Raw genomic sequence first — 144,179 nt, 5'->3', positions numbered from 1 at the left:
TTGCAGTCATTTACAAGGCAAAGCCAAACTGGCTGAACTGGCTTTGCCTTGTAAATGACTGCAACTTTAAAAAAACAATCGAGATCAGTCTGCATCCTACACCTCCGGCAGACTTGATCTCTATTACATCCCGCTCCATGTGTTTCCTATACCTTAGCCATTGTCCTCGCCAATGACAGGCAGGTGTATTCTCATAGTATTTGGAATGGGGTACATCAGGAGCAGACTGACTAAAGGCCCCCATACATCAGCAATCAATTGTGGCAATTCTGCAATTTGAAGATGATCGTGTAAAAAAATCTGCAATGTATGGGCTTCACAGATCACAGATTTAATCCAAAAAGTGATTGTAATTGTTAAATCCGGTTGTTCAACATGTTGAATTCACAGATAAATTGGGTCTGTAGATTGCTAGTGTATGAAGACAGTGGCATAAATTCATCCCAGACTCCCGGAGGCAAATCATAATTTGGTGCCCCACCCCATCACAGCTGCTGTTACTGTAATGTAGCAATTCGCATGCAGACAGGCTATAGATAGACAAAGGCAGCAGCTGATGGTCTGACATGGAGCTCTCCCTTAGTGTATGGTGGCTTCTCAGGTGCCAGGAAGGTGTGCCATGTATTGGGCGGCTGTGACGGTATACTCCGGGTACATAGTTACAGCCCTAAGTGGGGTGAATATGTTGTGGACAATGGAGGAGGTGCCCCTTCAGAGCTGGAGTCCTCTGGTGGCAGGCGCCTCCATTGTCTCCCATAGGTCTGCCCCTGTATGGAGATGATCAGCAGATTTGCAGACCGTTACAAGTAAACTGTAAGTCCTACAATTTATATACTGTAGTACAACTTTTGGTTGATTTTTGGTGCGTGGGTCCCCTGGATTGCTTTAGTTGGTCTGCTTCAGGACATCGCATTATAATACATTTTTCCTTATTTGCACATTTTAACACTTTTACTGTTTGTTTAATATATATGTAATTTCACTTTTCTACTCTATACATGCAGTTGTAGCTGCTCTTATCTATCTTACTTTTCACTTAACCTTTCTCATTAGAGCGATATCCTGGGGTGGCAAGGCTGAGCTGGTTTGGGGGTGTCCTGCACCCTGGATTTGAACCCCTGAATGTTAGGGACCTACCCTACAGATGTTACCTGGATATGGTGGGTAGGCTGAAAAGATCTGCAAATCACTGTAAAAGATCTGTCATTTATGGGCACAGATTGCTAGATTGGGAAATCCTAAAATCGGTTAACAAATCTTCAAATTGTTCAACTGTGGTTATCAGATTGCTGATGTATGGGGGCCTTTACAGAACAGACATCAGTATAGCTTCCAAAATCACTTGAGTTTCAGATATCACTGCAGAGCAGAGGGGGTGATTCAGCTGCAGATGGATAAGCTATTGCAGTTGCTAACATGGAAGCAGCTGTGATATGGTAATGCAGCAGGGGGTATAATGCCTCCTGTATGCATTACAAATCTGAGTTGCATTCTAGAACGCAACACAAGATCATCTGCATGACCATTGGCCGGCTAAGTGACCCATGGGGTTAGCCAATGAAGATCTTGGCCTCTTCACTCACCAACAACTGAGACCACATGCATCTGTTTTGGGAAACAGAGGCCATCGCTACCCTCACCCACGCTCATAAGCGTCATAATAAACAACAAATACATGAGGGGCATAATGCTCTGTAAAGAGGCCCCTAAGCCTTTGACCATTTCTTATTTAAAAAATACAGTGATTTGAATATTGTGGTACACTTTGTACTTGACTAGCACTATTATTATTATTATTACCAATATTATTTTAAAATCTCAATTTTTATTACAGATGTGAGTGGACCCCCGGTGTTTTGGCTTTGGCAATGTTTTTGGCTCTGAAATTATTTTCATGTTTTGGCTTTGCACAAAATTCCTTGTATGCTTTGATTTTGGTATTGGCTTTATTTTTGTGTATTTCATTAAAAATGGTCAAAAACAGGTAAAATCATGTAATGTGTAATTTTTTTTTAAGTTTCTACATTACAATTAATATCAGTAGCATTCATTTATAGGCATTTACCATCAATTTTAGCACAGCAAGAAGGAAAAATATATGGTTTGTACCTGAGCGCTACTCCAAAAGCAGCTGGTAAGCACCAACTAAGGGTATACCTTACCCAAAAGACTAAAAGACCAAACAATATTAGTGTAGTGACACTGGGCACTAATGTTAATAAAGGGTAACAAATGTCTCTATTAATCAAAAAATAGGCTAAAATGTATTACATAAAATAACACAAAAAATATATAAAGCCAATACATACAATTTGGATAAAGTGCATATAGTGTAGCAGCAAATACATATGCAAATAGCACTGAAAAAGTCTCAGAGCCTCTCATAATAGCTCTTTATTAAACTGCAAGTGGTAGAGATTCATATAGTACAGCAGCAAATACAATATTCAAGATACTCCAGTATCATGGACAGATGAAATGCACTAAGGGCCTGATTCAGACCCGGTCGCAAGGCTGCATTCGCACGCTGCCGTCCACAGTTAAAGTATGCAAATCCCACGATCGCAAGCAAGACATTAGCTCGCCACTATGTTTTGCTGTGCGAATTAGATGCCCACCAGCCTGACACAAGAAGCCCACTTTTACTTAGTAACATACGTCATCTCCAGGAAATGTTTTAAACAATCGGTAACATCGGCTACATCAGACCCATAGACACCACTTGTGGTTGACAGAGCCTTAACTAGACTTTTTGGTGCCCTGTGCCAGAAAGAGGCATGGCACCCCGCCACCAATTTTTAAATAGGGAAAAAAGAAAAAGGGCCATGGCCCCATGGGGAAGGATCAGGGAGGAGATAGGGGAGGTCAGGAGATGCTGGGGATAAAAGAAAAGGAAGCTATAAGTGAGAATGATAAACAAAAATTATAAGGCAAAACAGTGCCCCCTCCCTGCAGTGCCCTGTGCCATGGCACTGGTCGCGCTATACTAGTTACGGCCCTGGTGGTTGACCATACCCTACCGCAAGCACTGCAAGTGCTCCTGTGTGTATTTTAGCCATGTGACATGTATGCTGATGATGTGTCTTAATTATATACACCCTTAAAATGGCATTTAAATGCACAGACGTGTCTGCGTTCGCACCACCACACCCCCGGTACCATCGACCTCCCTCTGTCACCACCCACAAATGGAACGTCCTGTCACTCATGCTTACGGAATATCTATGTACTGGCTGCAATCACTTACCGATTGCTGCAACTGGTTTGTGCATGCGCACTGCATTGCAAACATTGAATGCAGCCTTGCAACCTTGTGAACGCAGCCTTGCAACTGGGTCTGAATCAAACCCTGAGTTCCAACAAATATTTATGAAGCAGAAAGAAGCAAATAGGCAATAGTCAATACCATATGGTGGTGGTGAGGGTCAATCTGGGTAAAGGAACAGGGGTTCCGGATAGCACCCTGTTCTAGAAACTCACAAACTTTAGTTTGGTAGATAGTAGTGGATGCTGCACATCAACACCAATGCGTTTTGAGCTGGATAGCTCTTTGTCAACGCTGTGTGCAGGGTTGAATTCATCTTCCTTTTAAAGCGGACTCTGAATGCGTCACCAGAAGTGGTCCCAGCGTCACTTCCGGTTTCACGGTCTTATTTAAACATCCCCTCAACAGTTTTACTGATTGGGGTTGTGTTCCTATGCCTCTGAAATGTTTATATAGAGGGCTAGGGAGTGTTAGGCGGTGTCCCGGTGTCTTTATTATTGAATCGGACGTGCGCAGGCTCAGACTTCCAGTTCTTGCTACTTCCGGTGACTGGTTTGTCCTCTAGTACCCGGAAGTTGTCCATCAGCCATTTTGTTGTGGTTTATTCATAACCAGATCCATCGGCCATTTTTTTGTGGCAGGTTAACAATCAAGTTAGTAATATAGAGGGAGAAAAGAGGCAAGTGTTTAGTATTATGAATCCAGATTAACAGTGAGCAAGGGAGACTATGGGACAACAGTGTTTATCTATAAAAAAAACAAAATAAGATATGAAAAAGATACTTTAGGGATAATGGATAAAATACATATTACTGGTATATTACAAAAGGTAATGAAAGAGATAAAATCCAATCAAAGACCAATAAAAATTATAAAAAAAACAGTAAAAAGGCTGAGGGCAATTTAAAAGAATTGTATTTAAAAGAACCACTTTAGTTCGAAGTCTTTATTCAGACTATACAGGATCATTGTTTTTAATCTATGGATCCACTCCATTTCCCTCAAGTGAGTCATGTTTCCTTGTCTCTATTCCTCCAATAGCTCTTTATGTTCTATATCACATAAAATTAACAATGTGGTTAGTAGTGTTTGTTTTTAAAGTGATCCGTCAAAGAATGAGTATCCAGGCCCTTTTTAATATTCCGTAAGTATTCCGCCATTCTTGTTTTTAGGCCTCTGAATATGCGTCCTATATAAAATAGTCCACATTTGCATCTGATAAAATAAACTACATTTGTAGTGTGGCATGTGATAAAATCTTTAATTTGGTGATCTTTTCCTTTAATATTAAAACTAGTGAATTTGCTTTCTTTTCTTATCACTGTTTTGCACATGGCACATAATCTATATCAGTGAAAACACTTAGGGCCTGATTCAGAGCCGCTCGTAAGCGGCCGCTCGTTCGTACCGAGTGATGTTCGCACAACTGCGCATGCATACGGTTCATAATACGCATGCGCAATCCTGTCTGTGCGGTCGAAATTCATGTGCTCGCAAAATAGCGAAAGCCTGCTAATTTGAGTGACAGGATGAGGCGTTTGTGGGTGGTAACAGGGGAAGGTGCTTGAAAACGGGGGAGTGGAAATCCAAACGCAGGCGTGCCAAATGGTCAAAATGGGCGTTTAATGGGAGTGCATAATTAACAAAGTAGCGTCATCGTCCTCGTCTTTTAGCCTGAACTTCTCGCATGATTGCGGTAGGAAAATGCTACCACAAGAATAGCGAGCAGTTCATACGCCGTTCGATGTACTCGATTAATCTAATAAATACCGGAGATGAATTATGATGCGAGCGGCCAGGGGGCGTTTTTCTCAAAATAGCGGCCGCAGGTTTTGTTCGCTCGTTCAGACATAGAGGCGTCAACAGACCGCAAAGAGCGAGCACTTCATTTAAATAGCCAGCCCCTTTTTCAGAATGACCATCCGCAAATAGCGTACGGCTCTGAATCAGGCCCTTAGTTCTAATTGTGTTATTGTTTTCTTGATCTAGGGCACTTTTGACCAATTTGTTTTTAAGATTGTCTTCCTTTTTTATAAATAATGGTTTGGGAGGTAAAATCGTAGATAAAACAACATCTTTTTGTAAAAAATGCCAAGGTTTTTTAAAAATGTTATCTAAAAGTGAGTGGTGTGATCTATATTGTGTGACAAAAGTAGAGATGTGCGCCGACCCCCATGTTTGGGTTTTGGATTTGTATCTCCTCTGGTTTTGGATCTGGATTGGTTTTGCCAAAGCCTCCCTTCTGTGTTTTGTGTTTTGATTTTGGATCTGTATTTTTTCTAAAATAATCATAAAAACAGCTAAAATCACATAATTTGGGCCTGTTTTTGTTCCTACAGTATTACTAAACTCAATAACTTTTATTTCTAATCGTTTCCATTCAATTTTCATCCAGTTTAGGCCCAAAATTTGCACCAAGCTTGCTGGCTAACCAAGCTAAGCAGCAGCAGTGGGCGGCACAAACATGCGGCAGTTCAACTTCCAACATGGCACATCAGGAAACAAATGTTTTTATTATTCAAGAGAGGTCTGAGGGAGTTGGAGTATGTATGTAGTTGAAGGCAGGGACATGAAGGGTTGATTAGTAGTAAATTTATTTCCATTTTTGAATTCTTAAGTAAATTTAGGAGGGAGAAGAGGAAAAGAAAAAGTGAGGCATTTACAAAAAATGTTTTACTTTTTCACATCAGTCCTTGCCCCAGAAGAATCCTTGAGCACCTTGCCTGCTGCTACTGCTGGGAGTTGATTTTTTTTCATCCCAGAATGGGACTAGTATGACTTCAAGTAGTGATTTCCAAAACAATTGACTATTAAATTATCCTTTGCAAAGCTTCCACATTAAAAGCATTTCCCAACCTGTGCAGGGACATAAAAAAACTGCCACTTAACCAGCACAGATATGTGGACAAGCGGAACAGAGCAAATGCAAGATTTAAGATTAAAAGGTCTTATGTTGTATCTTTCTTGAGAATCCTACAACTGCTTCTGCTGCTAGGAGTGGATTTTCCTGAAGAGTACTTTCCAAAACAATTGACAGTTAAATAATAATTTGCAAAGATTCCACTTAAAACTTTTTCACAACCTGTACAGGGACATTAAACAACATTGGCCCTCATTCAGAGCCGTACGCTCTGAGCAGAGCGCACGCTGAATGAGGGCCGCCCTCCATGAAAATGGAGCGTCCTCCTGGACGCTCGTATAGCTGTGGGTCACCACCCACAGCCTATACGAGTGTGCACTTTGATGGCCGCGATGGTCGTGACCATCGCGACCATCGAAACTGCGAGTCGGAGCCTGCGGTTGAGGTTTTCAACCGCAAGCTCCAGAGTGATTTTGGCTCTATCAGAGCCCAAATCACTCCCACTGACATCACTAGTGATGTCAGTGGGCCGGCTTCTGACGGGAGGCGTTCCCGTGGGAACGCCCCCATCAGGGAGGCACGCCCCCGGCATGCCCACCAAAGGGGGCGTGCTGTCAATCAACATCGACAGCACGCCCCCTTTGATCAGACACAACGAGCGAAGGACTTTCCTTCGCTCGTCGCGTCGGGCACATGCGCTCGACGGAGCTCCCTCCATCGTGCGCATGCTCAGTGCATAACATCGACCCACTTGCGAGCGGACAGCCGCTCGCGAGTGGGTCTGAATCACGCCCATAGTTAGTTAGAGGCCTTCAAACTTCCATTGTACCCACTGTCCACTTAAACAGCACAGAATCTGTGACATACATGTGGACAAGCAGAATAGATCAAATGCAATATTTTAGATTTACGGTTTAAAAGTGCATACACACACAACGATTTTTTGAACGATTATCGTTAAACGATATTGTTTAACGATAATCATTTGAAAAAATCATTCACTTTCTGAGTCAAACGATGAACGATTATTGTTCATGCGCGTTCACGTTTGTAGTTTGTAGTTTGTAGTTCAGTCAGACTTGTCATCTCAACGATTTTCATTAAGTTAATATGCAAAAATCGTTTGTAGTTCATAAAAATCGTTCATTACATTTAAATGAACATAGTAAATGAACAACTTTAGTAAACAATTTTTTTCAAGGTAGAAAATCGTTTACTAAAATCGTTCATTAACTAAATCGTTGTGTGTTTATGCACCTTCTGTCTTAAATTGTGTCTTTTTTAAAATTCTTGAGCACCATGCCGGCTGCTGGGAGTGGATTTTAATCCCAGAAGGGTTGAAGACATTGGACCTGATTCAGACCCGCTCGCTAAGGTGTGATCGCTCTCTCTGAGTGATTTTCACCTATCTGTGCATGCATATAATTCGCAGTGCGCATGTGCAAGCTATTCGTTGCAATCTGATTTTGGTTGCTCATAAGCCACTATCAGGTTGCTGCTTTGAGTCACAGATATTGCCATTTGTTGGTGGTAACAGGGCAAGGTGCTTGTGAACAGGGGAGTGGATGTGCGAATACAGGCGTGTCAGGCCGCCAAAACACAGTTTAAAGGGCATGCATAATTAGCAAAGTAGCGTCATTGTACACATTCACCTGCATGTATTTCAGCTAGCACTGATCGCTGTCCTTGCGGCGGGTTATGGCATCCCCAAGGGCTGCGAGCAGCTCTGATGAATCACAATGGTCCCAATTAATCCTACATTTCCCAGAGATGACGTGTGTTGCGAGTGGCATGGGGGCTTCTTTAGACACTTGCGTGCACATTTTGCCATAGCTCACTAAACATAGTGGGCCTCCTTATGCGACGCAATGCTAGTTCTTAATTTAAATATCTGGCCCATTTTTTGCAAACGAGCAACCGCAACTTGCGAGTGGGTCTGAATGAGCTCCTTTGTTTCATCTTCCTTACGGACACAGATCTGAAGAAATGTAAAGAACTACTGGCAGGAAAAAGAGGCCATTTGGAGGCCTTTACACAAACTGGCTTTGCTTTACTTGAGCTACCCACCCTCTAGTGTGTACTCAGAAAGAGTTTTCAGCACAGCCGGGAACCTTGTCAGTAATCGCCTGAGACTACTTCCCCAAAATGTGGAAAAGATGATGTCCATCAAAATGAACTACAAATTCTATGAGAAAGACCTTTATTGTCAATAATGTGCAAAAATTACAGAAGCACCTGTAATGGTGGAGTCCAGTGTGAACAAATTAATTCTGTGTGAAGATGATGTATACATCACCCTAGATTATAACATCATCCAAGACTATATTGCCATTCCATCCTGTGCTGTGTCTAAATTACTGTTGGGCTCCCTGTTAGATTCATTGTCATTCATTCATTGTTAGATTCATTGTCCACTTTAGTGGATGTGAGCTCCATTTTAGTCCATATCACCACACCATCTACACATCTTCTGGCCTGGGTTACAGGAGGAGCAGCTGCATTCTGGAAAATGGTTGTATGGAGTTGCCTTCTGACTCACTGAAATTCATGTATAGGGGCCATGGGTAGGGAGTAGGGACACTATCATCAGAGAATACAGTTTTAGCTGCTTTATTCTATTTTTTTAAACCATATCCTCTATTTTCACCTTTTGAAAATGTTTATGTGAATCTCAGCTGAGATGTTTATGATGTCATTCTGTTTAATATATAATGCACATTAGTTAGCACTTTGTTGTGGATTGTAGTTGGCATATAGAGTAGACTAATCATTTATTCATGATTGAGGAAAGAAGTAAAAAGTAGATTTTTTTTATTGTTAACTGTGTGTTATTAAATTGTAAAGTTGTGAAGTTTCCACTTACAGTGTCACAAGATTTTTTTATGAATAATAAAAGAATTAAAAACAGTGCTACCTCTTACTGTATGAAAAATTTTTTATGAATACACAGCCTTTTCTATTTACAGAGTGACTTCTGAATACACTGTGTTTTACACTTACAGTGTGACAATATTTTTATGAATATACCCATGCTGCCCCTGCCCTTAAGAGGACACAGCAGCCCCAGCCCTGGATGGACACAGCAGCCCCTGCCCAAGATGAACACAAAAACCCCTGGATGGACACAGTAGCCCCTGCATGGAAAAAAGCAACCACTGCCCCTAGATGGACACAGCAGCCCCTTGATAAATGACACATGCAGCACCCCTGTGCAGCTGCATTGCTGATAAGTGTGGCAAATGCACACACACAGAAGAAAAAAAAATGTTTTTCTTTTTTTCACCCCTATTAGCACCCCTAATGGACAAAGAAACCCCTTGGACAACACAGCAGCACCCCTTTATGGACTGCAGTGACACAAGAACCACTGAAGCCCCCCTCTTTTGTCTGCAGCACAGCCCCTATAGAGTATAGACAACAACACCGTCCTTATGGACAACCGCACAGCACAGCCACCCCCTATGGACAACAGCCAGCAAGCTCCTATGAACAACAGCCAGCAAGCCCCTGTGGACAACAGCCAGCCATCCCCTATGGACAATAGCCTGCCCCTATATACAACAGCCAGCCATCCCCTATGGACAACAGCAAGCCCATATGGACAACAGCCAGCCCCAATGGACAACAGCCAGCCCCTATAGACAATAGCCAGCCCCTATGGACAACATACAACCAGCCCCTATGGACAACAGCCAGCCCCTATGGACTACAGCCAGCGAACCCCTATGGAGAACAGCCAGCCCCTATAAACTTTAAGCAGCCAGTCCCTATGACAAGTGACAACAGCAGCCAGCCCCTATGGACAACAGCCAGTCCCTATAGATAACAGGCAGCCTCTATAGATATTAAGCAGCCAGCCTCTATGACATGTGACAACAGCAGCCAGCCCCTATGCACAGCAACAGCACAGAACAGCCACTATGGACAATAAGAACACAGCCCCTCCCTTGCTTCCTCTTTACTCTCCACAGCCAGAATGAAAATGGCATTGAGAGTGGAGAACCTTTTATACAATCAAAAACCCATGAGCATCTGACAGTGGGATGATGGCATTTTGCCTTGCTTTGAGATCAGAGTCAGGTGAGAAAACCCAAGCCAGTCTTGGATTCTACTCCGATCAGCAAATTTGGGTGGGTTCAGTTCTCTGAGAACCAAACCCGCTCATCTCTAGATAAAAGCAAATTCCTTTACTCTTTGATCCTTTTTTGCCTTGGTTATCAGGAGGGTGTTTCTGTCCAGGTTTATAACTTCTTCCTTTGTTTGTGAGATTTTCTTTTTATCATACCCTCTGGATAGGAATCTTTCATCCATAATTTTCAATTGTTCTTTACAAGTTTCATTGTCAGTTTAATTTCTTTTTACCCTTTGGAATTGACTTTTGGGAATGCCTTCTAACCATTAATCCAGGTGTATGTTATTCCTGTGTATGAAGCTGTTTGTATTCGTAGGTTTTTGGAAACACTTTGTTTTAAGGATATTGCCTTCTGGGCAGATGGTGAGGTCAAGAAAGTGAATGGCTTCTTTACTGAAAAATATAAAGCTGAACAGATCATCCCCAAAGGCCTCCAGTTAAATAAATCACCTAGGTTTGCAGATTCAGTCAAAGATTTCACAAAATAATGGATTACCATTTAAAACTCCTGTTCGTTTCAACTGATGGACCCTTAAAGAAAGGAGACAAAATCTGAAAACTCTACAAGAAAGGAAAAAGATACTTCAAGGACTAATACAACCATTTGAACCATTTTAAACATTAAAGGAAAAGATCACCAAATTAAAGATTTTATCACATGCCACACTACAAATGTAGTTAATTTTATCGAATGCAAATGTGGACTACTTTATATAGGAAGCACATCCAGAGCCCTTAAAACAAGAATGGCGGAACACTTATGGAATATTAAAAAGGGCCTGGATACTCATTCATTGTCAGATTACTTTAAAAACAAACACACATGTTCTACTAACAACATTGTTAATTGTATGGGCATAGAGAATGTAATGAGCAATTGAAGGAATAGAGACAAGGAAACATGACTCGCACAGAGGGAAATGGATTGGATCCATAGATTAAAACAATGATCCCGGATAGTCTGAATAAAGACTTCAAACTCAAGTGGTTCCTTTAAATATGATCTCTCTCTCTACCTCAATTTTATTGCCCTCTACCTTTTTATTGTTTTTTATTGTGTTTATTGGACTTTGATTGGATTTTTTCTCTTTCATCACATTTTGTAATATACCGATACTATGTATTTTATCGATTATCCCTAAAGCATATTTGTCATATGTCATTTTGGGATTTATTGTAGATAAACTCTGTTGTCCAATAGTCTCCCTTGCTCCCTGTTAATGTGGATTCATAATACTAAACACTTTCCCCTTTTCTCCCTCCTTATTACTAACTTGATTGTTAACCTGCCACAACAAAATGGGTGATGGATCTGATTATGAATAAACCTCAACAAAATGGTTGATGGACAACTTCCAGGCACTAGAGGACCACCAGTCACTGGAAGTTGCAAGAACCAGAAATGCGGTCAGTTCAGGAACAAAGACGCCTGGACACCACCTAACACCACCTGGTCCTCTGTATATAGATTTCAGAGGCAGGGGAACACAGCACCAATCAGTAAAACCATTGAGGGGACTTATAAATAAGACCACAAAACTGGAGGTGATGCCGAGACCACTTTCAGTGACGTGCTTGGTGCCAGCTTTAAAAGGATTCAACATGGCAGACAGCCTTGACAAAGAGCTCTCCAGCTTGAAACGCGTCAGCGTTGATGTGCAGCATCCACTGCTATCTACCAAACTAAAGCTTGTGAGTGTCTAGAACAGGATGTTATTTGGATCCCCTGTTCCTTTACCCAGATGTGACACTCACCACCACCATATGGTATGGACTATTGCCTATTTGCTTATTTCTGATTGCCTTATAAATATTTTTTGGAACTTAGTGCATTTTATCTGTCCATGATACTGTGGTATCTTGAAGTGGCCTTGCCAGAGCTGTTAGGTATTCTCTGTCTGTTGGTAAACACCCTTTAGGAGATGACAACACACAATAATAACAATTATAATAATGTGTCCATTGTTAATCAACCAATTGGCCAATTAATAAAATTACACCCAGTTTGCAGACTCCTCTCTCTCATGACACTAATTCAATCACTATGTTTGATCCATCAGCCATGTGCGATCTACCAAGTTTTTGACTTTCTACATTTTAACATCATAATAATGCATAACACTTGAAATATTTGCTTTTGTTTATTTTTTTGCATACTGTAGAATTTTTGAACAGTGTAAGCATTTACGATGTTTGTAAATATCAGCATTAGTTTTCTGTAACCACATAACTTTAAAGGAATATTAATGTACTGTTCATGTTTGTTTTAAAGATTGTTTTATTTATTTATTTTTAAATTGTCAAAATTGATGGAAAAAAACCCTAACAATAATGGAATATTTACTAAAGTGAGAGCTTTTAGAAATGGAGATGTTGCCCATAGCAACCAATCAGATTATACTTAACATTTAACTATCACCTTTTAGAAGATAATAGCTAGAATCTGATTGGTTGCTATGGGCAACATCTCCAATTTTAAAACTCTCTTGGTTTTATTCCATTCCATTTCCTTCTCTGTTCCCCAGGTCTACATCATAGGAATCATTGGCTGCAAGCATCAAGAATGTTTACCTTTGCTGCTGAAGTACAAATGCTGCAGACTTGTGGGAAGAGCCTCCTTATCTCCAATTATAGGAGGTATTTGTGTTTTTTGGTACTCCCACAAAATAAATATAAAATTAGTTTAAAATGTTTTTGTTCTTGTTGCAAGGTGGGCCACAACAAATATCCAGTAATTGTTTTAAAATTAAAATAGAAAATATTGCAAATAAATTTATTATATTTTTATAATTATTTTGGCCTAGGGCTCAAAGGTCATCTTTGTGATTGGCACTGTTGACATTGACAGTTTTATCCTAATTGTCTTAGTCATCATCCTCCTCATTGTTTATTTCAAGAAGAAGAACATGAAATCTCATTTTCCCAATATTAGTTCAATGCCAATTGAATCTAGCCTTGTATCATAAGGGTGACTGTGGTGCTCCCAAAATGGAGTTAATTTTAATGAACACAAATGTCTTTACACTTTTGGGTAATAGCCTCCTACGTTGATCACTCACAATGTTCCCTGCTGTACTAAACACCCTTTCAGCTAACACACTGAAGGGCGGGCAGCTCCAGAACTTCATAGCTCGCGTGTACAAGCTGCTCCAAATTTTATTATTTTCCTCCCAAAATTCCAATAGACACACTGTGATGCTAATTTGTGTATTGGCATTAAAATATTCCTCAACCATTATACAAATTGACACAGCATCACAATGAGATGTGGGAGAGTAGACACTGTTAAAATTGATCATTTCATTTAAGCCATCTCAAATTATAACAACCTTTCAATCCAATTCATTGTCTGTGAATCTCTGAGAAAAATATTTTTCCTATCATAATTATTATTACAACTGCTAATAGCAGCACTAGCAGGAGCTGAGGATGTGGCAACTGACACTTGTTCCATCAACTTTCTCACAATGATCTCTGTCAATGTCTTAAGATCTGGGTCATTTGGAAAATAAAACATAACATACAGAAAGACTAGGATCAATTATGGTTGACAAAATGTAGTCATCATATTATTAGATATTGCACAGCCTTAGATCATTGTGAAGTGAAAGAATATATTGATCGACTAGGCCAACATACTTTGCAGAAGTGCTTACTTTCATCATATCCTCCTTCAGCTTCTCTAAATGCTTTTTGAGTTTAAATAATTAAGGGTATGACTTTAATCAGGCTGACAGTGTCAGAACTTATATTATTTCAATTTTAAATGGCTTAGCTTGCATATAGCTGGAAGGATCCTCCAGTGAGTTGAATGGAATAGAGATGGATTTTGGTCTCATAGGCTAAAACCTGTTGCAGATATTGGACACAGGTTAAGTGCCAAAATGACTGTCATGGCTTTGGTGATCTGCTATGCAACAGGATGATGACTTTCTTACTGTACTTGCTACCCCTTTCAATTGATTGTTTCAAAGACAATTGAAGGAAATTAGGCTTACTCTGGTTCCCTTTTTTAGATGATAGTCTGCCCCCAAAAGCAGCTGCTCTAGTGCACAGATATTCTTCTTGGGAACTACGGATTGCATTACAGAAATCAGATTGCAATTGTTCCAATAATACAGGACTACTACTTAATACTGTTCTTGAGGAGGCCAATGGTGACAGTGTTGGCGCTGAAGATTGCATGAGGAATTTATCCTAGCTGCTGACAGCTGTTACTGGACTGCTTATTGCATATGATTTCACATTTTGGAGTGATTACATGATTACACTGTAAATGATTGCAAATGACTGCATGATTACAGTGCAAATGACGTATTAGCGAGGTAGTGCCTAGATGGTTAACATTCCTACCTCAACTTATTTTGTTGTCACAAAGGCTACAGATGACTTGACAAATATTGTCTGGGTTTGGGTAGAAATAGCTTCACACATGAGCGATGGATGTTTTGGGATTTTGTACTTATGAGGTGGGACCACTAGTGGCTGCTATACTTGGAGACATTCATCACCCTCACCATTATTATCAACATCATCATCATCTTTTTCACGTATGGCAATCATCATTATCATCATCCTCATTGTCAGATACACAATTATGCCATCATCCTGTTGCAGACTAGCAACATTTAAATTTGTATTCTCTATTTCTAAATCTTCCTCAATACTGTTATGATACCAGAAGAATTTGATAGAGACTGGGAAAAATGTATAAAAGGCTGGAGTCCCAAAAACTAGCATGGAGTGTTGTCGGAGACCCAGGTCAGAGGTGTTGAGTCTAACCTGCCGGTGGTTTTCACCAGGGACCCTCACAAGGAAGTTTGGACTTTGTGACATCTGATGGGCAGGTCACGGCCCCCTGGCTGGGTCACTCCATACTAGCATAGAAGCATGAAGTAAAGAAAGACACAGTGTGGTTTGAAGAACTCTAGCTGGAGTAAACAGAGCCAGCAAAGCAGGATACAAATCTGGGATGTAGCAGGCCATTTACTCAGGATTCTAGTTGTCTGATCGCAAACTAGCAATGCTGGATACGAACTGGAGTTGCAGCGAGCCAGATACTCAGGATTATAATGGAAAAATGTGTTATAGACACTGGCGCTCATGTTCCAGATTGTCAATAACTAGCTGATTGGTTAGAATGCAGCTGCCAGTTGAAGAAAACTGTGCAATATTTCCAAAGATCTATAATAATAAACTGACTGCGCAATCTTTTGTTTAAAAAAATATTGCGCAGCCAGTTTATTATTATATACTTAGGATTATAGCTGGAGAATGGCAAATCTGCAATGCAGGATATGAATCAGAGTTGTAGCAGGCCAGATACTCAGGACTCTAGCTGGAGGATGGCAAACCAGCAATGCAGGATACAAAACAGAACTGTAGCAGGCCAGCTAATCAGGATGCAACACTGGAACCAACAGGACCACTGGCAGGCAGGGGAACACAGGCACCAGGAACAAGGACCAGGGCTCGCACAGCAAGCAAGAGCTATAACTGGCAGGGTAATGCTGGGATAGCTGGCCTATAAAGGAAGAGGGACCAATCAGATGCCAGCCCCAGACAAGCCCCTGTGAAACTGAAGCACTGCATATCTACACACTCCGTGACCACAAACAACCCCCCACGGCTGCCAAGTGTCCAGCTACTTAGCGACAGATGGGGAGCCGCAAGCCAGAAGTGACCTGGTGTCCCATTCTCCTAGCAATGACCGGTACTACTCATACTTACATGTTTAAATGATTTAGAAATTGTGGGAGGCAGCTGCTCAGAATTTATCACAGTTTCAAAATATGACTTGTCTGATGCATACATCCTATTCATGGACACTATTGGGCTCTCCTCTGGTTTCTTCATGAACACTTGTTTTGTACTCAGTGTTATTATTTTTAAGTATGGATATGTCTGTTTTGGAGGTAATACCAGTCCCACTACTGGTACAACACTTATAGCAAGAAGCCAATGCTTGGGAATTTGCAGCAGATGCAAGACTGAGTTAGCCACTCTCTTATGTCGTGTGCTTGTTTCTACTATCATGTTGAGCAAAAAGTGGCCATGGTCTGAGCCTTTATTTGCCACTATAGATGGTGTATGGAATGTTAGCTATTTTCATTCTTTCTGACAAGTGACTACATTTATCATCAATGACATTTCCACTGCCAGTCACATCCTGCTGATATTTCATTTGACATTGACATAAGTATTTTGGGTGGAATGTCTCTGCACAAGTTACAAAGAAAATCCTAAACCAGAGTAAATAGAAGTAAATATCTATAGATTACCTTAGATAAATATTGGTATACCCATCATGAGAGAATATATATGTATGTGGTATATCTGGCAGTGCTCCATTAAAGTTTAAGTCAGGGGTTTATCTATAATGGGTGCAGTGTGTGCTGGGAACACAGGCCCCTGGGTACAGTAGGGCCCCACACCGCACACCCTGCACCCATAATATTACTTACCTCTCTGGAGTCCAATGTCGGCGCGGGGGTCTGGTGCTGTAAAACGACTGGAAAATGGTCGCGGCGGCCATTTTCCTGGTGACCTGTGCAGACACTATAGATTCTGGGCACACTCTAGTGCCCAGAGTCTATAACTCTGGTGCTGGCCGTGCACAGCTCAGTGCGCTGCCAGCCGCCGGGCGGAGAGGAGGGGGCCTGTGTCAGAGACTGCACACGGGCCCCCTCCTCTCTAGAAATGCCCCTGATTTAAGGGTTACCAAGTTCACACAAGAGAAGAAAGAAACTCTTTTTTTGTGGGGGGCACTTCTTCAATATAAACAGTTAAAAACAGTATTTCTTAAAGTTAATTTCTATGAACTTTGTCTCATTGTACAATGTATTGCGAGGTCAAATGAGGTTGACTATGATTCTTGTAACCTAATTTGACCTAGAAATACATTGTACAATGAGACATTCTTTGATAGTCTGTGGAGAGATAAAACTTGGAAATTAGACCAGGCATGGCTGCCCACACCAGAATATTGCTGTTAGGTATGTTGTGTGTTGCAAGACAGTATATTAACATGCAAAAACCGCAACTGAATAGTGCAAGCCTGACATTTATAGACTATAATTGCCCCAATTTATGTGCTATGTTACTGTCATTTTGTAACCACTGGTAACCTCTTTGATGTGGTTACTCTATTACATACAATATGGAGATTACTGACAGATACAATGTGTCAACTCCACACAGTTTGTGAGATTTTGCACATAATTCCCTCCTGTGATTGGTTTAGGTGTCTGTCACTCAGAGGACAGGACTTTCTAGACACACATATGACTCCTTGAATAGACCAAATACTACTGCTGGTTGTCTCCTCATGCTCATCTAGGGACTAGTGTTAGTGTCATACATGAAACTACTATATGAAAAAAAGCACCCGGAGTCTGCAATGCTCATCACCGGCATGCAGCACAACACACTCCCCTCCTATGTTTGACGGGATCTCCTGCCAATCCAGGAGTGGATTTAATAACCCCACACTCTGAGCACAGCAGACTGGTGGTTTGGGGTTGTATCAGTTAACAGTGAATTGGAATAGCAACATTGTTGTCAATATACTCCTTTCACACTGGTTACAACCACACTACTAATATGTATATGCAGAGGTTGGATGATAAAACAACCTTCTTAAAGCATTAGAAGGAGTACTAATACCTCCAATATTGATACAGTATCATGTGAGAATTCATAAGGGGACTGGGATATGATATAATCATTGATCAAAACCAGACCATTTGTATGCTATTTATTGAGGAAAATATTGACCAATAATGCTGCTCATTAGGTCTGGGAATTAATATCCAATTACCCAGTGAATGAGATGGTACTGATATTATCAATATATGTAGTGACATATTACTGATATACTGTACAATATTTAGCTATCATCTATATATATTTTTGAGAGGTTCCATTTGGTCTATCTCTTCACATTAAACACATTTTCCAAAATAATAAAGATTAATAAAAGAGGACACACAGCGAAGAGAATACATTTTATTGCACATTTCTATTTCCATACACACTGTCTACTTTTCTATTATTTTAAAACCAATATTTCGCTGAACACTATTCCCCTTTGGGATTAGGCAAACTATATCTTTTAATGAATATCTAATAAAGTATATGATTTTAATATAAAGAAATCTAAAATATGTGCGCCGCACTATAGACAAACCCTTTTTTTCTCTTCCATTTCTGTTTTTGCATAATTAGGTATTTTGTACCATTTGTCTGTTGGCAGCACCCCCTATTAAAAAATAAAAAATATATATTACTATTTGAATATTGAACATGGGGCAACATTATGTAATTAAGGGATGTGTGCGGATATAAATCCTTTTCCATTAGTACTCTGTATGAACTAGTAGTACTAGTGCCAGTGTTGCTAGTACTAGAATTATCATCCTAACCCATAGACTCAATCACTGAATATGATACAGTTTGATTTTACAAGTTAATTATTGCAACAGATAAAGAGTATGTTATTATTACACACAGTGATATAGGGGAAGGGAGGCTCCAATTCACATAAAAAATACCAGGGTAGTACCTCCAACTTTTGATGTTCCCTAGGGAACCAGTGATATCATACATTAGGTGGGAAGTCCAGGAGCAGAGTGTTTTGTATCTAATGGAACTGATCATGTTGGAGGATAGGCAATATACATGATAAATGTGATGCCTATGCAATAAATTCAAAATGCATATTTGACCAACAGTAGTGTGAATTCAACCCTAAGCATATATTTCTTGGTGAGTCAACTGAGAAGATATTGGCAAGTATGTTTTTTGGTGTATTAGATGTTATTTCATTGTGAACACTGGACTGCCAGCAACTTGTATGCTCTACCTATATTTTTTGGATGTGCTGCATTCCATACCTTTATAGTATCCTCCAAATTATTACAGACACCAGATATTCTAATTAAACACCACTTACTTCAATCCGAGGAATGGATTGTTATCTGTAATACAGCATTCTTATTGGCCACATGAGCTACTCTGTGGAATTGTGCTTGAGATCCTGATAGTATTTATTTAAACAGGCTGTTTATAGTACCCCAACAATCAGTGTATTAACCAGCTACATAATATATACTTATCTTTAGATCAGGCTTATGGAGGTAGCTATTATTTTGATGTTCTTTTATATGCAATATATACAGTAATTATATTGTTCAACTTTTTGTATTTTTTATTAATCATTCCATACAAAAACCATCAAGATCCTCTTAAGAGTGGAATATTAAAATAAAATGATAGAAATGTTTATTAGAAATGTAGCCATATTTTATATATGGCTAATATTTAGGGAAGAGTATATGGACATATCTGTATGTTTGGTGTATACTTCCAGGTATATATGGATAAACTCTTGTGTTTAAATGTTATTTATTCAGAAAGGATTGTCACTGTAATATAGGCAGGAAATATATATATCGAATATATAAGAATATATAATTGCATAAGATAGAATCTATTTAATGGAGTGCATTATATGTGTTGTGTATATTAACATTGTAAGCATATTGGGTCCTCGAGGTAGAGTCAGTAGCATTGGCATGAGACTACCTAGAAAAGTGCTAGAAATGGCATGAGCAGCTAGGTAGTCTATTAGCAATGCAGGGACAGGAGAGAAGGGTTTGTGCTGCTGGCAGTTAGGGACTGGTCGCACAGCTGTAGAGTGGGGATATAGGTACTGGGGTGACAGTTAAGTCAGTCCAGTGGTGTAACTTCATCCCAGGAGCTCGGAGGCAAGATAAATGTTGGTGCCCACCCCAAATTAAATGTACCAAACCCCCAGCACCTATGCCAGCCCCAGCTGCCGCCCCCTTTATGCAGTTCACCCAGTAGTGGTCCCCCTGTGCAGTGCCCTCTATAGAGATCCCCCTATGCAGTGCTGCCTATGTAGTGCCCCCCAGTAATGGTCCCCCTATGCAGTACCTCCACTAGTGGTCCCCCTTTGCAGTGCCCCAGTAGTAAGGGCCCCTGTAGTAAGCCCCCTGTAGTGTTCCCAGTAATAAGCCCCCTGTAGTTAGCCCCCTGTAGTAAACTCCCTGTAGTGCCCCCTGTAGTAAGCCCCCAGTAATGCCCCCTGTAGAAAGCCCCCTGTAGTAAACCCACATAATGCCCCCTGTAGTAAGCCCCCTGTGCAGTGCCCTCTATAGAAATCCCCATATGTAGTGCTCCCCAGTAATGGTCCCCCTATGCAGTACCTCCACTAGTGGTCCCCCTTTGCAGTGCCCCAGTAGTAAGGGCACCTGTAGTGCTCCCAGTAGTAAGCCCCCAGTAATGCCCCCTGTAGTAAGCCCCCTGTAATGCCCCCTGTAGTAAGCCCCCTGTAATGCCCCCTGTAGAAAGCCCCCAGTAATGCCCCCTGTAATAAGCCCCCATAATGCCCCCTGTAGTAAGCCCCCGTAATGCCCCTGTAGTATGCCCCCTGTAATGCCCCCTGTAGTAATCCCCATAATGCCCCCTGTAGTGTTCCCAGTAATGCCTCCTGTAGTAAGACCCCAGTAATGCCCCCTGTAGTGAGCCCCCAGTAATGAGCCCCCAGTAATGCCCTCTGTAGTGAGCCACCAATAATGCCCCCTGTAGTGAGCCCCCCCCGTGAGCGCACACACATACAAAAAAAAAAACAATACTTACCTGAAACCCTGCTCCAGTGCTGCTGCCTTCCGTCCCCGGCGCCCGCTCCTCGGAACTATGGGAGTGACATCATGATGTCACTCCCATAGCGCATTGTGGGACCCAGAAGCGGAGCTCAGGAGTGAGGTCCGTTCCTCCGGCTACCGCCGGGGGAAAGAAGAAGATGGGCACCCGCTGGTAACACACTAAGTGGGCGCCCGGCAAATAGGGGGTGTGACCACACCCCCTGTATTGACGCTGCTGTAGGTGGAGCGTCGGCAAGCGGTGCTCCATCTCCATAGCAGTGCCTGGAATGGCCCGAGGGACAATGGAGCCAGGTGCCTCCTTAAGGGCTGGAGCCCGGCAGCAAATGACGCCATTGTCTCCGGGAGTCAGTCTGCACTGAGTCAGTCTGCAGTTCCCACTTGAGCGCTCAGGACAGATAGTCTCTCTGGTACCGCTTGGCTATTACCAACGTTTGGGCCAGAGAGCCTATGGCACTGAAGCCAGTGAGGGCTCTTACCGTGAGCTGGGTGAAGTCACCGCAGGACCTGCTGAGTTCCGGTTGGCCACAGACTTTGTATCTGCATAAGTGCAGCAGTGAAAAGGGGCAACGGCTATTTCTGAAGATCTAGACGCTGGTCATAAGCTGGCTGCCATATTAGAAGGGTGAAGAAGCGGAATCACCTGACAGGTAATTAGAGGTGAAGAGCCGTGACAGGCAGCTACAGTGGCAGAGGGCAAAGCCTCCATTCGGTCTCCCTGTACATCAGCTAAACAGTGTAACAGAGTTGCAGTTACAGGCAACTGTAGATCTAGGCCACCCTTCATGATCAGCAGAGTTGCAGCGCAGGACAGAGCGAGTGAGTAGATAGAAAAGTACACTGTCCTGCAAGCAGCATTAAGTAGCCACAGTAGTCCACTAATTGCTCTGAACTCAGAGAGAAATATATATATAGTATAGAAGCTGACACCCATACTGCGGACATTGAGTTTCAGACTAACAGGGAAAGGAAAGGATAAGACTATAAGCCTAATGCAGTCAATGTATCGAGACATAACCTAATTAATGGTCTTACATTATCATTTATAAAGGTTTCGGGGAAGGAAATTGTAGTTTGTAGAAGAATCACTTCAGGAATGCTTTTGGCTCTCAGCCAGCTTATATAAGAAAGAAATACAGTATAATTTACCTGTATATATAGCACTTGCTTACCTCTACTGACTTATATGTAATTCTTCTAAATTTGTCAGTGTATATGGATATACATTTGCAGCAATATTACTATGGAAGACTGTGTTGAACTTTAATGGACTTTGAACTTCCTTTTGCGTTGCCAAGTGATACTATGATTTATGCTCAGGTGGTTCTGGACATAATAAGGACCTTTTTGGCCCTCATTCAGACCCACTCGCAATTGGGCGTACGCACGTTCGGCGTACGTAAAAAAATATTTAAATTCAAGCACTCGCTCGTATTTTCATACGCAGCTAAAAATCCACCCCAAACTCAGCTGACCCCTCCTCTAACTAACGAGCGTGCCAAATAGCGAGCGTACATCCCCGAAATGGCTTGAAGGGAACGCACGCACAAGTACAAACCGGAAGTGGGCCTGTCAGATTCCGATTACCTGCTCGTTTTTTCTGCCTACCTCCCTCAATCGTATCATGCCAATCAATGTATCAATTAGCTTAACTGTTTTTTTTTTTTCAACACAATGCAATAAACTTTAATCTTGTCCGTGTTTGTGTTTACTCGCAGAATACGTACGGCTGAAACCTTCGCTTTTATTGTTCCAAAGACATGTTAGCCCCAATTAAACAATTGTTCTATTTGTTTGTATCCCCACAAATTTTCAGTGGTTCATTTCTTTATTTAAATTTGCATACGCATGTCACTGCATCAAGCCTATCATAACTCTCAAGAGATTTCTGGCCCTGTCGAACACATGACTCATACACTAACCAATAGAATTTGTCCTGTTAATTTCCCAAATACATTAGCCAATCAAATTTGTTTTGGGTGCTTTATTAAAAATATTTTTCTAAAAAAACACCATTGCCATCATGAGATCCGCCGCATTCACCAGGCGCGAACTGCTGGTGCTGACGGAGGTGATGGACAGGCGGATCACCAGTCAGCCTCCACCCATCTCAAATAGCCGAAAGCATTCCGCATATGCGGAGGTATGTCGCCGCCTGCGCTCCTTCGGCTCACGCCGACATATTGGCCAGCTGGAGCGCAGGTGGTCGGACCTGCACCGGCATACGCCCCGCTTGCTGGCATGCTTTCGCATGCAGATCGCGGAAAGTAAGTTTTATGGACTGTGGTTTTCAAGTTTATCTTGTGGGCCCTAACTGCGTGTGCATGTTTTCATGTCTGTCCTATTTAGTCATTGTAGTCATATCTGCATGTGCATGTTTTCATGTCTGTCCTATTTAGTCATTGTCCTTTTTTTATTTATTTTTTTTTTATTTTGGATTCCTGTTGAAACTAACCACAATATTTTTTTCTTTTTTTAGGGGCACAGCAAAGACTACGGCGTCATCGCCAGACAAGACGCCGGTCCCGGCCCCTCTCTCCAACCCCCAATTCCTCAATTTCCCCCTCCTCCCCAGACCCTGTGGCCGAGATTTCAGGTCTACTTCCCCTCCAGCCCAATTCCCCCTCTCCTCCATCCCTCCCTCCTCCAAATACCCCCTCCCAGGATTCTTCAAACACCCTGCCCCTAGGTTTGGGGAATGTAGCCACCTCCGAGGTGGTCCAGGGAGTGGCTTCTGGCTCTGGCGTTTTGCCGAACGGTATGTTTTTTAATTTTATTTTGGGCACCACAAACTGTTTGTATGTAATCATGTGTCGTCCCCATTTTTGTTGGCTTTCTGTTGCCTTAGGGTATTTTTGGGGGATGTCTTTACCTGTTCCTGCAGATTTCACCATACACATATCACACCTGTGTGCATTTTTTTAGGGCCCTTGTATTTTTGGCATAGGACATTTTGGGGTGCTGGGTTTTATCAATGTTTTTTTTGGCCACAAGCTTTTAAGTTTTGGTTTGCTTGTTTTGTGTTTTTTTAGAATGTTGCTTCATTATAGATTTATTAATCCCCAAACTTTTGTCACCCACAGAGGAACAGAGGCGTTGGGCAGAAATCTGTCAGTGTGTGGGCCGTATGCGGGAGCAGGTCACCGGGCTTCTGCAGGGCCATGACCATCTGTTGGTCCTCCTTAGGAATTAGTTTTTTTTTTTTTTTAATTGTTTCCTAATAAATCAGTTTTAAGTCAAGCTCTGTCTCATGCGTTTTTAGTAAATCCAAGATTCTTTTCACTGACATAAGTAGACTCTTCAAGCAAGGATTGCCACAGAATCTCTCTACAGATTGTGTGTTGTATTTTGAATGCAAACAGGCACAAGAAACCCCTCCCAGTACCAATGTCATTTTCCTTTTTTGGGGTGGACAACATGATAGTTTACACCATTTTTCAGGTTCCTATTTGGTGGCCAATCTGCTTAGGACAATCTTACAAAGACAACTGATTGTACAGGATTCCTTGGTGTGTTGGTTAGTACCCCGAAAACATATTACATTTTAGCTCCACTTGCTTCATTACTGGGTTACCCCTTAGGTAAAATTAACGTTTGGGAGTTTGTTTACACTTGCTTCTAACGTGCCCAAAAAGGAAACAAATTACACTCACCAAATATTTATTCACAACAGAAATCAAAATACAAAGTGGTCACTCACAAACAAAAACACACAGTGATAATCAGAAATACACCACATACCAAAAACAGGAAACAAACACACAACAAATCAAGAACTGGTTGATGAAGGTCCATGCCCACATGATTTCAAAAATATGGCGTTGCAATATGGGTGTCATAATATATTCCAGAAGTTTCCACATAAAGGTTTTTGAAGGGTAGCAGGAAGTAGTCATCGTGGGAGTGCCAAAGATTATGCAAACAGAAGATGGTGCAAGAATTAATATAAAAAAAGATGACCGCCAAAAAACCGTAACACATTGGGTATACACACTGTTGTTTGGTCAATAATTACCTAAAATATCTGGCCACCACATCATCGCGTATGGCCCCCCCACATACTGACCTCTGACCAACCTCGGGGGGGCCATCCTCAGGTAAGGCATCCTCTGGCTGCATTGGGACACCACTCCTTATGGCGATGTTGTGAAAGATCCCACACAGGACCACAATTTTCGAAACCATATCCGGCAAACACATGAGCTCGCCACCAGAGCGGTGGAGGCATCTGAATCGGCCTTTTAAAAGGCCGATACAGCGCTCCACCACTTGCCTGGTGGCTGTAAGTGTGGTATTAAACTCACTTTGTGGACCTGGTGTGGGAGCCAAATAAGGAGTGAGCAGCCAGGGCATGCAAGGGTATCCACTGTCTCCTGTGAAAAAGAATAGACAACATCAGGATCACTGTGTATCAAGCTTAACATTGTTATGTACTAAAGGTCTCCACTTACCCAGAAGCCACAGATCACCAGCTTGTATGTTGTTTAATTTGTGCCATATCCCTGATTGCCGGATGACGAAGGAGTCATGTGCACTTCCTGGTAATTTTGCATTCAGGGACAGGATCTGGAGGGAGGCATCACATACCACCATTACATTCAGGGAGTGATAGTGTTTACGGTTGCGAAATATTGCCTCCAGCCGTGCTGGAGGCTGAAGTGGTATGTGAGTACCATCCACAACCCCTATGATGTGTGGGAAGCCAGCTATTTGGTAAAAATTGGCCTTGGCCACACTAAGGGCACCCATATCAAAAGGCATTTGAATAAAATGATGGAGGTGCTTGAAAAGTGCCTCCATCACTGCCCTCAGGATCCGGGAAAAGGAGGATTGTGAGATGCCCGCCACTATTCCCACCATTGTTTGAAATGATCCTGAGGCACAGAAATGTAACACCGCCATAAATTGCGTAAGTGGTGGCATTGCTGTTGGACTGTCAATTTGCCGCTCAAGATCACTCTCTATTAATGAGAAAGTGTCTATGATGATTTTGGGAGGAAGACGGTAGCGTCTTAAAACCTCATCATCGGGCATTCCAAAAAGGGTGACACGTGTTCGAAATATCTGGGGCCTTGCACGCCTACGATGCCTAAGCCTGGGACGAGATTGAGGTTGGTCGGCTTCCGGGAGCATGGCCAGAACAATCCGCCCAAGATCAACCTGAAATGGCAAGATTTGAATGTAAGGCTTTGGACCCACCCCAAAAGAAAATTAAGAACAACTTAGCTTGATGATAGCATCCATTGCTGCTTACATGCCGGGGTATTGTCATGATACGTCCAAACTGAAAATAATCCCAATATTAATTTGTAAAAGTTTAGTCTGTGCATTTATGTTTCTAAATTTTGTGCTAGACTAAACATAAAATAGGCGAAACACACATTTGGCCAAAGAGCAAAACGACATTGCACACAGTACATCAAAATGGGTTGAAATGTACGCCAAAAATGCGAAAGGGCAACCACAAACAATTTTACAGGATTAATAAGCATTTAAAAATGCGCTAATTATTTCGCCAATACAAGTCACTATCCAAACAGAGAAAAATGCGCTAATTAGTTCGCAAATACAAGTCAAAAAACAAACATAGAAAAATGCGCTAATTAGTTCACCAATACAAGTCACTATACAAACAGAGAAAAATGCGCTAATTAGTTCGCAAATACAAGTCACTATACAAACAGAGAAAAATGCGCTAATTAGTTCGCAAATACAAGTCACTATACAAACAGAGAAAAATGCGCTAATTAGTTCGCAAATACAAGATAAAAAATGGACTTACCAAGAGCAAATATATAAGATTCCAAATCAAAAGGTCTTTGGGTCCGAAATAAAAATAAACCTAAAAGAGATGAAATTATGGATCCAAAAATTAAAAACAAGAAGAAACACAATGAGACACCAATTGAACCAAAGTTAGACTTCACAAAACTTACCAAATCAATAAACGAGGCAAAAAAAAAAAAAAAAAGCGAACGGAAAATAAAAACGCAAATCTAGCAAACAAAATAAACTCCAAACGCCAACTCCTTTATCCGCAAACAATAAACTCCAACCAAGGTAACCTCCAACAATCCAAAAATGCCACCTCGACTCGAGACACACCAAGCCATAAATAGTGTTTCGTTTCCCGCACAAATTAAGGAGGGATCATAGGAACGCACAATCAATGATGCGGCCGCAAAATAAGGACGCATGTATAAATACGTCACAAAAACACATTTAAATTCTGGTGTATTTCTTGTTTGGACCTCAGACATGGCTACAGACCAGGGAAACAATGGACAAGAGTCAGGCGGTAAGTCTTTCATGCATTTTGTCTCAATGATTAATTTGAAACATAAGATTGGGCAAGTTGTGATTTTGAGAAATCTGAATATTTACACAAATAGGTGAGGAGGATGACATGGAAGAGGCTGCTGGGCCCAGTATTCCGGCCAAAGCTGCCAAAAAAAAAGGCAGCCACATTTCACTAGAAAGGAGATGGAGGTTTTGATTCAGAAGTGTGTGGACATCCTGCCACAGGCAGACAGGAATATGAGTACAAGCCAGAAGTGGAGAATGTGGGAAGAGGTAGCCGTTGCTGTCAATAGGGTGGGTGATTATGTCCGTCTAGCCCGGGATGTCAAACGGCGGTAAGTAAACACTTGCCCCCCCTAAAAACAAACCCCATTTTAAACAAAAGGATAATGGTTTCCATTTTATCCCACAGATGGGGCGACTTCAAATATCGCCTGAAGCAAAAACTCGCAGACAGGGCTAGGCATGCAAGGGGGACAGGTGGGGGTCCCACCCCTGTGTCATTGGAGTTGATGGATTTAGAAGAGCTGGCACAGGGGTGTGTGCAGCCTGTGGAGGTGTTTGGCGTGTCCAACATGGATACGGACATGCCAGACTTTGCGACTCCTCATGTTGTCCCAGGTAAATCTTGTGATGTCACCAACTCCGAAATGTTAGTGGGCCAATATGTAGATTCTAATGTGAGTCTTTTCTCATTTTTCCTAACAGAGACACAGGCGGATGAGTCTGCTCCAGAGGGGAGCCTTGGCTGCTGAATTTCTGCTGGCTCTGCAGGGGAGGAACCAGTACATCCGGCTGAGGACCCTGCAGAAGCCAGTCCAGGGCAATCCCCCTCGTAGGCAGTGGCCGTCCTCACAGAACTCAATATCAAATCGGATTTCCATACGGAGATTCTGCAGAGGATGGACGCCAGTCTACTACGGGTGGCTGAGGCCCTGGAGCAAAATGCTGCGGCCAATGTGACCATTGGTCAGGCCCTGGCGGAAAATACCAGGGCCAACATCCGCATCGCCAATGCCCTGGAGCAGCTTGTTCGCCAGCACATGGTGGAGCCGACCTCCCTTCCTGCCGGAACATCAGGATCCTCCACCTCTGGCACAACATTAGCCAATCCTCCAAATGTGCCTAGCCCTGTGCCTAGTCCAGAGGCCACAACATCTGCCTCTGGACAGGCAAGCCCGATGACATCCCGGACCCGGTCTGGCGCCCTCCCTCCCCCAGCCAAACGGGTGAAAAAACGGTGAAAGCAATGGCGACTTTTCCCACACTCCTTCTGTGCTTGGCTCATATTCCTTTCTGGTCAAAACTTCCCTCTCCTTTCTTGTGAATTGTTTTTAATTTTGTGTTCTACATTTCATAAATCTTTTATGTTGGCCCAATTATTGTAACTTTTGAAATGAACCCTGCCAAAAAAATTTGCCAAAAATTTTTTTTTGTGTGATTTTTTGTTTGAGCAATAAAAAAAAAAAAAACTGACATTGTATTCTCACATTATTGTCACAATGGATTACATTTAATCCTGGACCAAAAGGCACAAACTGGCAAGAACCACATTTTACATGCCCCCCCAAAAAAGGGCTATTTAAGGAACGTTTCAAATTTAACATAACGAGGCAAATTCAACAGGCCAAAAGAAAAAGGGAAAAACCAAAAAAACATGATGACATTATTGTTACAATAGGCCCTAACCAACAAATTGAGCCCAAAAGAAACTACCACAAATGTACGTAAATTGATTGTGTAATCATCACATTAGCAGCTATGATTTCCACCTGCGTACGCTTTTGTGCTAACACAAAAAACTACTTTCAAAACACATACCAAGCCAGTTTTCAATCCACCACTAATTGCTGTTCAGACCATCCGCGATTAATCGCAGCAACATCGAAGAGTGCCGGGATGTAGGAGAAGACCATCGCCAATGTGGTCGAGTAATCCAGACCCTAAGCTGTGCGAGCATTTTGAAGGGAAAGAGGATCATCCAGTGACGTATGAGTCGGTCCGTACACATTTTACGCTCGCATCTGCTAATGTATGTATGCCCCAAAAACGCCTCACCACGCCTGCGTTTTTCCATCTCCACCCCCGTCAACACCCAAAAACGCCCTGTTCTGTCAATCACATTTGACATGTCACTTCCTGTACGCTATTTGACCAACGATACCAAAAAAACTTGCAATCTGCCGTACGCACATGCGCAGTGTTACACCGACGCAGGCGCTGTTAGTCAACAACGGAACGCAATGAGCGTACTGCTGTTTGCGAGTGGCTCTGAATGAGGGCCTTTATCTGCTACATTAATGAACTTCATAGGCAGAGACTAAAATACAGAGCAACATTTTATGTGTAAAGGTATAAAACTTTATAATAGTTTATATTAGTGTAAAAGGTATCCCATTTGCATATGGAAGTAAAATTGGTATTATATATGTAGTTAATCTTGTATCAATATGTTTTTCCTCTGAATTTATAACATATGTAAATACAAAGTGTTAACCTACTATAAGCAGTGTGCAATACTTACCTCTAGGAATTGGAAGAGTGTCATCGAGGGAAGCCTGTGGAGAAAAGTAACAGGTGGTCAAATCATTATAGTAAAGTGTTAATGCACTAGTATTGTATGAATTACATGTCACATTAAATTCATCATATTACACAATATAAATCAAGCAGGGCATTCCTAGGCTAGCCCTATAACCCCAGCCTAGGTGGAGGTACATATATTGTAAAGTATAGTATCTGGTAACCTAGGGTCTCTTTTTAAGGTACGGGAGGGCGGGGTACGGAAATAATTGATTAAAAAAATATCCAGTTTTATAATAATATGCTAGTGTTTATAATAATTACCTGCCAACTAATTGTTAGAGAGCATTGCGTTTCTGTACTATCACCTCTCTGTGCATACATGCTAGGCACTAGGACCCAAAGTCTGCAGGGAGGTGCAACCTTCAACCTGATGTGCTACTGCACATGTGCAGACTGCACTCATTTTCTTTACTGTGTAGAGTAATACAGTGCTGTGCAGATTACAACAGTTAGCTCCTTAGGTGTTACTCCTAATACAGTATCACTTCTGCATCACCTCTGGTTACTGCTATTAACCCTTGGATCACCAGTGTGTTCCAGTTATTGTGCACCTGCTGTTTACCAATAAACCCAGCAACCTGGTTAAGGAATCACTGTGTGGTCTGACAATTACTTTATATCCACTGTGCACCCTATGTGACCACCATCCCAATAGGCTCTTTAACATATTAACAGGTTATGGGCCCTGGCACTGCAGCATCCCAAGTGTGAAGAAAGCAGATATTTCCTGTATTTGGATCAGTACAAACAGTAAAATGCACAGTGCAGATGTAAGCATGTCTTACTCAAAACAGAGAGGTTCAGGAAACTATGCCAGTTGGCAGTTCACTATGGAGATGCAGCTGAAGTGGTAAACTGTGGAGGATCATAGATAATCCAGGTGACAATCCAAATCATGATGAAGTGTATAGGGCCATGGGGACTATAAGTCTGGCTGTAGTGCAGCATGTATATTCTATAATTTATGGGAAAGTGTCATAACATGACATGTGGGTAGCCCTACGAACAGCATATAACAATAATGGTCTCAGGAGGAGAATATACCTAAGCCATACATTGTATGGTACCAAAATGAGGGCCCGATTCAGACCCGTTCGCTAGGCTGCGATCACTAGCAACTGGGCGATTGTTGCAAACTGCACATGTGTATAAGTCGCAGTGCACATGCGCGAACCATTCACTGCAATTGGGAATCATGCATTCGTAGCACAAAGACTGAGCACTACTTTGAGTGACAGATAGTGCCATTTGTGGGTGATAACAGCGGAAGGACCTGGAAAACGGGGGAGTGGATGAACGAACTCAGATGTGTCTGACCATCAAAACGGTGTTCTTTGGGTGTGCATAATTAGCATGGAAGCGTCATTGTACATGTCACCTGGCAGTAATTCACACTGCAGGGTCTACCTCAAGGATGTTACTGAATAATCATACACTTCATGGAGATGATATTTGCTTAGAAAGAAAAGTGGGCTTCATTACACCAGTGTATGATCACTCTGCTGTCTTTCGCTAAGACATAGAGGGCGTCCTTAAGCCTGGCCGTGTGATTGCGGGTATTGCATACCCGGCCCCTGTCGGCTGCAAAAATGTGCTGCGTTGCGACCGGGTCTGAAATGCCCCCTGAGTGCATAGAGAGACATGAATGAGTACATTGACAAGATGAGGAAAAACCAAGATGAGAAAAAACTCTGTAATGTGAACACTCTTGAAATATAAAGTAATTTAAAACATAATTTTTACTTCCCCGAGTCATGCACACATTTGATTTAGGTCTTCTCTTGATGCAATGTATATTTTGAGTGATTACTTAAAATAACACTGTCAGGTTCTCTAACTTATGTAACCAATTTCTACAATGTGAATATTATATGTTCAAATTATTCTCTCACTTATTTTTTATCACCAAGAATCTGATTGATATAATTGATTTCAGTTATCTCTGAGACACCGCGTGGTATGTGTTTATTTCAATGTATATCTAGTTTTCTAAGTGTCTGTGCCTTGACATTGTATTTCTAAAAATCCTGTGTGAATAACTTACACTCGCGAGGCAGTATTTATACTTTGTTTATTAACTCATAGATCACTTTGAAACAATAAGCATTGATAATTAAATGTTTTAGTCTAGTACTGTTCTATGTTTCTGAATGATTAGTTACAATCTCAGATTAGTACTCCTCTCTTTGGGGGTCAAATGCCTTATAGTATGACACCTGAAAGCAGAAAGGAACAGTTGGGTAATGTATCACTCACTCTTTAATTTCAGAGGGTATAACCATCCTCCATTTATGTCCCACTCCTCTTCTATGGCTTTTGACCAAGTGAGTTGTGGTAGAACTGGGAGTATTGGTCCTGTTCCTTACTATTCTAATATTTTCCCCTCCTAGGGTGTTATTCTGAATTGATATTTGCCAGTTGCTAGCCCATTACTAGACTAATGTTCTTATTGATTGGTTATTAAGTCAGGTAATTGGTCCTCCTATTGGTTGTCGGAAAGTAAGACATCCAGGAGTAGAGCTTAAGGGCCTGATTCAGGGCTGCACGCTCTTTAAGAGCACTCGTTCTGAATCAGGACATTTTTTTTTGTGCACTGGCCTCCTGGCCTGCAATAAGCTGTGGGTAACCACCCACAGCTTTTGTGAGCGGCCAGGCGATGGTCTTGATGGTTGCGACCATCACACTTGCGACGAGACCCTTGTGGTAGGGTCTCGACCATCGCAAGCCCCAGTGGACTTCCTGCTTTAACAGAGCAGGAAGTCCACCTACTGACATCACTAATGATGTCAGCAGGGCCACCCACAAACAGAATGCATTCCTCCGGGAACGCCTCCATTTGTCCAGCCACACCCCCTGCCCACCTCCAAAACGGGGCGAGCTGTCAATCACAATCGACAGCTGCCCATTTTGGTGCGAGACCCATAGCGATGGAGCACCCATTGCTGGCTGGATCTCGTGCATGCGCACACCAGAGGTGGTGCATGTGGAGGGGGCAAACATGGTCCCGCTTGCGAGCGCACAGCGCTTGCGAGCAGGTCTGAATCAGCCCCTAAGTTCAATGTACCAATCACTCTATTGTTTCTAAAGGATATTGCATGTTGTCGGCTCTTGCATTTCTCAAAGATGGCCGCTAGGCAAGGTGAGATATGACAGAGTTGTCAGTAGGTACTTGTCTTCCCTGATTATCCTGTTATTTCTTTCTTTGAGGTGATCTATGTATGTGATGTGCTACAGTGTGAATATTAACTTGGTGTATGCATATGATATTAATTTAAAAACTGTTGATATTAAGTTTATGTCAGTCGATATTTTGCCACATGATTGCTGATTTTACTTCACCTTGTTATTATATTTTGAATTTCAGGAGGTAATTATATATATACACCTCTATCGAAACATATTAGTAAATTATTATATTTTTGCTTATTATGTTATATGTTATGTATGTTACTTTTGTCTCATTCACATATTTTTCGATATACTATTTGTATTTGTTATCACCAGGCATTAATTTTATCTGAAGGAAGCTTATTAAGAGTTCTGTTTTAAATTACTTTATATTAAAAGAGAGCTCACATTACAAAGTTTTTTCTCATCTTGGTTTTTCCTAATTAGTGTTCTCAACTCTAGTGAGCACAATCACTACCCAAGTGTACCCAATTATAGGAATAGACACTTTAATATAGGAACAGTGGTAATAGATGTGTTGCTATAGGTAAATAAGATGCAGCGCTCATGAGGACCATATACTAATTAATAATATTCAGATGAAGTGCAATAGATGCTAAAACATAAAATATTTAATAATGAATGTATAAAGTTAGGTCATACATAAAATATAATCCAATCCGTAACAGTGCTAGCCCTGCATGTAATAGGCATACAAATGGAAAAATGTCAGAGATGTAATTCTCTAGGACTCCTTGGGTGACTATCACCCAAGGAGTCCTAGAGAATTACATCTCTGACATTTAAAACATGGTCCTCATGAGCGCTGTATCTTATTTACCATTTGCTATTCCCTATTGAGTGTGACTATACTCAGTCATTACAGCTGCTGTGGGAACAATAGCCCATTTGAGCGCCTGTTGTGAAGTTCTCTTCACACATTGTTTATCTTTGTGTTACTATAGGTATAATTTTGTTTGACAGTATGATGATGTTCACTTCCTCTTTCCCTGTTGTTATTCATACATTGACAAGATGTCATACATATTTCAGCAATTGACATCTGTAGGAGTCCAGATGAATGATGAGGTTGCGATGATGATGTTGCAGAATCTAGTGCCTGAATTCAACTTTTCAGTGGTGGCTTTAGAATCCAGTGCAACTAAGCTATTGATGGAGATCATGAGAGCTAAACTATTGCAATTCCAAGAATGCATACCAGTTGAGACCAATGCTGAGACTAAGGCCTGGCTTGAGGCATGTTCGACCAGTGCAATCAAACAAGGGCACCACCCCATAGAGGGCACACCCCTTCCAGCCATTCCAAATTTCAGCGGGACAGTCCGGTTTTTCAGGCACTGCCCGCTGCTCCACCCGTGGGACAAAGTGTCCAGTGGACAGTCGGGAGGTTGGGCACCTACACTGCCACAGCTGTGTGGCAGAGCCAGCCCTGGAGAAAATGAATGGATGCTGTGTGTACATAGGAGGAGATCTGGGGGCAGCCCAGTTACTGATGTAGTGCTGGGCTCACCCCAGCCTGACGTTAACGGGAGACATGCCATATGGGCACTCCCCCATATAAAGTTATTTAGGTGGAGTTGCCTATGGTTATTAGACCAAGACAACATTTTCTGTCAGTAACGGGTGCTTGAGTCCCATCCTGCACAGGGCGCAGCTCCTACTGAAAGTATTGCATTACTCACAAAGAACACTGAGTTTAAAAAAGCCTAAGTACAAGTGTTTCATATGTCACAAGGTGGGACATAAAGTCTCTGAATGCAGACTGAGAAATGTAAGTGGCACAAAGCAGAAGAAGTATTACAGAAGAAACAAGACATCTTTGAGTGTAGCAGATGGTGCAAGAAGGATTGTTGGTACATGGACTTGGGAGCCACTATTCGTTTCACTTGGCATAAAGATTGGTTTACAAAAGTGAGCATGTGTGATCCTATAGTGGTCCAAGAAATTGGAGACAAAGGCCCTGATTCAGACCCACTAGCAAGCAGCTGTCCGCTCGCAAGTGTGTCGATGGTCTGCACTGAGCATGCGCACGACGGAGGGAGCTCCGTCGTGCGCATGCGCCAGATGCAATGAGCGAAGGAAAGTCCTTCGCTCGTTGTGTCTGATCAAAGGGGGCGTGCTGTCGATGTTGATTGACAGCACGCCCCCTTTGGTGGGCGTGCAGGGGGCGTGCCTCCCTGATGGGGGCGTTCCCACGGGAACGCCTCCCGTCAGAAGCCGGCCCACTGACATCACTAGTGATGTCAGTGGGAGTGATTTTGGCTCTGATAGAGCCAAAATCACTCCGGGGCTTGCGGTTGAAAACCTCAACCGCAGGCTCCGGCTCGCAGTTTCGATGGTCGCGATGGTCAAGACCATCGCGGCCATCATACTGCACGCTCGTATAGGCTGTGGGTGGTGACCCACAGCTATACGAGCGTCCAGGAGGACGTTCCATTTTTATGGAGGGCGGCCCTCATTCAGAGTGTGCGCTCTACTAAGAGCGTATGGCTCTGAATGAGGGCCAAAGTCTTTACAGCCCTAGAAGTATTGACAATCACGGTGCACCTGAAAATAAAAGGTGAAACCATAGTCACAGACATCCAGGACATGTTATTTATACCAGATTTAAGGACAGACATTATTGCCTTAAGTGTCCTTGACAAGAGAGGGCATAGATACCAGTTTGCAGAGGGCAGGTGTGTTGAGTGAAAAAAAAGGGACAGTGAAAACAACAGCAACTGATTACCAGCAACTTGGTGTCCTAGACACAGAAGTGTGTTGTGCAATGATGGCCTCTGAAACAAGTGAGTCTACGGAACTGTGCCACAGGCAGCTAGCTCTCCTGGGGTATGATAGTGTCCAGAATCTGGAAGAATCACAGCAAAAGTTTGATTCATTGGATATATCTACAGCTGAAAGTGTGTATGAATTAGAATTTGAGTGTAGATACCTAATTGAGGAACAGGGGTCCTGCAAGATCAAATAAAAGACCCCCTAAGAGATATCATGAGGAGTTTATGGGTATCATTTTCTATGAACTACAAAGTGTAAAAAAAATATGTCAATGGTTGACCAATCTATCACTGAGGCAGAGTATACGGCATTTAAAGTGACTATTAAAGAAGCCTCATGCTTAAAACAGACTTTGGGCAAAATTTACTAAGTGACAGGTTCTAAATCATGGTGGTTTGACAGCAGTTTTGCTATATACCTATTTAATAAGCCGAAACTGACTCAAAATTGGTGTGATAGCATACTAAAATAGAACAGAACAGAATTGAATATCAAATCACCATCAATGTTTTAGACCATATAAACAATAGAATATAATAGAAAACCCACGGGTTTTGAAAACCACCAGGGGTTTTGAAAATAACCACAAAACCACCGGCAAACAAGCCAAAAACAGTAGACCTGTATGGGGCAGGTGAGTTATGGAGGAGTACTGCACAGACCACTATGTTCTGTGAGGCTTTGTTTGATTTAAGAAGCTAACTGGCTAATATTTACTAGAAAAATGTCCCCAAAAGAGTTTTTGGACAGTTTCTTAATGACACCAAAACCGCTGCTTATTAAATGTTGCCCATTGCATGAGTTAGGTCTTCTTTAGAGAGATGAAACTATCAGCACTTTATGAGAAGGAATAGGTTTGCCTTCTAGTATACAGTGTTGTGATAGGTCTAAGTATATCTTCAGCAAGTCATTCTGTCAGAGAGCTGGTAAATTGCACTACAGTCATTGTATTTCATATGACTAGTAAGACTAGTATTGAAAACATGTCAAACGAAGGTCAAACAACTTGTATTTTTGTGACCGGAGACAGCCTAGTACACTTCTGCACTGTTTCCTCTATGTGCATATATACTGTACACTAGGGGTATATTTAGTAAAGTGAGATATTGTAGAAATGGAGATGTTGCCCATAGCAACCAATCAGATTCTAGCTATTATCTTCTAGAAGGTGCTAGTTAAATGTTAACTAGAAACTGATTGGTTGCTATGGGCAACATCTCCATTTCTAAAAACCTGCACTTCAGTAAATATACCCCTACGTCCCAGATTCTGCAGGGAGAAGGGAACTCCAACCTGATGTGCTACTACACATGTGCAGACTGCAGCCATTTTCTTTATTGATACAGTGCTGTGCAGATCACAGCACTTAGCTCCTTATTTGTGACCCTAATACCTGCATTTACTATTGTTTGATACAATTTCTGCATTACAGATGTGTCCACATACATCTTATGTCCCTGCTCTACAAGCTGCATGAAATGGCTGTAACACTGTAATGTAGCATTTTGCATGCAGATACACCCGCAGTTGCACACAGATTATAGGCATGCCACATGTCATTTTAATCAGTAGAAGCTGGTTTCTATTCACATCACTTTGCGACTAAGATGCATTTAAAGGTAAAAAATTGCAAGAATAGATGCTTACCCATACTTACCTTCTTTTCTTATCTGCTCTCTTTGGGGATGCTCAGGGAGCAGACACTGGTAAAGGCTTAGGTGGTTGGGGCCGGCTTACAACGTTTTGCGTCATTTAGCTCCGCCCCTCCATAGAGCTGAAAGTCACGGCAATTATCTCCACATCCTGCCCACTTCCTTAGGATGCGGGAGTTGTGGATACTCTTCAGAGGGTGCGGGGGGCTCCCCGACAATTTGGGAGCCTCCCGACACTTCCGGGAGGGTAGGTAGGTATGTGCTTACTGCTACTGAGTCACTCTACAGCATGGCGCGACTATAAGGGCTGTTTAATGTGCAGGAAATAAGATGTATGTGGACACCTCTGTACCTCAGGTTACTGCTATAAACCCCTGCATTAACACTGTGGGCCTAATTCAGAGTTAAAAACCATCACAACAAAAAACAGTAAGGGAAGCTAGACAGAGGAGATGTCAAATAAATTAAATAAACTAAAATCCTGAAAGACTGCTGCTACCAAAGAGGAGCTGACCCTCATATAAAAATCAAAATCAGCTGAGAAACAAGTATTTAATTTTTCCATTTTTATGATCATGTGAGGAAATTTCCAACCTGACTAATAGGAGGAAAAAAACAGACAAATATTCAACTTTTGCAGATTAGTATTTTTACTTATTTATAAAGTTTTATTCTCCACTCCAGTGACCCAAAAGGTAGCGCCATTCTCCACACCTACCTTTATTTACCTATAGCACAGTGGAATCGCAAAGTGAGTGACAGGTGGTCAGCAATTGGGGGTGGTAACAGGGGGGTGGTCATAAAAACACAGGCGTGTCTGTACTTTTGATGGGCATGCATAAATGAGCTACTGCGATTGCATAGGCAGCATGAGAGCCCTCTGCGTGTTTGAAGAGCTGCAGTGTTTGCGGCTCGTCAGACCTGCTGCAAGGGCAAAATGGCTTCTCGATGTGCAATGTTCCCGATATCTATACAGGTATGCGACACCGTACATAGGTAAAAAGGCAGTTGTGGGCATCTCTATGCCAGTGTGATCTTTTCAACTATTAGCATATTTTTGCAGCTGTGTTGTGTATGAAATCAGATCTGCGATAGCATTAGCGGTTATCTCTGAATCAGGCCCTGTGTTCCTGTTATCCTGTATCTGCTGTTTACCAATAAACCCAGCCTTAGTTAGAGACTCTCTGTGTAGGCTGACAGTCACTTTCACATCCGCTCTGCATCTTATTGTGACCATCAGCCCAATAGGCTATATATCAACATATTTGACTACTATTGTTTTAAAGTGATATGAAATTGTATACTTAAAATAGGGAAGGTGCTCCCTCTAGTGAGGGTTTTAGGTAATAATAATTTTCCTACAACTGAATGGTGATTCATACTTTTTATTTTCAGTTCACATAATCTGAAACCTTTGATATTACTTGTACAATTACAGTATTATGTTATACTAGATGTTGTCCCTGATGAAGACTGGGTTTGATCACCCCTCTCTCTCTCTCTCTTCTTTTCTCTCTGTCGGCTCTATTCATCATCACTTAATTTCTACAAAAGTAGGTGATAATGCAATTGTAAAAATTAAGTTTTTGAGCGACTCATCAAAAAGAGTAAAGCAGGAGATATTACAGATATCTCCTGCTCACCTTTCTCTCGCACAATGGTCTGCTGTCCCCATACACTAGTACGGGGACATAATTCATCATGGTCCAAAAGTATAATATTTTCAGAGCTTGACTGTGGGAGCATTTGCCATCTTCAGATGGGAAGGAGTCCTGGGTTACTAAGAAGGATCCTTTCAGCTCCCTCCATGCCTGTCCAGTTCCTTCCACCAGATGCCAAGGCTCTCCTCTGCATGCGTGACCTGTATGTTACGCAGGCACACTAGTTAAACTGCTCCAAAAGGAACAGTGAAAAGATTTGCTGCTCCAAAAGGAGCAGTGAAAAAACTTGTGGAGACAGCTGATTTTCAGATAGATCAGCTGTCTCTAAGTCAGAGCAATGATGAATTGCTCCTGTGCTCATGGCAAGTTCAAATGTTAATTATCAGGGTCCATTCTGACCCTGATAATTAACATGATGAATAGAGCCCTCTCTCCTCCTCTCTCTCATGATATTATTATATAGATTATCCTTATCATCAGCTTTTCATCTTTCTAGTGTACTTTTTGGGACATCCACATCTTTCTCCTCTATAGAGTTTGTTTTTTCTTCTTGGTTGTGGATAACGCTGTGATGTTTAATGACTGATAAATCATTAGGCTAATAAGACTGATGTGAATGACCAAATATTCTCTGTAAAGCGCTGCAGAATATGTGTGCGCTATATAAGTAACTGGTAATAAATAATAATAAATAATAAAGCTACTGCCTAGGGTGCCCGAATTACTGCACCTTTAATGTTGTAGCTGTCTTCTAATGATACTGTGATGCTGTAACAATGTGTATTGGAGCACGAATGAGTGAACACAAGCAACCAAGACTACATAGCTTAGAAAAGAGCATGTAGGATTGAGCTGATGTCTGCTGTAAATCAGTTCACTTACTGCGAGTATGATATTGGTTTAAAAAAACAGGGGGGAGGCTGTTGTCAGTTGACAGCCTTGAGTTTATGGTGGGACTATTGCTCACTTTGGTGTTCTCATATATGTAGCTGTATTACAATGTACTATGATGCTGTATTGTCACAATGAAGTCTCCAACTCCAAAAGTGATGAGCAGTGGTCATCAGTGGCATCACTAGGGGGGTGCAGGCCTAAAAAGATGACACCATAGAAGGGGGTGACACCAAATTAGCAGAGTTGCTCTGATATTTGGTTTCACCTCATCAGATGGTATCACCAAGCAGCGTTGACAGTGGTTTTAATTGACACATGCATCTCCACTGTACCCGCAGATGCTGAGGGCTGCCCAACAGCTCCCGGAGCAGTGGGCAAGCCCCCAGCATAACGGGACGGGGGACATAGAATGAATACTAGCAACAGTTCTGTCCTTAAACATGGAGAAGCAGATTTTTCTACATGTTTTAGAAACATATAAACATAGAATTTGACGGCAGATAAGAACCACTTGGGCCCATCTAGTCTGCCCTATAGAAACATAGAGTGTTTTGAGATCAAAATTAGCTTCATAAATGTGCACCATAGAGAGAAGATATTTGCTGATAAATAACTTACAGTAATAAGGACAAAATGTAAATTCCGCACTAGGGTGAGAATTAGGGGGGAATTCAATTGCAGGTGAAAGTGATTACTTTTCACGGTTGTTAACTTATCAAACAATCCAATTAGAAAATGGGTGTTAAGTGTTACACCCAATACTTCTTGCTTAGTTTTTCACATGTTAAGTATAAGTGAAAAGGTGGAAATCTGCCTGTACCCCGAAAAAAGACAAACTAATATTGGATAACAGTTTATCTGTTAGTGTCCATAATAAAAGTATTTGGGGTCAAATGGCTGTGATAAGCCTTTTCTAATTGTGAAAAAAATGATAGAATGCAAATGGCTTGTGCCAAATGGCTGTCATTAGCTTTTTCTATAACAGTGAAAAAATTACAGAAAGCAAGTGTTTTTCTACAAAATGAATGCTCTACTTAAAGGCAAGCATAAAAATGCCTGTAAGTGTATATTTGTGTCATGTTAAGCCAACTGCAATCTTAAAAACACCTGCTCCATTCATATAGCACTCCCGTGTACCTGTCCTACACCGATTAACCATTTTTCTGTAGTGAATGGGGCAAAGAATAAGTGCCTACTAGTGTAGTAGTTTAGAATTCTATAAAGACGAATTTAGATTTGAATTATGTGTACCAGATAGATGCTAATAAATAGCATATCAGCAGAGGTCCTTATCTTCTGTATAGACAAAATTTCTGGAGCTGGGAGGTGATGTGGGAGGTACTCTGAGCTTAGAGCCTCTGGGACAGGTTATGAGCTGAGACTACACTAAGCAGGGGTTAGAGAATAATCACCCTGGATTATCATGTATATGGGAGATAAAGGCCTCTGCTACTAGACCTCACTACAGGTTTTCTGCACCGTATCTCCCAACAGTGTTTTTGAAGAACTGAGCTGCCACACACGGAGGAGATTCAAAACTGTGTTGTTCAACAGTTCTTCAAGCAAGTTTAGCCATACTATAAGGTAGCGGCACCCATACTCTGACCCACTTTTCTGCATTTTGCAAATTTTTACCCCAAAAATTACACATCAATATTGGCAAAATTAATGTCATTAAAACATTCTAACTGGCTAATTAATCATTGGGGAGGGTGTCCCAGTGGTTCTGAACCAAGTCCTGACATTTTAACCTGAAAATAGGATTTTCCAAACTTTTCACCTGCTATAGAGGTGGTGAAAAAAAATTGTGTTAAGTCCTATGAAGAATTATCGCATGTTAACTTCACCTGCGATTAAATTGGGCAATAACCAAAAGTGAAAACTTTTCTAAGTTTATAACACCTGTGTTAAGAAATTAACACATTTCTGACTATGTATAATGTCAGCTAGATAATTATTGGACTACCAGGTACCATGCAACTCTGCTAGTGTTGGGTGTCTTTTTTGCTGAAAATACATCTGAGTCAGGACGCACCAGGAGATTGAGTTGATTAATTTTATTTGTGACACAATGTGTCAAATTGCTACTATATGCATATTTCTAAAACAGTGAAATAATGATTGAAAGCAAGTTTATTTTTGGCTAAATAATAATAATAATAATAATAATAATAATAATAATAATAATGTCTAATAATGTTATTTTTAATTTGGAGGTGCATTTAATTTCCTACTATATGTGTCATTAAAGACACTTTTAAAAAACCTTTAAAATACGCTTCTAAAACCTACCAGCAATCTTAAATACACCTCACATTAATTCACCCATTTTCCATCATTTTGTACTTTTTCACCACAAAAATTACATGTCATTATTGCCCAAATTAAGCTAATTAAATTAGTAATGTTGCCTAACTAGTCATTAAGGAGGGCGTCCCAGGGGTTCTGAACCAAGGGGGTGATTCAGCTTTGGATGTAATTACAAAGCTGCATGCATTGTTGCTAGTTTTTCCCATCCCACTTTTCTTTGAGTTTGTCGCCAAGTCCCATAGGCTATTGTGAAGCCCAAACAATCAAATGTCCTGTGCTACAAAGCAAAGAATTGTCAATGTTACTGTTAGAATATTTGTATAGAATTATAATTGTGTATTTATTACAGAAGAGCAGAGTCCTCTAGGTTCTGCAGCAAAGAATGAGTTCCCTACACAGGTGAAATACAGTGGCGTAACTAGGGCAGGGTGAGCAGGGTGCGTGCTCAGGGCGCCGTGGGACCGGTGGTGTGGGGGGCGCCGCCGGCCATGGTTCCGGCCCGCCCTAGTTAGCCAGTGTAGCGCCGACCGCAGTGAGTGTGGTCAGCACTACACATTTACACAGGACCAGCGCTAGGTTTCCAGCATCGGTCCTGTGCTGCAAAGCTGAGCCCCTTCCCTCCCCCTGAGCGCTTGCCTAATAGCACCAGGAGGAGAGTGGCAGGTGGGCTCAAACTGTGCTAACACACACATCGCCGCCAGCATGGCAGCAATGTGTGTGTTATTCAGCAGCCAATGAGAGTCAGACAGACTCTCATTGGTTGCTGCTGCTGCACACACATCTCCGCCAGTGCTGGTGGAGATGTGTGTGTTAAACCGCAGACAATGAGAGTCAGATAGACTCTCATTGGCTGCTGCAGTGCCCACTACAAGAGCCAGGCTTCCGTCCAGCTCCTGCAGTGGGTAATGGGAGAGATGTCATGCTGTCATGACGTCTCACCCATAATGCAGAGCGCGCCAGCCTGGGAGGGCTGACGTGCGGACGTTACGGCACCGGGAGCTGGAGTAGGAGCAGGAGCGTGGATGCAGGTAAGTTTTTTATAATTTTTTTATTTTTTTGCTATGTATTGGGAGGGGGATAGCTCTACTGGGGGAAGTAATTGGGAGTACCCTCTACTGGTGGCAGTAATTGAGGGCACCATCGGGGGGAACCTCTACTGGGGGCACTAATTGGGGGGACTACTACTGGAGGCAGTAATTGGGGGATTACTACTGGGGGCAGTAATTGGGGGGACCTCTACTGGGGGCAGTAATTGGGGGACCTCTACTGGGGGCACTAATCGGGGGGATGTCTACTGGGGCAGTAATTGGGGGCACCACTGGGGGGACCACTACTGGGGGCACTAATTGGGGGGACTACTGCTGGGGCACTCCATCAGGGACCACTACTGGGGATACTAATACTGGGGGCACTATATAAAGGACACTGCATAGGGGGAGACTACTACTAGGGGCACTGCATGGGGGACTGCTACTGGAGGGACTATATAATGGGCACTGCATAAGGGGGGGTCTTCTACTGGGGGCACTATATAATGGGCACTGCATAGGGGGGTCTACTACTGGGGGCACTATATAAGGGGCTTACTACTGGAGGCACAAGGGACACTGCACTGTGGGCACTAAATAGGGAGGACCACTACAAGGGGCACTGGATAGTGGTGACCACTACTGGGGGGCTGCATAGCAGGGATTAGTACTGGGGGCACTGTATAAGGGGCACAACTGGGGGCCTGCACAAGGGGGACCACTACTGGGGGCACTGTATAAGGGGAACTAATGGGGAGCTGCACAAGGGGGACCACTACTGGGGGTAGTGTATAAGGGGAACTAATGGGGAGATGCACAAGGGGCACCACTAATGGGGGTACTGTACAAGGGGCACTACTGGAGGCCTGCATAAGAGGGACCACTACTGGGGGCATAGGGCGGACTGTATAAGGAGCACTACAAGGTTTAAGGTGCATATGGAAAGGAATGTTAAGAGTGACAAGAAAGGGTGTCCTGTTGACACTCCCCATTGTCAAGTGACCCCACCCCTTGTGACCACGCCCATTTTCTTTGACGTGTGCACCTTCGGCGTGCGCATATTGGGGGGGCTCCATTTTTACATTTGCCCTGGGCTCCAAATAGCCTAGTTATGCCACTGGTGAAATATCTCATAGTAGAATCTGGAGACAAAGTAAGTGGTCTACTTATCCATCACCCCCAAGCTTAAAAAGAAGCAGCTTACAGGCTACCACTGAAGTTTGGCCTCTTTCCTTATGCTACAAAATGGCCCTGGGCCAATACTTAGGTCCCACATCCCTAGTCTTTTAGGCCTCAAGCAGAGTCAGCCTCTAGGCCTCAGCCAAAATGCCCTCAGGCCCCATCATTGATGCCATATCCCTATCCTGCTTGCCCTCAGGCTCAGCCAGTATATAAATAAAGGGGAAAACATCAGTTGCAATAAATATAGCAGCCACACATGTCTTTGACCACACTATAAAAATACAGATAATTAAAACACAGAGGGCAAAATCATTTCAACACTTTAAATTTAAGGAAAAATAATTGTCAGATACATCCCTTAGATATGTAGGAAATACTTGTCCATATAGAAATAGAAGACTGAATATGACCCACTCAGAGTGTCAGGATGCAGCCTGGGATCGGCTGCTACTCAACTCTGTGCTGGCATCCTTTGGCTTCGGTGTTCAGTCGTTGGGAGTGAAGGTGAATGGTGTCTGAGTATTCTCCCTGGGGTCTGCTAGGACTTCTGTGCATGCATCCTGGTTTCCGAGGTGCCAGGCATCGGCGCAGCCATGTTGGTCTATGTCACATGACTAGTCTCTCCCAATGGTAGTCCTGTAGTCACTCAGCTGATCCTTTGATCCAATGACCAGCTACCAAGGGGTATTTAAAGTCTGACTCCAGCTACTGAAAACTGCTGTTTAACTTCACTACTCCAGTGACTGTGATACTCACCAGAGTTGCTCTGTGCTACTTCCTTTAGAGTGTTGCTTCAGCCTACTCACAGTTCTCCAGTATTTCCTACATTAGCTTCCATGCTAATTTTCAACCTGAGACTCTCAGTTTTTCAGTCTTTTATGTTACTTTTCCTGTGTATTTTGTAGTGTGAATCTCAACCTCTATTGCAGCTTCTCTGTGGTTTTGAGGTGTCAGGTTTCCTGGTATATACTACTTAGCTTTCAGCTGGACCTCTACCAAATCCCAGTACATGCCTGTGTCCAAATTTCTCTGAGTTTCTCTATGCAAATCTACACTAGGAAATCCACATTCTCAATTTCATTTCCAGTGTTCAAGTATTCCGTTTATTTTCAGTGTTCAAGTGTTCCATTCATAACCAGTGTTCAAGTATTCCATTCACCACCAGTGTTCAAGTATTTAGTTCATGTCCATTGTTCAAGTATTACGTTCGTCACCAGTGTTCAAGTATTACATTTATCACCAGTGTTCAAGTATTTAGTTAATCACCAGTGTTCATGTATTTAGTTCATCTCCAGTATTCATGTATTTAATGAATCTCCAGTGTTCACGTATTCTGTGCATCTCCAGTGTTCACGTATCATTTCTTCTCCAATATTCAAGTATCCAGCTCATCTTCAGTATTCCAGTAATAGTTAATATACTATTCTTTAAATCTAGTTCCAGTCTTTCTGTTATTCCCAGGTACCTGTCCAGAGGGCTGCGACCTGCCAACTTGGTGCAGTGAAACCCAAATCCCAACTGGAGGGGTCACTGGTGAAGACCACCAAGTGTGTTAGACTCCACATCTCTGGGCAGGTCTAGCCATACCTGGGTTTGGCCGCAATAGGGAGACCTAGCCATCTCTCACCTGCTTATTCCCTAGCCACCCTAACCCCCTGGCTATTGTCCTCACCTGAGGAGTTCCCATATGGATCGTGACACAGAGCTAATAATGGAGTCATGTGATTGTTCACAATCTATAACCCTTCAGCACCAAGGTCTTCTGTATAATAGATCCTAAAATATCATCTACATAGGAGTAATCCCAGGAGAAAACAGATAAACTGATATATAGTGTAATACAGTGTTTTAATAATATAACATTCACATAAATAAAAATTGCATACAAATACATCATGTGTATGTATGAATAATGAGTGCTCCTATCATGCCTACCAAATGAGTGTGATGTAAAGGAAATCCAAAAGAAAGCATGCAGCAACCACTGAAGAGTAAACTGCAAATGGACAAAACCCAGGTAGGTCGTCTCACTGGATCTGAAGTACTGGCCCACCGCTGATGCATTTTAATCCCAATTGTGGGTCTTTTTCAAGGTAAGCTTAGCCAAGCCAAGCACTAGCCCTCTGCCCAGCCAGCAAAAGGACTAGGCAACAGCTCAGCCCTAGATACTGAGCTACAGGCCAGTCATTGGGTTTCAGACCAGCCACAGTCCATTAGCCACAGCCTGAGACACAAGACCTCCTTGTCTACTGCAACTCACTCACATTGTGTGTTTGTTGTGTATGCATTTGTACAGAGGTTTATTAGGAAACAGTGGATAGAGTAGAATGCAACATCTAGTCTGGTAGGTTTTTCTAGTCAAACAGAATGACAAGTTAGGCCATTGTACATGCACTGTCAGTCTATGTAGAGGGCTGTTCCATCTCACCCATACTGGTACAGATAGCAAGATAGGACACAGCTCAGGACTTTTCTCAGTGATTATGTTGAGTATTCCTTTCCCACCCTCTATTGCATCTCATCAGATGTATTTCTTACTCTAGGTCAGACAGGGTCAGTGAAGGAGGAGTACACCAGAGTTAGGTGGGGTCATCTCCATAAGTGTTGGTCAAGATCAGGTAACTTTTTGGCTCTCCTCAATACCCCCTCCAGAATAAAAGTGCCAGGGGTCCACAGCAGAGCTAATGGCCATCAATGATATGTGTTACTTTCTACCATTAGTTTTTCATTCTCTCTATTTCCTGAGCATCCCATCCTCTGTGGGTGAGGGTCCAGACTGTGCACTTGAAACATATATTGTTACTCTATGAGGGACTTAGTTACCTAGTGTAGCCGGAGTACTTCTATAGAAACTACAAGATTCACCTTCCTGTCAATTAAAGTCAGTGATCACAACACAAACCATGGGCCTGATTCAGACCCGGACGCAAGTGGCCATTGGCTCATCCGCCTTATGAGCGGAAAAATTTAAATTCAAGCGCTCGCTCGCCTGTTCGCTCGTAGCTAACCTTCCGCCCCATATTCTCCCAACCCCTCCTCTAGCTAGCGAACGTTCAAAATAGCGAGCGTCCATCTCATCTTTGGTTGCATGGAGCGCTCGCACAAGTCAATTCTGGAAGTGGCCCTGTCAGTTTTCGATTGCCTGCTATTTCATTCTGCAAACATACTTGAATCGATGACTGGCAATCACTATATTAATTACCATAATTGTTTTTCACATGTTTGCAATCCTGGTTTTTTTTTCAATGTCAATAAACTTTAATCATGTTAGTGAATGTCATTTGTTCTGCAGAATATGTACGGTTTGACCAAGGGTATGGTTTTTCTAAATTAAAAGTTTGTTTGAATGCTACTATTGTTTTGCGGTTTTTTTATAGGCAGATTTTACTACTTTATTTTTTTATTTAAATTAGCTTACGCATGTCACTGCATCAAGCCTATCATAACTCACATTATATTTGTGAGGGTGTAGGTCACATGACTCATACAATAACCAATAGAATTGTTCCTGTTAATTTACAAAGTACATTAGCTAATCAAATTTTTTCTAGGACTGTTTTGTGTAAAAAAAATCATTGTCATCATGAGAGCCACCGCTTTTTGTAGGTGTGAGCTACTGGTCCTCACTGAGGTGATGGACCACCGAATAACGGACCATCCGCCCCCATCACCAACCTCCTGAAGCGGAGGGCCTGCGCGGAGGTGCGCCGCCGCCTGCATTCCCTCAGCAATTGCCGAAATATAGGCCAATTGGAACGCAGGTGGTCGGATCTGCGGCACAGATCACCACGCCTGCTGGCCCTTTTGTGTCTCCGGATTGCCCAAAGTAAGTCTTTCTGTGTGTTTTTAAGTTTCATTTTTTTTTTTTGGCTCATACCTGAGTGTGCATGTTTACAGTATATCCCTGTTGGTTTATTTTGGACATACCTGCGTGTGCATGTTTACTGTATAACCCTGTTGTTTTATTTTGGACATACCTGCGTGTGCATGTTTATAGTATAGCCCTGTTGGTTTATTTATGTATGTTTACATTTTAAACTATGCTTTTTTTATTTTTTGATTTTGGTTGATGTTGTCCTTTTGCCTGTGCAGTTCAAAATAGTTAAGTAGTTCAAATGTTTTTTATATATATCTTTGGGAAACAATGTCAAGGATGTTTTCCCCTTACACATATGACACATGTCCAAACACTCACACTTGTGTCTTGCTTGTTTACGGTACCAACAAATGTCGTAGTTTTGCTTAGTTTTAAATCTTTTTTTTTCATTTTTATTTCTTCATTTTGGGCCCTTATTTGTTTTAAATCTTTTCGTTTTGCTTTCCTTTTGTTATGGACAAGTTTTGGTAACTGATGTTTTTTTTGGATAGTCTGAATTTTTTGTTGTTTTTTAAAATCTAAGTGAAGGTGTCATTTTACTAATCCGCACATTTTTTAACCAACAGAAGACCAGAGGTGCAATTGCTGGCGTATTGCTGGATCTCCGGGGACATGTCATTGCCATGCTGGTGGCATTGGACCACCTTTTGGCGATCCTGCGCCACTAAGTTTTTTACAATCCAAAAAATAATTAACCCAAAAATAAAGTTTATTTATAATTATTTAAGTCTCATTCCTTGTCTGTAAATCTTAGATTGTTGAACCTTACATAAGTCTACTATTTGTCCCTGAGTTTTTAAGTTATGTAAATTTGTTTGTAGAAAGCTCAAGTAAGTATGTAAGCTTGCACATTAAACACATAACAATACCAATAGGTTTGTAGAATTAACCTCAAAAATCGTTTTTTTTTTGGGGGGGTAATGTAAAAATTAAAGCTAACTGCTTAGGCCTAGAATTGAAAACATACTGATTCACCATAATACCTTTGGTGTTTGGTTTTAGCAACAAAGCAGGGTACAAAAGTTTACAAATTAAGAAATTACTGTATTAGGCATTAAGCAAGTTTGCTTTTTTTGAACAGGTTACACTTGGTTGTAATTTACGAAGGAAATGGTTGGTTAGCATAAAAAATAAATTTAATGCACACAAATAATAAACACCAAGTGAATAGACACAATAAATTTACACATTGAAAACACACACAAAAGTCCAAACAACAACAAAATCCACCCATAAAAAAAAATATCAGGAACTGTTTGAAGAAGTAGCATGCCAACATGAATCCACAAATGAGGAGAAGAAATCATTGTTCCTGAAGTTATATCCAATGTGTCCACATAAAGTCATTTGTGTTGATCAGGTAGTATGCATGGATTTTTATTGTCATTTTAGGGAATAAAACAAAAACAAACAAGAAAAAAAATTAAAAGTGTACATTAAAATATTACATGTCTACATTGTGTCAATTAAATGAATTTGTGGAAATAATTACCTAAAAAATCTTGCAACAACTTCATCGCGTATGGCCCCCCCCATACTGACCTCCGAACCAACCTTGGGGGGGCCGTCCTCAGGCAAGGCATCCTCTGGCTGCATTGGGACACCACTCCTTATGGCAATGTTGTGAGATATCCCACACAGGACTACAATTTTCGAAACAATAGCCGGCAAATACATGATGTCGCCACCAGAGCGGTGGAGGCATCTGAATCGGCCTTTTAAGAGGCCGATACAGTGCTCCACCACCTGCCTGGTGGCTGTAAGTGCGGAATTATACTGACTTTGTGGCACTGGTGTGGGAACCAAATAAGGAGTGAGCAGCCAGGGCGTGCAAGGGTAACCACTGTCTCCTGTGAAAAAATATAAAAAAACATCAGGACCATTGTGTACCAAGCTTTGCATTGGTTTCAACAGAAGGTGTCAACTTACCCAAAAGCAACGCATCACCAGCTTGTAGGTTGTTTAATTTGTGCCAAATCCCTGATTGCCGGATGATGAAGAAATCATGTGCACTGCCTGAGAATTTGGCATTCAGGGACAGGATCTGGAGGGAGGCATCACATACCACCATTACATTCATCGAATTAAAGTGCTTGCGGTTCCTAAATATTGCCTCCAGACTTGCTGGAGTTTGAAGTGGTATGTGAATGCCATCCACAACCCCTATGATATGTGGGAAGTCAGCAATTTGGTAAAAATTATCCTTCACCACATTAAGGGAACCCATATCCAATGGCATTTTAATAAAATGATGGAGGTGTTTAAAAAGAGCATCCATCACTGCTCTCAGGATCCTTGAAAAGGAGGATTGGGAGATTCCTGCCACTATTCCCACGGTGGTTTGAAAGGATCCTGAGGCACAAAAATGTAACACCGACATTAATTGCGTAAGTGGTGGTATTGCTCTAGGACTGTCAATTTGCCGTTCAAGATCACTCTCTATTAATGAGAGAGTGTCTATGATGATTTGTGGCGGAAGATGGTAGCGCCTTAACACCTCATCATTTGGCATTCCAAAAAAGGGTGACATGTGTTCTATATATCTGGGGCCTTGCACGCCTACGAGGCCTACGCCTGGGACGAAGATGAGGTTGGTCGGGTTCTGGAACCAGGGCCAATATAATAAAACCAACATCAACCTGAAATGTTAAGCCAGGTAGTTATTGTTTTAGACAAATGTGTGAAGAAAAATATACTTAACTTTTCAAAGAAAACCAAAGATTCTTACAGGCCTGGGTCGTGTCATGTTAAAATCCACCTACATTTCAAAAGTAGAAAATATTTTTATGATTAATTTAATAGAGTAGGAATTAATCCAAATATAGTTTTCGTAAATTAAGAGAAGGGAGCACACATTAGTTTGCAAAATAATACGCTACATTTAGAGTTAAGACATGATTTTACACAGAACAAGCACACATTAGTTCGCAAAATAGTACGCTACATTTAGAGTTAAGACATGATTTTCCACAGAACAAGCACACATTAGTTTACAAAATAGTACGCTACATTTAGAGTTAAGGTATGATTTTACACAGAACAAGCACACATTAGTTTGCAAAATAGTACGCCACATTTAGAGTTAAGACATGATTTTACACAGAAGAAGCACACATTAGTTCGCAAAATAGTACACTACATTTAGAGTTAAGACATGATTTTACACAGAACAAGCACACATTAGTTCACAAAATAGTACGCTACATTTAGAGTTAAGACATGATTTTACACAGAACAAGCACACATTACTTAGCGAAACATATGCTAAGACCAACACATCTAATTTGTTAATTAATAAAACCAAAAACACTTACCAAAAACTGACAAATATCCCAAAGTTCGAAAAGGTCACTTGGTCACAGCCAAAATAACTGTTTAAAAAAAAATAAAAATAAAAAATAAAATATTTGAAAACAATTTAGTAATAAATATTTATGGGAATTATTGATATACTTACTCAAACCCCCCCCCCAAAAAAAACAAAATGAAACGCAAAAATGCTAATGTAAACAAAGAAAGTAATAAAAAAATGCTCCTTTCAAAAAATACCAACTACTCCTTCACGAACCAACAAACAAAGAACCAACCACTACACCGAGAAACCTCCAGCAATCCAAAAATGCCACCTCGAATTGAGTCACACCAAGCCATAAATAGTCTTTAATTTCCCGCTCAAATTAAGGATGGACAATAGGAGCGCACAAGGAATGATGCGGCCGAATAATGCTGACGCATGTATAAAAGCGTCACTGAAGGCCAAAATCGGTCTGCTACATTGAGAAAAGACAATGAGTACAGAGCAGCAAAGTACTAGCCAAGAGGCGCCATGTAATTATTTTTTAAATTATGTGAAAATGCTTATGTTTAACATTACATTTTGAAACATTTAACTTTAATTTTTTTTAAACCATTTAAAACAAAGGTGTGGAGGATGCCATGGAAGAGGCTGCTGGGCCTAGTAGGCAAACTAGGGCCAAAAAAAAAAGTCAGCCACAATTCACAAGGAAGGAGATGGAGGTTTTGGTGCAAATGTGCAACGACAACCTGGCACAGGCACCAAGGAATATGGGTGCAACCCAGAGATGGAAACTGTGTGACAACATAGCCAGTGCTGTCAATGGGGTGGGTGAGTTTGAACGTTCAACCAGGGAGGTCAAACGCTGGTACGTAAAAACTACATTTGACTAAAAAGTGGTTACAGGTCCAAATACTGCAGTAATAATGCCAACTTTTTAACCAACAGATGGAGCGACTTCAAATATCGGCTTAAACAAAAACTGGCTGTTAGGGCTAGGCATGCAGGGGGAACAGGTGGGGTCCCACCCGTGTGTCACTTGAGCTCATGGATTTGGAGGAGCTGTCCCAGAGGTGTGTGCAGGATGAGGAGGTGTTTGGCATGTCGAACATGGATACCAACATGCCAGACTTTGCAGCTCCTCATGTTGCCCCAGGTAAATGTTGTAATGTTAACAACTCAGAAATGTGTTTTGTAAAATATCTCGATTTGAATTTTACTCTTTTCTCTTTTTTCTCACAGAGACACAGGCGGATGAGTCTGCTCCAGAGGTGAGCTTTGGCCGCAGAATTTCTTCTGGCTCTGCAAGGGAGGAAGCAGTAGATCCAGCTGGGGACCCTGTGGCAGACAGTCCAGGGCATTCCCCCTCGCAGGCAGTGGCCCTCCTCACTGATCTCAATGTTAAAATGGATAAGCACACCGAGATTCTGCTGAGGATGGACGCCAATCTGCTACAGCTGGCAGACGCCCTGGAGGAAAATACTGCGGCCAACATGAGAATTGCAAATGCCCTGGTGGAAAATACTGGGGCAAACGTGAGAATAGCAAATGCCCTGGAGCCACTCAGTTGCCAGCACATGTTGGAGCCAGCCTCCCTTCCTGCCGGAACATCAGGAACCTCCACCTCTGGCACAACAACAGCCATCCCTCCAAATGTGCCTAGCCCTATGCCTAGTCCAGAGGCCACAACATCTGCCTCTGGCCAGGCCAGCCAAAGGAGCTCCCTCCAACCCCCGGCCAAATGGCCTAAAAGGCAATGCCAGCACTGGCTAATTACCCGACAATCCATCTCTGTTTTTGCCCCATATTCCTTCATGACAACAACCTCTCTCTCCTTTCTTGTGAATTGTTTTTTTGTTTTTTTTAAGTTCAAATGCCACTTATTTTGTGTGTGTGTGGCCTAAATCATTTTTAAAAATTTTTACCTTATAAAAAATATGTTTATGGAAAAAAAAAATAAAAAAAAAAATAAAAAATGGACACAATCATTTAATAAAATTATGATAAAAATCTGCAAAATTATATTGTTGATTTATTCAAAAATGGGATAAAAGGTAATCCCTCAAACAAACTTAGAAACAATACAACGGAAATAGAAACATTTAATTTTTTGAAAAAAAAAGGGTTAAAAACAATTTATGAGTTTTAATTAACACTTAGCCAAAAACAAAAGGATGATTGGTTTCTTGTCCCCCCAAAAATTCAAACAAAAAAAAAATGCGTACAATATTGTTTCCCTAAAAAAGAAACACTTACACATATTTTAAAAGCCCCCCCAAAAATAATTTGTTTAGCTAATTGATTGTATGACCCAGAAATTAGCAGCTGAGTAGTTCACCTGAGTTCGGTTTTTAGCTACTAAAAAAGATCTATTTGCTAAACACCTTACAAGCAGTTTTGCAATTAAAAGATGATTGTTTTGGGGCCTCAATTGATAAATTGTGACACCATCGATGAGCCCAGGGAAGTACGAAGAGACCATCGTCGTTGTGGTAGACTATACCAGACCACCAGCTGAGCATGCAGTCTTAATGGAAATTGGATGAGACAGTGACGTATCACTTGTTCCGTTCACATTTGGCGCTCGCATAAGATAATTTATGTACGCCCAAAAAACGCCTAAAAAACACCTCGACACGCCTGCGTTTTTCCATCTCCACCCCCGTCAACACCCCAAAATGGACAGTTCTGTCAATCACATTTGACATGTCACTTCCTGTTCGCTGTGTCTATGATCGACTGAAAAATGACCGCAATCAGACGTACGCACATGCGCACTGTTACACCGACGCATGCGTGGTTGGACAACATCGACTGACTACGAACTAGCGGCCGCTTACGAGCGGCTCTAAATCAGGCCCCATGTACCTTCGTTTTGTTAGCTGTAGTCTTTTCAGTGATTGGAATGGCATTTTAGCTCTGTATTCATTCACTAACCTACAATTAAATTATCCCAATGATAAGAGCTTAGATAGTTTTTTTTTTTTTATAACGACATGTACTTCACCTTTACTAGACCTAATGCAGTTCTCATTAAGTTTTGGTCATACAGGAAAATCATCATGTGCTTAATATTTTATATTATACTGTATTTACAGGACTGTGGTGTATTCACTATACTGTAGAGAATCACTCATCAATCTGGTACATTATTGTGTTATCGTATTTATTATAAATATTTATAAAGGGGCCCAGACCATGTGCTCTCTAATTGTCAGCAAGCCTCTGTGGTCACACCTCCTCTGATGGCTGACCACACTTCTTAAACATGTGACCCTACAACTGCATTACCCCGGTGGGCCCTTCATGCCCCAGTCGACATTGTGCATAGAAAATATAACCATCAGTTATCACTTATCCATGAATTGCAAAGGAGAAAATATTCAGTTTGTGCAAGATAGAAAATGTAAATCAGAAAAGCCTGTATAATAAATATCTTTCTTCTCCCAATGTACATAATCCTGTGTTTTGGACTTGGTAACTAAAATGGAATCCAAAATTACAATATTAGGGGGAGAGGAAATTTTATAAAATAATAACATTTGTTATTAATTGTGTATATATAAGTATTTTTATAATACGAGAATATATATCCAAAATGCTTGGGACCAGGGGTATTTTGGATATCAGAATATTCTGTAATTTGGAATATTTGCATACTATAATGAAATGTCTTGGGTATGGGACCCAAATCTAAGCACACAATGCATGTATGTTTTATATACACCTTATACACATAGCCTGCAAGTAATTTTATACAATATTTTCAATAATTTTGTGGCTCAAACAAAGTTTGTGTACATACATGAAATTAATTTATGTTTCATATACACCTTATACATAAAGTCTGAAGTTAATTTTATACTTTATTTTTAATAAATTTGTACCTTAAACAAAGTTTGTGTACATTTAACCATCAAAAAGCAAAGATTCCACTCTCAGGTATGCTAAAAGAAATCTGTATTTCGTACTGTAATATTTGGAGACTCAACCTATATATGTAATATATGAATTTAAAAAGTATGTCATAAAGAAACAAAATATAAAAAATAGTTTGACAAAACAAAGAATATGCAATAACAATACAAAAAAATGCTTTATTAGACAGTACAATGTTTAAAAATTATATGTAATCTGCAAAAATTAGGATTACTTTTTAAATTATGCTCTCAATGGATACAATAGAGATTGCATAAACAATATTGTTTAGCTAATTCTTTAATGCTACAATTAATAGAGTTTATAAAAAGTTCAGTTTATAATCTTGTTTAATATATATCAATTTGATCGACCCTTTAAGAAAAGTACAAAAATTAAGATTTCTAATGGAAAATTTTTGCATGTGAGCAGGAGTTTGCAGTCACTTGCATTGCTTATTGCACACAATGAAACTATGTAAGAAACAAGGAAGGATGTTTAAAGTGAAGAAAATTTACATGAACTGCAATTTGATATATGTGTGGAAATAGAGTAAAATACAGGGGTGGTTCAGCCCACTCCATTTGAACTCCGATGCATCTACGATCCTGGTTGCAAAGGCTCTTTATCAATTCTTTACTCACTGCCTGCTAACCCCCTCACCCTCCAAATTCAAGAACCATTTGAGCTGTCCTGGGAGCATGACAGTGGGTAGCTAGAGCATCCATTAATACCAACATAAAAGTAAATGCCTATAAAATGTAATCATGGTGGTATTTGGTCCCTCCTAAGTTGCACCAAATTTTTCAATGGACCTCAGACTTTTGTTTGGGGCAGTGTGGCCATATTGGCTCTTTTATGCATATGTGGTGGGATTGCCCCATTATACTGTATCTAAATATTGGGACAAAGTCATATCTTTGATGACTAAGGTGATTGGTATCTCCCCTTCTAAGGACCCATTACATATGCTTCCCTGTAAACCCTCTAGATTCCTCTCCAAACCGCAGAATATATTTTTGTGACCATATTTTGAATGCAGCTAAACTACTAATTGCTGTAAACTGAAGCAAATCAAAGTCCCATTAATGCAAGCTCTTATTAATAAAGTGTGGTTATTAGCATCCATGGAATATGTAACTGCATAACTCAATGATAACATTTCACACAATTTGGGACCCTTGGTATTCCACATTTCACAGACATCTTCTCTGATTAGAGTGAAGCTGGTCTTCACAGGGTTGTGTAGTGCATTGTCTGTTGCCATTTCCCCTATCCCCGCTGTTTTCTTTGTATTTCTTTGAACACAATTTATAATTGCCTGCGCTACTGTTGAATTTTTGGTCATCTATTGTGATAAATTTAAGAGATGAAAAAAAAAAACAGGGGTGGTTCAAGAATGGGGGGGCCATGTGTAGTCTCCGTGCGGGCCACCCTCTCTCACCAGTGCATGTCCCCAGTAGACTCTGGCACTACGCGATCTACAAGAAAATGGTGCCATCATAAAGGTAAGTATCATGAATGGGTGTAGGGTGTGCAGTTTCCCTGGACCCATTATATTAATCTGGAGACTCAATAATATATTATGTATTGGCAAAACAATTATTAGAATTACGGAATGGGAAGCCGTTAACATAATAAAATTAAGTTTAATTTAAAATAATTACATTTTTACCAATGGATCAACGATCTGTATCACTAGACAAGGTATGTAAAATAAGGAAAAAAAGAAAAAACATCACCTCACAGTCACATTGAAATCAAACTCAAGGGCCTCAAAGAATAACATAGTTTCTTGAATTCGATTTAGCAAGGGGCATTTATACTAAATCCGGATTAAGACTAAAGTCCAGAAAAAAGTATATGCTCATGATGTGAAGCAGATATAAAGTAAACAGTCATTATAGCATGGGATCAGTCATCAGCAAATATTATCAATATTGTATTCACACATTATTAAAGCATAGGGAGAGTTCCCAATCTGAAGTATTTTCAAGTGTTCTCCTTTTTTTATCAACAATGCTGTAATATAAATATAATATCAGTTAAAAAAAGTATATGCTTATGTTAAATAAAGTTTTATATAAATATTTTTTTTACAGTGTATACATTATACATATTTTCCCTCTCTAATTTTCCTATAATCATGAAACATAGGGGGTCATTCAGACCCACTCGCGAGCGGCAGTACGCTCGCAAGTGGGTCGATGGTCTCCACTGCACATGCGCACGATGGAGGGAGCTCCGTCGTGCGCATGCGCGAGACCCGGCGAGCGAAGGACTTTCCATCGCTCCGGGTCTCACACCAAAGGGGGCGTGCTGTCGATGTTGATTGACAGCACGCCCCCTTTGGTGGGCGTTCCGGGGGCGTGCCTGACAGACGGAGGCGTTCCTATGGGAATGCCTACAGTCTGAAGCCGGCCCCACTGACATCACTAGTGATGTCAGTGGGAGTGATTTTGGCTCTGATAGAGCCAAAATCACTCCTGGCCTTGCGGTTGAGAAACCTGACCACAGGGTTTCACTCGAAAGTCCGATGGTCGCGATGGTCAAGACCAAGTCCAGCTCTGAATCAGGGCCATATTTCACTGCTGTTTCTTGTCACACATTCATCCACGCATTGAACATAAAAAGTCAGCCTAAAAAGCAAAATAAGAAGGTGCATATAGTGTGATACTGGTAAAACAATAGAATCCTGTCAAAAAGTTACATCATACAGTGTGGCTATTATACTTATGTATCACACAGACATCCAGATGGTCCTCTGAAATTAAGGTATTTACATTTTTTTTTTTTTTTAGTATACATTTGTGAAAATACTACACTCTGCTAGTCTGCTGTGTCTTGTTATTCTTCTGCACATCATAATTCCATAGGAATAAGATATGCACATGATACATAAGTATAATAGATACACTGTTTTAGATTTAAATAGTTGTACATGCACTACTTTTACACAGGAATCTATTGTTTTAACAGTATAACACTGTGTACCTTTTTGTAACTTTTTTATTTTATATTTATATTGTAATGAAGTATATAAAAAATATCCAGTAATTTATCAGTTTTTTTTAAACTGAATATTCTGTGTAATTTATGACACTACATAGTCTAGTAGCCAATTATCTGTTGATGGCCAGATTATTTTTGTTTACAATCTGCGTTCTACATTGTATTGGATTATTGCATTTCTAAATTATTTATTTCTGTTTTGTAAGTAGTGCAAGACTCCTTTGAGATGTCACACTTGATTCAGAATATTAATGATAACCTTATATGTTTACTGGTCATAAAATGCAATCTATTTTATTGTGCAAACATGTTGTGATTTAATTGGTCTATCAGACATGCACCCACAGCTGCTTTATTTGAAAGCCATTAATTTAGTGGCCATGTATTCTGATGTTTGAGGTGGGGGACTGCACCCCTGATGACGTTGTCAAGCAAAACATATAGAGTGGTATTCAATATGAAACGTAAACTTCGCTGTTGAAGTTTACTTTTCATATCAGAGATTTTACCTGCGTTAAAATATCGGGCGCGCTCCCGCTTATCCCCGTATTCAATTTGAAATTGTCGAGAACGGGACCCGGCGATACTTGGATCGGCGAAAAAAAAAAGGAATTTTCAGGAAATAATTGTAGGAGCCCCCTAAAGATGTCCAGACCTCAGGGATCACTGTGGATACCCCCGTTTTTGCCTGCAGAAGAAAGTCGGTGTTTTTAAATAGCCGCGCAGGTGTTTTTTTTCCCGACATTGAAAAAGTGATGCAGTAGAGCACTTAGGGTTTTTTTTTCATTTTTTTAAGTGGTCCCATCAAATTTGTGGTACATGAAAATGGGTACTAGCATATTTTTAAGTCCCTAAAGGTAATTTTTCAAAATTCTGCAAAAATGCACCTGCCGCTACTTTGCGCAATGAATAAAACACCTGTCCCATACTTGGGGACCCCACCAGAAATAATTTCATTAGTTTGGTAATTTTTTACCTATTTTTTTTTTAACCCAAAAATTTTTTTTATTTTTTTTTAATGGTGTCCCGGTTTTTTGGGGGACATTTTTTTTAACATTTCCTTTTAAGGGGACATTCCCAAAACTACAGGCTATTTTTTTATAAGCCTACACCCCCAAACCCCTATTCTGCATTTTTTTCCCTTGCTATAGTGATTTGAAAAATTATCCCTGTCTTTTTAAAAATGACCCTTGACCCCATTTAAGGGAAAAAACGGGAATTTTCGGGAAATATGCCTGGAACCCCCCTAAAGATGTCCAGACATGGGGGATCACTATGGGTAACCCCGTTTTTGCCTGCAAAAGAAAGTCGGGTTTTTAAATAGCTTTGCAGGTGTTTTTTCCTGCAGCGGCTATTAGAAACCCCGACTTCCTTTAGTAGTTAAAAATGGGGGTACCCATAGTGATCCCCCATATCTAGACATCATTAGGGGGTCCCTAGAATATTTCCCAAAAATTCCCGTTTTTGTTAACCTGTAAAAAAAATCTGGAAAAATTTTGAAAAAAAATGACATAAGTCACCCCCCCAATAGCCAAACCAGCCCCAGGCTTGCCAGCCAGTGGTGGTTTCTAAAAATACGGGGAACAAAATGTGTAGGGTTCCACCGTATTTTAGAAACCAACACCAGGCTGCAGAGACTAGTGCTGGTTTTAAATATAGGGGGCAAAAACGACGTGGGGAACCCCCTATATTTAAGACCAGCACCAGACCCAACCGACCAGGGTGTAATGCCACAGCCCGGAGACCCAATCACCGGGGCTCCAGGTCCAAAGCATTACACCCCAAGTCAGTCAGCGCAAACCGGTGATCTCGGGGGAGTTGGGGACCACCCAAAAAAGGGTACCCCCTCTCCCGAGCACAACAGGCTTACGCTGAAGCCTGGGGCTCATCCCCATACCCCTGGAGTGGTGGGTATAGGGGTAATAGGTCAGCGCAAACCGGTGTGGCATTGCACCCCGGTCAGTTGGGTTTAGTGCTCGTCTTAAATATAGGGGGTACCCCACGTCGTTTTTGTCCCCTATATTTAAAACCAGCGCTAGTCCCTGCAGCCTGGTGTTGGTTTCTACGGTGGAACCCTACACATTTTGTTCCCCGTATTTTTAGAAACCACCACTGGCTGGCTAGCCTGGGGCTGGTTTGGCTTTTGGGGGGGGGGACTTATGTCATTTTTTTTCCTAAATTTTAAAAAATTTTATTTTTAAAGGTTAACAAAAACGGGAATTTTTGGAAAATATTCTAGGGACCCCCCTAATGATGTCTAGACATGGGGGATCACTATGGGTACCCCTATTTTTAACTCCTGACGGAAGTCGGGGATTCTAATAGCCGCAGCAAGTGCATAAATGCGACTTTGAAGAAAATGGTGCAGAAGAGCATTTAGAATTTTTTTTTTTGCGAAAAATAACTATGCCCAGCAAATTTGGGGTACTTGAAAATGGGGGTCAGCATATTTTAAAGTTGCAAAAGAGACTTGAAAAAATCATGAAAAACCCACTTGCGCAAGGAGCTGCAATGAAAAAAACACCTGGGGCATACTTGGGGACCCCCCCAGAGTCAAGTTCACTATTTTTTAACTTTGTTCCCCAACATTGTTTTTTGGCCCCCAAATTCAAAGTGCTTTTTTTGGGGTGTCCCGATTTTTTTTTTTTTGACAGATCGTTTCAAGGGATCATTCTGAAGGGTGCAGGCTATTTTTTTAAGCCTGCACCCCTAAACTCCAATTCTGCACTTTTTTTTGCCACCTATTCAGTGGTGAAAAGTTATCCCCGTTTTTTATCAAAGACTTTTCTAACCTGCGAAAAGTCTTTGAAATTGAATATGGTGTAAAACTAAAACCTGCGATAATGACGTCATAATTGCGATATTAACGCAAAAACGATGTCATCGCACCCATATTGAATACCCCTGATAGTGTGGCCTCCCATGTTGCGCATAGGGATATTCTGGCGTTTGGCAAGAATCTGGTTAAGGACAGATTCAGACTAGCTGATGACTTTAGATAGGGACAAACCTAGTGGGGTCAGGAGACTTCAAATAAGCTATTTTAATAATTTTTTATGTAACAATATTATATTATGGATTGGTTGTAATAAAAATTGATTGATGGTATTGCGCCACAGCATGAATCTGGTGATTCTGGTTGGTTTTATAGATACTGGCATTTAGATTTTGGCTACATAGAGGAAATCATTTTGAATTATTTTTTGAATGATTTCCTAAAGTATATGTATTATTTCCTAAGATCTGTCCTTTTTCTTCAATGCATGTGTTAGCCACCCCTATATTTGCTCCCTCTACAAGGGAAATGAAACAGATCTAGCACAGCAGAAGAATACAGGGGTAGGGTAAGCATGGGAGTGGGAGGCAGGATGGAGCAGTGGGGACTGACTGACGGAGCGGATTTGGGGGCCAGGCAGAGCAGGGTGTGGGATGGAGAAGGGAGCTGAAGGACAGGACAGTGAGAAGCAAGGGTGGAGGTTTGAATTGAGCAGAATGCATGGTAGTAGAGAAATTGAATAAGCATCAGTCAGTGCTTGGGGTGGGGCCAGACAGCTGGGGCAAGGCTGGTAAAGGGGCTGCAGACTGAGCAAATTTTATTAGTACATAGATTTTATATATATATATATATATATATATTTATACATATATATATATATATATATATATATATATATATACCCTGTACACATTTTTTTTTTGTGTAGCTTAATGTATTAATGTTAGCCATTTCATATATAGGCATGGGTTTATTAAGCAAAGTTTATGTTTTGGCAAATTTTGTAGTAATGGAGCTAGTTGTCCACTAGATGGCAATATTTTCTCACTATGCATTTATGATGTGTTACGTTAGATCAATGGATTATAATAAGAGGCAGTGCCTGTATTTATAAATGATTTTTTATGACAAAATATTTTTCTACATGTATTTCTGGTTTGTTTGTGTATTATTTACACTTCACATTTTTTGTATATGATTTATAGGCTTATGTTTTTATCTAGATGTGGTTTTTCACTATATCATTTTTGTATTTGCTGTGTTTGAGCACATCATTTTGATAGTTTATTACACATGTCTCTTCTGTGCATGATTTTCATGCATAGATCTTACATATATTTATTTTTCACATAGTATGTACTTTTGTATATGTTATTCTTAGATATGTATACCAAGTGGTTGCACCTTGGTACCTACAGGTTTTTATGTACCATAATGATGTCACTATTTATGTTATTATAGGTTGCCATGACGCCGGGTCCCTGCGGGGTGACGTCACTTCCGGTTCCTGCGGAGTTGCTGTGACCGGAAGTGCGGCTGCCGGACGGAGCCCGGGTGTACATGGCGCCTCGTTAGGGGTGAGTAGACATAATGTATAAATACTTTGTTTGTCTGTATGTTTGCCATTCTGTTGTCCTGAGGAAGGGGTGAAGGACCCCGAAACGTCGACTGATTAAAAGTCCCTCGGCTGAGGGTTTCACGTGTTTTACCAGTCTCTGAGTGCCGCCTGTGATTTTGTGTACAGGGTGTATTGGGGGTGCTGTCCTCCGGGAGGCACTGGAGCAAGGTTTGGACTCTGTGTCCATTTGACACGGAGTGAAGGAGTGCCGGAGCACTATACATATTTATCTGGATCTGCCTAACCACTGGTTCATGGCCAGGTGGGTAGTTTCTCTCAAGGCACCCTGCATGTGGTCTCACCTCGATTAGACAATGGTAGTCTTTATATACCAGATTTGCACAGGGATTGGTGTGTGCTGCACCATCTGTTTTTTGCATACTGCAATTAGTACTGAATTTTTGCACTGTGTCACTTTATTCGTTTGTCAGATAATAAGATGGCTAACCCAGAAATTGAAACAGACTTCACATCATTTTTGCTTGAATGTGATAATTACGAAACACTTAGTTTCTCAGATATAGATGCTGAACAGATTTTACATAAAGACCCAGCTTTAACTGAAGAAATAGTGGATTCCAATTTGGATCGCTTTAGGGAATTATTTAAACTTAAAAAAAGAGAACTAGATTTTCTATATCATAGTAGAACACTATCCGACTATTTTAGGTAAATAGTCGGATAGGTAACAATGCCGTGGTGTTCCTCCATGTATTAGTCCAGCAATGCGTTCAATCCAGCCGGATCCTGCTGGTACACTGACTGGCTCCCAGACAGAGACTACCAGGTGTCAGAGTGAGGTCAGCTGGCAATGGTAAGTCAAATCATAAATAGGTCCCGCCTAATGCGTTTCGTCACAGATTATGTGACTTTTTCAAAGGACTAATACACGGATGTACACCGCGGCATTGTTACCTATGGCACTGGCAGCTTTCAACTTGGCCACTGGGCACTACGGAAGGTATTGGATATCTGGGGGGCCCCCATACCACTTGATCTACTGGTCTGTGAGTACTCAGAGCAACGCTCTAATTATGCAGCACGGATGCTCGGGATGAATAAACATATATACTAACTGTCAAATGGCTACTCATGCCTTTAAAATAACATGATTCAGTTCCCCCTAAAAACGTTGGGGTTATCTTGGAGTTACATGACATTTATTGAGTATTAATCCCCCAGCAGAGCTACTATTAAGGTCGGAATATTATATATGATCCACAATCCTAATGTGATCTACTTATTAACTGCTGCAGGAATCATGACATGATCTTCATATACTGATTTACAGCAGCTATGTATACTGGAGATAATTACAACGGTGATCTCCTACATGTTACAAGTGATACTGACAGTCTTTATCAATTTCCAGTGGAAACATTGTCACCGGACACAATAAGAGGCTTTTCATAGTATCAGATTCTAGCAGCTATTATTTCCATTCACTTTGGATAGATTGCAAAGGTGCTCAATTACGGTCACTGGCAATCATTTTCTTAATAATAGTTTTTTGATTGGTGATAATATTGTTATTGCTGTGTATTTTTAATATGTATTAAATTTCATGTTATTTTATGCTCTTATTATCTGTTTGTGATATCACTCTATCTATTAAAACCAGTACATAATATAGACAGAGCAGATTCTCCCCCTTTTTTTCCTTTAGATCTTTTTTCAAACTTGCACGGAGTTTGATATCTGCAGCAGTCTTTATTATATTGGACTACTGTTCACAGCGCCAGAATTGTTTTTTGTTTCTTGTTACAATTGGGAGATACAATGTTTTGTTTTGCAAAAAATGGATCTCCATACTCAATAAATGTTCAATGGACTAACTACTTCTAGTAGTGGAAGAATCCACATGGGAGTTAAATGTAACAAAAGATAAAATAGTAGCTTTTGAAATGGAGCATTTATCGGTATTAGCCAACAATACATCGATAGATTGGATGATGAAATTGAAGGAACAACTTGATAAATATAAGACTGATCTTCTAAAATACAAGAAGAAAAATTTAGAATGGTTCAAACTGACTATAGTCAGCATAGAGTTTACCCATGGCTTGGGAGTACACAGAATTATAGCACGCTTCATCAATCTACTAAGCCTAGGAAACCATATCAAAAAGTGAGATTCTCCAGCACATCGGCTAGTGAATCAGAGGACTATGTATCAGCCAGTGATAGATCGACTAAGTTAGTGACCCCTTTAGGGGTAAGCACCCGGGCTGGGGCCGCAGCCCGCGGAGAAAATGTACAAGGAGAGGGGGCCAGAAGAGGTGGCAGGTACACAAGGAGGCCGATGAGATTGAGGAGAATTAAATTTTTAATTTATCATCTTCAATTTAACAACAGCTGAATGCAGTGTGCTTAATAAGGGACTTTATTTTGTTCCCACTCATACTTCCCATGGTCTAACATGGAAAACCGATGTTTATAGATTCCAGCGTTCTTTAAAATTGAAAGAAAATTTTCAGAAACAACCATTAAGCATGCAGCAGGAAGCGTTACCGGAGCGGGTAGCTAAATTAGGGTGTAAGTCCAAATTTGAGCCTCAGTCATCTAATGCTTCTATAAAAACTTTTACTAGACTATTGGAAGATTCAGTGAAGGAAGATATGGGACCAATGTATCATAATTTATAGTTTGATGAAAAGTTGGCTTTGGAGAATTTAAGTAAGAGGAGAGACATCATTGTAAGAGGGGCCAATAAAGGCGGCTCCATTGTTATACAAGATATGGAGTGTTATATCAATGAATGTGATCGTTTACTCAATGATTGTTTTGCTTATGAATTATTGTCTTGTGACCCGGTAGAATTGTACAAAAATGAACTGGATTTGATTCTTGATATGGCATATACAGATGGGTTGATTTCTTTGAGTGTGAAAAATAAATTGATGGTGACATATCCTGTGGCACCCATTTTTTACACACTGCCTAAAATCCATAAGGATGCACAGAGGCCCCCTGGTAGGCCTAGTATTTCGGCCAGGGGGTCTCTGAGTGAGCCTATTGCAATATTTTTAGATGCCTTTCTGCAGCTGTGTATACACACACCTACCTTAGAGATTCAGGGATGTTGTTGTATAAACTTGATGAATTGGGTTAGGTCCCAGAAGGCACTTTTTTAACAACGCTTGATGTTACAAGCTTGTATACATGCATTCCACATGCTGCGGGCATCATGGTAGTTAAGCAGTTAATTGTTGGGAATGTGCTGGGGCCCTGATACAGAGATTTTTTTGCAATTGCTGAATTTCACACTTACTCATAATTATTTTTTGTTTAATGGAAGGTTCTATAGACAACGCACAGGTTGTGCTATAGGGTCAGCAGTTGCTCCATCCTTTGCTAATAGTTACATGTGGCAGATTGAGAAAGAGTTGTTTTTTGTGACTCCAGCAGTTACTAATAATATACTAATGTATTTTTGATACATTGATGATGTCTTTATTATGTGGCAAGGTGACATCGAGTTCCTGATTTCATTGGTGACTAAACAAAACCTCTCTAATAGCCCCATTAAATTCATCCTAAACTACTATGACACATCGATCTGTTTTCATGATATTTGCATCACATTAGAGAACAGAAGAATTAGAACATCACTGTTTTCCAAACCAACAGATCGCAATACTTTACTCCATTACAGGAGCTGTCATCCGATAGCTACTGTAAAGGGGTTACCATTTTCCCAATTTATCCGAGTTTGCAGGTGTACGATTGTTCCTGTAGAGACTATTAGACAACTAGACATTATGTCAAAAATATTTCAGAAGAGAGGATATCCTCTGGATGAGTTGGTTAAGGCTAGACAAAAAGCATTGTCTGTAAATAGGCAAGATCTGTTGAGGACTAAAACTAGAGACAAAGTGGTAAATCAGTTACCATGGGTTCATGAATATGATGTGAAGAGCAAACATATCAATAAAAGAGCAAAGAAGTTATGGCCCATTATTACATCTGACCCTGAGTTAAAATGTTTGCATAACACCAAATTATTACCTAGTTAAACTAGAGGGAGAAATATCAAAGATTTGGTAGTGAAAACAGACGTGACTAATTTTCTAAAACCTACTCCCAAGTCTAATTTTCTGACCCATAAAGATGGATGCTACAAATGTTTGGGGTGCACGACGTGTTCATATCTAGAAATTCTGGACACCATACTTCACCAGTATTCTGGTAAAAGATACAAAATTAGGTGGCCTCTAACGTGTACCTCTAGATTTGTCATCTATGTTATTATATGCCCATGTGGTCTATATTACATAGGCAAAACTGAATGCCAATTTAAAATCAGAATGGCCCAACATAGATCTGCTATTAGAGCAGCAATTTCTACCAATGGCAGTGAACAACCGGTGGAACGCCATTTTGCACAATATAAACATAATATGGCCACTCTTAGACACAAGATCATTGATCATGTTCCTATGTCATTGAGAGGAGGCGATAGGGGTAGGAAACTACTACAATTGGAAACATGGTGGATCTATAGATTGGACACCCTGTCCCCTCGAGGGTTAAATGAGTCCCTAGGTCTTATTAATTTTCTTTAATTTTTGATATTTTCTTTGTGTAGCTTAATGTATTAGTTTTAACCATTTCATATATAGGCATGGGTTTATTAAGCAAAGTTTATGCTTTGGCAAATTTTGTAGTAATGGAGCTAGTTGTCCACTAGATGGCAATATTTTCTCACTATGCATTTGGGATGTGGTAAGTTAGATCAATGGATTATAATAAGAGGCAGTGCCAGTATTTATAAATGATTTTTTATGACAAAATTTTCTCTACATGTATTTCTGATTTGTTTGTGTATTATTTAAACTTCACATTTTTTGTATATGATTTATAGGCATATGTTTTTATCTAGATGTGGTTTTTCACTATATCATTTTTGTATTTGCTGTGTTTGAGCACATAATTTTGAAAGTTTATTACACGTGTCTCTTCTGTGCATGATTTTCGTGCATAGATCTTACATATATTTATTTTTCACATAGTATGTACTTTTGTATATGTTATTCTTAGATATGTATACCGAGTGGTTGCACCTTGGTACCTACAGGTTTTTATGTATGATAATGATGTCACTATTTATGTTATTGTAGGTTGCCATGACGCCGGGTCCCTGCGGGGTGTCGTCACTTCCAGTTCCTGCGGAGTTGCCGTGACCGGAAGTGCGGCTGCAGGATGGAGCCCGGGTGTACAATGCGCCTCGTTAGGGGTGAGTAGACATAATGTATAAATACTTTGTTTGTCTGTATGTTTGCCATTCTGTTGTCCTGAGGAAGGGGAGAAGGACCCCGAAACGTCGACTGATTAAAATTCCCTCGGCTGAGGGTTTCACGTGTTTTACCAGTCTCCGAGTGCCGCCTGTGATTTTGTGTACAGGGTGTATTGGGGGTGCTGTCCTCCGGGAGGGCACCAGAGCAAGGTTTGGACTGTGTGTCCATTTGACACAGAGTGAAGGAGTGCTGGAGCACTATACATATATATATAGAGAGAGAGAGAGAGAGAGAGAGAGAGTCACAGAGATGGCAGCACTAATATAAGTAAAGGCAGCAAGACACAAGACAACGGTATATTAAAACATTTCAGATAATTATTTATTCCACCATCATCAGGGTACTCTGATAATGGAGGAATAAATAGTACTCCAAAATGTTAGAATATACCTGTGTCTTGCTGCCTTTACTTAGCTGAGTTCCGCCATCTCTGTGACTGTATCTTTGGACTCCTGTGTGGGTCCTAATAGGGAGGGCCACCGGGGACTGTTTTATGTGTATTTGGAGTGCCACCCCAATTGATTGTTTATATATATATATATATATATATATATATATATACACACACACTTCACAAATCCACATATTTATATTTTTCTATACTCTGTCTCCTTGCTTTTTTCCTCTGTCGATGATTTGAAACCAACCATTGCATTAAACATAATTTGTTTCATTGTTCATCTGTTACATTTAAATGATTAGTTAAACATTAAAGGGTAATATTCTTCTTTTAGCTAAATATTAAAACTTATTAACCAAATAATATACTTGATGAATTAAGTTCTCCTTTTGAACATGAACACAGACATGCCTACAATAGTTATTTCTATAATAAAATATCAACAATAGTGGACAGTGACATTATTTTTACAAATACACTTTAAATCTCCTTAATTACCTGAATGATACATTGGGGTTTATGTAATAGAGTGTGAGCAACAGATGCTGTGGGAAATTCTGCGAGACTTCCTGCATTTTTAAAGCGGCAATCATTCTAAAAGCAAAACCAAGCTGGTTTTGCCTATAACATAAGCCTCATTATCTTTTTCTGGACCATGACTTTTGAGATTTGTTTTGTTTCTGTAAAAAAAGTTCAGATTGTTACCATTGTATTGTCAATAATAATATTGAACACTTAATATTATTACATTTATTATATTTGACTTTTAAGGCACCACACAGTGACCACTGTCACTTACAGGGAACATATATACTAACAGTGAAAACTGACAGGACATGAGGAAAGGGTAACTCATTGTATATTGATTGACAGACAAAGGCGACTCACAGGGATGGGATGACAGCACTCAATGAGCCTGTACACTAAAAAAGTCAGGATATGGTGTCAGAGTGACTGAATTGGATTTGGAGATAACAGAAAAGGAGTACTGGAGGCATGGGTTGTGTTAGGGGTTGGACAAGAGGAAACAGCCCTTATCATGTGAGCTTAAATATTAAGAGGAGGGAAGAGAATACTAAAATGCATGTTTGAAGCTGGTGAGACTGTGAGATACTGTAGTGCGACTTTGCAATGGAGTAAAAGGGTGCCATATTTGGAGATATCTTAAAGGCAATGGAAGAGCGGAGGTGATTGGAGAGAGTGAGGATAGCATGAGATTGAAAATGTCTGAGGTAGTGGAAGGATTAAGTACTTTGAATATAAGAGTTAGAATTTTTAACTGGCATTTGAGGTGAATGAGGGACAATATAGCAGTTTAAAGAGGGTGGAGGACAACACAACGCGGTTAGGGAGAAAAATAAGATAAGCAACAGATACATTTAATTGGAAAAAGCAATTTTGGTGGAGGCCACAACTCGTGTACAATTTAAAAAGCACTGTGACATTCAGGATGAGATGACAGAGAGGTTCGAAAAGACAAAAATGAAGAGTAAGGAAGACAGGGGAATGATAGGTGAATTTGAGTATCATTAGGATAAAGGTTCCATTGGATATCAATAGACTTGAAGACTTTCAAATGGGAGGATGTATGTAGGGAGAAGAGGAGGGATCCAACAACAATACTTAGAGATACCAACAGGTAAAAGAATGTGGGGAGTGGACTTAGGGCCTGATTCAGACTGGCTTTTGAGCGCTGAGCGCTCGCAAGCAGGTCAATGGTGCCCTAGTGCGCATGCGCACGATGGAGGGAGCTCCGTCATGCGCATGTTTGAGACCCACATACTGATAGCCAAGCTGTCGCTATGGGTCTCGCACCAAAGGGGGTGTGCTCTCGATGGTGACTGACCGCACGCCCCCTTTGGTGGGCGTACCGGGGGCGTTGCTGCCCAGACGGAGGCGTTCCCATGGGAACACCTACCGTCTGGGGCCGGCCCCACTGAAATCACTAGTGACGTCAGTGGGAGTGCTTTTGGCTATGCGAGTGGCCAGGAGGCCGCTCCAATTTTAGGTACGAGGGCCCTGGTTCAGAGCGAGCGCTCTGATCAGAGCGTCCGGCTCTGAATCAGGCCCTTAGCCTGTTGAAGAATGGGCAAGGCTTCTGGAGATATGATGCTAAAGAGGTAGGATGGAATGGTGTACTTGGGGTATATGGTGTCAGGTAATGATAACTGGAGGACATTAACTACATCACCAAAGGAGAGGGAGATGCAAGATATGGTGGGATGGAAAGTAGGGTAGGTATAAGAACAGGTTTGAGAGATGAGAGAGCCTTTTGGATGATGTCAATCTTGGATGTGTAATAGATGGCAAAGTCAAGGGCTGAGAGGGAGGGGGATAAGGGAGGAGTTAAAAGACAAATGAGGGGAGTGAATGTGGCAAAGAGGCTACACTGATTGGAAGATTTAGATATTGGTTTTGTGGTTGGAGACTTAAAGACTAAGGGGTGTATTTATTAATCCTTCATTTTACGTTTTCATAAATTTCCCAACAGTTTTGTGATCTGCTTATTTACTAAAACCGAATTTACAAAAAAACCCACTTTACAATAGAGTTGAACATCAAAGACAATTGATGTTATTTTCTATTAATTTTGACAATGATTTTAAATTTAGTTTATTTGCATTTTTAAAATTGTGGCTTAAAGTCACATTTTAGTATTTTTTTTTGCTTTGTTTTAGTGAAGATTTAGTCAGCAGACCTCAGTTTTCACTTTGGTCTAGTTTTAGTCAATGTTTTAGTCATCATTTTTTGCAAACAGTTTAATGATATTGTAATGGATTTACTAAAGTATTTTTCTCTAAAATTCCCTTGAGAACTTGCAGTCAGCATAACTTCACCTATGTGTTTAGTAATCTATTCTCAATAAGCTGAGTGAGAATGTGCTACATACTTATATAACATAGTACTATTCAATATTTCCCATATATAATATACAAATTAATGCCTTACATTTGTTAGAACAAGTTTAATACACCATCATATTTCCTTTACACAGGTCATATATTTATTTTATGCAAATATCTAGAACATATACTTGTTCTTTAAAAATGAATAAAAACCTTACTTCAAAAATAGAAAGTAGTGTATGTAGTAACCAGTGTTAATGTAGGCAAGGATTTAAATTGAGTATAAGGGGTAAATATACTAAGGTTCGATTTTGCATTTTGAGTGATTTAGCATTCGATTTGCATTTGATTTGTATTCGATTTTGCATTTGAGTATTTACTAAAGACCAAATCAAATGTAAAATTGAATGTAAAATCGAATTTTAGTCAAATCGACCTCAAATCGAACATCGGAAAAACATTGGTACTTTTACATAGACCAACACTCAAATCCCTTATTTACTATCATTCAATTTGAAATCGTACACAAAATTGAACTTCTAAATCGAACTTCAAATCCCCAAATGAATAGACCTGCTTTATGCTTTCGATTTGAGCATAAGAAGATCAGATTGACACAGATACATGCATAAATCAGTGAGATGCATGCATGTATCTGAATGTAAAAAGCAAAGAATTTGTTAAATGTAGAAAAAAAAAGACGTGAGGTACCTCCCAAAACAGAACCAGCCCCAGACTTTTCAAAGCCAGTCATGGTTGTCTAAGTACAGGGAAAAAATTGTGTAGGGTTCCCCCATACTTAGTACAACCAGCACTGGGCTCTGGGAACCAGTTCTGGTTCCGAAATTACAATGGAAAAAATTGTGTAGGGATTCCCTGTAAAGACAAAAAAGGGAATGGAGTCCGCACTGGTGTAACATAAAATAGATATTAATTGTATCTCAATTATAGAACCAAATTCAAGTCTATCACCAAAGTTTAAACAAATGATATTTATTAAAGAAGATTTTTACTCTGGATGACTTATTATTGGTGGTGCACCCAAAACAATTTGTGCTATACACATATATCAAAGAAACAGAATTTGCAAGAGGGCAAAGTCTGAAAAAAGACAAATAAGTCTTTATAAGTCTTTATGGGGCACTCTTGAAACAAATGTCAATATTGGAAATATTAAAATATACTTTAATTAATTGCCTTGGCTAAAATAAAGTCTAATTCACAACAAACTTAGTAAAAGACAAACATATACAGTAAATGTGTGACACACAAATGCACACAATAAGCAAATCATAATCAGGATCGTATGGTCTGTGGTAGCATGAACATGAGGTTGGTATATCCTGTGAATAGGTAAATCGTAATTACAATCGTATGCTCTGTAATAGTATATATGCAAGGTTAATATATCCTATTAAATTACATAACTCATAATACTATGTCTACCTCTAGGTATTATGAGTATCAGTAACATAAATTGTATTATTATGTACTGATAGTTATATCAATATAAATAGGCAAAAATATGATGATTTATAGGGTCCTAATAAGTTACCCACTAGATAAATTTCTGTAAGGTACAAGTAAAAATATATCACCCACAATAAATAGAAAGGATGATCAATAAGTCAATAAATTGTACAATAGAAATCGAAAATTACTTGTTTTCCATGATCACATCTATTAGCATAACAGAAAAACTGTTAATCATGCAGCATATCCCAAGATCAAAATTCCATAATCAATAAGTACATCTGATTTATTTTGGTCCGATGAAAATTCCAGTGGTAAGGGAAAGTAACCAGTTTACAGTTAGGTATAAGATATCATACAATAGTCAGATCATTATTAGTGCAGTATGTATCCACAATCTCAAAATAATAAAGGCATAACATTACACTTAATAATGCACATAATCCAGAACCCAATGAAATCACAGGTTATATCCTGGCATTGTCAATAATTCATAGAGACACCTACCTTATATAATACCAATATTAGTTAAATAATCAATTGTATAGTCTGTATGAGGAAATATAATCCCTTGATGGGCCAGTGCAAAAAATTGTTTTGTAATAATGTTGTATGTATGGTCTACAAGTGATTATTGATACACTGTTATAGTGAATTCAGAGTGATCACATTAGATGAAGGTCCAGTATCACATGGAGATTATACTGGTGTATGTGCCAAGGGATTTGACTGATGTATAGAGTCAGGGATGAAAAAAGTAAGATCTGTGGTACTGGGAACGCATACCCACTTCTGCTTTCCCTGGTCTGGTTCTGACAAGAGATGAGAGAGTGGGACAGCGTGACACACAGATGAAATGAAAGTTAGGCACTTCTGCTGTTTGAGGAAAAGCTGTGTCTCTCCCCTGTTACCAATGGGCATTGCAGGGGGAGTCACATGCAGGGACCTCAAATGAGAGAGTGCTTTGAAAGGATAGTGAAGTACCTGGTTTGGAATGGAGGAAGGACCACGGCTGCAAGTGCTGTGTGTGAGGACCCTGGTGCTGTACACTGTTCAGACGCGCATTTCGCCGGTATGACTTGGTCACCTGATCGTGAGGTGGTGTACTTGCTTCCTGGTAGTTAAAGGGCGTGTGCCCAATCAGTGAACTGTATTGGAAATTGACTGCTGTTACAGCCAATCCTGGTAAAGCGAGTGTTGAGCCAATCAGCATAGTTGAAAGAATCAATGGGTGTGACGAATAGGTCAATTAGCATAAGTAAACAAAGCGGAGCGAAGGAATCATTATAGTGTGTTTGTTAGTGATCCAGCTACTGGGATATGGTCTATGTAGTTACAGGAGTAAAATATAAATAAAAAAGTTAAATTAGATGTATTAATAAATAGAGAGATCATAATCGTTAATACAATAAGATATATAAATACAGAATGTAAATACACAATGAGAGTAAAACTGACACAAATATAACCGGGCAGTGAGGCAAACAGATCCCAGGAGTAGGGATGAATGAGAAGAGAGGAAAAAGGAAGAAAAAGAAAAAGAAATATAGTAACTTATTTGCAATGAGGTGGAATAATATTTAAGGAAGGAATGTGATTGGTAATTTATTTACCCTGGAACTTATTCCCTTTTACTTTATCCTGTTAGTACAAGATATCGTTTCCTAAATTCACTTTTTTCACCACTACTTCACTTTCTTACCTTTGCTCACTTACGTTATTTATATGTACGTGAGATCTCTACACTTCTCTAACATATCTCAGGTCTGAATTTTGCCTCATTCGATCCCTCACACACCTTATTCAATCCGCATATTTTATTACTTAATTTGTCACTCCATACCCATCATACTTCTCCTTTATATGATTTCACATTCATTCCTTAAATATTATTCCACCTCATCACACATAAGTTACTATATTTCTTTTTCTTCCTTTTTCCTCTCTTCTCATTCATCCCTACTCCTGGGATCTGTTTGCCCGGTTATATTTGTGTCAGTTTTACTCTCATTGTGTATTTACATTCTGTATTTATATATCTTATTGTATTAATGATTATGATCTCTCTATTTATTAATACATCTAATTTAACTTTTTATTTATATTTTACTCCTGTAACTACATAGACCATATCCCAGTAGCTGGATCACTAACAAACACACTATCATGATTCCTTCGCTCCGCTTTGTTTACTTATGCTAATTGACCTATTCGTCACACCCATTGATTCTTTCAACTATGCTGATTGGCTCAACACTCGCTTTACCAGGATTGGCTGTAACAGCAGTCAATTTCCAATATGGTTCGCTGATTGGGCACTCGCCCTTTAACTACCAGGAAGCAAGTACACCACCTCGCGATCAGGTGACCCAGCCATACCGGCGAAATGCGCGTCTGAACAGTGTACAGCACCAGGGTCCTCAAACACAGCACTTGCAGCCGTGGTCCTTCCTCCATTCCAAACCAGGTACTTCACTATCCTTTCAAAGCACTCTCTCATTTGAGTTCCTTGCATGTGAATCCCCCTGCAATGCCCATTGGTAACAGGGGAGAGACACAGCTTTTCCTCAAACAGCAGATGTGCCTAACTTTCATTTCATCTGTGTGTCCCGCTGTCCCACTCTCTCATCTCTTGTCAGAACCAGACCAGGGAAAGCAGAAGAGGGTATGCGTTCCCAGTACCACAGATCTTACTTTTTTCATCCCTGACTCTATACATCAGTCATATCCCTTGGCACATACACCAGTATAATCTCCATGTGATACTGGACCTTCATCTAATGTGATCACTCTGAATTCACTATAACAGTGTATCAATAATCACTTGTAGACCATACATACAACATTATTACAAAACAATTTTTTGCACTGGCCCATCATGGATTATTTTTCCTCGTGCAGACTATAAAATTGATTATTTAACTAATATTGGTATTATATAAGGTAGGTGTCTCTATGAATTATTGACAATGCCAGGATATAACCTGTGATTTCATTGGGTTCTGGATTATGTGCATTATTAAGTGTAATGTTATGCCTTTATTATTTTGAGATTGTGGATACATACTGCACTAATAATGATCTGACTATTGTATGATATCTTATACCTAACTGTAAACTGGTTACTTTCCCTTACCACTGGAATTTTCATCGGACCAAAATAAATCAGATGTACTTATTGATTATGGAATTTTGATCTTGGGATATGCTGCATGATTAACAGTTTTTCTGTTATGCTAATAGATGTGATCATGGAAAACAAGTAATTTTCGATTTCTATTGTACAATTTATTGACTTATTGATCATCCTTTCTATTTATTGTGGGTGATATATTTTTACTTGTACCTTACAGAAATTTATCTAGTGGGTAACTTATTAGGACCCTATAAATCATCATATTTTTGCCTATTTATATTGATATAACTATCAGTACATAATAATATAATTTATGTTACTGATAATCATATTTACCTAGAGGTAGACATAGTACTATGAGTTATGTAATTTAATAGGATATATTAACCTTGCATATATACTATTACAGAGAATACGATCGGAATTACGATTTACCTATTCACAGGATATACCAACCTCATGTTCATGCTACCACAGACCATATGATCCTGATTATGATTTGCTTATTGTGTGCATTTGCGTGTCACACATTTATTGTATATGTTTGTCTTTAACTAAGTTTGTTGTGAATTAGACTTTATTTTAGCCAAGGCAATTAATTAAAGTATATTTTAATATTTCCAATATTGACATTTGTTTCAAGAGTGCCCCATAAAGACTTATTTGTCTTTTTTCAGTCTTTGCCCTCTTGCAAATTCTGTTTCTTTGATATTCCCTGTAAAGACCAGAACCAGCACCGGACCCTTTCTAGTGGGGAGCTGATGCCACAGCCAGGGGAGCTCTATCACCAGGCACCCCCAGCCAAAGCATCAGCCCTGAATGCTAGTCAGCCAAGGCCAGGGATCCCTGGGGAGTTGGGGACCCCCCAATAAAGGGGTACCCTCTGCAGAGCACCCCTGGCCCAGATTTATAGCCCCGGGCTTTTCCCACCACCCCTGGGCGATAGGTGGTGGGTTGATAGTGTAGGTGTACTGTAAAAATACAATAATAAAAACATTGTCTTTACAATAGAACTGCAGGTCCCAGCAAGCCTCCCCCACATGCTGGTATTTGGAGAACCACAAGTACCAGCATGCAGGGCATTAAGTGCCCACTGGTACCTGTAGTTCACCTGTAAAGAGCTGCTTGTACTTGTGGTTCTCCAAGTACCAGTATGCAGGGGAGGTTTACTGGGAACTGCAGTTCTACTGTAAAGACAATATTTTTATTATTCTATGTTTACACTACACCTACACTATCAACCCGCCACCCACCGCCAAAGGGTGGCAGGGATAGCCCCGGGCTATCAGTATAGGCCAGGGGTGCCCTGGAGAGGGATCTCTGGCCTGGGCTGAATAGTGGTCAGAGCTGATGCTGCAGCTGGGGGGGCCTGGTGAAAGGGTTCCACTGGCTGTAGCATCAGCTCCTTCCCCTGCTAGAAAGGGTCCAGTGCTGGTTCTGGACTTTGCAGGGGATCCCTACACAATTTTCCCCATGTAATTCCAGGACCAGGTCTGGTTCCCAGACCCCAGTGTTGGTTGTACTAAGTTTTGTGGGGTTACCTCACATATTTTTTTCCCTAAATTTAACTATTTAGAAGCTTGTTACAGTCAAATACTTGCATGGATCTCACTGATTTCTGCATGTATCTGTGTGAAAACGAATTGCTCATGCTGAAAGTGAAAGCATGAAGCAGTTTATGCAGTTAAGGATTTGCAGTTCATTTTGAAGTGGGATTTGCCATTCTATTTGAACATGAACATGTCAAATTGAACAGCAAATCACTGTTCCAAACCAAACCAAATCAAATTCGAGTTGAGAAATGCATCTCAAATCGAATGTTAGTATATAAGGTATTTGAAGAGAGATTTGAACGTTCGATTTGAGTCGGTTTGAGGTGACCTAAATCGAACTACAAAATGAAAGTCAAATTGACCCTTAGTAAATTTAAGTCTTAATCGCTTAGATTAAAATTGAACACAGATTTTATGTCATTTTCGATATGAAAATGTTTATATTATCGATATCATTACAATTTAGTCCAAAAAAAATGTCCTTACAATTTAGGGCCATATTCAATTATGCTGCGAAAAGTTGGAATTACTGATGATGTCATTTTCGCATGTTTCAATTATCCCTGTATTCAATTAAATACAGGGATAAAAAAATAGGGGTATGTTTTCACCATGTTTTACATGGTGAAAAAAAGTGCAGAATTGGGGTTTAGGGGTGCAGGCTTAAAAAAAATAGCCTGCACCCCTGGGAATAGCCCCTAAAAATGAACTGTGTTAAAAAAAAAATAGGGACACACCAAAAAAATGATTTAAATTTTGGGGTTAAAAAAAAAATGCGGAACAAGTTTTTAAATAACGAAATTAATTCAGGGGTGTTCCCAAGTATGTGGCTGGTGTTTAAAAGAATGCGGCTGGTAGCGGCAGGTGCATTCTTGCTGAATTTTTAAATATAATTTTAGGGACTTAAAAATATGCTTACCCCCATTTTCATGTACCCCAAATTTGATAGGAATAGTTATTTAAAAAAAATCTAAGTGCTGTTCTTCACCACTTCTTCATAGCCACAAATATGCACCTGCTGTGGCTATTAGAAAACCTGACTTCCTGCAGCAGGTAAAAATGTGGGTACCCATAGTGATCCCCTATGTTTAGACATCTTTAGGGGGGTACAGAAACACACAAATCTCAGGTGCACAACTTCCAAATTATTAATAATATATAAATGCAATAAAATTTTGCAATCAATAGAGGTTTTTAGCATAATCATGGCCAAGGTTATGGGCCTACCCACCATATCCAGGTAACCTCTTTAGGGTAGGTCCCTAACATACTAGGGTTCAAATCCAGAGCACAGAATCACCCAAAACTGGCCCAGCCAAGCTGCCCCAGGGCACCACCATAGTAAGAAAAGTGCAGTGTAAAGAGATAGTTAAGAGCAGCTGCAGCTGCATATAAAGAATGAAATTAAAAAGTGAAGTACATATATATTAAACACACAGTGAAGGGTTAAAATGTGTCTTTAGGGGGTCCCTGGAATATTTCCCGAAAATTCCTGTTTTTTGGCGATACTTACCTTTCCGCCGGCTCCGTTTTTGTTTATTTCTAATTGAATACGGGGATAAAGTGAGCATGTGCCCGATAATTTATTTCCTGAAAACCTCCAAAGTGGAGCGAAAAGTCCAGCACGGACTTTTCACTCCAAATTGAATACCCCCCTATGTCGTTAAAAAAATGTCATCATTAACTATTACTTAAATGAACACTGCCTATAATAGATAAGTAGGGATGCTTTACATATGAAAAAATAGTGTCACACTGATTGGTTAGAATGTGGCAGTTCTCTGTGTTTCCTTAAAACTTTCATTTCAGAAATAGGTGAATTATTTGGGCGGTTTTGTGTCGGTTTACAGGTGTTTTTGAAGTCTGCTGCTTTTTAAATATGGGACTTATATTCTTTAAATAGTATATTATTGATGGCACTTTGATGGTAAATTATATTGAAAATTCTGTTTTCTCTGTGATTTCCAGTCAGTTTGGGCTTTAGTAATCAGCAGATCAGAAAACTACAGAAAATGCAAAAGCAGTGCTTGGTAAATATACTCACAAGAGTCAATGTTATAAGTAAAATTCCAAACCTAACTGTCTTCATTGTTTAGATACATCTTTGCACAGTGCTTCTAACTATATCCGGATCTGAACACTCATTTTTTTTCATTTCTCTTTTCTATTTTTGGAGATATAATTTATCTATTTCTAATGGGTGTGGGGAGAAATGCTCCAATAGTCCAGTATCTTTTAGTAATGCTGCAGTGATGCTGACTGCCAGGATCCCGTACCCAACCTGCAGAGACACAGAGACTGAGAATGGGACAACATGAGGAGAGTCAGGGGAGGAGCAGGTATTCCTACTTACCTTGAAGTTCTGCAGGAAACCCTGGGGCTAAATCTATTAAAGGTTGGTTTTGGGTTCTTGGGCATTTTTTCATCGTTTTTGTAAACTGACTTTACTAAGGGCAAAACCGACCAAAGTACAGACTTTTATAAACTTTAGAATATCGGACAAGCAAACGATTATTAAACATAAAACAGAAAAGGACCCACAAATTTACTAACGATTGGTAAATCGACTGCAAATCTGGTCAAACAATAGACCTGCCTGAGACAGGTCAGTTTGGGAGAAGCACAGTATTATTATCACATTTTATTTATAAAGCACCACAAGTGGTCTGCAGTGCCATATATATGGCAACAGTAGTACAGTACAGGGTACACAGAATATTATATTACAAGACAGTAACCAAAACATAAACAGAGCACAAGTAACAATTACCACCACAATTCTCAGTACACAATACAGCTGGGAAGACTGTCTTTGAAGTGCTAGAGAAGAGGGCTGTGAGAATGGTAGGGAGGAGGACCCTGCTCCTACAATCTAGGGGAGAGGAAAGGCAGACATATGACATTAGGTGTGAGCATGTGGATGGGACCTGTGGGCAGGATGTAGGTGGGGTACATATGGCTGAGGCAGGAGAGTGGGGTGAGTGACCTGGTGAAAGGGTTATGTGGTTGAAACGTATGCTTTGATGAATAGGTAGGTTTTTCAGTGCACGTTTGAAGCTATGCAAGGTCGGGGAGAGCCCGTTCGAGTGAGGGAGCTTATTCCAATGAAGGGGGGCTGCAGGGACAACATCTTGGATTCAAGCATGAGATGCAGTAACCAGGGTAGAGGAGAGGCAATGGTCATTGGCCGACTGGGAATGACAGAAGGGAGTATGTAAGGAGATAAGACTGCAGATGTAGGGAACAGTGGAGTTGGATTTGAAAGTGAGGAGTTTGAAGAGGATTCTGTAGTGAAATGGGGGCCAGTGCAGGTTTTGGCAGAGGGGAGTGGTGGAAGTTGAACAGGGGTAGAAGAATATAAGTCTAGCTGCAATGTTGAGAACAGATTGGAGGGGAGTGAGATGGCAACGTGGAAGGCCAGTGAGGAGAAGGTTGCAGTAGTCAAGGCAAGAAATTATTTGTGAGTGAATAATAAGTTTGGTAGCATTCTGGGAGAAGAATGTCCTTCTGCAAGCAATGTTGCATAGCTGGAACTGACAAGATTAAGCCAGATATTCAATATGGTGGGGGGAGAAGGAGAGGGCGGAGTCAACGGTGAAATTGGAGAACAGGGGAGATGATGGTCTTGTCAACAGTGATAGAGAGATTGGTGGGGTGGAGACTCTGTTAGGGGGGAAGTTGATGAATTTGGTTTTGTTCATGTTGAGTTTCAGAGAGCACTCGGACATCCAAGCAGAGATTATGGAGAGGCAGCTGGATACCCGAGAGAGGACGGAATGGGAGAGTTTAGGAAAGTAGAGGTATAGTGGTGTGTCATTGGCATAGAGATGGTATTGGAGGCTGAAGGAACTGATGAGTTCTCCTAATGAAGAGGTGTAAAGGGAGAAGAGAAAGGGGCCCAGGACAGTAACCTGTGGGACACCAATGGATAGAATTGAAGGGGAGGAGGTGGAGCCAGAGGCAAGTGAGGTAAGAGGTGAACCAAGCATGGACACTGTTGGAGAGGCTAATAGTCTGAAGGGTGCGGAGGAATAGAGGATGATCCACAGTGTCAAAGGCCACAGAGTGGTCCAGGAGGATGAGCAGTCAGAAGTGGCCCCTGGATTTGGCTGCAAGCAGGTCATTGGTGACTTTAACCAGGGCAGTTTCAGTGGAGTGAAGTGGACAAAAGCCAGATTGGGATGATCAAGGATGGAGTTGTCAGAGAGGTAGCTGGTGAGGTGGCTGTAGACAAACCTCTCAAGCTATTTGGAGGAGAAAGGGAGAAGAGAAATGGGGCAGCAGTTTTTTTTAGTATAGGTGTGAGAAGAGCATGTTTGAATGGCAAGGAAAAGATGCCAGAGCGATAAGTTGAAGAGGTGAGCAAGGTGGGAGCAGGTAGTGGTGGAGTGGGAGTGGAGGAGGCTAGAAGGGAGGGGGTCAAGAGGGCAGCTGGAGGGGGGAGAGGAAAAAATGAGGGAGTGAAGCTCATCACCTGTGGTGTGGCAAAAGCAGGACAAGGTAGTGTGACCAGGAGGAAGGGATGGTGGGGATAGGTGGGGCTGCAGCGGGGAGATCAGAGAAATTGTGAGGAATTACCTAAATTTTGGAAGAGAAGAAGGAGGCAAAGTCAGTTGCAGCAAGGGATGATGGAAGGGGAGGAGGGGGGTGAAGGAGAGTGTTGAAAGTATCAAAGAGGCAGCGGGGATACACATCATTATAATCTGTACAGGCTTTGTTAGGTGTAAATGTATAGAATTGGTTAAGAATATAAAAATGTGTGGATTCCCCCTAAAATCAATTACCAGTCCTGGACCTCTCAGTCTGGGCTGGTAATGGAAAATCGGGAGAACAAAATGGTGTGGCTTTCTCTCCATTTTCTAATAACTAATGCCATTCTTAACCAGGCGGAGGGTTCTGCTCATTTTGTTATTTTATCAAGATCATTGGATGCATACTTGGACCGAAGAGGAAATAAACAACAATTTGGTAAGTATGTAATTGGTTTATTTGGATTATGCAGTGTTTATTTTTTTTATAAAATATTACACAGTCGATATAAAAGTCTTGTCGTTATTGCTGGGGCTGGCTTATTTGCTGGGGCTGGCTTGCTGGAACTTGTAGTACACCTGTAACAATCAATATTAGTATATTTTTTACCATTAACCCTGAATTCACCACTTAGTCATACTGGAACTGGTAGTTTTCTTGGGAAAGGGAACCCCATTTTATTTTTGGAGTCCCCAGTTTATGAAAAATTCCAGCCCTGGCTGACCAGTGTGGGAGTGGTTGCCATTATGGTAGGGGGACCACATCTTGTGGGTCTCCCTGCTATAGCATGATCCCCCCAGATGTTTCAGCCCATTTCCTAGATTTTTAGAATTCAGGAGAACCCCACACCATTTTCCCCCTGATTTTCCATTACCAGCCCAGGCTGAGAGGTCCAGGGATGGTTATTGATTTGGGGAGGAGAACCTCCACATGTTTTTTTCAGTTTTAACTAGTTATGTGCTTTTACCCTAACAAAGCCTGCACAGATCATAGTGCCATAGTGCTCTGTGTAATACTTGCCCTGAACTCACCTGCCTCAGGCAGCCCTATAGTCTGGGAGGGTTTGCCATCATTTTATGGTTGAATTTTAACTTTTAATGGTCAAAACTGACAGCAAATACAACAGAGAAAAACAACTGATATCAATTTAAATTGAAACCCGATCTAGCAGCCTAATTCAGTTTGAATTTTAAGAGCTAATATGCATGCAGCCAGCCAATTTTTGCACTCTGTGCATGGCTATGCATTGCCATGTGTGTGTGCGCTTTCTAGCCACTGCGATTGGGAATGAGAGCGCAGTGTGTACGCAGACTCATTGCACAGTGATTGACAGGAAGTACCGTTTGTGGGTGGTGACGGGGGGGGGATTGGTCAGGTGAATGCAGGCATGTCAGTGCATTGGGACGGCGTTGCAGGGGTGTGTGTAAATTAGTCACTGCAATACCATACGCAGCCTGAGGCCTCATAGCGTATGCTGATTCTAGCAATTCTTGAGTTAGGTCTAACCTACTTTAACTGTGCATATGGGTCCGATTTTACTCGATGTTACTGATTGTTTCGCTATGTTTCCCAAGTGTACAGATGTGAGTAGTAGTTTATTGAGCGCCCTCATTTTAGGCTGAGATTGCATTGCAAATGCAAGCATTTATATATCACTGCTGATATCTGCAACCGCGTTGCGAGCGTATAAGCAGATTTATGATCCTTGTTGAATCAGGGCCTATGTCTTTCAGTTTCCATCATTTTTGGCATAAAACCAAAACCGAGGATTAGTAAATATATACTGGCTGGATCCTGTGGAGAAGATGTTACAGAGGAGAAGAATGGAGAATGGAGGGGAAATACAGAAATAGTGCATATTGTCTAAGCAGTCATATGCTCTAAGGTTCCAGCCAGCATGCAGTTTGGGAATCATTGTGATAGGGGAGTCACTCGCTCTTTCTGTTTCCATGCTGGATACACCACTGCTTAATTTGCATTAAGAACATTTACATATTAATAAAACAATTGACATAATTTAAACTTATTACCTTGGTAAATAAAGTTTAGGCATCATTGACGTCCACAGACTTCTATAAGAATGGAGGTCATACTGTAACAACAGATTATCACACAGCTTCAAGTTGACAAGTAGAGTGGCTGTGTCACCCATGCCTTTTGCACGTTTTGCAATTATGGGCAACTTATCATTTGTTATCCACTCACAGTCATAGAATCTCCTTCTGCTGTTGTCATTCCTGTGATGCTTTTCCAGGTGGCCACTTTTTTATTTATGAGGTATATTCAGAACTAATATGCCATTCAGATCATTGTAGTTCTGAAGGATTCTTTCAACCAAAATGCATTCCTCCTCAGAGAATGACAGGGCTCTTGAAGTGTTACTGCCCTCTTACATATTGAAGGATTTCCATCATCTCCTTTTCCTTAGAGCTCTGTCTCTGTATGGGTTTGGCGGCACTTAAAAGAATCTCTATTTTTACTGTACTTCCTTTATATCATTGTCAGATGGTGGTGGTCCCACTTTCTCCACTGTTGGTTTGGGGTTGTGGGATTACTTCCTGGAGAACCTGTGGAGACACTTTGTCCCTATGCTTCATAGCCAATGATACAGTACTTTCTAATTACTTTAAAAAAATCAACACTAGTATTTAATAAGCTACAAAAATCATCTAAAATCAATAATTTACAAGGGTGGCCAAATACTTTTTTCCATTTAGTGTATAAATATATATTACAAAAGAGAGAGAGAACATTTTACCTTGTGCAACAAAAGTTTAGGGATCCAGGGTGTGAACAGACCCTTCTACACATTCCACAAGAGCATGAGTTATGCTGTCACAACAGATCCAATATCTGCATTGCCACCTGCACTCTTTGCATGTTTTGAGTTTCTGGACCTCTTATCCTTTGTGATCCACTTCCTGCAGGTGTCAATCACTTCTGGGTGTTGTGCTACAGCACTGATAGCACATGCACTGCTTTTCCAGATTGCCATATTTCATTTGTGAGGTGTTTTCTGGACCTTTCTACCAATCAGAACATCACATTTCTGAAAGAACATCTCAAACAAAATGTAATTCTCCTACCCAGAGAGAGACTGTTGTATGTACAAGATAATTTTTAAATTTACAATATTATGGTTTGTAACATTTTGGGCCTGATTCAGAGATGCCACCCCAACACACCAAAAAAGCTGGGCGCTAATCAAAAACAATCCTACTATATCACCATACAGCAGCACACACCAGTAGGTTGTGTATACCTACTAAAAAACAAATTTTCCCAAGAAAATCAGCAATAACCACAGAAAATGACCAAATGGTGGTGTGCTAATAAAAAATGGTTGAACACACTAAAATAGGATTGACAGGGCAGAATTTAAACCAGGATGCCAATTTTTGCTCAATATATTTTATATATCAATAATGAGTATCAAATGACAATATACATACATCAAACACACATAAAAAAAAATATATAAAATATAGACCACAATTCGGATCCTCATATATCTATACTAGGACCTAATATTTAGTCCACAGTGCCACTGTTAAGTATTAGTATTTTAAAAACACTTGACTCTCACCAGACTTGTAAATATAAGGAAGTTCTTTTAATGGTCCCACGGACCAATTTTCTTCAGTTTTAATAAAAACGGGATATTCGCAATGATAGTCCTTTATAATAAAGAACTTTTGGTGTGAACAATTCCAATCAGCCCGCATGCATAGTTAGAAGGCTCTGGTTTGAAGGTACATAAAGGCTCCAGTAACATCAACCTGTGACCGCCTCTCTTCAGCCGCTTGCACACTCCGACTGCTGGAGATTTATCTCCGTTGGATTTCCAAGTGATCGGCTTCAGTGATGTACAGAGGCACTAATTAAGTCAGCCTGTGACCGCCTCTCTCTTATCGCCCGTGTGCTGCTAGTCCTGGAAGTCCGTCTCAGTTAGCATATATGCGGCTCACTGTATCTATGCAGCAAAGCTTCCAATTAAAGCAAGATGATGTCTGGCAAGCAGTAACAGCACAATTGTAGGTAATACTGACGCATTTCGCTTCCGCCTATGGAAGCTTTATCAAAGATTATGACCATTCTCTTATAGCAGCCGATGAGATGAAGACAGACTCACATTGGCTGCTGCGTCTATGGAGGGAGCCAGCTGGAGCTCACTCATGAGCTCCGCCTTCTGGCTCCCCCCGCAGTGGGTGATGATGGGAGAGATGTCATGACGCTGATGTTTCTCCCATAGTGCAGGAGAAGAGCCGGTATTCGGAGCGGACAGTGGCGGTCACGTCGGTAGCGGGGATTCAGGTATGTTGTGGAGGTTTTTGTGTGTGTGTGTGTAAGGGGCACTGCATAGAGTTGACCACTACAGGGGTCACTGTATAGGGGGGCTGCTTCATTGGGGCACTGGGGAGGGCGCTACTAGGGTCAATACATAGGGGGGACTACTACTGGGGGCAATGCATAGGGGGCACAACTACTGGGGGCACTGTATAGGGAGGGACTACTACTGGGGGCAATGCATAGGGGGGCTACTACTGGGGGAACTATATAAGGGGCACTGCATAGGGGGGGACCACTACTGGGTATGGGGGCACTATATAAGGGGCACTACTGGGGGCACTGTATAAGGGGACCAATACTGGGGGCATTATATAATGGGCACTGCTTAGGGGGACCACTACTGAGGGCACTGCATAAGGGGCATTACTACAGGGGGCACTGCATAGGGGACTACTATAGTGGGCACTGAATAGGGGTACCATTACTTGGGGCACTGCATAAGGGGCACTGCTATTGGGGACATTGCATAAGGGTCACTACTACAGTGGGCATTGCAAAAGGGGCCTTACTACTTGGGACATTAAGGTGAATAATAAGGAAAAAAAAATGTTCCTAGGGTGACATGAAATGGCGGTATATACGGGTCCCACAAGTTTGTTGCCCAGAGGCCCCGACAGACCTTAATCCGGCCCTGTTTGTCACTAGTGTTAAAAATAAAATGTATCTGTTAAGACTATGGGAAAATAATATGTGTGAGTTGGTTGTAGGGTATATATTGTAGCTGTTAGAGTTTGCTATAATAATTAGAACATTAGGATAAAATACATGTTAGTGTAAAATATTAAAAAATAATATGAATGTGTGCTATTTGTGAACTCACCAAATCAGTTATAGCCTAGAACCTCTTGAGAACCAGAGAAACTGGCGTCTCTGGAACCAAGAACCATAAACAAAGACCAGTATCTCAGCAAAATTGTAGTTTGCTCAGGGTCGCCGCTGCAGCATTCTAGAGACGCAATTCAAGTGCGGTAATACAGTACAGAACCTCCCCTCCTTCACCAACACTACTGAATTATGCATGATGTGGGCAGAGAGTATATTCAAATAGAATTACGCGGTGTTTGGCAGAAAATTCCGAGTTGTTCTGCTGGGATCGGTGACGTAGACGAATATGTGATGTTGTGTTCACAACATCATACTTTATTGAAACAATCTCAGATGTATATGGTATCAGCATTCAATGTAATTCTGTGCAGTGCACAGGTGAATAACATATTTTAGCTTTTATTTATGTAGCATGACAAAAGCTCTACAGTGCCGTCCATGTAACCAATAGTGTAACATTGCACTTTGAAACAATAATGTGTAACAATTTCTAATGTAATAGTGTGACAATAGGCAATTATTATGCAAACACATTTTGTATAGTAAAATAGTTGGGTATAATAAAATGGACAGTTTTGTAATAATTTACTTTATTTGTACTAAACACTTCCATGTTTTTTTTATTTTTAATATTTTGCTCTAAGAGGATCTTGATGTTATTTTTTTTTTTAATTGAAAAATGTAGATTTTAATTAACTAATTGTTGAGACACACAATTGAATTCATTGTTTCTTTATTTCTTAGCTGTGTTGTTTTGTGTTGTAGACTGATCAATCTGTTATTAGTTGAAAACTGAAGCAGGATCCATTCTATTTGTTATCAGCAGATGTGTAATACCCACCCTTACATTATACATAGTGCTTGCACTGTGCATGTTTCCTGATGAGAGCTTTGCGGGCTCTGGTATATAGCAAACAGTCATTATGTCTAAATATTTGACAATTCCACCTGACACACTGACAAGAGCATTATTTTGTGTTGTACCCTATGTAACATGTCAATCATTTGTGATGTGTTAAATTGGATCAGGAATAGGCAACTGCTCTGATCTGTGGACCTGATTCAGAAATGTATGCTTATCTGATAATGGACATACATCCCCGATGTTTCCGGGTCGGCGCCTGCACAGGACCCGTTCTGCGCATGTGTAGAACAGGTCCTGTGATTAATCTCACAGGCCACCCAAGCCACATCTTGATTGACAGAGAGGAACCTCCTCACCATTCCCAAAAATGGAATTGACAGAGGGGAGGCTTGTCATTGTCACCATTCTATTTTCTGGGAGGGATGAGGCCAGGGTCTGCGCCGGCAGATATATAAGCGACTAGCACCCGGTCAGGCTGCTGTAAGCTTCAGCTCCTGCAACCTAAAGAAAAGAAGCAGCTATCGCCACCATAAGTAGCGATGGTTGTGATGGTGATCCCAGCCTGTGATGCCAGTCGCAGTGCTGGGATCGCAGATGCAGCAAAGAGGTGTCTGACACCTCCTTCTGCATTTGCATCAGAGATGGACGGATTTGCGCAGCCACTTGTGTGTGGCTCTACAAATCGGTCCATGTCTAAATCAGACCCTGGGGAGAATTTTTGAAACAGCAGCATCTGTAAGCCACTGCTTCTCGGTGGATTGCAGCTACATATTAAAACGGCACCCGGAGTCAGTGTAAAGCATGCTTGATTTTATATTGACTCCGGGTGCCGTTTTAAATATGTACCTGCAATCCACCAGGAAGCAGCGGTTTACAGATGCTGCTGCTTTGTAAATTCTCCCCCCTATGTAAGTTAGGTACAATTGTTTAGGCAGTTGGTAGTATGATGGTTTTAGGCTTTGACCAAAAAGCTACAAAGTCAAGTTAATGAAAACAGAACATTATTAAACATTTTCAACTATATTTATGCAATAAATGCTATATTTGGGTGGAAATCTGAAAGGTTGACATCCTGTGTGTATCTGTGTATATGAAACTGATTGAACAGTGCTTGTCAAATATCTAAACTTTAATTGGCAGCTATAGCCTGTTATGTTATATTCCAAAATAAAGTACTTACCTGTGCAATAGGTTAAATGACGAACTGGTGTTCCACTCAGTTTATATACATAGTATCCACCTGGACAAGCTTTAATCTGGACATTTGATGACCAGCGACAACAGTTGTTATTCCAGTTGGCACAAGCAGTGCGATTTATTATACCATCACTGAGCATCGGATGGGATCCATTCAGCCACATTGGGGCATGTGTACCACAACTGTAACTTGGTACACAGGTTTCTGTCATGCAGATGCCTCCACTGCCAATAAAGCGATACCATCCTCTCTTATTACTGTCACAATAAAGATCAGATCCATGAACATTGGATGTACTTCTCCAGGTTTCATTGAGAACGATGTGGTCTGAACATGGGTCAGAACACTGGTAAGACCCAAGTGATTTCAAACAGTCTATTCCTAGCCCACATGCACCTCGTGTACATTCATCAACTTCACAATAGTATCCATCACCAATATAGCCATAGGGACAGACACAGGAGTAGGAACCCTTATTGTTAATATATGTTGCTAATGAATGACACCTGTTTAGGCCAGTACTTGAGCACTCATCAATATCAATACAGGCATTTCCTGAAGGGTTGATATAACCACTTGGACAGACACAAATATAAGAGCCAAAAGTATTTCTGCAAATGCCAGCAGAGCAGTTATTGGACCAAGAGAAGGCACATTCATCAATATCAGAACAGGTGACTCCGTCTCCTATGAACCCATCCTTGCATGAGCATTGCACATAATCTAAATAATCTCCACAGGTAGCATTTGGGTGACAATCTGAACAGTAAATGGCAGCTGGGAAAGAAAATGAAATATTCTAAATAAATTGGAAAATATATTAATAATCAACCAATCTAATAAATGTAAATAGTGCATAAACTAACAGCTCAATTAATTAATCTAACTACCATATTTAACAAACAGTATTGCACTGAAGATACTGTAACAAAGTATACATTGAATTGTTGCTCCTTATTCATATTTCAGTGACTAGATAAAAATTAAAAATATATTTTTATAAAATGTGTTTTTAAAATAGCATTTATGCTGCCAACATTCATCTCTCTGTTTTTACTTATATGTAGGATTGGGATGTAGTTATTATTATATCGGCTGTTGGGATTGCGGTGCTCAGAATTCTGGAGCCAGAATTTCTGACACCAGTCAGAACCCTGGTGCCAGCATTCCGACAGCCAGCTTCCTGACAGTAAGTCAAGGATTTAAGGGGAGGGTTATGGTTAGGCTGCGGGGAGGAAGGTCAGGTTTAGGCTGCATGGTGAGGGGTGGGTAGGTTTAGGCTACGGGGGGATGGGTTAGGTTTAGGCTGCAGGGAGGGTTAGGGTTTGGGTATCGGAACTTATCTACTCCTGTCAGGATTGTGACCCAGTCGGGATGCCGGCATCGGGAATCTGACCACTGTGATCCTGAGCATCAGCATCCTGTACCCAACCCGTACAATCATGTTATCTTAAGAGCTGCCTGGCCAATTGGTTTCTGATCTGCCACTAGATACCTGGGCTTTCATTGACAACAAGAGCAGTCTAGAATTGGCAGCAGATGGTTTAGGGCTCAGACACCATCTTGTGCAGTAGGCCATTTGTAAGACAAACTGCACGGAAAGGAGCCCCCTAAAAGGGTTCACCCACCTTCCCCCCGGGCCAGCCACACCACCCCACCTACAACCCCCCCAAGGGACCATTCTGGAGCAGCACTGTGTCTTCTCAATAAACAGTTTGGCCCCTGACCAGGTTGTTCTGTTTTCTGTTTTTCAGCAACACCATAATTACACACACCCATCCTCTTTCCTGCACATCCAGAGAGCGCACCTGAACCACCATTTGTAAGACAAGTTGTTTTCGCAAAGTTGGGAAAATACTCCCCCACCTTTACATGCAAACTACAGTACCTATTCCCAAACATTCTGTTAACACATCATACTCAGTGGTGCTCTCACTCATGAAGCCTAGTATACAATATACAGTAGACCACATTCTTTTTTGATCAATTGTCACTAGAGAGCACACTGTCTGATAGATAGAGAGAACAGTCTCTGGTGACCCATTGCAAGATAAAGAGACCAGTCCCTAATAGTGTAATGTAAGATAAAGGTCCCATTCACTGATAGTGTAATGAAAGATAAATGTCCCAGTCACTGATAGAGTAATGTAAGATAAAGGTCCCAGTTACTGATGGCTTAAGAGATGATGCTAAGATGAACTTACAGTATGCCAGTTTGTGTAGGGTTAAAATATGCAAACTTGTACTGCCCAGAAAAGAGGCTGAACAGATAAACATGTATGAAGATTTGCATGAATCTAATACTTCCTACCTCCTTTACCTGGAGAGGCAGAATGGGGAAGGGAAGAAGCGGCCTAATGTATAATAAGACTGTGTTTGCATAATTAAGAACAGATGCAGATGGGCACAGAGATACCTATAAGCCTATCCAAGCTGCATCATTCTAGGGCACAGGTTCTCAAACTCGGTCCTCAGGATCCCAAACAGTGTATGTTTTCCTGGTCTCCTCACAGAATAGCCAGTGAATAATTAGCTCCACCTGTGGATCTTTTAAAATGTGTCAGTGAATAATGAATACACCTGTGCACCTGCCAGGAGACCTGGAAAATGTGAACTGTGTGGGGTCCTGAGGACCGAGTTTGAGAGAACCACTGATCTAGCGTGCCCATTGCAGGTGCAAATACATGGTGAAGATTATAAGGTTATCAGTGCTACCTCTCCACTTCTGATTATAAATTCATATTTTAGAGCAATAGGTAGACAACATGTGGCTCTCCAGCTGCAGTAGAATATAAGTCCTGGCATGTTTTCTTAGTAGCTATTTGTAGTGAATGTTAGGATACAGCCAGACACTTACTAGTTCCAAATGTTGGCCACATGGGTCAATGTTACATGTGGGCTGACCACTGAGTGACAGGATCTGTGTTCAACTTGCCCAAACTTGCAAGTGAGATCCAACTGGGACACAGTATAGGCTTATAAGTGTGTTTAGAAGATGATTGCATGTACATGCTAATAACGGTCATTCTCTAACCACATTTACAAATATGTACAATAGTAATCTTACTGATAAATTTCAGTTATAATCCCTTTGTGTTGTAGGTTTAGGGCAACACACACAGCTGTTCCAGGCCAAGTTCTCTGTTTCATGTGATTGCATAATGTACTGTACAATAAATTACATATGATTATAGCTATAATATCCAATTAAACATATTGGAAATTAGATCAGGAGCATCCAGTAGCTGTTTATTTGTGCAAAGTGTATTTCTTTTAAATTTAACTAAAGCAGTTACCATATATGGATGGAATAAATGTCATATAGTATGTGTCTGAACAGATTATGGGGGAATTGAAGTTAGCCCCAATAATTTTTCGGGCACAAAAAAAAGGACTTTTTGGCATTTTTTTTTACCTTTGAGCAACTCAATTAGAGCCCATTTGTGCCCCCAAAAATGATCTGCTTTCACGTAAAAACACATAGGGCTCAATTCAACTCAACGCGAATTGAATAGCGCCGAGAAGGAGCTCCCAGAGTTATTCAATTAAGCACACTGTTAAGGTGCCCATTCATGGTGCGATATAGCAGCTGATACTATGGATTGGTACGATATTGCCACTATAATGTACCATGTGTGGGGAGATACATCACACCTCCAGATCTTACTGCATGTTCACTTGATCTGGGGGAGTGATGTATGATCCCATGCAGTGCTATGCAGGTGGGGGAGGGGGATGCTGGCATATCAGGCGGTCAGCCACCCGATTGCTCTATGTGTGGGGACCACCCAATATGTCACCTGTCGAATCGCAGGTCACATAGCAAGGTGCATATCACACTGTGTATGGACACCTTTAAGCCCAACTGAAGGATTTCTTCTCGCACCCCTCCTGGGGTGAGGGCAGAAATCTGACAAGATTGCTGGCGTGATAATTTGTGTTGAAATTTGTGTTGAATAGAATTGAGCCCATAGAATCCATGATAAGTTAACAGACCTATGTGTTTTCACTGGCCAATCTGCGAAAATGGGATTTTTTTTCGGATCTTTCTGAGGTCCCAAAAAATCCCCTATAATTGCTGCAGGCAGCCGCACTTTGGGGCCCCAGGAGGTTAACTAGCCTGTGGTAAATTACCATGGATAATTGAATTCCCCCTTATATACTATATGAAAATAGGAGCTTGTTCAGCATTGCATGTAAGTGCAATGCTGAATGCAGATTCCTGATTATTGGGAATCTGCGCATGATTGCACGCAGTCCCTGTTATTCCTGTGCCTGACTGACAGGCACAAACATTTAAGGGGCAATGCTGGGGCAGGGACTTACAGCATTCCCAGAAACCAGAAACGGTTGTGTGTCAGCCAGTTTTCTGGGAGTGGCAGGGGCTTACTCAGCTTGCTGGCGCAGTCCACCATTGCAACTGATGGCCGCAATGGTTATCCCTGCCTGTGACCTCTGTCACAGTGTTGGAATTGCAAATGCAGCTTGGGGTGTCATACATACATACATTTGCATATTTGTAAGGACAGAAATGCAAAGCTGCTTGTATGCAGTTTTGCAATTCTGTCCATTACTGAATCGTTCCCATAGACCATGATTTAAAAGGCTATCCTGTTACAAAAGTAAACTACTGTATGCTGATATGAAAACAAATATTATAATGTGAAACAGAAAACTTATATACTAATTAATTTGATACTTACAAAAAATATTCACAGCTGAAAAAAAAAATTTTGAAAATTAAATTAATTTTCAGACACTGCAGAAAATAACCAGTTTTATGAAAATATAAATAGCATTCTATGGGCACCCTATAAGACCTCTAAATGCAGCTATCAGAAAATCCTTTTGTCTTTGCTACATTAGTGTAACACATTTTTGTAAATTTACATACACTTAAGGGTATATTTACTAAAGGTTGATTTTGATCAATTTAAAACCCGATTAAAACTGAGTAACATCTGTATTGTGTTTTTGGGTTTAGATCACACATTTACGTACCGAAAATGTAAGATTTTTTTTTTAAGTATTAGTAAATGTGTGATTTAACCCTAGAAACAAAACATCGATGCTGACTGATTTTCATTGATTAAAATCGACCCTTTAGTAAATATGCCCGTAAGATTCTATATTACAGAAATATTTTTTAAAGGGGAGTAAAACATTTTTGTGTCATTTCATAAACCATGACTAATAATAAATGTATCTCCAGATATTGCTTTTATATTGATTTAGATTTTTCTGTTTTATTTTATTTTTTTAAAAAGCTAGATAAATAGATAGATATACAGATAAATAGATGTTTCTTAGGTAGTATAGCAATTACAGTATATCCAATTTTTATTAAGGACGAATGGGACTTGTCCTCGTGAAGTACATCTAAGAAGATGAGTATGAGTCCCACTGGTAAAAAATAGACTTACCATACCCCCAATGGTGATTACTACAATGAGGGAGGAGGCGGCATTGAGCCAGTTTGCAGTAATGTCACAGACGAGGGCAGGGCGAACCCCGCCATGCATTTAAAAGTGGCGATCAGTGTCATTAGTTAAACTCCCCAACTCTGCAGAGTTATGAAGTCCTCTTTCAAATGATGTGACCCCTTAGAATATTACAACAATAGAAGAAAGAGAATTCAGTTTATGTAGCACCCTTGGGACCACTGGTTATTTCCTAAAATGCATTGATTTATTTAATTATTTGTTAAATTGCAACATGGTTTGGTACTTCAAAATGTTGATGGTATAATATCAATAGTATAATTCCAATATAATACTAGTGGTATCTAATGCATGTTAACGATGTCAGCATTATAACTTTAAACATGATGCTTTACTATAATGTTTAAAGTTAGAATTCCAACAAAGTTGGCATGCTTTATATTAGAGATGAGCGGGTTCGGTTCTCAGAGAACCGAGGCCACCCGAATTTAGCATAACCGAATCGAATCCAAGAAGGCTCGTGGTTTCCCGCCTTACTCGGTTCTCGAAACCGAGGCAAAACCATAGAGACGGAAATCTCACGGTTCGCAAGCTTTCGTCTCTATGATCTATGTAGTATATAAGGGACCACGTGACAGATGCCATTTCCACTCCGGCTGTGTAAAGTGAACAGGGAGGGTGGATATTGTAGGGCTGGGAGAGTACTGGTGCTATCTGCTGTGTCCTGGGCTGGTGACTGCTGATCCATTCTGGTCTCTGGTCATGGTGCTGTCACTGTCATTGTGCTGTCTGCTGATCCATTCTTGTCTCTGGTCACGGTACTGTCACTATCACTGTGCTGTCTGTGCTGATCCATTCTGGTCTCTGGTCACGGTGCTGTCTGGTGATTCATCTGGGCTGTCAGCTGTGTCCTGGGCTTGTGCTCTGTCCATCTCTGGGCCCAAGTTCTGAACAACAAAAAAAAAACCTCTGTCTTTTTAAGTTTTATATTTTTCTGTGTGTGCATGCGTGTTAGGCAGGCTTAACCACAGTAGCGCACAAGAGCCAGCCAGCAATGCACGTTGCAATTGAAACCTTGTGCTGCCCGACTACAGTCGATCTTAAAAAAAAAAAAAAAAGTGTCACTGTCTTATATATTTTTTTCTTCTGTGTGTGCGTGGGTGTTAGGCTTAACCACATTAGTGCACAAGATACAGCGACTACAGTCGTGTTCAATAAAAAAAAACAATTAAAGTGTCATATTTTTTTCTTGTTTGTGTGGGTGGGTTTTCGGCTTAACCGTAGTAGTGGACAAGATCCAGAAAGTAATGCAAGTTGCAACTTTGTGCTGACAGACTCCAATCGTTCTTAAAAAAAAATACAATTAAAGTGTCATATTTTTTTCTTGTTTGTTTGGGTGGGTTTTCAGCTTAACCCCATTAGTGGACAAGCCAGCAGCGCAAGTTGCAACCTTGTGCTGACAGACTCCAGTCGTGATCAATCGTTACTCTGGGGCCAAGTTCTTCTGGAGCTGACAAAAAATATAAATCATCATTTGTCGTTTTTTCTAATATTTTTGTGTGTGCGCACGACTGCACGTGTGTTAATTTTGTAACCGCACCTTGGCTACACTATTGGTGATTGTGACACTGCTTCTAGACTGCAGAAAAAATATGGAGGACTGTCACATGACAGGAGAGCAAGACCAAGAACCACATGTTGTAGCTGCCGGCAGCAGTGCAAGGCCGTCAACTTCCTCGACCTCTAGGAAGGCCCATGCCCCAGGGCTTAAGTCACGCCATCGATATGGTAAAGCAGGTTTTACTGTAATTAAGAAAAAAAAATTGAAAGGATATTTGACTTTAGATAAACATAAATATGGCAATATGCCATTCACTACATGAAGTGTCAAGGAAAGGAGAAGGTCTTGGCCTTCTTACTTTATGAAGAAGACTGCTGATTCTGATAGCCCTTCTGCTTGTAGTAGTAGTGGTGGTCCAATTAAAAATGTGAAAGTTGTTAAGACAGCTCCGTAAAAACCAACTGTGTACCCTGAGAAATTGAAATCACAAATCCCCGAGGAGAGTGCAAGTGTGTCCGTGGTTGCCATGTGTGAGCCCGACCTAAATACTAGTGTACTGGAGGATCCTCCAAGTTCCAACATTTGTGTGCCCTCTGTAAATGTGGGGAAGGGCAGTCAACATCTTGCACATGTAGTCACTGAGGATGCTTCTGTGGAATTGCACATGGAGGAGGAGGATATTTTGGTGGATGAAGGCGCTAAGGATGATGAGGATGTTGATGCTGAAGATGTTGGTGTTGGTGATGAGGATGTTGATGCTGAGGATGTCCTTTGTGTAAGTAAGGCAACAGCTGTTGCCCATGGTTTGAAAAAGCCAAAGCCCATTGTTGTCATGCCGGGACAAAAGACAAAAAAATATACTTCTCACGTGTGGAATTATTTCCATTCCGATCCGGACAACAGTTGTCAAGCCATATGTGCATGTTGCCATGCAAGAGTGAGTAGAGGGAGGGACCTAAACCACCTAGGAACCTCCTCCTTGTTACTTCACATGGAGCGCATTCAACAAATATCAAAGTGTACATTGCCAAGTTCCAAAACTCAAAATGTAACAACAAGTCCAGTGTCACCTACCTGCTCCCTCTCTGTGAGATCCAAGCACCTTTGATCTCCAACACCAACACCTGCATCATCAACATCCTCATTCATCATCATGAGTAGTCCTGCTGTATCCAATGTTGGTATTCCAAACATCATTGACTCCTCTCCTATCCGTGATTCCTCAGAAGGATCCTTGATGACTACGCCTGTTGCTGCTGCTGCTGTTGCTGTCAGTGGATCTTCATCCCAGAAGGGGACTATTAGAAAGACTACTTGTAGCGTATCCTCCAAAAAGCAATTAACTGTTAAACAATCATTTGCAAGGGCAAACAAGTATGACAGCAATCAAAGAGTTGCACAGTGGATTACAGACGCCATAACAGCTATGCTGGTATTAGATGTGCATCCAGTATCCACCATTACTGCAGTGGGTTTCAACAGTTAATTCAGGTCCTGTGTCCTCGCTACCAGATCCCTTCTAGATTCCTCTTCGCTAGAAGAGCAATTCCAAATCTGTACAAGGACATTAAAAAAACCTTATTAATGTACTCAGAAATGCCATTGTACCCACTGTCCACTTGACCACTGATATGTGGATAAGTGGGACAGGGCAAATTTAGGATTACATGACTGTGATAGCCCACTGGGTAGGTGTATTGCCTACAAAAGCAACAGCAGCAGCAACATCTCCCAAAACACAGCTGATACAGAGGCAGGCTACTCTTTGTATAACTGGTTTCACTAAGAGGCATACCACTGAGAACCTCTTAGAATAACTCAGGGAAATCATTGCTAAATGGCTTACCCCACTTGGACTCTCCTCAGGATTTATGATTTTGGACAATGCCACCAATATTGTGAGAGCATTACATCTGGGTGAATTCCAACACGTCCCATGTTTTGCTTACACAATTAATTTGGTGGTGCAACATTCTTTAAAAAGTGACAGGGGCATGCAGGAGATGCTCTCGGTGGCATGCAAAATATCCGGACATTTTAGACATTCGGCAACCGCTTGTCAAAGATTGCATGACCAGCAGGTACAGTTAAATTTGCCCTTACATCAGCTGAAGCAAGAGGTAGTAACTCGGTGGAATTCTACCCTCTATATGCTTCAGCAGATGGAGGAACAGCAAAAGGCCATGCAGGCCTATATAGCGGACTATGACAGGGGGAATGCACCATACTCAAGCGCAGTGGAGAATAATTTCCATGTTGTGCAAGGCTCTCAAACCCTTTGTACTTGCCACACGTGAAGTTAGTTCAGACACTGCCAGCTTGAGTCAGGTCATTCCACTCATCAGACTTTTGCAAAAACAGCTGGAGAAACTGAAGGAGGAGCTGAAACGGAGCATTTGCGCAAAGTATGTTGGACTGGAGGATCAAGCTCTTGATTCACTTCACCAGGATCCAAGAGTCATCAATCTATTGAAATCTGAAAAATATATTTTGGCCACCATTCTGGATCCTAGGTTTAAGTCCTACCTTTTGAGTTTTTTTTCCAAAAGACCAAAATCTAAAACTATGCAAAGAGCTGTTGGTCAAAAAATTGTTAGCTGCAGCCACATGTGAAATGCCTTCATCTCCTCCTTCAGTTTCAACAGCTGCCAGGAAAAAACTACATTTTCCTTACAGAATGCCTACTGGTCATGCAGATCAGTCACCAAAAAATTACATCTGGTCAGGCCTGAGAGAACTGCCTACTAGTGACATGTCTTCTACCGTGGACATGTGTGATACGGTCTCCATTCACAGAATGGTGGAGGACTATTTCAGAGATAACATCCTAATAGACATGTCAGACAGTCCCTTTCAGTACTGGCAGGAAAAAGGGCAATTTTGAGTCCCATACACAAACTGGCTTTGCATTACTTAAGTTTCCCACCCTCCAGTGTGTACTCAAAAAGAGTTTTCAGAGCATCTGGCAACCTTGTCAGTGATCGGCGTAGAAGGTTACTTCCTCAAAATGTGGAAAAGATGATGTTCATTAAAATGAATTACAAATTCCACGAGGAAGACCTCGACCAACAATTACATCAAAAAATGACAGAGGCGCCTATGGTGAAATCCATTGGGGATGAATTGATATTGTGTGAAGAGGAGGATGTACACACTGATATGGAGGATGAGGATGAGGATGATGACAACTTGTAATGTAAAGCCAGTTTGTGTATTGGATTATTTTCTTTTCCATGTCCAAAGCACATTGGCAACTTGATTTATGAGGGTCCAAACAAAGCAATCATTTCAACCACAATTGGCAATCCTTGTCGCTGAAATGATTGGTTTGTTAACCTGTCCTGTTGCATATCCAACATAAGGGTGGGTGAGAGGGCCCAAGGACTATTCCATCTTGCACCTTTTCCATTCCATTACGTGCTGATTGGGGCATTGCTGCCTGACATTTGAAATTAATGTTATGGTTGGTTTAGGAACCAATGATTTTTTTAAATTAATTTATGAACAATTTATCAGCCAGGGGCTACAACCAATGAATTGTTTTTTAATTAATTTATTATCAATTTATCAGCCTGGGGCTGCAACCAATAAATTGATTTTTAATTAATTTATGATCAATTTAACAGCCAGGAACTGCAACCAATGAATTGTTTTTAAATTAATTTATCATTAATTTAACAGCCAGGGACTGCAACCAATAAATTGTTTTTTAATTAATTTATGATCAATTTAACAGCCAGGAGCTGCAACCAATTAATTGTTTTTTAATTAATGTATGATCAATTTAACAGCCAGGGGCTGCAACCAATGAATTGTTTTTTAATTAATTTATTATCAATTTTACACCTGGCTGTCACTGTCATTGGTGTAGCTGTGCAGGGGTGCTGTACTCTTGTCTGTTGAGGGGCTGCTGCCCAAAATAATAAATAAACAATTTTTTTATGTGCGTGTCAGCCACACCTGTCATCGGCATAGCTGTGCAGGGGTGCTGTGCTGCTGTCTTGCAAGGGGTTGCATGAATATTGCAATGAAAACTGTTTTTTTAAGTTATTGGGTTGCAAAAATGTTATTTTGTTTTAATCTTAAACATAGCAGAAATGTTATCCTAACAGCTTATAAAGTTATATGCTCTAAAAAACTGAAGCCTATATTTATAATATTTGTAAAAAACTAAAGCCTAATTCAGCCAAAAGAGGGACTGACACTGCGGCTAAACATAAGAGTCACCTTCTGGATGTGAATTGTCTCATTTGCATGGGGAAAACACAACCTCAACTCTCAGATGAGATGGATCTCAGCCAGTGGACAACATTGAAATCACAATTAAAAAGTCACAATCGAAGACTACAGTGTGGAATAGGCCTCAGTCAGGATAGGCCTCAGAGAACATGAAAAAAGATGCTCTAGGTGCTGAACTTCAAGGGATTTCTCCATCATGTTCTGCAGTATGGAAAGGTTTCATTCACATGTTTTCTATAAAGCAGTTCAAAGTTACAGCCTTCAAAGTGTCTGATAATTCCTGGCAAAGGTGGGTGTTATAGATAACCAAAGATTATTACAAGCAAAGGATTCATCTGTCCGGAATCTGTCTGGGAATTCATGGATCGTATTTGGCCTGAATGCACTTAGACATCCAGTGATTCTGTCACTGTGTTCTGTAGCCCACTAGTTTATTCCTACCTGAATGGCAAACTGAAATACGGAATAGTAAGCACAGACAACATGGAGGCCCTTGTTATTCTGCTGCCTGCATGCCAACCAATACCTCCCAGACTACACCCACTTGGGAGACCAGGTCTTGATAATGACCATCCCCATCTGTTGCTAGGCTTTCTTCCTCCAAACCATCCATGCTGGACTTACTGTCCAAAAAGGGTAAGCAGGGTACAGAAAAAGGAGATAGATGTCCCCAATGAATAAGAGCTTCAAATGTTGGACTTGGAACAGGGGCTCTCACCTATTTGGCTTCCATCCAGAGAACAGAGCTCTGTTCCTCAGGAACTGTCTATGCCTGAGCTGATAGGTAGGTAGTCTCTGTCTGTTGGTAAACACCCTTCAGGAGATGGAAACCCAGAATAACAAAAAACTATAATTAATGTGTCCACTGATATAACCAGCCTGATCCCTTAACAGCAACATACCCCATATGGCCAAATCATAACATGACACCCAGTTTGCAGCCTCCTCAAGTTATGATGACACTAATTCAGTCACCATGGTTTCTCCAGTCCAAGAATAAGTGGACAGTATGAACAATGGCAATTTGAAGGTCACTAACTAACTCTTTTATTTTTAATGTCCCTTTACATGTTGGAAAAATTCTGTTACAGAACAGAAGATTTATTTTTGGAAAGCACGCTTCCTGGTCTCCTTCTGGGATGAAAAAGTAATGCCAGCAAGCAGGCATGGCGCTGCCGCACAACATAATACTTAAACCTTATGTCAGTAATGTTGCATTTGCTGCTCAGTTCTGCTTGTTCACAATATATCTCATATAGTTAAGTGGACAGTAGGAACAATGGCAGTTTGAACTAACTATGTTTTTTTGCAAAGCATTATTTAAGTCATTTGTTTATTTATTTTTGGAAAGCACACTTCCTGGTCCCCTTGTGAGCTGTGAGATGGTCAAAATTGACTGGAAACGAGTAGAAATAAATGTTATTAAGGTTATTATTACTGTAGGAACAAAAAAAGGCCCATTTTATGTGATTTTAGCTGTTTTTTGATCTTTTTAAGAAAAAATCCAGATCCAAAACCAAAACACGAAAACAAAACATGGAGGTGAGATTTTGGCAAAACCAATCCAGATCCAAAATCAGGGGTGATCCAGATCCTGAACCAAAACCAAAACACGGGGGTCGATGCGCATCTCTACTTTCTATACCTTTATTACTGCATCAACATTATGCAGTTGACATTTTAATGGTTGTGACAGAGTGGGTCTCTCCCACATTATGAGCAAAGGGTTAACTTCTTGTAGCCAGGGAGGAACCAGACCCTTACCTCAATTAAGACCAGCTAAGGTATAAAAACTTGGTAAGAAAAGTTAGTCAGGGGGAATGTGAGGGGGATTGCAGTCAAAAAGCCGGCAATCGAAATGCCAACCCCCAACTTCCTGACTCTCAAATCCTGGGAGGGAACTAATGACAGGCATTGAAATCCCGACACCTGTCATTAAACCAATGCTGGGAGCCTGATGCCTGGCATACCAAACAAAGGTAAGTTGGGTGCCAGGTGCAGAAAGCTGCGGGGGAGAGGGTTAGGTTAGGAGCTCCTGGGAGGGACTTAGGGTTAGACACTCCCCCAGGAGGGTTAGGCTAGAGAAAGAGGGGTTTAGGGTTAGGCACACCCAGGGAGAGGTCAAGGTTAGGCACCCCCCCATGGGTTAGGTTTAGGCTGTGGGCAGGTGCGGTTAGGTTTAGGCACTTACAGGGGGAGGTTAGGGTTAGGCACTAGGGGAGAAGTTAGGGTTAGGCACCCCTAAAGGAGGATTAGGGTTAGGGAGGGAAAGGTTAGGGATAGTTAGAAACTTAGTTGGGATTTTGCTTTTCTGCTTTCCGGCATCGGTATAACATCCGCTGGGCTAACAACCGGTGGTATTTCATACTGATCCCTGTGAGGGAGAAGTTGCACCTTTAGCAGCTCTCTCTATGCTGGACAATCTGAACCCTGACTCTGCTGTGAATACTTTGCTCATTTGAAGTACTGAACTGCGTTTGCCTTGTGTTAGAACTCATTACACTGGCTCTGCCTTTTCAAGTCTGGAATAAAAGCTTATTTGTTTGCAACATCTCAGTCTCCCATTGGTCATCTGGAACTTACTCGCTATATTGTGGTGTCAGAAGTGGAATAAAGTGGGTCCTGTGCCAGGGATCCTAAAGAGACCACAATGGAATCCATTTTGCAACAAATGTTGGACTTCTCTAAAACAATGATGCAAAAAAGAGGGGAAAGGGTAAAATACTACCCAACTCCCGGCGCTAGTATAGATAAATATAAAACTGTCAATCATGATCAGCTGCAGTTGCTTAGAGTTTAGTGTGAACTCAATATAAACACATATACAATGACACAGGCACTGCGCTGTGATCACATTTGACTAAATAAAATGTTCTTTCATGCAATGGAGCACACACTATGTAAAATTGAAATGGATTTTACTTCTGAAAAATAGATACACACAATACATACAATACATGAAACATAGAAACACTGAGCATGAGAATAAAAAATGAATTAATGGATGAATTGTAACAGCATGAATGTTTGTATCAAAAGATAGATCTTCTATTAAGCATGTATATAACAATTAGAAACAAATAATTTCCATTGTATCACATCAATAAAAATGGGATAATACTGAATATGCCCTTGTACATGTTGTTTAAAAGTACTGCATTCTGACACCTGAAATCAGCAACTGGAATTGTTGTCTTTATCTTGTAGATAGAAAGAGTGGTATTAAGTCCTGCTGGCGTCCCAGCATATAATAGACTCGGGTAAAAACCAGGTAAATTGTGAGACTTCTAGTGTATTGTGAAGTCCCCCGTGGGAGACTTCACAATACACTAGAAATTTCACAATTTACCAGGTTTTTACCCGAGTCTATTATATGCTGGGATGCCAGCAGGACTTAATACCACTCTTTCTATCTACAAGATAAAGACAACCATTCCAGTTGCTGATTTCAGGTGTCAGAATGCAGTACTTTTAAACAACATGTACAAGGGCATATTCAGTATTATCCCATTTTTATTGATGTGATACAATGGAACTGATTTGTTTCTTACTGTTATATACATGCTTAATAGAAGATCTATCTTCTGATACAAACATTCATGCTGTTACAATTCATCCATTAATTCATTTTTTATTCTCATGCTCAGTGTTTCTATATGTTTCATGTATTGTATGTATTGTGTGTATCTATTTTTCAGAAGTAAAATCCATTTCAATTTTACATAGTGTGTGCTCCATTGCATGAAAGAACATTTTATTTAGTCAAATGTGATCACAGCGCAGTGCCTGTGTCGTTGTATATGTGTTTATATTATGAGTTCACACTTCTCTAAAACAGTAGCAAGCAGTGGTAACTGCTCCATTACTCCACAAAATGAAGGCCTCAGATGATGTGAAGGCCTTTCTTACCATTTTTCAAAGGGTTACTACCTTACAACCATGGCCAAAAGATTCCTGGGCTGTACGGATTGCCCCTCTGTTAATGGGGGAGGCCCGAGCTGCATACACCGCCCTCTCCCTGGAAGATGCAAAATTATATGACCGAGTGAAAGCTGCTACAGCGGATAGGTTTGGCCTGTATCCAGAAGCGTACTGGTGGAAATTCAGGTCTGTGTCTTATGTTCCTGATAGAAGGCCACGCATCCTGGTCAACAAACTGGCTCACCTTGCAGTTAAATGGCTGCAGCCGAACCAACATAATTCTGCCCGGCTGGTAGAGTTGGTCACTCTGGAACAATTTATTGCTTTTCTTCCTGCCAAGGTTGCTTGCTGGGTCCAGCTGTATCGAGTTGAGAATTTGGATTCCACTATTCAGCTGGTGAAAAATGCCTAGTTGGCACAGGAGGGTATGGAGAGCCATCCTTCTTTAATTATGCTGCAGTCTCCCTGTCTGTCTCTGCAGTGGGTGTTGTCTTGAGGTAAGGTGTCCCCACATATAATTCGGTTAGGCACCAGTACCCCTCGCAGACAGTGGCTTCGGGTAAATTGAGGCCCATGGCTTTGCCCTTATCTTCACGAATAAGAGGGATTTTGTGGCCAGAAGTCATTCTATGGGGGAGGTTATGGTCACCCATTTTCCAGAAGTTGGAGGTCCAGAGTAGACTTCCCCAATAACTTCAGCTCAAGTGTGTTCCTCATGTAAACATCAAGAATGGGCGTGGCCACAGATGGATTGCTCTTTTTCAGCTTCAGACATGCCCTCTTCCAACTAGAATACAGGTATGTGTGCTAGTCGGGAATAGACTGGTTGAGGAATTGGTGGACATTGGCTCTGCTACTGTGCTGATACAAAGGGTTTTGTTGTCCCCAGAGTTGTTGTTGATCCACAAAATAGTCCACATCTGTTGTGTACATGTTCCTTTTGACAATCTGGGGAAATACCACCAAACTACAAGTGGGTGTGTGTCCTTGGTTACTGACCACTCTGCTAATAGGTTGTGACTGGCCTCACTTCTGGGCTCTTGTTTTTCTGCAGGAACAGGTGCCTGCAGCAACCCTTGGAGAGACATTTCCCTTTGTACATGATTTGTTTTTGTCTCAGGTAAAGGCTCATAAATCTAAGAAACAAAGGAGAAGGGATCACAGTGACTGGATTGCGCGCAATGTTTTGCTGGGACAAAAGGTATTAAAAAAAAAGGAAAAAAAGAACTCCTATGTATAGGGACACACCTCAATAAAATATAACTTTAAATAGGAAAATCAATAAAATATAGGAATCAATTAGTAAAAATAGAACACATGTGAGATCAAACACAAGATCTCAAAATTTCACATAGTAATCTATGCTCAACAGACAATACACAAGTACATACAGTAATGAAGTAACATTAATCAAATAAAAACAGGGGGAAATATTGAAGTATTAGTGCATAAAGTGTAAAGTGAATTGGTGTAGTTAGTCACCATTAGGTGACGGCGAAAATAAATCAAAACATATATAAATCACATGTTTAAAACACATGCATATTAAAAAGCAACATGACCACTTGTATGCTCAAAATTATTAATTCATACACATATAATTAATTTAGGTGTCCCTCTAATAAACTGGAATGTGGAGTATGCTTAACACCAGGTACAATGTACAATGATTCAAGTGTAGTAACTACTAGAAGAAAAATATAGACTGTGCATTTACATAAACTGGGATCTGCTTTTCCTAGTCCTGCCAAGCATCAGACTGGGAATGAGAGTCCCATGCAATGGCACAGTAAAAGAACAATAGGCCCATTTCTGCTGCCATCACTGGATTATGAGTGTCCCCTGTTGCAATGCTTTACAGGATGCAAATCAAAGTTGCAACTGGTGAGAGAACAGAGAAAATAAGTAAAGTACATGTCACTGGTTAGCAGAAAGATTCCATGAGGGAAAGTGGTCAATGATGCAGGGGTCCACTGTGCACACAGGGGTACCCCTCGAGCAGTGCTAAATAATGTCTTACCCACCAAGGGACAAACTGTATGTTTAAATTAATGCAGGGGGTGTTAAAGTTGTTAAAAATTAAATCTGTCAGATCCTCATGATATCATCCCCAAACAGATGGCTTAGTGAAAATATTCAATTGTGCCCTAAACTCTATGTTAAAGAGGTTTATAGAGACAAATAAAAGGCAGGATGAGCTTCTACCCTATTTGTTATTTGCAATCAGGGAAGTGTCCCAGGTTTCTACTGGCTTTGCCCCTTTTGAGCTTCTTTATGGGAGGAAGCCACAGGGTGTTCTGGACCTTTTTCGGGAAGCATGGGAAGAACAACCAATAGAGGGCAAAAGCATCCTTCAATGTGTTGTCCATATGAGTAATCACATAGACCTACTAGGTTCTATAAAGGTAGGCAGATCTACCATGTTAACCTGTTGGAAACATGGAAGGATCAGAAGAGTGTTTTTTGCAGACCCAGTTAATATCCTTAACGACCTTGATCCACAGATTTCCCAGTCTGATGGGGTTTTTCCATCCCTTGAACTTTTGGATTCAGACAAGCTGAAGCCTCTCTTGGGGAACCTTGTTAAAGTTGTTTTTTCTGCTAAACCTGGGAGGACCAATTTAGTCTTACATGACATTGTAACCCCACCTGGGGCAGTGGTTCGACAAAGACCCGATAGGCTTCCAAGGGAAACACAAGTGCAGATAATCAAGGAAGTACAAAAGTGTTGAAAAAATGGGAAATAGAGGAGTTGTCTAGCGATCTAGGTTCAGCCAGATATATTTCTAACCTTGATCTTACAAAGGGATTTTGGCAAATTGAGTTAACTTAGGAAGCTAGGAAGAAAACTCTACTCCGTTGGGCATCTTTCAGTGGAAAACAATGCATTTTGGTTTGCATGGTGGCCTGGCCTCTTTTCAGAGGTCAATGTACTGGGTCCTTCATCCTCATCCCAATTATGCTGCAGCATACTCGGACAATACTGTTATTTATAGTCAGCATTGGAATGCCTATGTTAATAGACTTAAGGCTATTCTTCAATCTTTGAGGCAGGCACATTTACGTGCTAATTTTAAGAAATGTCTTCTAGGTAAAAGTGAAACCAAGTTCTTAGGGTATGTGGTGGACAGTTGGTGTCTGACACTCCTTGTGAGTAAGGTACAGGCACTAGCCCATTTCCCAGTTCCAACTACAAAGAAAGAGTTAAGGTCCTTCTTGGGTTGGCAGGCTATTACAGGAGGTTTTTGTCTCAATTTTCTACCTTAGTGGCACCCTTAACAGATTAAAAAATTCTGCCCCAAATAAACTTGAGAGGTCCAGGGACTGTTAGTCAGTGTTCACCAAAATTAATTATCTTTTCTGTAAAGGCCCGGTTTTAAAGTCCCCAGATTTTACCAAGCCTTTTGTTGTACAAACAAATTCCTCAGATGTGGGATTGGGGGCAGTTTTGTGTCAGGAGTTTGATGGCATTGAACACCCTATTGTATAGCTTAGTAGAAAGTTGTTCCCACGAGAGACTAGGTATTCTGTAATAGAAAAAGAATGCCTCGCTATAAAATGGGCTCTTCAGTCATTGAGATATTATCATTGTGGGGCGAGGTTTACTGTAGTTACTGATCATGCACAGTTAAAATGGTTGGAGTCCATGAAAGATTCTAACACAAGACTTACAATGTGATACCTGGCTCTCCAGCCTTTTTCTTTTGAAGTCTGGCACTAACCAGGATGTCTTCATATGAATACATATTTTTTGTCCTGAATAGGGCTGGAGAGTGGGGCTTCCGCCATGGGCAATTTAGGTTAGCTCTTTAACGGGGGAGGTATGTGACAGAGTGGGTCTCTCCCTCATTCTTAGAAAAGGGTTTGAAGTGCTGTCTCTTGTAAGATGAATTATTGTTCCTGAACTGTGTTTGTTTACACTGGCACTGCCTTTTCAAGTCAGCAATAAAAGCTTACTTGTTTACAACATCTCAATCTCCCATTGGTCATCTGGAATTTACCCGCTACATTGGTCAACAGCATAAATGTCGACAAAACGTATGTACACCATAGTGAAAATTTGCTTTTAAAGATTAAAACAAAAACAAACACATTTTAGGAAATAATCAGTGGTTACTAGTGTGCTACCTAGCTAGAACTTCCTTTGTTCTTGAGCTGGTGTATGACCACCAGACAATATAACACTACTCTATGTAAAACATTGTTTTCCCTATTTCCCACATACTGGCAACTACACATTCAGAGTTACCCTTGTTTGAAATACTATGACCCTTTAGTTGTTTTATTCTTTAATCATTAGATAATTACATCCAACACTACAGAAAATATTTCATTTTGCAGAGATTGAGTTCTAATGTCCAGATCTAACCCATCCTAAGTAAAATAAAAACAGCTGTTCCCTCATTTGATGCAGTAGCTATTGTAAAATGGTATGCTTGGTTGGGTTACCATATTATTCCTAAACATTGTATACATTTCATTCAAGATGGCAAGAACTAGCAAAATTGAGATTATAATATTTAAGTGCAGTTTTTATTTTAAAAAATGTAGAATACTGGGCTGTTTGTTTTGTTGCTGTTTTGCAATGGTGTATACACATCGAAGAAGGAACTATAAATTTTAAAGTATTATGTGGCGATAATTTGGAAAGAAACAATACTGTATAAACATTTGATTTTAGTTTATGTTCTTGTAATTTCAATAAAGAAAATTTACTTTTTTGGCCACTTTGAGTAGATTTTATTTGCTATCTCAGAGGAACACTAATGTTGTTTTCTGAAAAGAAAGTTTTCTGAAAAACAAGGAATAATTTGTGTGGGTACTTTAGAAACAAATCACTAATATTGATATTACAATTTGTCCATCCCAAAAGTGTCAATAAAGGCTCAAACCAGGTTTAAGAAAACCCTCATTAGCAAAGGGATTAAGGACAAATTCTCCTAGCAAAACACAATTTTCTGACTAAATGTAGAGGTGAATATTCCAGGGAAAACTGTTGAAAACGTATCTAATCTCTAACAAATATATAGATTATAGTATGGTACCTGTAAATCCTTCCACTCGCACAGAACATTGACCTCCTGCATTTATATTTATACTCCATGGTCCATGTGCTGGTTTGTCCAAGAGGTACATAGAGGCCCAAGTCTCTGAAATAATCTTTATCATTTGAAAAGCTACAAGAGAAATAAAATAGCCAAGGAATAACAAATATATTGTAGGGTAAAACAGTATTAGAATATGATGGGGGTGTGGTACAAAATGTGAACATTTAGATGTTGACTTCACAATGTCGACATTGACATATTGCCTACATTAGCAGATTGTTGGAATTATGATAGTGGACAATTGGCATATTGACATAGCATTTTTTGGTGATTGTAGCACTAACCTCAGTCTAACCATAACCCTAAAATTAACCGTCGACATTCACAATATTGATATTTGGTCCATGTCCACATTTAGACCATGTTGACATTATGTGTACATTCTGAATGACTGTATACCGCTTCATGAATAGGTTTTGTTGCATAGAAAGAGAATAACAGGAATCCAGTTACTTACAGTCAGGTCCAAACATTTGTATGGAATATATCAAACCATCCGTGGTTATTATTAATTTGGTAAAATTATCTGCAATGTGGAAACTCCCAGAATTATTGCCAGCAGTATACTCCCCAGAGAACAGTCGCCAAGAACTGTTAGCAGGTCTCGAAAGTGTGAAGTCAAAGTAGATAAATGCCTGCAACAAATAAAGCTATTTATAGGCTCCATAATAAAGGCAAAATAAGGTGACATGCACACCAAATTCAGGTAAAGTTTACAGTGGACAATTAACTATATAATAGACTCAAGTTAAGTGTTTTCTGAGCTACAGAAGAGGCAGCCATTTTGTAGCATAGCACAAAGCCAGTAGCAGTTGGTCAGGATTGATAATTCTGCTTATTGGTAATTGATACGTTTAATAAAAATAGAATGTTCATTACGGCATAAATCATTCTACAGCATGTGTTGCTCCAGGATTCTGGAAGCTGTTGGGATTAAGGTGCCAGTATTCTAATCACTGGCAAATCCCTTGCCGGGATTATGACCGTATCTCATTTGTTGTGCTATGATACTATGGGGTCTAGTTACTAAGCAGTGTTAAGTGACAGAGTGAAAAGCGATAAGTCTGTGATAAGTGCCAGCCAATCAGCTCCCAACTGTCATCTCACAGGCTGTGTTTGAAAAATGACAGTTGGTAGCTGATTGGCTGGCACTTATCACAGACTTATCACTTAACACTGCTTAGCAACTAGACCCCTAAATATTGTTATGATGTTATGTACTGTACTGTGTCATTACTGTACAGTATATAGTGCTTTGTTTAATCAGATATCAGAGTTGGTTGGGAGAAAAATCCAATTTTACACTCAATTGTGAAACTGTCAATATAATGAAACAACTTCTGAATGATTATCGTTCAATGTATGGACCAGAACAAAAATCGTTCACAGCCTGAAAATGGCTGAAAAATGATCTGGATCATTTGATTTGGTTATTAAACTTGTCTGATCCTCCTGACCATCTTCCAACCCACTCCAGGCAGTGAATTAAAATCACCTCCATCTATCTTATAGTACTATATGCAGAATCCTTGATTATCGGGCTGTCACGCCCTCCTAGTTAGTGTTAGCTGGTCGGCAGCACTATAGTGCTATCTACAGATAGCTTGAGGCATTTAGAACAGAGAGTAGTGCTGCTGGGTAAAAGTACAATCATATTTAATAAAATATAATTTTATATTTTGGTTCAAACAAACTGTATTTGGTTAATTACTTTATTCAGATCTGAAAAGGGAACTTGAAACACGTGTCCAAAACTGAGAGCTGCAATATCCCGATATACAGCAAAACCTGGATCACTAATTTTCCCGCAAAGCCCGGTGGTAAGGAAGAAGATCTGGATGAAAAAAATTAAATTAAATAGTTTATTCAGAATAAATGCTTGCATATTCTTTGTGGTTACAGCATTGTATTTTTTCTGATACACAAACACAGCAGACCATCAACTGAGGTAAATGTAGAACATGTAGAAATATGTCTAATCTACATTTACATACCTGCGACTGTGTTGTGCTTATTAGTGAGTGGATATTGCTTATCAATGTTGTATTCAAGTAATCTTTAGCAGATGCATCTGTTAGTACCAGGATGAAAGATCTGGGTGGAGAATTCTCCAAGGCCAGTTCAAGACCTCCCATAGACAGCTCTGGACAGTCTCCACCTCCAGAGGCTGACAGTGTTTTCATGAAAGTATTAAACTCAGCCTCTGACTCTGTAATGTTTACAGGCCCAATATCTGTGAAATTAATGTGAAAATATTAAGTATAGGAAATACTTTTTTATGTGGTTATTTACAGCCCACACCCCATGTCTTTCCTTGCTTTAAAGGTCTTCCCTGTGGGCTTAACTACTGCAAATATTTTTCTTTTTCAATATTTTGGTGTTTTTCTTGTCTTTAAACTCTTTAAACCAGACAGATTAATTTATTTTGTTGGCCCTGCATATGATACAAATCCACAATTTTGTTGCAACTGTATGTAAAGCACTAAGTAGAACTAATTTATTCTATATCCAATTAAAATAGACAACTTGCACAGATAATATATAGGCTTTGGTGAAAAACCCTGAATGAAGTCTGAAAGATCAAAGCATATATTTTAGTAGGTTTCAGGAAGAGATGTACAGTAGAAAGCAATAATTGTTTTGGGGTTTTTTAGACCCATTTCCCACTTAATGATTATGTTGTGCCTCAGTGACCAGATACATTTTTGTGTATTTATGATGTGTTGAGTTATTAATATTATTATTATTATTATTATTATTATTATTATTATTATTATTATTATTAGTAGTAGTAGTAGTAGTAGTAGTAGTAGTAGTAGCAGTAGTAGTAGTATTATTAGTATTATTATGCATTATATAGCGCACACATATATTATGCAGTGCAGTACAGAGAATATTTCAGTCATTCACATCAGTCCCTGTCCCAGTGGAGCTTACAATCTATATTCCTTACCATATGGACATGCACACACACACTAGAGTTAAATTTTTTACATCAGCTATTAACCAAATAGTATGTTTTTGAAGTGCAAGAAGAAGCTGGCGCATGCGGAGGAAACCCCTGCAAATACAGGGGGAACTCTACACTGAGAGCGCCTTTGTCTGGAATTGAACTCATAACCTCAGGTCTGCATGGCAGCGATGGTAGAACTATACCACAGAATTGGAGGCAGCAGGAAAAAGATTAGTGGGCAGATATGGAGAGATATTAAAAGAGGTGGCAAGTGTCAAATGCACTATAACCAGTGCTATTTGACACTTACATTAAACTTTGTTATGTATGTAAGCAGATAATGTAGAGAAAATCACTGTTCTCTAAGGTATCTTCAAACATTTAATGATTTTGCCATCACAACAGAAAATCATTCAGATGTTACAACACAATGATACTGTAAGTGCATTATTCTAGCTTACCATTTTTTCACAAATCATAAGGATTACTGCCTATATGTGTTCTGTACAGCTGTAGCATCTGGGGGGTCCATCTGCACACAAGATTTCCACTGATATCACCTCTGCACAGAACACATATCCAAGTATCCAGTTCATTCCTCCCTGCTCCAGTCCGGAGTCAACTCCAGGATTCAAGTTCATTCCATATTACTCCAGTCTGGAGTCTTATTTTAAATTCTTCGATTCATCCTCATTGCTCCAGTCTGAAGTCTAATTTCAATTCATCTGTTTCATTCAGTTTCAAGTCAATTTTTTAAGAAAATACAGATCCAAAACCTAAACAAGTGATGGTGGTTTTGCAAAACCAGAACCAAAACCAAAACATGAAGTTAATCCAGATCCAAAATCAAAACACGGGGGTCGACGCACATCTCTAGTTATAATTCACACACTTTATGCAGTTCCTGTCTAATTTTCCTAAATCAAGAAATTGTTTTTGTTTTGACACCTGTACAGAGCTGGTTTTGTTTATGTATCTGACTGTTGTCACAACCTCTTATTGCCTGCAAGGTAGAAGGTTTTGAGGTCCCTTGTTGACAGTGACACTCAAATTGATTTGATATAAATGAATGCAATCTTGGTGATTTAGTTTGCATTCCTTTAACTCTGGGTTTGCAGGAGGAAAACTAAACTAATCTATAGACTGCCAAGGAATAATTTATAGCTCTATTTTTAATATCACTTTGCTAATTGTACTTCTTGTCAGAAGTACAAATGTATTGTTCTGTAGTTATTACTATTGTTGTTATTATTATTATTATTATTATTATTATTATTATTATTATTATTATTATTTTTATAACTATACAAAGAGAATTTTGTTTCAGCGCCCATAATTGCTGCCTTAACTTGTGTAACACACATTTCTTATTTAAAATAAACTATTTGTAGAATAATGCTTACAATTATTTAAAATCATTACTGTACAGTATTTGTCAATTACTGATTAAAGCTTTTTCTTGATCGTTTGTCATAAATTGTAACAACAAAACATTCTCTTATATTGTTATACTGTTCACACCACTCAGCATTATAATTAAATATCACATATGCAATAACTTTGGCTAAGTGACACAGGCAACTGGCATGTTCAGTTTAATGCAAACAAAGCTACAGTTCTGGTAACATAAAGTCATACCTGGATCATTAAACTTTACCATGGTATACTGGTGAACCCCACATGGAAACTTAGCAGTTACACGATTCAGTAGCCAGGTATTCACAAGCTTTAACTGTATAAACTCATCAGACATTGAGCCCGTTGTGTCCACCAGATAAGTCAGGGACGAGGATTCTAAAGGATACAAGAAAATGATTTAAAACAATATATTGAGGCATTTGCTAAAACATAATTTTTAATTTTTTAATTAAATGCTGTTTATGGACATAAAAAATGGCTATACAAAGCATTCAGCTTGTGTTACAATGGAGTGTTACAGCACTGATTCATCATTTTAGTATTTTTAATATTGTTATTATTATTTTTTTCAAATCATAGGACCAAAATTAATTGAAGTCTTACCACTAATCAACACAAAACATATTTTGATTACAGATGCTAAAGAAATCTAAGGGGCATATTGAATTGCACATAAAATTTTGATAATCCCCGCGAGCAGGGATTTTCATGCAGCATCTTTTTTGCCTTGATAAAGCTAACAAAGCAGCGAAACGCGCATCGGCGCACCCGCTGTGTGTACCTCTCACATATCCAATCATCAAAATGAAATAATATAAATAGATATGTTGAAAGTGATCAGATTGTACTAACCCTGCTATGCAGGAGGATATGTAATGTTAATGGAACTCTAATTTTACTGAATCTCATCACTGTGCAACATTGTATCCAGGCAGTACTCTGACTGAGAGCAGAGCTGCATTGGTCATATTGCAAATAGCTCCGTTTATTTACAAACAGGATTTGTGTGCAATTAGGCTAATACAATATCTGGATGCTTTAGAACCCAACCACATTTGTGGACAATAATATTGGGATAAAGTTTCAAACATTTCCATAGCTACTCTAGGGGAATTTCCTGAGATTTTGGACTTAACCCTGTAAATCCCTAGATATGCGCATTAACTGAACACAGGCTGTGACTATACAAGGGAAATGAAATCACAGGAATAACAATACCCTTGAATATTAAAGTCTTACAATAATAAGACAAATACCCTATTTGAATGCAATATTATAACTACTTTATGTGTGGACATAAAGGGGCCTATCCATTAGCAGATCTTTCTGTATGATGAAAGACAAAAGATTTATTTTTTGAAAATTCCTGGGGCTGCTATGACAGATATCTGTCATGTACATGACAGATTTTTGCAAACGACAAACGACGAACGATATTGCATGACATCATTCTGGGAGTGGATTTTTTTTTCTGTTTCTATTCATTTTCATTTAAAAAATTGTTCGTCGTTTACCGCAACAGATATTTCTAATATCTGTCAGCGATAAACGATAATTGACCAACATGTTGGAGAGACAAAAGACAACATTTGTCGGCAGCGGGAGAGCGCATTTTTATCATTCAGAGCCGATCCATTAGCAGATAAATTGAACGACTGAACGATAAATCATTCATCTTTCACATTTATCTGCTAATGGATAGGCCCCTTAAATGTGACAAATAATTAGTCACTGCAAATAAATACATCAGTGATAACTAATACTAAGGAACTCACTGCTTAAACTCTGTGGTTATTAACTTAGCATTCTACAAGCAGGGATCCTGTGTAATAAATAACTACCATATATAGCTACATGTTGCCAACCCAATGACAAGTAATGAGAATGATAATGTAACTGAGATGTTCATAAACAGTTTATTTGAATAAGGAGGAGGTCACACAGTGTGGCTATTCTATTCTTTTATTTCACATTTCTGATTATCTTTCATCACACTATTGACCTAATTTTTGAACCTCTATTTCTCTGGTTATGACCCGTAATGGGACATTTTAATGTTTACCTAATAAAAATTGATAACTTTTAATAAGTATGGTAGACACACCCTTTCTTTCTTCTTTGTAATTTTCCTGCAGCCACAAGGTTTTTCCTATTCAATTGCCTACATGAAAATCATGCTAAACCCCTTAACCCCCCCCCACCAATGATGAATTAGGTAATTGAAAGTTTCCAATTAGCATAATTAGTCATTATTGTGTGTATAAACAAGGCCATAACTAGAGTGGTGTGACACGACGCAAAGCAAGTAGCGCTGTTCGGCGACACCCACTGTATCAATTTTCTGTTTTAATCATTCACACACACACACACACACACACACACACACACACACACACACACACACACACACACACACACACACCATCTTCATCTGATCAGCCTCCCCCTATGTCCTCCCAGGCTGACTTCCCCTTCGTCCCCTCTGCTGCTGTTTACATCCTCTCTTGATCCTAAGGAGCTTCAGTCAAATTCCAGTTAATTTAACACACATATTTCATAACACTGTTATACCTGGAATTCAAATCTATTGCCTTCCGCACTGAGCTATTTGCTCCTGCAAGGGAAGCCTGTGAATTCTAAGTAAGCTGCTTGTAACTGTTAGTATAAAGTAACCAATGTAGCTGAGCAGATCTATGTAGTGTGGCTGCAGCGTATTGGTTATGTGACTGCACACTAATAGATCTGCCTCGTTGTGAACTAGCAATGGTTTTAAACTGACAATTAAAAGAAACTTTATATACTGTAGTTTGAATTCACAGACTTCCTATGCACATATTTACCTCCCAGATCCCCCTGGAAAGGTAGGCAAACAACCTCCCCCACCGCAGTTTTAAGAGAAACCCCTACAGCAGGGGAGATCAATGACTCGTCATTTTGGCCCCGCCCCCTGCTTGACAATGCTGGTAATCTCTGCATTGTGTAACAAGGGTGGGGCCAAAATGATGTGATCGCGCGGCCACGCCACCCACAAAAAGTTGTCAGGCCACACCCCTATTCGAGCCAAACACCCTGCAATGCCAATTCTGGGAGGGAGCAGCCAGAATATCAGCAACCCTGCTTATGCAGGTGCACCCAGGCCCACTGAGAGCCATGGCGGGCCCGGGTAATAGGGGGCATGGCCTATTTGTGGGAGGTGTGGCCACGCCCCCTGCCTGTGAAAAATAGAAGATATGCTGTGCCGCAAAGTGGCGCTGTGTGCTGGGGAGGGGGGCGCTCTGTGCCCCCTCAGCCCTGCTCAATGCCAGGGGGGGAGTGATCAGTGTGATCGCTCCCCCCCACAGGCATAGGAGACTGCTGTGGCTGCTGCTCAGCAGCCTCGAGCAGTCTCCACTGCAGCTCAGCACACGTTGTGTGAATGGCTGCTGTGAGGGAGGGGGAGCGGCGCCGGATGCGGGCCCCCACCGGGCCCCTCAGGAAGCCCGGGCCCTGGTAATCTGTACCCGCTCCCCCCCTCTCGGTGCCCCTGGGTGCACCACGCTCATGTGTAAGGCATCTGATTGCAATGTGAAAGGTAATGTATTTGAGTCCCTGGTTTGTCAGTATTGAGAAATGTGTGTGATAAACAAAGGAGTTTGAAAATTAAGGTGCTCAAATACCTCTGTATTACGAGAGCCATCATGCCTGTCAATGATAGAGGTGCTGCATTCAAGTCCTGGGTATTACTGTTACGGCAAAGCTCTTTTTGGCACATGGCACTATAAAATGCTCCCCTCACTGCTGCCAGCCTTTGTTCCCTGTAGTTTATTATACAGTATGATACATGTGAGTGTGTCGTCTTGGCCGATTCTAACCTGAAGCCACTAGGCTGGAGGTGTTAGAGATTGTATGGACCTCCAGCACCTACTAAAACTTCCCAGAGTGTTACCCCAGTAAGGAAGCATGGAGTCAAGAGTCCCTGCTTGATGACAGGAGGATGAAGCCAGTTTACTCCATGCGATTGGGTCTGAGTTGTTCAATCAGGTGTGTGTAAAAGAGAAAATGCTTGGATTAATAATAATAATAATAATAATAATAATAATAATAAAAAAAAAAATAAGGTAGATAGATACTGTAGTTAGATACCTGGCAAATGGCTAATATGGCTACCAATGAGGCATGCCTCATTTTAGAGACAGAAGTAGAATTAATACAGGTCTCAATAACTCATTTAAAGTACAGATAGAGTATCACACAATATTCTTAGCCTAGGCATCAAAAGGGCACATATGTTGTTCTATAACTAAACTCCACCCCAGCATGTTTATTGCACATATGATTTGTAACGACACTTACTTATTTGTGCAGCACATGTTGTCTTTCTAGGGACTGTGATCTGGAAGGCTAAAAACATATTAATAGTACAGTAATTGTTAACAATCAAGAACGAAGCAAAAATGACTTTTGGTACTGTACATGACAGTGAATTATTTGTTATATAATGTATTACATTGGAATGTATTAAGGCACATATTTTGAGGAAATATCATAAAATTGTCTGCTTTTTGTTGTTACTTTAAAAAAACTTTCATTTTATCACCTGTTTTTTATAGAACTAAATACATCATTCATAAATTTTGCACTTACCAACACTTGCACAGAATGAGAAGATCAAAGCCAGATACAGCAGACACATTGTTGAATTCAAAGTTTACTTGTTTATGACACAAGATCTTTCTGCATAAGACATCTCTCTCCTCTTACCATACCTTATGCAGTACTGCTCCTTTGTGTCACCTCCTTTTATAAAGTAGAGGAGAGGAATGTTTTGTCTTTTTGAACTGTCAATCATGAATTACTGTAGCTATTTTGATCAGTCATGAATGCAGTGATTTCCTTGTCCTGGTTTTTCCCTAAATAGAAAGTTATGTTACAATAAATTCTTCTTTTGAGAAATATTATTTATTAGGTCATATATATTTGTGATATATTAATATCCCCTGTACCAAGGAGTAAACCAAGGATTAAAATATGAATCATAGGTTTACTCACAGTTAGTTGTTTTAGTGCCTATATTCAGATGTGTCTGGATGTGGCCAGGAGGTTCACACTCACTACGTCCACAGAGTGCCACTTACTGACATATTTAGATGTGTAACTCCTGCATAGATACAATGCTGTACAACTTACCCAGGGCAGTTGGAGGGGCCTGGAAGGGACCCGGGTCAGCTGCTAAGGGGGACATTATCCCCTTTGCAGTGCTTTTGAGGCAGATCCAGTGGAGGGGCAATTAGTGCAATCACCCCATCTGTAAAACTTCTTCTCTGCCCACTACTGTGGCAGTGGTACATTGGGAAGGGGGAAGGTGAGGAGAATGATGCTTCTCAGCAGCAGCAGCCTCCCTGGACACCCCCACCCCCATGGAGTGCACTCCCTGTGCTGAGCACTCAGGGCCTGATTCAGAGCCGGACGCTCTGACCAGAGTGCTCTCTCTGAATCAGGGTCGGCCTGTCTAAAATTGGTGCGGCCTCCTGGCCACTCGTATACTGATGTGCCCAGCTATAACGTGGCATCACTGCGTTATCTCTCACTCCACGCATGGCGCACCACACACCACGCCATGAGTCGCGCCACAAAGAAAGTTTAGTAATGAAAAAAGTCATTACGTGTAATACAACATTTTGCCCACCAGATGTCACTTTTCCTAAACTACATAGCGCATGCGTGTGATTTCATTACGTGTAATAAAACAGTTTGCCCACCAGGTGTCACTTTTCCTAAACTACATAGCGCATGCGTGTGATTTCCAATGTACCGTACGGTATGTTCTGTATCACCACCCGATGATTGTTTGACAGAAGCAGTGATTCGGTACACTATACAGTATTACAGCATTTTCCACATGGAATCAGGAATGTACGGTATAATAAAGCGGTAGAAGAATGTCTAATCTAGTTTGAAATCATTAAGCTCTGTATTACCCACTGACTGTGCAGTTGAAATCATACTGTGTTTGCGCAAATGTAAATACTGTCGGCACTGTCCCAGACTTAGACATTAGACTTTACAAAACTACAGAACTCTAGTAATGGGTGAAGCGTGTGGCCTAGCTGTCTAATGCCTAGTCTCACTGCTTCTCCCCTCTTCTTGTTCCGTGGGTTCGAGACCTTGAAAATACAGTATGTTTTTTTAATTTATTTTTAAAATCTTCACCTAAAATATTCAGTATTCAATACAGTACATGTGGAGCGCATGCCTGCCCAGTGCTTCGAGAGTCAAACAGCGAAAATAGGATTTTTATTATTGTTCATACAGTACTGTACCTTAGAACGCAAACTTGCGTCAATGCCGGCGCTGACATAAACGTGGACATTATAGTGATTTATTATGACCATCAAGTGGCAATGGGCCCTGTTAAAGAGACTGGTCTCTTTATAACAAACTGACTGCACGTTTAAACCGCAAAATTGCGTAAATGTCTGTGCATGCCCAGTGGTCGGGTTTCAATCACAATGGAATGTGTGCCGCATGTCCAGTGGAGCCAAGCCATACATTAAGTAGCGCTATGCCATGGCGCATGCCCAGTTGTCTGTATTGCTACAGTACTGTTGAATTTTCACACTTGTGCCATTCTGCACTGTCCGAGACTTACCGTACAGTATACACAATAGTAAATTCATGACTTCATAAAGTGCTACAGTAGTGGACTAACAGTAGTGTGGAGGGAAGGCTGTGTATGACATACTGACTATGATGCAGAGCGCAAACTTGCGTCAATGACAATGCTGTCCTAGACTTGGAAACTTTAGTAATTTAATGTGTTCAGTAACTGATAGTTGACTCTGCATAAGAGAGAGGTCCCTGTAGTACAAACTGACTCTGCGTTTAAAACCGCAAAATTGCGTCAATGTCTGCACAGTTTGTGTTGTGGTGACTTATAGCCAGTTCTGATGGGTTACAGTACAAATAGGATCTCTGGCGCATGCCTAGTGGCGGGGTTGCAATGCATTGCCAGTGGTGCTGCGCCATAGCCATACCCTTGTAGCGCTATGGTTATCTACAGTACACTATGGCGTACAGTATGGAAGATCATACTGTACAGTAGCGGGTCATGATTCACACACAGTGAAAGTGTGTTAATATTATTATTACACTGACTGTGTAATAATAATATTAAAATTAAAAAGTGTAACCTTGACTGTCTAATAATAACGAAAAAAAAGTTTAAGCTTCCAGGTTTCGAACCCGGAACCGGGTTGTACAGACATCTGCAATGTAGAATTTCGATTTCTTACCTCTACACTACAGATGCCTGGTACTGTAGATGTCACATAAAGTACTGTAGAGGACTAGGAGAGACTTGTGAGCAAGGGCTTAGGTGACCCATCTGGCTTGCACTTCTCTCCTTATGTTCGAGACCTTGATAATTTAATTTATTTTTTTAATGTTCACTATAGTACTGTAGTTCAGTCTTGTTATCCAACCCTTACAAAAATCAATATATTGCACTGTAGATGTGCCCAGCTACAGTACTGTAGTTTGTTGCTCCACACAGTACGCCATACAGTATACCGCATTGCTAGTTACGCGCTACACTGCGGCGTATTGAGTCTCATAGGACTGCGCATGCCCAGTTGTCTGTATTATATGGTACTTACAACTGTAGTTGTAAGTACAATATGGTAGACATTGTAGTGATTCCCTGACTCTAGGAACTACAGTACAGTAGATGCAGTAGTCTAGGGGGCTAATGCCTAGCCCTACTGCATCTACCATTTTCTTGTACAGCTGGTTCGAGACCTTTAAAGTATATACTGTATACGGTAATTTTATTTCGTTTTAAATCTTCACTAATACATTATCCAGAAATTCTGGTATTTCTATGCCACAGTACTTTATGACTGTGTAATATTAATAAAAAATAAAAAGTGTAACCTTCCAAGTTTCGAACCCGCAAAAGGGTTGTACAGGCAGCGTAATGTATTGGTTTGATTATTTACCATTACACTACAGCCGCCTGCAATACCAAGGTTGCACCTGGCTTGAGTGTTTCCTACAATACTGTACGTCATCGTATCTCAGGCGCATGCCCAGATCTATGGTATACCCATGTAGCGCTTTTTTTTATTTTTTATTTTTTGAAAGTCTTCGCTACTTTTGTTCAGTATTGTTATCCAACCCTTACTAAACTCAGTACATTTTATATATTAGGGGGTAAATGTACTAAGATGGGAGTGCTATTAAGAAGTGATGTTGCCCATAGCAACCAATCAAATTCCAGATATTACTGTATCTTCTAGAAGGTACTACTGTAGATAAATGAGAAGTAGAATCTGATTGGTTGCTATGGGCAACATACAGTACAGTAACTTCTTAAATAGAACTCCCATCTTAGTAAATTTACCCCTACAAGTTTCACTTTTTCCCCCCAATTTTTTTTCTTCCACCCCCAAAATGAAAGTAAATTTTTAGTGTGTTCTGACTTTTTTTTTTTTTAAAGTTACGCAGTTTACAGTACCTTTAGGGGACTGTCTTAAGGCTGCACGTTGAAGGCTTCCCGCAATGTTGCACCCAAATTCACCAATTTTTTCCGCCTGCTATTCATACAGTAGGCAAAACTTTTTCACATACTGTCTTACTGTACATTGCATTGACTTCCCGCCTACAGTAGGCGGAAAAGCATTCAAATTTAATACAGCGATAATATTACGCCTGGCGAAATGACGTAATCTGCAAAACTTTTTTTAGCCAATCACGTGTTTTTGCTCCAATGGGTGAAAAAGTGCCAACCAATGTTCTCCCAACTGTCATCTCACAGGCTGTGTTTGAAAAATGACAGTTGGGAGCTGATTGACTGACACCTTATCACTGTTTTATCACTTTTCACTCTGTCTCCTAACACTGCTTAGTACAGTAAATACACCCCTTGGAGTGAAAAGACGAGACCAGCTAAAAAAAGTAAATAGACCACCCCTACATTGAAAACGGCCCTCAGTGTATACAGTACTGTATTTCTACTGTACTGTATTCTACTGTAAGTGCCGGGCAGCTGTGAAATCACTGTGATGGGCAACAGGGATACTGTACAGTATATGACTGTGGGCGGCAACCCCCATTGGCCGGCATGCCCCTGGTGAGTGAAATCCTGTCCAATAGTACGATACACCCCTGCATCTGTGTGTTATTGACTTTTTGTACCTTTTTAATGACAGATGCACGTGTTGGGTCTCAGGTGCACTTAAAGACTGAATTACGTACAGTACAAACACCAATTGTATAAATTAATTACAATTTTTATTTAACCTAAAGTAACATGATGTACAGAGGGGGTGGAACTTCTTTAGCTTTCCACCCCCGTAGTCCTCTACTGTCCCCCGCTTCTTTCTTCTGCCACTGGCATGTCCTGGAATTCCAAGCTGGACACAGACATGACTACTGTACAGTACCTACAGTAGAAGGAAGGAGATGACATGAGAACAGTCCTTCCTCAATGCTGACCAATACGCCCTACTGTACAGAGGACTACTGTACACAAAAAGATTAGGCTTTTAAGTTAAAATCATCACTGGCACTTTTGGCCTCAGATCCAGAGTTTCACCTATACCAGGTGCAGACTCTACCTTGCATCGGAGTGCAAGGTCCACTGTACGCCCTGAAGAAAGGAGGATAGGCTGAGACAAACAGACAGTAAAAGACAGACACACAGGTTCTCACCGGAGATGCTCTTGTTCTTCATCCTGCTTGATCCCACACACCCTGTACTGTAGGAGAGAGAATCCACTGTGCAGGGCCATTCCCTGCTCTAACAGTGTTGAACTAATCCACTTCTCCACATTAATATATGCCCTAACTAACCAGCCTAACAAATTTATTAATAACTAATTTGTATTATAATTAAGCCTGGTGGTGAAATACTGTAAGCAGTGCCCCTAGGCCCACAGCCCATAATATAATGATAAAAAAAAAAATACATGAAACAAGACAGTATTTGGGTGCCCCAGATGGAGGTGAACACCAGCTGTCATTTTGAGATCGAAAGTGAAAATAACTCCACACCCCCCCTACTGTAGCAGCAGGTGGCACTGGGTTTCCCAAAGAACAAACTGGCAGGGAGCTAGAAGTATCAGAAGATTCATCTGAATGTGATAACAGAGCACTAACATTATCAAAAATGCTTTTCTCACCTTATCCTGATGTCGAAGGGACCGCCGCTCCAACCATACAGTAGATGTACAGTAGAAGCCTGTCTCTCAATGCATGGTGCAACCACTACTGTACAGTACTGTATGTCTGCAACTATGGATGTGGATGTTTAAGCAGCCACTACTACTGTACTGTATATGAACCAAAGGAACCTGAAAACTTGAAACATCTGTATTACAAATGGCAACATCAAGCGCAGTAGCAGAAACTGGCAGCTGCAGCACAATCTGTGACGATGCCAATGTGTGCCTTGGAACAGGGAGCAATGTACAGTAAAAGTAGGTGTAAGGAAAAGAGGAAAAGTATGAAGTACAGTACATAAGGTACAGTAAGGGAAAGTTATTGTAAATAAAGAGCTTATAAAATAAATTGGGAGAATACTGTATACTGCATAATGTAGGGACAGAAAGCACAACCACAATACTGTACATACAGTATGGACACAGTGTACAGTACTTAGCAGTCTGGATCACAAACTGAAAAGAGGAAGTTAAACCCCTCCTCCACATTACTAATTATATACAGTACAGTATAAGCTACATAGCAGTTGCTTGATCATTTCTTTTGATGACAACCGGTAAGACTCTATGGAGATGATCAATATAATTGTTACACTGGGCACTTGTCAATACTGTTCTCCAAAACTTCATTATCCCATCCAAAAGTTCCTGTTTAGTTGTTGGTTTCACATCAGACCTGATGAACCTCTTCAACTGGGCCCAGACCATTTCAATGGGATTCATGTCCGGTGACCAACAGGAAAGTAAAAAAAAAATCAAATATTCAGTCACAGTACTGTACTTTAGTTTAAAAGTGTACTAGAATAATTACTGCTCGGTACTGTACATACTTTTTGGTACAATAAACAGTTAATACAGTACTATAGGACAATACTCACTCTGGTGGTGTGCATTCCCAATTTATCCCTCTCTCTTCCATGAATTTTGCTGAAGCCGAATGTTTGGGATCATTATCCTGGAATAATCGATGTCCTGATGGAAAGCATTTTCTCACAAATGGCACCATACAGCAATCTACTATTTTTTCTTGGAAGAAGGTCTTATCCATGATGCCTAAAGAGATGAGAAATTGTCAGTAACAAGCATACACTGTACAGGACTGTAAATAATTTTTACAACAAACATTACTGTACTGCACCTTAAAAAATATAGATCGGTCCTGCACCCTAACGAGATATACCTCACCATACATGGACCTTTAACGGATGCTTTCGGATGTGGTTTAAGTGAGAGATGTGCACGGTGTTGGAAGGACAGTCTTGAGAACCTCTCGAGAGAAACTGAAGTTTCATCTGTGAAAATTACATCATTAAAATTCTCTCCACTCTTTATCCACCATCGTGCTTGATCAACTTTCTTTACTTTATTAACATCCCTTACCATAGGATTTATCCTGTGGAATAAAAACAAGTTTTAGTTTACTGTCATGTAAAATCAGTGCATTATTAATATACAGTATATATATATTTTATGTACAGTACCTTGTAGGGCCAAAAGTCCGTCCCAGTTCCTTACGCATCCATTTGATGCTGGAACAGGAAATGTCCAGGTCACATTCTGCTTTTAGAATATGTTGGAATTGTAAAGCTGTACGCTCATCATCCTCACAAGTCAATTTGTGCACAATCTTTTTGACGCTCCTACGGTAGAACACATACAGAGCATATAGCAATTATTGGACAGTTAGTGTTGAAATTGGAACACAATACAGTAGCAATCTAGCAACATACAGTATAATAAAAAAAAAGGTTGATGTAAAGTACCTACCATGTGCATTTAGAAGGAAATCTATATCTGGTCCGCGTTCTCTCAAATGCATGAGAGCGCACAGTCTGTAAACTAACAAGAACACCACACTCTTTCAGCCAGGCCTGGATCTGTCGTGTTGTTTTGTGTTCTTTTTTCATGCTTGCAATTATCTTGCTGATGGCTTTGCTGATTTTTGCCATGTTTGACAACAAAATCTGTGTAAAGAACAAGAGAAATATGGTACAGTACTGTTGCTGAGTATACAGACTGAGTACAGTATACAGTACATAATTTAATGTTCAGTATCTTAAACACAGGGGGGTATTACATTCTTACTGTACATCAGCCGTAACATGTGTACACCGGTATATACTGTACTGTACTGTATAACCAGCTAGTAAATTTAATTTTGCAGGCTGTGTGTAATAAATGATAGTTTTGAGCTAATTAGTGATATATATTTCCCAATTTAATCTCACATCAAGCTTTCATACAGTATGCCCCTTAATACGCAAATATGCATCTACCGTATGAAGGAGACAAACAGGACAATAAACACAGCAATATTGTTACTGAAACTAAGATGGCCGCCGAGCAAAACAAGATGGCGGCGGGTACAGGATGGTCACTCACGGGAGACTATGATGGGCAGCGGGAGGCTAGGAATGATCGGTGTGTGTGTGTGATAGTTACTCGATTCACAAATAAGCCTCTACGGGGATGGGTGAAGGATGGGGCATACCGAGGCAGCGGGACGATAAACACAGCAATATTGCGACTGAAACTAAAATGGCCGCCGAGCAAAACAAGATGGCGGTGGGGACAGGATGGTCACTCACAGGAAACTATGAGGGGCAACGGGAGGCTAGGAATGATCGGTGTGTGTGTGTGTGATAGTTACTCGATTCACAAATAAGCCTCTATGGGGATGGGTGAAGGACAGGGCATACCGAGGCAGCGGGATGATAACCACAGCAATATTGTGACTGAAACTAAAATGGCCGCCGAGCAAAACAAGATGGCGGTGGGGACAGGATGGTCACTCACAGGAGACTATAAGGGGCAATGGGAGGCTAGGAACGATTGGTGTGTGTGTGTGATAGTTACTCGATTCACAAATAAGCCTCTACAGGGATGGGTGAAGGACGGAGCATACCGAGGCAGCTGGATGATAAACACAGCAATATTGAAGGAGAGAAAGAATTAACGTGTATTGAGAAGAGGTTGGAGATGCATGGAGAGAGAGAGACAGTAAGTATACAGTGGTAGAACAATGTAATATACAGTACACTACTGTACTTACAGATCAGGGCAGGGCTGCTGCCTGCCTCCACGATATAGCAGTCATCTGTGTGTCAAAGAAAAACAAATGTTGACAAGTCAAAAAATTAATGAAAACACACGAGAGAGAGAAAAAAAGAGAGAAAGAGACAGAAAAAGAAAAAGAGAGAAAGAGAACAATGTACTGTACTTAAGCAGACTCTCACTGAGGCTGGCTGTGGGTACTGTTTCTGGAACTGTGGGAAAAAAAACATGTAACATGAGAAAGGGAAAAACATGAGAGTGAGAGAAAGAGAGGGAGAAAGGGTGGGAGAGAGAGAGGGAGAGTCAGAGAAAGAAAGAGAGGGAGGGAGAGAAAGAGAGAGAGAAAGAAAAAAGATAGAGAAAAAGAGAGAGAGAGAGAGAGAGAGAGAGAGGGGGGGAGGGAGGGAGAGGAAGAAAGAGAGAGAAACAAAGGAGATGGAGAGAGAGAAAGAGAAAGATAGAAGGGGAGAGAGGGATAGAGAAAGAGAGAGAAAGGGAGAGAAAGAAAGGGAGAGAGAAAAAGAGAGAGAGAAAAGAAAGAGAGAAAGACAGAGAAAGAAAAAGAGAGAAAGAAAGAGAGAGAGAGAAAGAGAGAGAGAGGGGAGAGGGAGGGGAGAGAGGGGAGAGGGAGGGGGAAAGGGAGGGACAGATAGAGGTAGAGAAAGACAGGGAAAGAGAGGGAGGGAGAAAGAGAGGGAGGGAGAAAGAGAGGGAAGGAGGGAGAGAGAGGGAGAGGGAGAGAGGGAGAGAGAGAGAAAAAGAGAGAGAAAAAAAGAGAGAAAGAGACAGATAAAGAAAAAGCGAGAGAGAGAGAGAAAAAGAGAGAGAGAGAACAATGTACTGTAGTGTACAGTACTGTACTTACGCAGACTCTCGCTGGGGCCGGCTGAGGGTACAGTCTCTGGAACTGTGGGAAAAAAACATGTAAAGAGAGTGAAAGAGAGAGAGAGAGAGAAAAAAAGAGAGAGAGAAAGAGGGAGAGAGAGAGATAGAGGGGGAGAGAGAAAGAGAGAGAGAGAGAAAGAAAGGGCGAGAGAGAAAGAGAGAGAGAGAGAGGGAGAGAGAGAGACTAGGGAAATAAAGCAGAGAGATACAGTACTGTACTTACATGGCATGGGGAGGCCACTGGTTGGTGATGCTGTTGAAAAAAATGACAGTATGTTACAGAAAAGAGAGAGAGAGAAAAAGAAAGAGAGAGAGAGATTAAAAAATATGCTGCTCTCCAGCTCCACAATAACTATATGGAGGTGTTTTGTGTAAAGAAAATAATAATACAGTATTGTACAGTACTCAGTGGGAAAGTAGAGGGTAAACATACTTAACTGTAACATTACTACAGTATATACTGTACTGTATTACAGTATTAATACTAAATGTCCTACAGTATAAAACTGTATACAGTACTTACTTGGCTGGGGAGGGGAGTCTGGGTCATCCTCTTGCCCTGGGGAGGGCTGAGGCCCTTCAATGTCTTCAACTAAAATACACAAGGACAGAAACAATTATTGTGTAAGGAGAAGACGTTGGAGATGTTTTTAGAGAGAAAGAGAGAAAGAGAAAAACAGAGGGAGAGAGAAAGATAGGGAGAAAGAGAAAAAGAGAGAGAGAGAAACAGAGGGAGACAATGAGAGAGAGAAAGAGAGAGAGAGAAAGACAGAGAGAGAAAAAGAAAGAGAGAAAAACAGGGAAAGAGAGCGAAAAAGAGAGAGAGAGAGGAAAATTAAAGAGAGAGAAAGATAAAGAGAAAGAAAGAGGGAGAGAGAGAAAGAGAGAGAGAAAGAGAGAGAGAGAAAGAGAGAGAAAGAGAGAGAGAGAAACAGAGAGAGATAAAGAGAGAGAGAGAGAGCTAAAGAGAGAAAAAGAGAGAGAGAAAGAGAGAGAGAGCTAAAGAGAGAAAAAGAGAGAGAAAGAGAGAGAGAGAAAAACAGAGGGAGAGAAAGAGAGAGAGAGAGATAAAGAGAGAAAAAGAGAGAGAGAAAGAGAGAGAAAAAAACAGAGGGAGGGAGAGAGAGAGAGATACAGTACTCTAGAATAAATATTGTGTAGTGTACTTACGCGGCCAGATGAGGCCACTGGGGCCAGGGATGTACCCTTGACTTGGTGATACTGTTGAAAAAAAATAATGTTACTATTACACTAGTACAGAAAAGAGAGACACTGTGAAAGAGAGAGAGGGATAAAGAGAGAGAGAGAAAGAGATACCGTAGGTAGAGAGAGACTGACAAGGGAAGAAAATGAGAGATATACAGTGCTGTAGAAAACAATGTGGTGTACTGTACTTACATGGCATGGGGCTTCCTGCAGCCTCCTCATCAATGACGAGTCTGTCTGTGTGTACAGTATAAGAAAAAAAATATTATACAAAAAATCAAAAAGGCAGTAGCATGACACTATTGTGTCCATACTGTAACTGTTGTAATCATTACCACTGTCATTTGAGGAGGAGGCTGCAGAAGGTGGTGGTGGTGGTGGTCATGGAGGTAGGACTGTGGAAAAAGAACACTGTACTGTCAGTTTCCCTCAAAACCATTTTGAAGCAAATAAACTGTACAAATCTTGACCAGAGTCTCCATAACACCAAAAACAAACAGAGAGAGAGAGAGAGAGAGAGAGAAAGGAGAGAGAGAGAGTACATTGTACAGTAGCATGTACTGTACTTACTCCGAAAATTCAGCCCACTGGGCCCGGCTGCTGGCAGTGATGGGGGTGGTGGCAGTGGTGGTGGCAGTGGTGGTGGCGGCAGTGGTTGTGCTGCCGGGGTAGGGGGTGCTGCTTACCCTGTGGGGAAAAATACATGTCGTCATTAAGGAGCATTTGAAAACAAGAGTTCAGACCTCTATTCCAAATTGGAGAGGGATTACGGTACAGTACTGTAGATGGCCTTAGGGAATTACAGTAGCTATTGATTAAAATACAAACCAATACAGTATACTGTAGTACAAAAACTACTGTAGTCTGTGAAGCTGGCATTGGGCCCAAAATAAAACAGTATGGTACTGTACTGTAATGTATATAAAAAAATATACAGTCCAGTAAAGTACTGTATGACCAAGTGGTGCAATGTCATACATAGGCTATGTGGGTGGCACTGTCGCCACCCCACGAGCTGTACAAGATGGCACATGCGCATGACACTGGAGCCCGAACCCAGAAGAGGACCTCGCTGAGGACTTTGTGACACCTCGCCGGAGGGGTAAGTACGGTTTTAATAAATACAGTACCAGTGGAATTTTCGTTTGTATCACAGTGATACTAAACGAAAATTCCCCCTGGTATTTCTCTTCGTTTGTAAATGGGGCACAGAGTGAGAAGTGATAAGATACCAGCCAATCAGCTCCCAAATGTCATTTTTCAAACATGGCCTGTGAGATGACAGTTGGGAGCTGATTGGAGACCCCTGAATCTGTCCATGACGTACAGTAATAATGTCAGACTTAAAGGGGGCAGGCCAAGCACAGAAAAATAGTGTGTACAGTACTGTAGGTTAACATAGATTTGGTCGACAGACATTAGAATGGTGGATCAATCAACTTGCCTTTTGTTACTGTAGGTTTATTAATCAAACAAGCCATGCCGACCAATAGTGTGTAACCCTTTAGTCCATGTACAGTACTGTAGATTTAATCAGCCTGTCAATCAAATGTCTGCCAGTCATGTCAGTCATCGTCAGACACTGTAGTATCCAACACCCTACAGTGCAGTGTACAGTAATGTAGAGTATTTCAGAGTCGTGCATTGTACTGTATTCGTTATTGTACAGTATACTGTAATTCATGTGATTATACAGCAATGCTGTACTTACTTCGAATTATTCTCCTCAGAATTCGCTCTAGACGAGGCCTGTCCCTCCTAAGCAAATCCAACCACCTGCGCTGCAGTGAGCGAACTCAGCGCCGCACGCCATATAGGCGATATATTTCTGTGCTCATGTTTCTGTAGTCAAGCTCTTTGTCTTGGTTTGTTGCAAACGCTAGGTCCCGCCACTTCACAAAGACAAAGAGCTCGCCGGATGAGTAGCGTCTTGCCTTCATAGCAGTCATTTTCACTAGCCAGTGACGCACGTCGTACATCGCACGACGCACAACGCACGTCAACACTAATTCACTCGTTACGGCAGGCGTCTGTGGTGCACTGTAATGTAGTCATAACCGTAGTGGCAAAGTAGTGTGGGCATCAGGGGTTTGAAAAGTTTCTAAAGTCATGAAATCACTATCACTACATTGTCACAAGTTTGTGGTGTAATGCTATACACAGCACCGTCAGCCCTGTCTCTCATTCTAGACAGTAGATTCACTAGCAGTTTCTGCAGTTATGAAATCACTATTCTGTGGTGCTAAATTCAACGGCACCATCAGTTTTTAATATTCAGTACAGGCACATTCATAGCGGCACACTAAATGTCCTAGCAGACGGGGGATGGTGTCCTTGGCAATGGTTTACAATTCGTAGCATTTTTCAGGACACTAGGGCAGAGCTGACTGCTTACAGTAAATGGATTAACAAAGCTTCCTTTATTATGGTAATGAGAGGCTCTTGCTTGCTTTGGGGGAAGGGACATGATGCGCACTGTGTATGACTCTCGGCCCTCTGGGCATGCGCCAGAAATCCCATCGCAACCCTCCTACTGGGCATGCGCCCGCCAGAGATGGACATTCAACAGTATACAGTACTGTACCGACTGCAGTAATACAGCCAACTGCGCATGCTCAGTGATGGCATAGTGCTACATGGTGTATGGCTTGGCGCCACAGATCCCATTGTACCCCCCTCCATTTCTAATCCATCGCAGATGGCTGACAGCTACCAAAGCGCCAACCGTGTAATACAGAGAGCTCTCTCTCATACAGATCCCACTACTACCGTACTTAGTGTGCAAGGTTGGAGCAGCATCACCATTGTCATAAGTTTGCGATGCAATGCTATTTTGCACTTCAAATGAACAGTCAGCTTTGAACACAGAGCGCTCTCTCACAGTTGGAAACCACTCTCAGACACAGTCTAAGGGATGTAGCCATAGTGCGTAAGGCTGAGACCGCATCTATGTTGTCGCATGTTTGTGTTTTGCGTTTTGGGCGCACAGTTTGTGATACAGAGCCCTGTCTCTCATTCTAGACAGTAGATTTACTAGCAGTTTCTGCAGTTATGAAATCACTATTCTGTGGTGCTAAATTCAACGGCACCGTCAGTTTTTAATATTCAGTACAGGCACATTCATAGCGGCACACTAGTTGTCCTAGCAGACGGGGGATGGTGTCCTTGGCAATGGTCACAATTCGTAGCATATTTCAGGACACTAGGGCAGAGCTGACTGCTTACAGTAAATCGATTAACAAAGCTTCCTTTATTATGGTAATGAGAGGCTCTTGCTTGCTTTGGGGGAAGGGACATGATGCGCACTGTGTATGACTCTCGGCCCTCTGGGCATGCGCCAGAAATCCCATCGCAACCCTCCTACTGGGCATGCGCCCGCCAGAGATGGAAATTCAACAGTATACAGTACTGTACTGACTGCAGTAATACAGCCAACTGCGCATGCTCAGTGATGGCATAGTGCTACATGGCGTATGGCTTGGCGCCACAGATCCCATTGTACCCCCCTCCATTTATAATCCATTGCAGATGGCTGACAGCTACCATAGCACCAACCGTGTAATACAGAGAGCTCTCTCTCATACAGATCCCACTACTACCGTACTTAGTGTGCAAGGTTGGAGCAGCATCACCATTGTCATAAGTTTGCGATGCAACGCTATTTTGGGCTTCAAATGCACAGTCAGCTTTGAACACAGAGCGCTCTCTCACAGTTGGAAACCACTCTCAGACACAGTACAAGGGATGTAGCCAAAGTGCATAAGGCTGAGACCGCATCTACGTTGTCGCATGTTTGAGTTTTTCGTTTTGGGCGCACAGTTTGTGATACAGAGCCCTGTCTCTCATTCTAGACAGTAGATTCACTAGCAGTTTCTGCAGTTATGAAATCACTATTCTGTGGTGCTAAATTCAACGGCACCGTCAGTTTTTAATATTCAGTACAGGCACATTCATAGCGGCACACTAAATGTCCTAGCAGATGGGGAATGGTGTCCTTGGCAATGGTCACAATTCGTAGCATTTTTCAGGACACTAGGGCAGAGCTGACTGCTTACAGTAAATGGATAAACAAAGCTTCCTTTATTATGGCAATGAGAGGCTCTTGCTTGCTTTGAGTGATGGGAGCTGATGCGCACTGTGTATGACTCTCGGCACTCTGGGCATGCACCAGAAATCCCATCGCAACCCTCTTACTGGGCATGCGCTCACCAGAAATGGAAATTCAACAGCATACAGTACTGTAACGACTGCAGTAATACAGCCAACTGCGCATGCTCAATGATGGTATAGCGCTACATGGCGTATGGCTTGGCTCTACAGATCCCATTGTACCCCCCTCCATTTCTAATCCATCGCAGATGGCTGACAGCCACCATAGTGCCAACCGTGTAATACAGAGAGCTCTCTCTCATACAGATCCCACTACTACCGTACTTAGTGTGCAAGGTTGGAGCAGCATCACCAGTGTCATAAGTTTGCGATGCAACGCTATTTTGCGCTTCAAATGCACAGTCAGCTTTGAACACAGAGTGCTCTCTCACAGTCGGAAACCACTCTCAGACACAGTCCAAGGGATGTAGCCATAGTGCATAAGGCTGAGACCGCATCTACATTGTCGCATGTTTGTGTTTTGCGTTTTGGGCGCACAGTTTGTGATACAGAGCCCTGTCTCTCATTCTAGACAGTAGATTCACTAGCAGTTTCTGCAGTTATGAAATCACTATTCTGTGGTGCTAAATTCAACTGCACCGTCAGTTTTTAATATTCAGTACAGGCACATTCATAGCAGCACACTAGTTGTCCTAGCAGATGGGGGATGGTGTCCTTGGCAATGGTCACAATTCGTAACATTTTTCAGGACACTAGGGCAGAGCTGACTGCTTACAGTAAATGGATTAACAAAGCTTCCTTTATTATGGTAATGAGAGGCTCTTGCTTGCTTTGGGTGAAGGGACCTGATGCGCACTGTGTATGACTCTCGGCCCTCTGGGCATGCACCAGAAATCCCATCGCAACCCTCCTACTGGGCATGCACTCACCAGAAATCGAAATTCAACAGCATACAGTACTGTACCGACTGCAGTAATACAGCCAACTGCGCATGCTCAGTGATGGCATAGTGCTACATGGCGTATGGCTTGGCACCACAGATCCCATTGCACCCCCCTCCATTTCTAATCCATCGCAGATGGCTGACAGCCACCATAGCGCCAACCGTGTAATACAGAGAGCTCTCTCTCATACAGATCCCACTACTACCGTACTTAGTGTGCAAGGTTGGAGCAGCATCACCATTGTCATAAGTTCGCGATGCAACGCTATTTTGCGCTTCAAACGCACAGTCAGCTTTGAACACAGAGCACTCTCTCACAGTCGGAAACCACTCTCAGACACAGTCCAAGGGACATATCCATAGTGCGTAACGCTGAGACCGCATCTACGTTGTCGCATGTTTGTGTTTTGCGTTTTGGGTGCACAGTTTGTGATACAGAGCCCTGTCTCTCATCTCTCATTGTAGACATTGAAATACAGAGCCCTCTCTTGGCACTACAGATCCCTTTGTAAACCCTCCACTGGGCATGCACATGAAATCCCATTGCAACCCCTCGAAGCAAACAGCCACCACAGCGCAGACATTGATGAAAGTTTTGCACTATTTAAACACACAATCAGTTTGTAATGTCTTACTTTTAAGCAGCCTTTTAAACAACAACACTACAGTATTACTGTACAGTACAACACTACTAAAGTAGTTTCACTATAGTGTCCAGAGCAGACAGTGACAATAAAAAAAATATACGGTATGGTATATTCTTTTCCAGGGATCGAACCCGGGACCATAATTCTACCAAAGTGATCACCTAACCACTAGCCCACACGACAGCTACAGTGAGCCGCACAGAGTGGCCTCATCCTTGTGCACTCCTCCCGCTGCTGTTTTTAATAAAATAAAATAAAAATTGTCATACTGTAATTCATCCCATCTCAGTGAAAGCTGTGCGTGCATCTCATTAATCTACAGTATCGGTTATACCGTGACAACAACTCGGGCAACTTCTCTACTATTCAGTTACTGCACTGTACCGTATGTACAATACAGTATGTGCAGTGATTTTCATCCTGTTATAAGATCTTACTGTACGGTACAGTACTACATATATGTACATTATGTGACATTAAAAATACAGTATGGGTTGTGCATACATGCAAATGCTGTGAATGTGATATCCATCCAATTTACTGTAAGTTTAACAGTATGGCATTCAGTACAAGGCATTCAGTACAAATTACAACAGTGGAGCACTCGCCACCCAGCGGTTAAGCACTGTATTACATGCCATAGCATATCCTTCGCTGAAGAATACCACGGTATGCCACAAGTCCATGGCGCGACTCAGAGGCCTGCACGCTATGCCACAAGTCCATGGAGCGACTCACACCATACCATGAGCAACAAAATAGCTGGGCAGATCTGTAGCTGTGGGTGACCACCCACAGCTTATGCGAGCATCCATGATGATGGTCGCGATGGTCAAGACCATCGCGACCATCGGGCTTGCGATGAGACCCTTGTAGTAGGGTCTCGTTGACGCAAGCCCTGGAGTGATTTTTGCTCTATCAGAGCCAAAATCACTCCCACTGACATCACTAGTGATGTCAGTGGGGCCGGACCCAGATGGTAGGCGTTCCCATGGGAATGCCTCCATCTGGGCAGCCACGCCCCCGGCACGCCCACCAAAGGGGGAGTTCTGTCAATCACCATCGACAGCATGCCCCCTTTGGTGCGAGACCCCGAGCGACGGCTTCCCTGACACTCGCCGGGTCTCACGCATGCACACGACGGAGCAGCCTCCGTCATGCGCATGCGCATTTGGGTACCATCGACCCGCTTGCGAGCATCTTGCGCTCGCGAGCGGGTCTGAATGAGACCCTCAGCTCCATTTCTCAGCTCTGTGCACATTATTTATTAAATATTCTAATGAAGTGTAGGAACCTTCAGGGCTGCCATCAGAAATTGTGGGGCCCGTTACTGAAAAAATAATCAGCCCCTCCCTCACAAGATTTGTTCAACTCCAGCCATGTAGTGTCTCTCCAATTCCAGCGAGCCACACTTCTGTCCCCAGTCAGCCCCTTTATGTGTCTCACCAGTCAGCACCCTTTCTATGACTCCCTAGCCAGCACCCCTTCTGTGTCTCCCCAGCCAGGCCCCTTCTGTCTCTTGCCAGTCAGACCCCCTTCTTTGTCTCCACAGCCAGCACCCCTTCTGGGTCCCCACCTGCCCCCTTCTGTGTATACCCAATCAGACCTCCTTCTTTATCTCCACAGCCAGCCCCCCTTCTGTGTCTTCAGCCTGCACTCTCTTCTGTGTCTACAGCCTGCTGCCTTCTGTGTCACCAGCCCAGCCCACCTTCTGTCTCTCCAGCCCAAGACAGGCCCCACACTTACCTTGTTCCTGTAGCTCCAAGTCCTACTCACGAGCAGCTCCTCTCTTTCAGTGGCACAGTGTGATGCCATGACATCACACACCAGGTCTCATAAAAAAATTAAAACTTTATTGCCTGGCAGGCAGGCTGGTGGACAGATTGTGGCCAGGCTGGTTGAAGAGTGGGCAGGGGGCAGATAAGTGGGTGGGTGGTGGACATTGGGCAGGGAAGTGGGCATGCAGTAGGTGGGTTGTTGGTGGGCAGCGAAGTGAGTTTGCAGCGTGATTGTGGACATGCACCCCAGGCCTTGGCCCTGGAAACAGTATAGATTGCAATAGTGTTTATATTTATTAGTAAGTTTCCAGCTTGTTACTGTTGTTCTATTCCTATGAAGTTGATTTTATAACTTTTACAATTGTGCCTAGATTTGAAGTTGTTACTAAATTTTTTGTATGTTGTTAATATGCTCTAGCAGTTTAGTGATTTTTTTGTTTAGCATACAGTATATACAGTATTTAGAAGGTTAAAGGTCATTAAATCAGCTACATTTGTGGATGCATGCTGTAAGTGATTTTTTTTTGTCACTAATTTACAAGTTGTTGTGGAATTAAAGTTATTGTATTATTCAGTTGTATTATTCTTTCATGCTTTACAATCACTGCATCTTGAGCACCCTTTAGGGCAGAGGTTCTTAGGATCCTTTGTCAGGCTGCAGAAGCTGAAGCTTCCTGCAGCCTGACCAGCTGCTGGTCACTTTAGAGGATAGGAATCTGTGTCTGCCAATGCAGGCACTGGCCTTGTCCCTCCTGGAAAATAAGGGTGACATGCCCCCATTTCCAGGACTGGTGACCAGCCGTGACCCCGCTCTTACCCCCAACACTGCAGCATGCCTCATTTTAGAGACACAAGTAGTATTAATTCAGGTCTCAATAACTAGAATCAAAACTCGATGATTTAAGACAAAAGGAAAGGGAAATTGGAATAACGGGTCGCACCAAGGATGTTATATTTGCAGAATTACCCTGTTAATAATCTAATTATCTCTCAATGTAAAGTAATCTACAGGGGTGCAACTCAGGGATATAACAACATTATATAAACAAAGAAAGAAAAAGAATCCCCATACAAGTGCACTGATTCTTGCCATTATCCACATAAAATATAACCTTTATTAGAATAATGAAATAACCACCTCAGTAGTAAAATTTAAAAACACTACAAAATAGAAATCAAAAGAAAAAATTAAAATAGTATGTGTAATACTAATGCGTGCTCAGTCATGTGTGTTCTGATAATAAATACTCAGTGGCATGCTAAGAATATGTTGATTACATACAGTATATATTGGTGCCTAATAATGGTAAATAAATAGGCCACCAAGTACTGTAATGTCCCTCAATATCATATATATATATATATAATATCTATCTATATACAGTGCACAATACATAAACTGACCCACCATCCTCTTACATTATATAATATCTGCGATGTTATAATCAGTGGGAAAGTTACTCTAACAAGGTATCTGTGCAATGTCAATATAGAACCATCATAGAGTTTAATATATAAATCTCCACCAGTATCATTAGTATTAAATGTGTGTCAGGCATCCCAAAGTGATCATGTATCATAGCAGTCCGTCTATTAGGAGATCAATGGAATACTACACATACACCTATTAATGAATATACTGGACTTGTGTAACTGATTACTAATAGAACAGGCTGCTGTGTATACTGGCAGCATGAGCGGCCTGTCAGCTGGAGCCCGCACTGACTCTACAGCATCGTGCGGCTTGCAGCTCCACTACTGACAGCCGTGTATCGTACACAACGTGGGACATACAGTAGCAATGACCGATAATTTAGTTCTCCTTTAACATATTTGTAACAACATATTTAGACACATATTTAGACACATCTATACTGGCACATAAAATGCCTGACGCGCGTTTCGCAGTGCTTTTTCAAAAGGCAGACCTTTTCTAATAGTATTCAGTTATACGAGTTCAGCTGGAAAGCCGCTCACGCTGCCAGTACATTCGGCAGCCTGTTCTATCACTTTGGGATGCCTGACACACATATATACTAATGATACTGGTGGAGATTTATATATTGAATTCTATGATGGCTCTATATTGACATTGCACAGATACCTTGTGAGAGTTACTTACCCACGGATTATTAGATCGCAGATATTATATATTGTAAGAGAAGGGTGGGTCAGTTTATGTATTGTGCACTTTATATAGATTGATATTATATATATGTGATATTGAGGGACATTACAGTACTTGGTGGCCTATTTATTTACCATTATTAGGCACCAATATATACTGTATGTAATCAACATATTCTTAGCATACCACTGAGTATTTATTATCAGAACACACATGACTGAGCACGCATTAGTATTACACATACTATTTTAATTTTTTCTTTTGATTTCTATTTTGTTGTGTTTTTAAATTTTACCACTGAGGTGGTTATTTAATTATTCTAATAAAGGTTATATTTTATGCGGATAATGGCAAGAATTAGTGCACTTGTTTTGGGATTCTTTTTCTTTCTTTGTTTATATAATAGAATCAAAACTCATTTAGACATAGCTGATGGAGTTTCTGATCCTTGCTTCAACAGTGCTTGAAAACAACAGGGATACTTCTTTATGCTACACTTACCACATGTGCAGAACGAGGCCTGTGCTGACCCCTAACCATCGGAGATGAACATACATCTCTTAATCATGCCTTTTGCACCTAAATGTGAAAGAGGTGCTATGTTGTGTTCGAGGTACTGCCGAAAATGTTTGATATGTTGGTTGCCTGCTGCAAGTGCTGGAAGCCATTCCCAGGTCCCATCCAAGAATTTGCACTTGTGGTGCCCTTCTCCATCATGATAATGCACCTGCCCACAAGTCTAGGAAAGTGGTGGATTTTCTTGACCATGAACATGTCTTGGAGTTGGTAATCCACCATATAGTGTGTATATATATATATATATATATATATATATGCTGTACATACAGCCCCAGGCCCAAAAGTCAACTGATCTGCATCCGATACTGCATCTATGTATGCAGTAGATTGGATTTGCAAAGTCGCCAATGGGTGTCTCAATACATAGCCAATTGTCTGTGTCATTTTTGCACATTGATCTGTACAAATTTGCAGTAGCACCGGCATTAGCATCCATCTCTGAGTCAGGAACACAGTCACATCAAAAGCATCTGTGTTGCTCATAGCAGATAACATGGCAGGTGGCATAGCAAAGCTAGATACAGCCTTGTCACATCCTCGTGTCACGCTAAATGCATTCATTTGGTCCTACACGAGGATAGGTCTATGAGGACAAATCTGTATGTGATGTTTGTTTGTACAGTTTATTTTTAAACATCTGAATTGTGCACTGGGTAAACTGTGAGTTACCTGTGGCAGATACACTTTGGATAAAGTTGTGAATGAATGTTGTAGTTTTTAATGGAAAGAGTTTGGTCCAGGAAGTAAATACTGATGGTGCTATGTTCTGTGAATTTCAATTTCAGTCATTTTTGCTCTATATGGTGTGATAGGATCATTAGAGGTGGTTGCTGGTGAGAAGCAGATTCTGTGTGGGGCAGGAGAGATCTGCCCACACAGAGAAGAAAAGGATTATAGGAAAATGCAGAGGGGCTGCCTTGTGGAGAGAGCTCAGGTGAGGGCTAACGAGGTAGCCCTACAGTCAGGCTGCATGTGGAAACAGTCCAAAGAGGACTGGCAGCTACAGACCCCAGTATACCTGGAGGCTTTTGGGGGCCAGGGGACCCGAGTTCAGACCTGCAGGAGGCAGGGAAGACTGCAAATATCAGACTAAGCTGCAGGTTAAGGAAGCCAGGGCTTATACCTGTAGGAGACAGGGAAGACCACCAGGACTGAGCTGTGCTTTGTGTAGCTGTGGCGGTCAAGCTAAGCCTGTGATAGACATGTAGAGAAGCAGGCAGATACTTTGTTTGCAGACTAGCTGCCAAAGGTAGTCAGGGGTGAAGAAGTGAGTTAGTGCCCTGAAAGGGGGCTAAGTGTTTGTTATTTTCTTTCTACAGTATACTGACAGTAAAACACTTTTCTATTATTTATACCTGAAAAGATGTGTGGAACCTGATTGAGCAGCTTAGACATTGCACCACTGACACCCACCTAACAGCTAATTACCCCAAGTTATCACAATGGGTAACTTAGTATTTGAGCTTGGATTCTTTTCCAACTTGTACAAGGAGTATGTCATATATGTAGTATTTCCAGGAAATTATATATTGTATGTACTTTAAATGCTACAGTAGTTATCTAAATAAAGTTTTTCATCTCTATATTTACCATGGACATTTTGGAATACTGTAGCTGGAACCTATTTGGTTTCCATTGCTGTCCCTTGTCTTTGTAGACAATATGTGTCCAGGAATGTTAAATAAATACACAGTCGAGTCACATTATTATTGCCACCTCCTACATTTGACGTCAGCAGTGCTTTACCATTGAAGTATGTCACATGCCAAGCACTGGCTAGGAGGGTATATGAGGTGTGCGATAGGCTGTCTGCACACATATCACTTGTTGCTATCATGGGTAAAAGTGGCAATTTATCTGAGTTGCAAAAAAGGAAGATTATTGGCTTTTGGGCCAATGGTGGCAGTATATCTGAACCAGCACAGTTTGTGAAATGTATGAATGCTGCTGTTGTGAAGGTGTATTGTCACTGGACTAATGGCAACATTGCAAATAACCAACATCGAAACTGCAGAGCACCACGTGCCATTGATGTGAGAGATGAACATTGGCTACGAAGTTGTGTTAAGTCTGACTGACATGCTATAGTGGAGCAGCTCAGTCAAAATAAACCTGGGGGCCCCCAGACATGTGTCTAAAGTGACAGTTCAGTGAACCCAGCTGCATATGGGGCTCCTAAACAAACAGATTGTAACTTCACCTATTCTAACAAAGGTGCATCGGTGGAAAAGGCTTCTTTTTTCATGCCTGTATTGGAATTGGATCTCCGCTGATTAGTGAAGGGTTGCCTTCTCTGATGAATCACATTTTCTGCTTAATCGAACGGATGGACGTTGGTGTGTCAGGTGAGAAACATCATAGAACAAACACTATGCAACTCTTGCTGGAAGAACACAAGCTGGTGGTGGCAGCATTATGGTCAGGGGAATGTTTTCATGGCATTGTCAGGGCCCACTCATCCATGTGGAAGGCATACTCAACTGATTATGTTATGAATCCATCCTTGCCTAGCACATACACCCATACATGCTGATTATATTCTTTGAGGAGGATGGGATCTTCCAGCAAGACAATGCAACATGTCACATGGCTAGAAATGTCCAAAAGTGGTTGGACGAGCACAACCAAGACTTCCAAGTACTTTCCTGGCCCCCTAATTCCCCGAACTTGAACCCAATTGAGCATCTGTGGGACCATCTCGATCATTATGTTCGCTCTATGGATACTCCACCATGCACCCTACCAGCAGCTGTGGGATGCACTGCAGTCAGCATGTCTCCAGATACCTTTACCAATCTAACAGCACCTTATTTAGTCACACCTAGCCCGTCTAGCTGCTGTCCGTGCTGCACATGGTGGTTACTCTGGCTATTAGCTGGTGGTTATAATAATGTGACTTGACTGTGTAAATGTTTGTACAGTATAAGGATGTATTTAATGCTTTTTGTGAAGAAGTCTATTTAGTATATGTCCACATTTCCTTCAAGTGTTTTGTTTGTTGCTTGTGTTCCATTATTTTGTAGGATCCACTATATAGTGAGTTTGTATCTATTGTACATCTATTGATGTTGAGCACTTATTTTGTGTCTATGAGCTGTTTTGCTAACATATGGTTGTTGGAATTTGTCAAAGTAGTGTAGGCTATGGAATGTTTCAAAGTATTATGGAATCAGTGCCTTATACAATGGTTCTTCCAGGTGGAATGCTAATGTATTTCTGCATCTTGGGTTGGAAGCATAGTAAATTGTGGGGATTTGTGTTTCTTTGCTTTGTACATACAGAATTCTTGTGCATTGAGGATGTTCAGTCATAGGAAGAGGAGAGAGGTTTTTTTTCTGGGGCACACTTCTAAATATATAATCATAAACTTGTTTTAAAATATAACTTTTAATTAGAGATGTGCAGTTTGGTTTCTTTGGAAACCAAACACAGGGATTCTGAATTGAATCATGCAGGGGGTAAGGTATCCTGCCAAACTCAGATCCAAAAATGATGCAAAACTTGTGTGTTATAAAATATAATACCATTATGGTGCCACAATTACTAGGAGCACTGTGAGTCGATATGGATTGATCAATACAAGAGCAGGAGCATAAACCCAGTACTATTTCTGCAGCAGCTGCCAGTCATGATAGTACTTCAACAGGGGAAACAAAGTTTAAAAAAGGGCACCTCAAATCTAAACAATATTTCACAATGTTAAAGAAAATATCACCTCTAATATAAAGAGAAAATTTACTGCTGAAAAGCATTCACTACACCACGCACAGTGGCAAGGAAAGGCTCATGTCATCGCCTTCATTTGCGAGTTGTTGTGCTGCTACTGCTGTTTCATGCAATAATATGCCTATTGTGAAAGCCATTGCCAAACACTATCAGGTATCTTCTAAAACCTCAAATGCAACACCTTCTTGCTTTAAGTCTAAATGTGTTACCTTTACAACAGGCAAATCAGTTCACCAAAAACAAAACTAAGACTGAAGAGCAAACTGTGTGTTCACAAACTTCACAAATCCCTGAGGAGAGTATAAGTGTGTCCACAAGTTGTCTGTGTGAGTATGACATGTCTGACATTGTACTCCTAAAGAAGCCTCCGTCCACCATTTCCACATCATTTGCGAATGTTGGTAGGAGCAGCAATGGTGATTTTGAAATGAAGTATGCTACTGTGGAAGTGCAATAGGATGAGGGGGGTATTTGTACATCTAACAATAATGAAGACATTGATGATGGGGATGTTGTTTGTGTCAAATTAAGTCAGTCACCAGTGGCAGCAGTTATTGCCCATGATAAGAAGGTAATTGTCGTGCCTGGGCATATTACCAAAAAAGCAACCTCTTTCATGTTGAATTAGATTTAAACCTGACAACATTTGTCAAGGCATCTGTACTGTTTGTGAAGCAAAAATAAGTAGAAGTAGGGATGTTAACCATCTAGGAAGTAACTCCCTGTTATGATATTTACAGTGAGTTCATGCAAATTATTTAGGAAAATCTCAAAAAATCCTGTAAAATAAAAAT

At 40.9% G+C, this 144,179-nt stretch overlaps 1 protein-coding gene and 1 long non-coding RNA gene across 2 annotated transcripts; both read right to left on the bottom strand.

Moving 5' to 3' along the window:
- Positions 1–55,867: 55,867 nt before the first annotated feature.
- On the bottom strand, positions 55,868–86,705 carry LOC148508610 (uncharacterized). The gene is made up of 3 exons (XR_015869574.1): positions 84,281–86,705; positions 69,211–69,392; positions 55,868–57,631 (listed from the first exon to the last, which is right to left on the bottom strand). It is a non-coding gene; the product is annotated as an uncharacterized LOC148508610 (long non-coding RNA).
- Positions 86,706–89,198: 2,493 nt separating this feature from the next.
- Positions 89,199–114,464, bottom strand: LOC148508609 (uncharacterized). Its single transcript, XM_088444309.1, has 7 exons — positions 114,350–114,464; positions 111,753–111,991; positions 111,470–111,592; positions 110,216–110,393; positions 109,696–109,827; positions 94,192–94,206; positions 89,199–90,265 (listed from the first exon to the last, which is right to left on the bottom strand). Exons 1-7 carry the CDS (start codon positions 114,462–114,464, stop codon positions 89,295–89,297), a joined length of 1,773 nt encoding a protein of 590 aa, XP_088300435.1. The 3' UTR covers positions 89,199–89,294.
- Between the last annotated feature and the right edge of the window lie 29,715 nt (positions 114,465–144,179).

Source organism: Taudactylus pleione, unplaced genomic scaffold, assembly GCF_031769625.1.
Source record: "Taudactylus pleione unplaced genomic scaffold, aTauple2 ptg000353l, whole genome shotgun sequence".
NCBI classification, from domain to species: domain Eukaryota; kingdom Metazoa; phylum Chordata; class Amphibia; order Anura; family Myobatrachidae; genus Taudactylus; species Taudactylus pleione.
Note: the sequence above shows the minus strand (reverse complement) of the source record. Positions and strands in the feature narration are given on the sequence as shown.

Bases quoted from the DNA above. Each gene is read 5' to 3' on its own strand.
- LOC148508609 (XM_088444309.1), bottom strand. From the start codon at position 114,464: ATGTCTGATGAGTTTATACAGTTAAAGCTTGTGAATACCTGGCTACTG. The intron at 111,992-114,349 runs GTATGACTTTAT...TTAATTTCACAG, and splicing joins GGTAAAGTTTAATGATCCAG to ATATTGGGCCTGTAAACATT. The intron at 110,394-111,469 runs GTAATTAACCAA...TATTTGTTGCAG, and splicing joins CCTTTTCAGATCTGAATAAA to GCATTTATCTACTTTGACTT.